A 144,179-nucleotide genomic window follows, 5' to 3' on the forward strand; every position below is an offset into this window, starting at 1 on the left:
AACACGGAGCACAAGCTCCTCCAGTGATTTCCAGCCCTCCCTCACAGCAACCAGGCCAGCAGATTTCTTGCAGAAAATCTCATGGGTAAAGATGAGTTCACTGTCAAAAAATATCATTTGAGAAGCACCACCATGAAAGAGAGACTTCCACCTGAGGGAACATAATAACCATGCCTAGTATTTACTGAGCATTTACGTGTAAGGCACTATTGCACACATACATTTGTAATAGTGCCTGACACATGAATATCGTATAAGGTATTTTTATAACCATTTTACAAATGAAGAAACTGAAGTGTCAAGTGATTAAGTAACTTCTCCCAAAGTCACTTAGCTTAACATGAGAAGCCACAATTCAACCTCAGCTGTCTGGCTCCAGATCTGAAGATTAAACAGAACAACTAGACAACCAGTAAATATGCTTTGAAGTATAACTAATATTCTCAAATAAGAAAGGATGGAAAAGAATCAATTAGAGATGTTAGAAATGAACACTGTGTTCATTTTGTATTACTGATCATGGGAATAAAAAACAAAAAAATATATTCATAGTTTAAAAAAATCAAACCATCTGAGTGCATGAGCTATGCAGTGGAATGTATGCAGCTGAAGAGATAATCAGTGAACTGAAAGACTGGAATCCTCCCCGAAAACAGCAGACTGGGATAAATAAATAGAAAGTAGAAAAGTTCATAGACATGGAAGATAGTTCCAGAAGTGCCAATATCCACCCATCAATGTTGAAAAGAGTTACGTGTGTGAAAAGAGAGACTACTACAGAAAGGAATATCCAATGAAACATGGTTGATTTGCAACACAAGTTCATTTCCTCTTCCTCCCCAAATTCTAATAAAATGGCAGTAGAGGAATAGCACAGGTAAAATCCTGCAAGGACAAAGGGAACAAGAGAGGAGAAAACAGCAATCAAGAATTTCGACACGTATTTTGGAGAGAGTATACAATGGAGACATGACTTGGCAGAATGGTAGATGCTTTAGATGCCCCAGAGGGAGAAAATACGAAGCCAACAGATTCTCTCCCTCCACCCCCAGAGTCTCAGAAAGCCTCCACACTTAGAAAGATGAGGTACAGTGTTAGGCTCTAAACAGCAACACAGGGGCATAAGTGGAAACCCTAGACACTTTCCCTACCCTCTTCAGCCAGGAGTCCCCTCCAGCCAGGGGAGAAATGAGAGTATATTTGTCATATAAATTAAACTGAAGAAACTGTACAATGGGAGGTGTGAGCCACACAGAATTGGAGGAGGAGATAAGGTCAAGTGTAAACACAAGGATTAAGCCACAATCTACATATTGAATGGTGGAACCCCAGTTCCCAGAGAGTGAGCAATCGAATTTACAATCTACAGGCAGGGATTTGGAGGATTCATTTGTGGAGAAAAGGAGCATCCCAGACAAAGGACCTCCAATGGCTGATGTGTGCTGGTTCCCTCTATGAGGAGCTTGATGCTCAGATGCCCTGTGGTAAGCTCCGTCAGTCAACGAACCCCGCTCCCACACAGAGACTGCAGTCAGTGTTTTGTGCCTCACCTCTACATGTGAATAGAGAGCCAGGGGTCACCACCTGGGAGCAAGGCCTCCAGTGAAGGTGACCAATCTTCCTGTCTTGCCAGGGACCGAGGGGTTTCACAGGACGTGGGACAGTCAGTACTACTATGGATTGAGTTTGTCCCCACCAAAACTCGTGTCGATTTTGATCCCCAATGTGGCAGTGTTGGGAGGTGTGCCTGGTGGGAGGTGTTTGGGTCTTGGGGGCAGATCCCTCATGAATGACTTGGTGTGCTCCAGCTCTCTCGTCAGACTGGATTTAGTTCTTGTGGGAATGTTCCTGAAGGAGTGGGTTGTTGTAAAGCCAGGATGCCCCTCAGGTTTTGTCTTCCCACATGTCCACTCACCATTGAGCTTTTCCACCATGTTATGACATAGCACAAAAAGCCCCCACCAGAACCTGAGCAGATGCTGGCACCACACTTTCTGAACTTCCCAGCCTGCAGAACTGTGAGCCAAATAAACCTCTTTTCTTCATAAATTCTTCTATAACACTTAATGGACTAAGACAAATACTAAAACAGGAAAAGTCTCTGGCAAAGCAGAACGACCTAGTCGTCCATTCTAGTGTGTGCAAGCAACACCCATTTGCATGGCTTTGCTTAATAATTTGCAAGCCTGGCCTATATTCACAGCTCACAGGCTGGGAACACAGCCATCTGCTATAATTTATATGCTCTTGTGACAACACCTGCCAAAAATCATATTAAATGGTTTGTGATTTTTGTTGATCCTCTTCCAGCCTTTGACATGATATATAAGGAAAAATATGAACTATCCTGCCTGTAATTTCTGGTTGGGTAAAACAAAGATGTGTCCTGGATCCTTTTATTTTAACTTGAAGCCACATTGAGATAGCCCATAAGTTTGCTTTTCTACTGACCTGCTCAACTGTTAGGCAGAATGCAGACCACAGGCCAGCGTCAGCTCCAAAGGGTCAGTGTCTGTGGCCTGCAGGTTGTTGCATATGGTAGGGCCCTGCCACCCCGCTCTGCACTGGAGCACAGAAGTCCAAGCATTGTCTCGGATGCAAATTACCCGATGTGCGTATCATGGACTAGCAGTAGTTTAAATACATAATGAATACTGCTATCTAACAACCTCCAGAAACAAGGGCCACCAAATCTGGATCTGAAATAATCTTTTAATAGAAATCCTCCAACTTTAGGGAGATTTATAGGAAATAATAATAAACAATGAATCATCTTATTTAGTTACTTTGTGTGTACCTTTCACAACCAGTTTAACAGGGTTTATTGCTCAAAATTAGATGTGCAGCAGGTGTGCGTGTGTGTGTGTGCACATGCATGTGTGTATGTGTAGCCAAACAGGTTATGTGGTTGCATCCCTGCTTTACAATTTTTCTGGGCTAATTTTTGTTGCCATTGAACATTATGATGTGGAATTGTGGGGACCAGTTACTCATTCATTGCACTGTTAGGGAACTTCAAATTTCCTCCCGAAGAGAATCTTGGCTCTGCCTGCAGGGACTCCTTCGACGCACTTTGGAGGGAACGTGGGTTGACTTTCTCTTTAGGAACATTTTCTTTCTTCTCCTTCCTTCCTTCCTTCCTTTCTTCCTTCCTTCCCCTCCCTCCCTCCTTCTCTCCCTCTCTCCCTCTCTCTTTCTCTCTTTCTTTCCTTCTTTCTTTCTTTTTTCACCAGATATTTATTTCTTCACTTCTTGCATTTGAAGGACTCTTCAATGACGTCCTTGGCCTGAGACTCCTCGCCATAGTCCTTAACCACTACACAACTGCAGCCAACCACTTTACCAGGTTTCCCTCTCTGTCAGTTTTACAGAGGCCTTCCCATTCCCCTAGTTTCTTGTCGTCACCCTTAATTAGGCTGATTTGGTGCTCAGCACAAAGGGCCTCCACCAACTTGACATGCATAGGCTCATCACAGTTGGACGTGAACACACAAAAGTGGGCTTGGCACTTGTCTAAGGCTTTAGCAGCTTCTCAGATTCCACATGCTAAGCCATGGTGGATGAGGGTGGTCTTCAGCACCTCTTGTAAAGCAGTATTAGCGTCCATTACACCTCCAGCAGCAATGCCTTCGTCGGCCATGATGGTGGGTTATAGGTGAGGCCAATCTTGAGTTCACCCAAGCCTCCGCCTCCTCACGACTTAGCAGTGGCAGGGAAAGAGAGGAATATGTTCTTTCTGGTGCTTGAGTTTTCATAAGAGAATCTATTCCAAGTCCCAGCTCAGTTTGTTATTAAGATATATAGCTCATCTCTTAACTGGCAATGGAAAGTTCCAGCATTCCAAGTCAAATCTCAACCTCAGAGCCACACTGTACTTTTCAAAAGCTTGGCTAAGAGAAATGCTACTCGTGGATAAGTGCCTGCAGAGTACATGTTGTATTTGATCTCTAGATACATATTCTTAAATCTATCACCAATTTAGTCAGAGCCACGGACTTGCGAGCTTGACTGCTTCCCACTGATTCCTTGAAGAATGAGTTTTAATGCTTTGTGCTTTGGTTGAGGGACATGATACACATTATACAAAGCATGGTTTTGAATATTGATCCTTATCTGTTGCAGGGGTATTGTTGAGGATGTGGCTTCTCTATGAAGACCTATAGAAGAATATGTTCTTTTGTCCTCAGTATCTGGAATAGTTGTGCTTTTTCTTAGCAACTTGCAAATATTCTGGATCTCATAATGTGTTATATTTCCTTTTCCCCATCAGTGTCTGGGGTCCTAGAGCCAAATCAGTGAACAACCATGAGCCACACAAAGAGGACTGATCACTCAGGTTGGCACGATGGATGAGGTGGAATCAGAGCCTGGGGTCTAGGCAAGATTCCGTAGTGGTTCAATCTGCCATGGGCAGAGCCAGATGTTGCATGTCAGGGAACCCCCTCCCTAGGAGAGGGTTGGTGATGAACATGGATCCTCTGAACCAACCTAATCTAGGTGCCTGCAGACCATCCCTGCCCCTGAAGGTTAGGGTGGGGGTTAGGGTTAGGTATGTTAGGGTGCGACACGGCCTACCTGGTCCCATACCTATACCTTCTCCTTGCCAGCTCTCTATCCTTTATTAACACACATGGATGGCATTGTTGGGAGCAGCAGGAACTGTATGTGAGTCAAATGCTATGTGCTTTCCATTGTCTCACCCATCAGGGTCCCCAGGTGTAGATACATTCTCACCCTGAAGTTCACTTCTATTACGTGAGCCACGGGCTCTGGAGTCAGGGGGCCAGTTTCAAATCCTGCCTGCGCCTCTCACTGACTGAGAGGCCTTGGGTGAGATGTTTAGTCTCTTCATCTATAAAACAGAAATAAAAGCAATGCTTACCAAACACACTCATCACAGGAAACATATTACGTAACCACTGTGAACCATTTAGCACAGACCTTGACACAGCAATAAATGCTAGAAAGAATTATATTGTGGTGGTGAAGGCTTTGGTCTCTGGAATTGGATGTACCTGGGTTCAAAGTCCAGTTCTTCCAGGGTCAGCTGTGAAAACTTTGGCAAGTTTCCAACTTCATTAATCCTCAGCTTTTCCATCCGCAAAATGGGGCAAATAGTGCATATGAAACTCATGGCCCACTGCTTGAGATGAAGTGTGTGCTCCATGAGTGATCGCTTTAGCTACTTGTTATTTTACTGCTATTCCAGAGAGAATGCAGCTCAAGCTAAACAGGCGGGAGGGAACATCTAAGGCGATTCTGCAGAGCTGCCAGCTCTATGCAGCAACTGACCTCCGTCTCCAGCACATGGTAGTAACAGCTACTTGAATGGATCGTGTTCTATGTGCTGGGCAATGAGCTGAGAGTTTTTATATTTTTGTTTTATCTGGGACTAGGTATGGTGGATCTTAATACTTTGGGGGCCACAAGTACTATATCAGCCTAGGTCCAATCAAGAGACAGAAACCACAAGTGGTTTATACAATGGAAGTTTAATATAAAGAATATTCAGCTGTGATAAAAGAGCAACTATGTGACGTATAGAGAATCCTGTAGTGCTATTCTCCCTACAGCTGGGGAAGAGTACCCAAGAAGGGCAATCTTTGAATGGGGCATCTCTCCAAGCTGGAGATCAGACATTGCTGGAGAAAGTATCATTGCAGCACCCTACATGGCAGAGAGATCTGCTGGGTTTCATGGGCCAGAGATGGTTGCACTTATTGGACAAGCAGGAAACAAACCTCCACAGCCCATGCAAGCCACATTGCTGGATTGAGAGTATGGGCATGGAGAAGGACTGGGTTTCCAGTATGGACAGGAGGCATGGATCGCATGGTGCCTGTGTTGGGAAGGTACTAAGAAGGTGATCACCATGCCAGGCTGACTGCCTGGGACCTTCCGGGCACATGACTGGGGCAGAGCACCACTGGATGTCCTCACACCAGCCAGACTCAGGAAGAGAAGTTCCTTCTACCTGCACTGTTCTGTCAGCACCCTCCACTGAGAAAGCTTCACATCATGCTTACTGTAGAGGAGAAATGCTCATGGGAATCCTGTCCATCATCACAGAGCAGGTATTGGTGGGTAAATACAGAGCTGAGAAGTAATAATTTGGTAACTGGCATAGATATCAGGGGGGCATTTGAAGAAAGCTGTGAACACATATGCATGGGTCCGTATATTCTCACATGGGCACATGTGTAATTATTCACCCAATTCATGGTGGATACTACTTCTAGGGTGTTCATAGACCCCGGATAAAGAGCACCTGGGGTGAAGGCAGGCCCATTCATTGCTCCAGGGTAGCCACAAGGAAGCCTCCGTAAAGCACCAGAAGTCTCTGGGGGAGGTGGGGCCAGGCAGCATGGAAGAATTGGCCGCAAGAGTTCGGAAGCCTGTTCCAATTTTGGAGGGTGTCTTTTCTTTCTCCTCCTCCTTCATTCTTCTCCACATTGCTCATGTACCCAAAGGGAGACCTGAAGACTCTCTAGCAGGGCAAGGCCATTTTCTTTTGGCATTTCTATCTATCCAAAGTCTAGTTGTCGATCAGCTTGGGCACACAGTAGGCCATGTGCTATAAAGACAGGCATCCTGGGTTATTTTAAAAACTCATGGATAGTCATTCTGAAACTGCCTTTGCAAAATTATGACTGAGACAGTGAAAGAGAGCTAATTTAACTGACTCCATCTTGCTTCTAACCTCCAAGCTGTCTTTGTTCATTCCCGGGCATGGGCTGAACTAACTTTGGGAGAAACTTTGTAGTTTAAACTAAGACGGTAACAGCCCTTTCCCAAAGCAGACCTTCTTCTTGCCTGGGGACTAGACCAACATCAGTCACAGGATTAGGAATTATGGTTTAGGAGTTATGCAGCTGGAGGCTACAAGATTCTGACCCTCCCTGAACTGCTCCTAGATCAGTGCTTGAGACATTTTCCGGAACCTGCACTTGATGGATCAGCTGGAACCACCCAGATGGAGAAACTGGCTCATCGGAGCTTGTGCCCCCACCCAGGAACTGACTCAGCACAAGAAGACAGCTTCGACTCCCTATGATTTCATCCCTGACCAATCAGCGCTCCTGGCTCACTGGTTTCCTCCCACCCACCAAGTTATCCTTAGAAATTCTGCTCCCTTAATTCTCGAGGAGAGTGATTTGAATGATGATAAACCTCCTGTCTCCTGCATAGCTGGCTGTGCATGAACTACTCTTTCTCTGTTGCAATTCCCCTGTCTTGATCAATCAGGTCTGTCTAGGTAGCGGGCATGGTGAACCCCTTGGACAGTTACAATTCTGCTCCTTCAACGAAACTCCAAGTTCCTCATTGATAGTGGTGGACACAGTTGCCATATTTTCTATTGTTCCTGGCACAAAAAGTCCCTGTTCACGGCCCTGCTGGAACTAAGGGCCCAGGTGCTAAAAACTTACCTCCCACCTCACCCCAACCTCATCAGTGTGGCTGGATGCAGATGGTGGTGAGAAGAATGAAATTTATATTTATTTGTTTATTTATTTTTGAGATGGAGTTTTGCTCTTGTCACCCAGGCTGAAGTGCAGTGGCACAATCTTGGCTCACTGCAACCTCTGCCCCCTGGGTTCAAGCAATTCTCCTGCCTCAGCCTCCCGAGTACCTGGGATTACAGGCACACACATTATTAGCCAGCACGCACAGCTAATTTTTGTATTTTTAGTAGAGACGGGTTTCACCACGTTGGCCAGGCTGGTCTCAAACTCCTGACCTCAGGTGACCCAATTGCCTCGGCCTCCCAAAGTGCTGGGATTACAGGCATGGGTCACTGTACCTGGCAAAATTTATCTCATTAGATGCTCAAAAAATGTATGATGCATGAGAGGGACTTTCTGCCTCCATCCCACATCTGCCAGGGTAAGGAGGGAGCCCAGGAGCTAGGGGTATTCTGGGTAAGATTGCCCCTCCCTCGGCCAGACTGTCACTGTCAGAGTGAAGAAGTCCCCTGGAACTCCATGTGATCCTGCAATCCCTTCTTCCTCCCCCACCATAGACACCTCACCATCATTATTTGCTCTAAGAGCATCAGGATCCATCTCCTTAGGCCTTTATCTCTATATGCATCAGTCACTCCAAGAAGCTCAGGCTCCTGAGTCACCCCTTCCCTTATCACCTAGGCCTGAACCCCATATAGCTGAGAGCCATGTGGCTCTCTCCACCACTCCCAGTCTTTATTGTTCCCCTTAGCACATACGTCACCTGACATGTAATACATTTGACTGACTTATTTGTTAGTCTCCCCTGATTGAGGGTGGGGTGTTTTGTCTCTCTTGTTTGACCACTATACCCCCAGCATCTACAAGGTGGCTGGCATGTAGCAGGGGCTTAATCAACATGTGTTGAGGAATGAATGAGCAAACAAAAGCATCTTTAGTGTCCTCTGTTCTCCGGACGTCAGGCTCCACGGCAGCCTAGTTGGTCTTGACCTTCAGGCCTAAACAAGGCCCAAACCACAGACTTTCTTCCATACTGGCTTAGCTCACCTATCTAGCAGTTTCTGAGCCTGGGCTTTGGAGACAGATGGGCTCTGCCATTATGAGGCTTTTAACACCTCTGTGCCCACTTCTCCCTATATGTAAAACTGGAAGGATGCCTAACTCCTGAGAATGTGGTAAGTGGATTAAATGGAACGTGTGTGTAAAGAGCTCAGCACAACTCCTGGCACACAGTAAGTGCACAATAAATTGTGGCCACCAGGGAGGCAATAGGGCAGGGTGAGGGGGAGCGACAAGCTTCCTCTGGTGCCATCTCCTACTAGTTGGTAGAGGAAGCCTGGTGCACTGTGCACAATGGATTCTGGGCAAGCCCTGAGCTCAAAGGGAAAGAATCCCATGATTGATTACTGTTGTCTGTCATGAGCATGGGGGCCAGGGGACAGGGGACGTGAAAGAGATTAGCAGCCCCAAGCCATACGTTTGCCATCCTGATCTAGAATTTCCACCATTGCTCCCTTTCTTGTGCATGTCTTGACTGTTTTTAAGGGTGAGATCTCCCCTGTTTTCAACAACTCTTTTCCGACTCCATAATTTCTCACCCTCCCCAACCTGAAAATAGTGCAGTCTGCTCCTCTGAGCCCCAACGCTCTTTTCTCTGCTGTTCCTTGATTATTTACAATATAGCATTTTCGGGTTTTAAAAAACTTCCGGGTCTCCTTTCTGCACATACAGGCTGAACATGACTTGAGGGTAGATTTCACCTTTGAGAACTAACATGGGGTTGCAAGTCAGAAAATCTGAACTTGCTGTGAATTTGAGCCTGTCTCTTGGAGTCTGTTTCTTCAGCTGAAAAGCAGAACCCTAAGATGCCTTTGCTGCCCATGCTATTTCAGGGCTGTGGTGAGAAGCAGCATTTCATTGAGCTCTGTGGAGGGGGAAAAGTTTTCATGTCCAACCAGGCACAGTGGATCATGCCTGTAATCCTAGCATTCTGGGAGACTGAGATGGGCGGATCACCTGAGGTCAGGAGTTTGAGACCAGCCTGGCCAACATGCTGAAACCTCACCTGTACTAAAAATACAAAAAACTAGCCAGGTGTGGTGGCACACACGTGTAATCCCAGCTACTTGGGAGGCTGAGGCAGGAGAATTGCTTAAACTCAGGAGGTGGAGGTTGCAGTGAGCCGAGATTGCACCACTGCACTCCAGCCTGGGCTACAGAGTGAGACCCTGACTCAAAAAAAATAATAATAAATAAAAGCCTTCATGACCTCATTGTGTGTCCTTGTGCCTCCTCTTGCCACCAAGTCTCAAATCAGAGCTTCTGCAGATGCTCAAGATGCTTTTTCAGCAAAGGAGTAGTAGTATGAGGCTTCCAGTGGGAGCAGAGGGCATTTGGCAGACACTGACAACAGCAGAGTTTGGAGAATGGAAAGGAAAAACCAACGTTTTCTCGCCTTAAACTGGCAATTGCAAAGTTGAGAGCTGGGGAAGCTAAATTCTGTCATCTGCTGGTCGTTTCTATGTTAGCAGCATCAAAGTAGCTGTAGTTTTACAAAGCTCTTTTTCGAACTCAGTAAAGACCAGGAGGGAGGAGATGGCATTTACTGAGCACCTCCTGTTTATAAGGAACTGTCTTCCAAAGTGTTACGGGTACAGACATAAATGAGCCCTGGATGTTGCTGCCAAAGAGAACACAGATTCCAGAGAGCCAAGGCTGTGTCTTAATGACTGAATGCCTTAAGCTCATCCTTCAGCCTCTTTGTCCATCAGCAGGTAGATGGACCAGGGTGGTCTCTGAGGATCCAGAGGAAGGGCATTAAAAGATGAAGAGGATGTTGGCAGATGGGTATGAGAAGGAAAAGAGGAGGGCATCCTATGCAGACAAAGAGGAGGGTTTCAAGGGAAGCCCTGACATGTGTCTCCTTCCCTCATCCCCTTGTTGGTGAAGCCGAGGACTGAGTTCCTGATCTTCAAGCACCTGTCTACCTCTGACTTCTGGTCCGGGGAAGGGACAGAATAGTTGGAAAGACTTCTTGAAGGAAGAGTGAAACAAACACCTGTGTCATAGTTTCCACCAACTTTAAGAAATAGAACCATGTAATTACCTTTAAAGTATTCTATAATTTATTTACACATTATTATGTAACTTATTTACAACATCCTATGGCTTATGGACATTTAAATTATTTGCCATTGTCTCCAGGTTTGTTTTTCTGGCTAGAACATCCATGTGCATGGATTTCTTCTTCTTCTTCTCTTTTTTTTTTTTTTTTTTTTTTGAGATGGGGTCTCACTTTGTTACCCAGGCAGGAATGCAGTAGCATGATTACAGCTCCTTGCAGCCTTGACCTCCTGGGGTTTAATTGCTCCTCCCACCTCAGCCTTCTTGAGTGGCTGAGACTACAGGCATGCAACACCATGCCTGACTCATTTTTGTAGAGGTGAGATTTTGCCATGTTCCCCAGGCTGGTTTCGAACTCCTGGGATAAAGCAATCCTCACGCCTTGGAATCCCAAAGTTCTGAGATTACAGGTGTGAGCCACTGTAACCAGCCATGCACGCATTTCTGTCAATTACATACCCAGGAATGAAACTCTTGGGTTGTAGAGGGTGTATATTTCCAACTTTATAGATCATCCCAATTTGGTACCCAAAGAAGTTGCACCAATTTAAACTCACGTCACAAGTATGTGAGTTCCAATTGTTACAGGTAACTAGTCAGACATGAGCAGGACAGGAGAGGGATCCACCCCCACCCCACCCCCACCAGGAGGGTCAGGCAACCATCAGGTGATGGTCAGGAGATTGTTAAACTGTCTTTAATAACTGGTTGCAGCTTGCACCAGGGAAAGGCAGTCTCTCAATAGATAGAAAAAACTTGAAACTGGTGATCAGCAGCTTCCCAATAAGATCTCAGGAGTTGGGAGAGTGAGCTCAAGCATGCACACTAAAAGGCAAAATGGTGGAGCTTAACTCCCAGGGACACTCAACTGGTGGGGGAAGAATGCCTCAAGTGAGCACGCACACGATTCCAGGAAACACACTGCGTGCTCACCTCCCAGCTGCCAGCGGGCCACTGCACCTGTGTACAGCCCAGCCCCAGGGGAGAATCGGGGGAGAAGGGATGTAAAGCCCTGGAACTATGTCAACAGATAAAAACCCAAGTCAAAGGTCAAACAGTGCACTTGATCTGTGAAATCACCCACCTGGCCCTCTTCCAAGTATACTTTACTTCCTTTCGTTCCCGCTCTAAAGTTTTTAAGTAAATGTTTACTCCCGCTCTAAAACTTGCTTCAGTCTCTCACTCTGCCTTATTATGCCCCTTGGTCAAATTCTTTCTTCTGAGGAGGTAAGAACTGAGGTTGCCGCAGCCCCATACAAAGTCGCCATTGGTAACACTGTGATTCCCTGGAAAGGCTTGATATTGTCAGATTTTTAAAAGTTTGCTATTATAGTGGGGTAAAATGTTGTCTTACTGAGTTTTCATTTATTTTTAATAGAAAAAAAGGCATACAAATTTATTAATGGATAGGCAGGGGAGAATCAGTGATTTCCAACCTCCTGATGGGGTACAGAAGCTGATATACACTTTTTCACAGGTAAGGAGGAGATAGGGAATGTAGCCAATTCCTCTGAGGGGCAGCAAGTGGTGATTAGGGAGAATGATCAACCAGGGAGACAGAAATTAACTTGTAAATGATTCTCTTTGGAATTTGAGCCTGAGAGGCAGGCACTATGTTATGAAAAAGACCGTCCATCCATGTGTGGTTGCATTCTTCACTCTTCATTTCCCAGTTTCTAGGATGTCCCCATGTCTTCCCTGTGGATCTCCCGGCACCCACAGGTCACAGAGCAACAAAGGCTGTGGCAGAGTCACCTGGGTCTCCCAGAGCAGACAAGACCAAGCACTGGACATCGAATGTTTTCACAATTAAAAAAACACGTGTTCATACGTTAGTTGATACTTTTAGTTTCTTCTGGGAAGATATGTTTATTTCATTTGTCTCTTTTTCTATTGTTTTGCCTTTTTTCTTATTAATATGTAAGATTTAAAATATATATTCTTGGCCAGATGCAATGGCTCATACCTGTAATCCCAGCACTTTGGGAGGCTGAAGTAAGAGGATCGTTTGAACCCCAAAGTTTGAGACCAGCTTGGGCATCACAGTGGGACCCCTGTTTCTACAATAATATACAAATTAGCTGAGCATGGTGTCATGTGCCTGTAATCCCAGCTACTTGGGAGGCTGAGGTTGGAGGATCATGGCCTAGGAGGTCAAAACCACAGTGAGCCACGATTGCACTACTGCAGTCCAGCATGAGTGACAGAGTGAGACATCATCTCTAAATAAATAAAATAAGTATTCTAGAAACAACTCCTTTATCACTTGTGTGTATTGTAAGTATTATATCCCATTCTGTAGCTTGCCCTTTCACTTCCTTCACTTTTCTTTTCTTTTCTTTCCTTCCTTCCTTCCTTCCTTCCTTCCTTTCCTTCCTTCCTTCCTTCTTTCTTTCTTTCTTTCTTTCTTTCTTTCTTTCTTTCTTTCTTTTTGAGACGGGGTCTCGCTCTGTTGCCCAGGCTGGAGTGCAGTGGCGTAATCTCAGCTTACTGCAACCTCCGCATCCCTGGTTCAAGTGATTCTCATGCCTCAGGCTCCCGAGTAGCTGGGACTACTGGTGTGCGCCACCCCACTCACCTAGATTTCACCATGTTGGCCAGGCTGGTCTCGAACTCCTGACCTTAAGTGGTCCACCTGCCTTGGCCTCCCAAAGTACTGAGGCATGAGCCACTGCACCTGGCCCCCTTTCACTTTCTTATAGTGTCATTTGAAGAACAGAAGCTATTAATTATAGTGTAACTGTGGTAGGCAGAATTCTCACGACCCTCCCCTTTTATGATGCCCCCTGAAGAGTGGACAGAACCTGTGACTATAGCAGGATATCGCTTCTGTGATCATGCTGCATGTATGGCAAAAGGAATCTTGCAGGAGTAACTAGGGTTACTAATTGGTTGCATATGAGTTAATCAAGAGGGAGATTATCGAGGTGGGCTCAGCCTCATCACATGGTCCCTTCAATCTGGGGTCTAGAGACCAGAGACAGAAAACTTCAGAGTTTCAAAGTGCAGGAAAAACTAGGAAGCAAATCTGGCTGGCTTTTATTTATTTATTTTGAGACAGGGTCTCGCTCTGTCACCAGGGCTGGCATGCACTGGTGCAATCTCCACTCACTGCAGCCTCTGCCTCTTGGGTTCAAGCAATCCTCTTGCATCTGCCTCCCGAGTAGCTGGGACTACAGGCACATGCCATCATGCCCGGGTAATTTTTGTATTTTCTTTAATAGAGACAGGGTTTTGCCATGCTGGCTAGGCTGGTCTTGAACTCCTGACCTCAAGTGATCCGCCCACTCTTGGCCTTCTAAAGTGCTGGGATTATAGGCGGTGAGTGAGTCCCTGTGCCTGGCCAAGGCTGGCTTTGAAGATGGAGGCTACCTGGCAGTGGCAGTACAGATGGCCTCCAGGAACTGAGACCCAGGGGCCTCCATCCTACAACTAGAGGGAGCTAAACCTGCCACAAGCATGTGAAAGTGAAAGAGGACTCAGGGCTCCAGGTGAGAACACAGCCCTGCCCGCACCTTGATTGAAGCTGGCAAGACCAGAGCGGAAAGCCCAGCCACACCACGCCTGGGTCTCTGTCTCACAGATCCATGAGCTGACAGATGCTTTTAAGCTGCTAAATTTGAGGATTGGTTATGCAGCAATAGCAAACAAATACAGTAGTTGTGTCCATCAGCACTTTTCTGTATTTATTTCACTTTATGAGCTTAAAAAATCATTCTCATATCGCTTGTACCCAGGAGGAGGAGGTTGCGGTGAGCCGAGACAGCACCAGCGCACTCCAGTCTGGGCAACAAGTAAGCATTTAAAGTCAATTTTTTTCTATGGTATGAAGTAGAGCCCTGACTCCCTTTTACCCCATAAGGATAACAATTTTCCTGGTATTTCTGGGAGCCCATCATTTCTTCACAGATCTGCCATTACATTTCAGTCATGAGTCAAATGTCTATGTAAAGGAGAGCTGGCTTCTGGCCTCTTTATTTTGTGTCTTATTTAATTTGGCTATCGTTGTGTAATTGTGTGAACCAGGCTGTCTTAATTACTACAGCTCTCTAGTTATCTGCTAGATGTCTGGTACAGTAACTTATCTATCTTGCTCTTCAAGAGTATCTTGGCTTTGGGCTCTTTCAAATAAGATTTAAAATAGATGATCAAATTTCATAAGAAAACCTGTTACGGCCAGGCGTGGTGGCTCACACTTGTAATCCCAGCACTTTGGGAGGCTGAGGTGGGTGGATCACCTAACGTCAGGAGTTTGAGACCAGCCTGGCTAACATGGTGAAACCCTGTCTCTACTAAAAATACAAAAATTAGCCAGGCATGGTGACATCTGCTGTAATCCCAGACCCTCAGGAGGCTGAGACAAGAGAATCACTTGAACCTAGGAGGCAGAGGTGGCCGTGAGCCGAGATCGTACCACTGCACTCCAGCCTGGGCGACAGAGGAAGACTCTGTCTAAAAAAAAAGTTAAACATGGAGTTCCTATTTGACTCAGCAATTTCATTTATCAGTGTAGACCCAAAGGAAATGAAAACATATGTCTACACAAAACCTTGTACACAAATGTTCATAGCCGCATTATTCACGATAGCTAACAAGTGCAAACAACTCAAATGTCCATCAACTGGCAAATTAAATGTAGTACATTGGAATATTGTTCAGCAATAAAAAGGAATGAAGTAGTGATACATGCTATGACATGGATAAATCTTTAAAGTCTTATGCTAAGTGGAAGAAGACATTCACCAAAGAGCATATAGTGTTTCAATTGGTATGAAATGCCCAGAACAGGTGAACCCATAAGACAGAAAGTAAATGAGTAATTGCTTAGGGCTGAGGGCATTGAGCGGAAATGGGGAGGAACTGCTAATAGGTGTGGGGTTTCCATGAAGGAGGGGGCTCCTCCCAGCCAAGCCTCCTGTCCCAGGACCTTTCTGTGAGTACTCCTGAAAACACCCTAGAGGCAGCCCCCTCAACCCTGGAACAGGAGGGAGCCCCACTTCGCTTTGGTGGCCCGGAATGGATGCTTTCCCAAGATCCGCCCACCCCATCCCCCATTCAGCACATGCTGACCTTGCCCTCCTGGGGTCCTGTCCTCTAGGCCTGGGAGCAAAGTGCTTGTCTCTATCTTGATGCCCAGGTCAAACTAGGCAAACATGACATTTACATTTCAAGAAGAAAGAACCACATTTTCATCTAGAAAGTTTGTACCAATTTATACCCATCAACTGTGTTTGGGAATGTCTATTTCCTATATCTTTGCCAGCCCTGAATTTTAAAAATCTTTCTGATTCTTTTTTCTTTTTGTGTTTTAGCCATCTGTTTGCCAAAATACAACCTGCATTTTTTAAAGTGTTTACTTTTTGAAACAAGCACAGTTGAGCAACATTTGTTTCTCTTGACTTTCTCCATTTCTTTGACTATATTTATTTATTCCTATCCTTATAGATTTTTCCATTTCCTACTGGGGCTTGTATCGCTTTCTTATTCAGCTGCTGTTCATTCCATTCCGATTGCATGTATTTTCTACCCTGTCACTTACCTTTTACCTTTACCTGTGGCTGTTTCCTAATGAACAAGAATTTCATTTTGAAGAAATCAGATTTGGCGAGTGTTATGGCATGAATGTTTGTGTCCCCCAAATTCAGATGTTGAAATCCTAACCTCAAATGTGATATTAGGAGGTGGGGCCTTTCAGAGGCAGAACCTTCATCAATGGGATTGGTGCCCTTGTCAACTGGACCCCAGCTCTCACCTTCTTTCTGCCATGTGAGGATGCAATGAGAACTCGGGGCCATTTGCACCAGGAAGTGGGACCTCTCTAGAACCAGCACGCTGGTGCCCAGCTCTCAAACTTCCAGCTACCAGAATTGTGAGAAACAAATTTCTTTAAGGCCACCCCATTTATGTTATTTTGTGACAGCAGCCTAAAAAGACTAAGACAGCAAATTATTTGGCTCCTGTCCTTTAAGAGTCACATGAAAGGGTGTGACAAACCTCCCATATTATAGGGGCCATCCAAGTCCACTGCTGAGGTTGTAAACTCTCCTGTTCCCTTGGATTGATTTCTGCTTCCCATTGAGTTATTCATCTACCCACATTTTTCTGCATCTGAGCCGACAGGAACCAAACTCAGAACACAGTCCCTGTTCCTTCTTTCTCCAAATGTTCCTCATGGTAGGAAGGCATCACGGTAGGAAGGAAGGAGACGTCATAGCCCAGGGACCAGATGTCTGTCACACTGCCTCTTACTCTGTGCCTGAATCATACCTACTCTAGGGAATTTGCCACAGGCATAAAGTTATTCTAAAGTTCCCACCCCAGGCCTTTCATCCCAACCAACTCCTGCTGAGCTAATTCTTTTCCCCAGACTCTCCTCTCATCCCCTGCTCTTCCACTGCCAACTCCAAAGTACCTCCTATACTTTTCAGACCAAGCTCCCACCTCCACAGCCTCACTCGTTGTGTCCCTGGTCACATCAGAGTCACCACCTGAGACGTCGCTCACCTCCTGTGGAAGTCTGGCCTGCAGACCCTGACTCAACGATGGCTGAATGAATGCACTCACAGCATTACAGTGTTTCAGGTGGGCTAGGGATGGCTGTTGGCTGCTTTCAGAGGGCGAAGCGCAACTGGATAATTAACATGGTTAAAAAAGTGGTTATATGAATGATAAAAGCTTTAGGTTCCAGGCCCAGAGTAAACACTATTAACAGGTAATTCCCCTTTGATCTCCCCGAGAGGCCCATCCAGCACAAAGTTACATGAGTAAACAAAGTAGAGACAAAGGGATGTGGGGTAAACAGACTTAAACTGGTAAAAGCCTCTTCCCTATCTTCTCCCCAACTTAACGGACCAGCCAGTCACTTTCCGCCTGCCCTAATAAAACTTTTCGGCCTTCCCAAAAGTTTGAGATTATATAACTTTCCCTAAATATTTTCTGTAATATTTTGCCAACCACCTCAAGTGAATTCCAACTCATACCTCGTATGTGTCCGCCCCTTATCGGATGTTACCTTTCTCTGGGACCTCTGACATGAGGTGTGTCTCCCTCATTGTCATGCCATGGTTACTTCTAGGGTTGAAATAACTAAAATGCAATGTGATCAATCGTATAAATCCTTATAGTCACAGTGCTATGCTTTTAAACGGGTGCTTTTAAAAAACAGCTCTATGGAATGATTGACATTTACATCTCTGAGCACCTGAGTCTAGCAAGACCTACCAAAGGCCAGTTAGGATCCTTGTATCTTGCAGAATATCTTTGCTAAGGGGAGCTCAGGAAGCAGGAGAGATGGACACACCTCAAATTCATTCTCTGAGGCTACCCGTGCTACACCAAGCACCTACTCTGTGCCAAGTCCTGTACTGAAGGCAGGTAAAAGATGGCAGACAAGGCCAGACAACCTTGGAAGCCCCAAGTTCTATGGGGACAACAGGTATAAATAAGCAAGCACTGACTTCCATGAAGAATACAAGCCTTTGAGGGTAACTGTGTGTGATGATGGATATGTTCATAAATTTGCTTGTAGTATTACATAGTATACACATATAGCAAAATAGTCACATTGTATACCTTGAACACATACAATTTTTACTTGTCAATTATACCTTAATGAAGCTGGAGAAAAAAATCTTTTCTTCTTTGGGTTGATACATCATCTTCAGAGTGTGAGCCATAGAATTATTGCCATAACATCATTATTAATAATGAAAATATGTAGTCACTTAAAGAACTCCAACTGTTGATAGCCCAGGACCAGATGGAGATAGCGTTGGGTGTGATTTATGGAGGGTGCTGGGAGCATCTTCCTGGGAGACTGGGAGCATTACGAAGGGTGGCTGTCAGCTGAGACTGAGGGGATTCGGAGGAGCCCCATGTGGAGAAGGAAGAGAGAGTGAATGGGTGTGGAAGAATTCCAGTGAAGGGGTGGGCTCCACGGAACACCATGTTAAACACTGAACAAGAAACTAGAAATGGAATGGAGTAGAAATAGAGGCTATCCACGAAGGGGCTTTTTGGAAACACAGAAATTACATCTGAAACCTGCAGCGCACCCCACACCCATGACAGAATGACACCCATACCCGTGACAGAACGACAGGTGCAAAGCCTCTGAGCAGGAACGAGCTTGGCCTGTCGGGGCAAACCAAGAGGCAGGAGGTCCAGAGTATAGAGGGTCAGGGGAGCAGAGTGCTGGATGAGGGCAGGGGCTGGGCACTGCATGCAGGGCAGTGCAAAGCAGCACATGCTCTGAATGTCATGAGATGTCCCAGGGAAGGACAATTGGGGTGAGGGACGGGGTCATATTTACTTTTAAATGTGACTCTGCCATTTCCCACATCATCAACCTCCATGTGGCTGAATTCACTGGACAGTCCTGGGCCTCCCATCATGTAACCCATCAAAACCATTTCACATAGTTGGTGGCTCCCCGGCTCTAGAAACAGTCTTCACCTGACTTCCAGGGACCCTGCCCTCCTGAGTTTCCTCCGACTCCACTGGCCGCCCCTTGCCAATCTCCTTTGCTCCTTCCATGTTTCTCCAACACCGTGACACTTGGCTCTGCGGCTCAGAAGTTGTTTTTTCCCTTGCTTTCACTAATTATTTTGCGTGTTATACCTACAGAGTCCTCCCTTTACCCCAGGCAAGTATTCCAGTGTGTTTCATGAGTGTGTCTGTTTGTATGCATTCTTGAGAAACCTGCTTTTCTCTGTAATGTGTCACGTTTCATTGATTGCCCATCTAGTGTCTTCTCAGGGTACAGGTTCTGTCTCAAACAGGACTGTGAGGCCCTTTGGCCTCATCCTCCTCGCCCCTCCCTGCCACATTCTGGGTCTTCCTGGCACCCCAGATCAGCCTTGTCAGTCCTCGAAATGGAGGGACCGCACAGGCTCTGCCTCAGGCTGCACCAGGACATTCCCCAAAGCAGAATCCTGTCCATGCAGTCTGCTTGCCGGAAACCATGCAGGACCCATCTTCCTCCTGCTCTGATCAAACCCCAAGAACCACATCACCGGGGGCCATGGCAGGGACGACCGTCTAATGAAAAAGAGCCATCTGCTCATTCTCCTCACAAGCGAACATGAGTGAAGGGAAATATGCACCCACTGAAAGGTTTGGCTCCCCTCTCCATAGACCAAGCCCCTCCACTCTCTCACTTTGTTCAATTTCAGTCACTTATCCACACTCCAGACATGGCCCGAGCGTGCCCTGGCACCAGCCTCATGCAGACACCATACAGGAAGGGCACAGGATGAGGCACAGGCAGCCCAAGGACAGCAATGTGTCTGGAGAGCACACAGAATTCAGGGAGGATCTAGAGGTGGCCACTGCCCTTGGTCCTCACCCTTTTGGGGCCTCAGGGCCCGCATGTAAAATGATCTTCTTAAGAATATCCACCTCGGTGAGGTGTGGTGAGGAATGAACATGCAGTGGTGTGACTTAACATAGTTGCTAGTAACAAGGAAAACCTAGTCCATGAGACATCTGCGCCACATGCATAGGATGGGGGGGATACCAACTTCCACGGGTGTTGGGCAGGGGAGCCAGGGCATGCTATACAGAGCAGGTGTCGTGTAGGAAAAAAAATAAGCATAGGGTAGTTGCTCCTTGAGTTTTTATTCACTGTTCTAGCAGGAACGATTAACAAATAAAGGCTTTAGTTTCATATTTCTCTAGAAGGATGGAAAAGTATAAAGTTCTGAATTTTCACATCGAGTATGACCCAAGTTGGAGGAATTCGGCCACCTGCAAACCTCTCCCTTGCTCCACTGGAAGGAATTTGAGGCTTCCTAGGTGACCAGGAGCTGGGCTTCGTTTGTTGCCTTAATTTCCTTTTGTCTGATAGAAAATGAAAGCCAGGGTCTTTGTGCTCCAGGCCAAAGCCCAGATGCAGGCTGCCTGCTCCCCAGATGAGACTTCCTGGGCTGCCTCTTCCAGCCCGAACAAGCACCACGCATCCTAGAAAGAAGCCAAGTCCCCAGTGTTCCCCTGGGGCCCATGGAGGCCCCTGCCTGAGCATGTGGTCCTGGGAGCTGGGGAGAAGGTAGAGATGCTGCTATCAGAGGTCCAGGCTAAGGACAAGTGGGGCAGGTAGGGCAGGTACTACTGGCCACAGATGGAAAGGCAGGTGAGTTCCAAGACCCTGGCAGGCCAAGGACTGCTCAGGCCCCTTGGGAGCAGACCTGCCCCCAGAGAGTCACCTGGCAAAGGCAGAATCTCCTCATGACATCTCAGTAGCTTGTCCACCACCAGAAGGCAAGCCCCACCTATTTAACATGAGGCCTTAGGACCAGCCTCCCTGGATGGGGCATCTGAAGGACCCACTCACTCCCTCCAATGGACTCAGCCTGCAGAGGATACAAAGGGCCAGAGAAAGAGAAAGACTTGAAGGCCTCTGTCTAAGGGGTGGCCATCTGTGCTAGGACAAGTTGCTCCTTCTGCTCCAGGAAGCACCGATAGGACTGGACTGGACTTACACCAGTTGTCCCAGAAGTCCAAAAACCCAATCTCTCCATGTCTCTGAGTGGTCAGGAGGCTGGGATTCTAAAGCTGCTGGTTAATCCCAAACTCCAGCCCACTCTGATGGGCCAGGTGTCCAGCTCACCTTGTACCATCTTCTGGGACACATGAAGCAAACAAAATCGTCCTATGGTTCCGTCTTCACTTTGCAGACAATTGCCCAGAGCTCAACAAGAGCTGGTGGGGGTTAATCCCCTAATTTCCAGTAACCTCACGCCTCTAGGACAGAGTCCATGGCCTCATTTCAGAATCTGCTTTGTCATTGTTTAAGCCTGTTACTGGCATGAGACAACAGTGGGGTGGGGGTGTGTTATAGGCTCCTGAGTCAAAGCTCCTAGTTACACATCTAGGCCTCAACTCGTGGCTGTGGGACCCTGTGGAAGTTATCCAGACTCTCTGTGCCTTGGTTTCCCCCATCTATAAATGGGATAATAAAAAGTACTTCCTCATCATGTTGCAGTGGAGAAAAAATGAGATCAGTCATTGGCTGGGTCCCTTGCACATTACAGATGCTTAGTAGACATCAGCCCTGCTCTAACCCCTGCCATGTGCCCGGCCTGGGAGGGGCTTTCTGGAGACCCTGGCTCAGGGCACTGGCTACCTGTGAAAGGGAGGCCAAGGAGCCCAGGCCCACAGGAGCCCTGAGGCCTGTGAGATGTGCTGACCTCATCTGGCACAGACAAGGGGAGGGAGGGGGAGCTGGTCAGAGTCCAGCTGTGGGGGGAGGCGAGTGAGGAAATTCACTCTTGACGGGGGTGCCTTTTCCACTAAATTAACATTGTCCCAGTCGGAGGCAGCGGCAGGAGAACACCATGCCCATCCTCACATAAATATCCAACCTCCAGCACCAGGAAGCCCCTGCCTCCGGCCAGCCATGATAACAGGACAGGTGAAATGAGAGGGACCTGGCTTTGCCCCAAGGGGTGGTGGGTGGGGAAGGCCGTCAGTGGCCAGGGCTCTGGGGAAGAGAAGCGTGGCCACCGGGCACCTCCAGGGCGAGACCAGGCCCAGCTCCCCCAGCTCTAAAACACAAGCTTCCTGGGGACCTCCCATGGGAACTCGCTTCTTCCGAAATGGCCGTAGCATGCCGTCTTCTGGTAGATGGGCCTCTTCAAGTCCAAATCCCTGCATGTCCAGCAGAAAGGAAGGGCATTGGAAAATGGAATAAGGGCAGGGTTTCCTCCTCTGGATTTCAAGGGCAGGAGTGAGCAACAAACTGTAACACAGCCCTCTTCATGTGGCACTTCACCTCCCCAGGCAGTTTGGCACACACATCCTATCTGTGCCAACCATGGTCTCGTTTTATACCCACAGGCTAGGAGGTTCAGGGACCAAGACCTAACTCTAACCTTTGGGTACCTTTCTCCTCCCGCTCCACTGACCAGGCCCAGGCCAATCTCAACACCACCAAGCTCCGGAAAACAGGGAATAGACTTGCTGACTCGATTCCCAGCCATTTGAGCCATTTGGCCTTATATTAATAATTATTTTCCTAAGATCCCCACCCCCATCCCAGCTGCTCAGAGACGGCCCACTGGTGTTGGCTGGGCCAGCAGGGATCTGCAGCAGTCTCCTTCAACCTGACGACCAGGCTTTCTGCACTGGGGATGCACTGTGCTGGACCAAGAGCTCACAGACCCTCCCACTTCTGAGAAGTGGAAACATCCTCCTTTCTGCCTGCCTTTCAGGTGAGGTGAATGAATATCTGGGCGAGGGAGGAGCAAGTTCCCCCGTAACAGCAGTGCGTGCCGCTTCACCTGACAATGACACCTGGCCGGAGGTCGAAGTTCTTATGCACCACATCCAGCAGCTCTCGCTCTGTCTTCTGAGAGGTTCCGTAGGTGAAGATGGAAATGGACAGCGGCTCGGCCACACCAATGGCATAGGAAACCTTCCAGCAAGGCGCAGCGTCAGGGACTGAAGCCTGTGTGCGGGCCCTGCCCCTCGGAAGCTCTGCTGTCTTCCGGAGGGAGCAGCGGGGCCCACACGTCTCTTGCCCAACATGCTCCCCCGCAGTTTTCCTGCTGTCTTCACCCAGGGCAGCTCCTCTACGTGCCCCTTTTCCAGAAGATTTTGGTTTTCCCTCCCCTAGGTTTTCAGAGCCCTGGCCACAGTGCCCAACACGATCACATAGTCACAACCTTTGGCAAAGCATGTGGCTTTCCCACTGGGCCAACATCCCCTTACTCAGGGCAGAGCTGGGCAGGGGTCCCCCGCTGCAACAGGATGGTGGGGGGAGTTGGGGGGCCTACCTGGACAAGCACTCTCCGGCAGAGCCCTGCTTTCACCAGAGACTTGGCCACCCAGCGGGCAGCGTATGCAGCCGAGCGGTCCACCTTGGTGTAGTCCTTCCCAGAGAAGGCCCCACCACCATGAGCCCCCCAGCCGCCATAGGTGTCCACAATGATCTTACGGCCAGTGACGCCCGCATCCCCCTGCAGAGGGAAAGTAATCAAGATGAGAAGCAGAGCCAGCCCCTAGATGCTGGAGGGGCTGAGGCACTGTGCAGCCGCTGAACTGCAACTCGGGAAGTATGTCCTGGGGCTGCCCACAGACATCTTCCTAAGACCCCTTGGCCAAAAACTCTGGACTCCTCTCCCAGTTCAGTCACTGACCACATACTGATATCAGGTAACATGCCAAAGCTTCATTAGAAAGTGTGGAAGGCGGGTCAGCGGTTCTCTGGGGTCCCAGCCACTCCCTAATGCCTTTGGTACTCAGTCCATCACAATGGAGAGATCCAATTACAGGCGGGAATTGCATTGTCATGAACACAACCCTGGGTTGTGGCCTGGCTGGTGCCGCCTAGCAAATGCCATGTTGCCCACTTCCTGGGTGTGCTCTGGGCAATACCCATCAACAGTGATGTCTTTAAAAGGCTGGGAGTTCTATGTGAAATGATTTGGGGAAGTCTGCATACTCTACCCCCGCTTTTAGAGATCCACAGTTCACACTAGTATGTCTAGGCTTTGAGAAGTCCTGCAAGAAAAAACAGTAAGTGTTACCTCCTTCTACCCTGTGTTTCTACACTACACTTGCTCCTGGAACCTGGGATGGGGTTCAGCTCTGTGGCAAAGCATGCACAGCTAAGGGCCTGAGTGGTGGGCAGCAACCTCGCAGTGGTACTCTGCAGCCTCCACCTCCTCATGCCTGCAGTACAGGAGTGGGGGCAGTGGTACCCCATCTAAAACACCATGCCCCAGCCTGGTGGCCGTAAGAGCCAGAGGCAGCCTGTGGCAAAGACCTGGCAATAGCCGCCTGGGAACAGCTGACCATGTGCAAAGGCTGCAGCAGGGAATGAGCGCCAGAGCAGGGTGAGGCACAGCGGCCGTGGGAAGGTCAGTGACCACTTGAGATGGCAGGAGTGGGAAGGCCTGGTGGCACTAAGCGGAGGAATCCTAGGTATACGCCCCCAGTTTCTCACACATTGCCAGACACACAGCAGCCCCCCTCCCCACAGAGAGTACACTAAATGTACAGAGGCCAAAATTCGCCGACTTTACATTCAGTCCATGGCCAGAGCTAGCTGAGCCACTCCAAGCTAGCTCTTGCAATTTTCCTGCACCAAGATATAAGCAATGTCAGTAACAAAGACAAACCAGGCATCGTTCAGAGACAAGGATGCACCTGGGGACCTCCGATGACGAACCGCCCACTGGGCTGCAGGTGGTAGATGGTGTCCTCGTCCAGGTACTTGGCCGGCACCACGGCCTTGATGACCTGCTCCTTCAGGGCCCTGCGCATCTCCTCCAGCGTGATGTCTTCATCGTGCTGCACGGAGATGACGATGGTGTGGATGCGTACGGGGATGACTGCACCATTGTCCTGCACGTACTGAACTGTCACCTGTCCGTCAGAAGGGTGGGGAAGACCCTGTGAGGCTGAGGCTGAGCAGACGTCCATCGTGGCCAGGCACAGATACCCAGGAGGTGGGCAAGGATCCCAGGAGCCAAGAGGAGCCTCGTGTCTTCAAAGGGCATTGGGGGAGTTAATCTGATACATTCTTCCATTCAGAAAATTGGTGCTGTGGGAGGACTGGGTGGAAGGCCTAGCTATTCCCACAGGGGACCACAATTACCACTGCTTGGAGACTTGAGTTTCCTCTCAACTTATGACCTGCTACATGTCTCTACTGTCTCGGAGACTTCCACGTGCCAGCAAATGTCCCCATGGCCAAAGCCCTTTCTTGACCCCCCCCATGTCTCAGGAGGTATCTCTCCTCCTGCCAGTGATATAGATAAGAAAGCCAACGTTCCAGAATGTAAATGCCTTGGTCAAGATCACACAGCTGGAAGAGCTGGGACCTGACCTGGAGCTGCATGGGCTGGTAGACAGGGCTCTTCCGAGAACAAGTTTGGATGCCACTCAAGACCCTGTGCTGGCCCCAGGTCCTATACTGCCAAAAGCAGTGTGGACCCACAAGAGCAGGGCTCAGAAGATTTGGGGGGCATGTGGTGCCTGCAGGGGTGCAGCTCTGCCAAATGGCCCTGGGAGCGACGCTGTTTGGTGGGTACGGGACTGCTCCCATCCCAGGGCCTGGACAGAACCCCGAGGCAGCAAACAGTGGCTCCCTAGGCCTGTGCCTGCAGCAAGCTCTCTATCTGCCCAAGGCTACTCAGGTATCCATCAAATCCTGGGTCTATATCAAACTCCTACTCTGTGTTCTGCCTGGTCTAAGGAACAACAAGGAAGGCCCAGAAGAAACAGGAGAAAGAGCCCTGCCACGTGAGACCTGCATGAGATGGGCAGATGCACACAGACATCGTAGGCTGATAGCAGCCCTCACATGCCGGGCTGTGCACACACAGGGCCCCGGGAGAGGGGCTGGAATCGGGGGTAGGGGACTCCTGGGAAGAGAGGCACTGTCTGTGGCAGACTCTAAGGCTGGGTCTGCTGCATGGAGCCTCAGGAGAAGGCGCACTGCCAGGGAGGGTGTTCACTGCTCCCCTGCGTGACTGGGGCCTCCTGGGAAGACTGCTCACATCTATTTAGTGTTTCTACACTCCCCTGGGTTACTGGGGACTCCCTGGGGACTCCCGGGAAGAGAGGTACTGTCTGCGGCAGACTCTAGGACTGGGTCTGCTGCATGGAGCCTTAGGAGAAGGCGCACAGCTGGGGAGGGTGCTCAGCTGGGGAGGGTGCTCGCTGCTTCCCTGGGTGACTCCACCCCCACCTGGCAGACTCCACGCAGTGGCCTTGCAGAACTGCAGAACAGAGTGGCAGAGCAAAGGGCCCCGAGCACAGTACTTATCTCACCATGTCAGCAAGATGTGGGGAAAAACACACCATGGAAAACACAGTCCTGACCAGGTACAAAAATAGCCATCTGCACCGCCCCCCAGGCAGCACTATCAGCAGCAGGGGTTTGTTCAGGTGGAAAGACCCATCCTGCTCGCACCAGCACTCCGGGTGGATGAAGACACTCCTTCACAAACAGGGTGTGGAGAAGGGGACCTAGGCAAGCCGGTCCTGGCCCAGGAAGTGTGGAGAGCAAGCCAGGCTGCTCGGAAGCTGGCTGGCAAGGGGCCTCCTGGAGCCCCACAGCAAGCCCGCAACGCCAGCGACTGGAGCTGGTTTGCCGTCATGCCTGTGGCAGGGGAGTGAGGCTGACTCTGGTATCCGTATTGGCATTTTTGAGACAATTCTTCAAAGGAAGGGAAACCCTAGAAGGGCCCATCTCACCCTCCCTCCCTCCCTCGCTCCCCACTAGACCTAGAAACCTTCTTTTTCATATCTAAGCACAATGAACCCATTTCAGCAGGCCCAGGAGGAGGTCCCTCCGTTCATCTCTTGCACAAGGAAGAGAAAAACAGTCCACGCCACTGGCTGCCTCCCCTCCCTGTTCTAAGACCTCCTCTTCTGTGAATCTTCACCCTGCTTCTGTATCACAGCAGCATTCCAGTGCAGGACAGGCCAGGGCATGCCAACACCATGGGCCCCTTTCTTTGGGTGCCATTACAATCGACATATCTTAGCTCTCCTAACCCACAACCTCCAAGAACACCCAAGGAATGCTGATGGTTCCCATCTCCACCTTGGGGGTCATGTGGATAACACAGGAAGTCCCAAGGAAGGGTTCCTTTTGGGCATAAGCACACTTCCCTGCCCCAGTACAGCAAGTATGCAACCTCTGCCCTGTCCATGGCCTGACAGTTGCACGAGAAGGAATTCCATCTCTGTGCAGCTGGAGTTGTACACGGAGACAGACACACCACGCTGAGCTATAGTGCCATGGGTGCCAGATTCCAAGTGCCGGACAGGAGAAGGTGCTGTCTGCTGGCAGCCAGAGATGGCATCCTAGATGAGGCAGAACTTCACTGGCCGCTCAAGGACAGGTGAGGACCAGAGAGAGAGAGCTCAGGTAAAGCAAAGCACTAAGAAACAAGGGGACCGTGATGAAATGATGTTGATTATGCAAAGATGGGGTGGAGCGGGCAGAGGCAGGTAAAGTTGGAAGACCACAAAAGGTTCGGAATGCCAGAATAACAAGTGGATTTCCCCCTTACCCTTCTAGGAAGCCAAAAGTTGAGAAACACTGAACAGATACTAGGAAATGAAAAGTGAAGCCTAAAGGGAATTAACTGGAGTTTCCAGGCAGGCAGAACCTGTGGGAGGGTGGGGTGCTGATCCCGGCCTGGCTGAGATGATGGTAGCCCTGGGGAAGGCTGGACTGGAGCAAGAGGGATGCTTGATGGGGCAAACCGGGGGCATCGGTAGAGAGAGATGGCACTGAGCAAGACTGGGGAGGGCAGGCAGGAGGTGGCAGAGTGCTGCACATGGCACGCTCTCAATGCCCATCTGCTTGGAGGGTGAAGGAGAAATGGGGCTAGTGATCCAGAGAAACTCACAGGTGGGAGATGTGGGAGCTGAATATGTGAAGGTGCCGATGGGGTCCATGAGCATCGACACAGGGAGAGAGGTTGTGCAGGACAAAGTGCCGAGAACTTGAGAATCACAAGAGGGGTCACTGGGGTTAAGCAGGGAGGGGATACAGGAGTGAGGCGCCAGGAGGCCTGTGTCTCCACTAACGCTTGCATCACCCTGGCCTTCAAATACAGGCCTCTGGTTGATTTCAACACTCAGGGAGAAGAGAAGTCAGGGCCCATGGGTTGGAGCTGGAAACAACAGAGGTAAAGCCTTTTCATAAGAAACAAAGATATAAAAAAGGGCCATGGTGAGACAGACAGCACAGTAACAGCACAGATAGACAGCACAGACAGACAGCAGAGACACAGCACAGACACAGCACAGACAGACAGCAGAGACACAGCACAGACAGCACAGACAGACAGCAGAGACACAGCACAGACACAGCACAGACAGCACAGACACAGCACAGACAGAGAGCAGAGACACAGCACAGACACAGCACAGTCAGACAGCAGAGACACAGCACAGACACAGCACAGTCAGACAGCAGAGACACAGCACAGATAGACAGCAGAGACACAACACAGACACAGCACAGACACAGCATAGACAGACAGCAGAGACACAGCACAGACAGACAGCACAGACACAGCACAGACACAGCACAGTCAGACAGCAGAGACACAACACAGACACAGCACAGACAGAGCACAGTCAGACAGCAGAGACACAGCACAGACACAGTACAGATAGACAGCAGAGACACAGCACAGACAGATAGCACAGACAGAGCACAGTCAGACAGCAGAGACACAGCACAGACACAGCACAGACACAGCACAGACAGACAGCACAGACAGACAGCACAGACACAGCACAGACACAGCACAGACAGACAGCAGAGACACAACACAGACACAGCACAGACAGACAGCAGAGACACAACACAGACACAGCACAGACAGAGCACAGTCAGACAGCAGAGACACAGCACAGACACAGCACAGACACAGCACAGACAGACAGCACAGACACAGCACAGACACAGCACAGACAGACAGCAGAGACACAGCACAGACAGACAGCAGAGACACAACACAGACACAGCACAGACAGAGCACAGTCAGACAGCAGAGACACAGCACAGACACAGCACAGATAGACAGCAGAGACACAGCACAGACAGATAGCACAGACACAGCACAGACACAGCACAGACAGACAGCAGAGACACAGCACAGACACAACACAGACACAGCACAGACACAGCACAGACAGACAGCACAGACACAGCACAGACACAGCACAGACAGACAGCACAGACACAGCACAGACACAGCACAGACAGACAGCACAGACACAGCACAGACACAGCACAGACAGACAGCACAGACACAGCACAGACACAGCACAGACAGACAGCAGAGACACAACACAGACACAGCACAGACAGACAGCAGAGACACAACACAGACACAGCACAGACAGACAGCAGAGACACAGCACAGACACAGCACAGACAGACAGCAGAGACACAGCACAGACACAGCACAGACACAGCACAGACAGACAGCACAGACACAGCACAGACACAGCACAGACAGACAGCAGAGACACAGCACAGACACAGCACAGACAGACAGCAGAGACACAACACAGACACAGCACAGACAGAGCACAGTCAGACAGCAGAGACACAGCACAGACACAGCACAGATAGACAGCAGAGACACAGCACAGACAGATAGCACAGACACAGCACAGACACAGCACAGACAGACAGCAGAGACACAGCACAGACACAACACAGACACAGCACAGACACAGCACAGACAGACAGCACAGACACAGCACAGACACAGCACAGACAGACAGCACAGACACAGCACAGACACAGCACAGACAGACAGCAGAGACACAACACAGACACAGCACAGACAGACAGCAGAGACACAACACAGACACAGCACAGACAGACAGCAGAGACACAGCACAGACACAGCACAGACACAACACAGACACAGCACAGACAGACAGCAGAGACACAACACAGACACAGCACAGACAGACAGCACAGACACAGCACAGATAGACAGCACAGACACAGCACAGACACAGCACAGACACAGCACAGATAGACAGCACAGACACAGCACAGATAGACAGCAGAGACACAGCACATCAGACAGTACAGACACAACACAGACACAGCACAGACAGACAGCACAGACACAGCACAGATAGACAGCAGAGACACAGCACAGACACAGCACAGACAGACAGCAGAGACACAGCACAGACACAACACAGACACAGCAGAGACACAGCACAGACAGACAGCACAGACACAGCACAGACAGACAGTAGGACAGACAGCATAGACACAGCACAGACAGCACAGACACAGCACAGACAGACAGACAGCACAGACAGACAGCCCAGACACAGCACAGACAGACAGCACAGACAGCACAGACACAGCACAGACAGACAGCACTGACAGACAGACACGGCACAGACACGGCACAGACACGGCACAGACACAGCACAGACAGACAGCACAGACAGACAGCACAGACAGCACAGACAGACAGACAGACAGCACAGGACAGACAGACAGACAGACAGCACAGGACAGACAGACAGACAGCACAGGACAGACAGACAGACAGCACAGGACAGACACAGGAGACTCAGACAACAGACAGCCTGTTCAGGACAAAGAGGCCTGGAAATATGGAAGACAGTTAAGAAGTATGTTTGTGGCAGGATCTGGGGACTCATCAGTCAACGTCTGCTAACAAGCTAACAAACAAAAACAGAACTATTCTGTCCATTTTTCTGTATGTTTGAAATTTTTTTTAATAAAATGTGGTGGAAGGCATCTCTAGCTAAAGATTTTTCACATAAATAGTTCTTTTCAAAACTGACCATTCTTTTAGTGCCCAGATTGAATATTTTGATCCTAAAAATGGCAGAGGATTTGGGGGTGTTAAAGCTTCTGTCTAGGGCTCTCCCGGGGTGATTCAGTCGCTCACCTGAGTCTTAGAGTCGGGCCGCAGCCAGGGGAGGACACTGGAGCGCCTCAGGTCGGCCATCCGGGCGTTGAGCTTGTGGGCGAGCATGATGGTGAGAGGCATGCACTCCTCTGTCTCGTCGGTGGCGTAGCCGAACATCAAACCCTGTGGCGAGAGAGCAAGTTGAGCGGCGCTCATCCTAGACCGAGAGGACGGCGGCTCTCTCCAAGCCCAGAATCTCCCTGATGCAGCCACGTTGACTGGGTGCCTCCTCCATGCAGCTTTCCACTGGCACGTGCAGGGGAAGGACATCGTCCCTGACCCCCAACGCTCTAGGAGGGGGAGACAAGGCCAAACCCGGCGTCAGTGACCACAGCCATCCACAGCATGGCCGTGAAGCTGGGGTGCCCAACTCACTCCTGGCTCTCGCACTAGAATGAGAGTCCACCCCTCAGTGTGAGTAACCCACTGCTCATGAACTTCCCCAGCCAGCTCAACACACAGCTCCCACATGCAGTGCCGAGTTACCTGATCGCCTGCCCCGACATCCTCCTCATTTCTGTCCAGATGGACACACTGGGCGATATCCGGGGACTGCTGCTCCAAAGCCACCAGCACGTTGCAGGTCTTGAAGTCGAAGCCTAGGTGGAGGAAAGTGGGCCTAAGAGGGGCTCAGGTCACATGGAGGGGGCCATGGGCTTCCTGATAGATGGCAGGGTTCCTGACATGCCATTTGGTGTTGGGGTGGGGGGTCCCTAACTAGCCAGGGTCCGTCTAGGCCCACAGCTAAGGCCCAGGATCGGGGAGGCCCTGCACCTTCCCACCCTACCATGTGGAACTCTTTGGCCAACCAATATTCTCCATGGTACATTTTGCTGTGCTCAATTACACTTTGGTTAACACACACACACATACTACAGAGACCTGTAGATTAAAACAAGGTGATCCCAAGGCTCCTCTGGCTGAGGACAGTGGCTGACTCATACCCTGCCCCTTAGGCTCTCCCACAGGTGCCTCCCAGAACCCAGTTTGAGCATCACTGCACTAGGAGAAAGTCAAGAGCCCTTTTGAACTGTCACTCAGAAGCCCAGCTGTGCGCCTGACCCAACTACTGAACATACTGAACAAATACAGGGCACAGGAACTATTCAGACAGACTCCCAGAGCCAGGGTCCTCTGACCCGCATAGGTACACAGGGTCTGAGGCAAATGGAAAAGCCACCTGCCTTTTCCCGTCTGCAAAGCTGAGGCATGGGGTGCAGGGCTGCTACCCTAGCACGCTGGGCACCGGCTCAGGGAAGCCTGGACTAGCAGCAACCCAGCCCCAGGAGCCCCACAAGGAAACTGCTGTGCACTGAGACCGTGCGCACCTCCTCCAGCCACGGGGACTGTGAGAATAAGGGGCTGAATACATGGACGCCCCCACCACAAGGTCAAGCAGAGTGGCACACTCACTGTCCTCTTCCTGAACCCCTGCAGCCATCCTCTTTCCTATTCTCCTATCCACACACCCTGAAAGGGCTTACAGAGAAAACACACAGATCCAAGCTGTGGTTTCTGTACAAGCTTCAGGTAGGATCTACTGCCAAGGAATAAAACCGAAGCTCTTCAGTCCGGCACATGCCTTGCTCCCAGGACTCCTGAGCCAACATGAACTCAGGTTTCACCGTAAGCATGATATACTTTTCCATCTCCACTACATCCGTGCCTAGAATGTTCTTCCTCCCGCTCCCACCCCACGTGCCCACTACGTCCACTCTCAGTGCATGTCCCTGGACCTGCCTGCAGTTCATTACACACGATGCCAGGGACTCACCCCTGGGCACCTCATGTTGCATCATTTGAGGCCGGGTGCTCTCTCCACCCTGGGAATACATATCAGGTCACCTTTGCCCTTTACACCCTCCTGTTTCCTAATGAATGATTTTGAATGCACTAATCAATGAACAATCTTTAGAGTAAACTGCCAAAGGCTGTCCTGTTCTACACTGAACATTTCACAGTTTACCTAATTGCTGTCTGTCTAAATAATGAACTCCTCAGTACTCAAAAATCAAGCAAGAGCTCCAAGGAACTTGGAAAAACAGAACTTAGGGAACCAAGAGGAGAGGTGCAGGGCTTGGAAAGGACAATGACCCCAGCAACGTGGCAGCCAGGAGCAGTGAGGAGCCACTGGCCTGAGGCCCTGCTAAAGCTGTTCGTGCACCCAACCGCCCACTGAGCACAGGCTAATGGACAAGCTAGGGCACAGGGAACCTTAGCCAGCTGAGCCCAACTCAGCCATGGCTGGGCTCTTGCTCATTTCTCCCTTTCTAGGGAACATTGCCTCCTGGAAAATTTCCCTGCTGTCTAATGCTGAACAAGGTATGCACTTGAATAAGGTCTAAACGTACATAAACAAATTGGCTTTTCTTGGTAGAACAGGCTCCCAACACCTCAGGAAGCTGCTGCTCTGGGACAATGAGTTTCCTCTGTGAATACCTTCAGGTCCCCACCAGGAGAATTAACTGGCTCTCACTGCTTCACTTTCCAATAAGTCTCAAAATTAATGTCAGGCATTCAACCAGCATTAATTGCTCATGCTTGCGCTGGGCCGCGCCAGGCCGTGACTGGACTGAGCCTCTGTGAGTCTGCACCATCACACCATGAGTGGGCTCTCCCATTTACAAAGGTGGGGTGCCAGCATCTCTGCATACCCTGACCCACAGGATGGCAGAAATGAACACCTTTAAAGTCATGCTTCTCTCTGTGAATGTTGATTACAGGTGTATATAGAGACAGGTTGGCCTGGAGGTAGGTGGGTCTTTTTGCCATGGCGTGAGCTCACCAAATCTCTCATGGTGATTTCAGAGAATTAAGGAGAGAGCCAACAGAGACTCAAAACGAATTTTTCTTTAAAAATTGGAATTGCCCGAACATCTAATGCCAGAGACCAATGTGGAGACTCTAAGAACTGGGGCCAGAGCCCTGCCCAGGAAGCCAGTGTGGACGAAGGGCCCCTGAAGCTCCTGCAGAATGTGACTGCACACAGCCCCTCGGCACCTGGTGCTTGCTCCCTGGGTCCTTTGCTGCCCTCCAGGCTGAACCCGCTGCCTCGCCTGCTCAATCTCAGATGCTGGAATCTGCTTCAAGGCTCTGCTAAGGCCTGTGCCCCTTCCCTGGTTGGTGGCCTCACACACTATGTGGCACTGGGGCTAACCTGGACCAGCCTCGCCTGCTGTCAGCACCAGTTCTGGACCGAGGCATCTTGCTCCATGTCTGTGATTGGAAGTATGTTTAGTGGAAGCAAAGGAGTGAGATCACACAGACTGTTTACCCCTCTAGGCCTCCATTTCCTCATCTGCATAAGAAGTACATAAATGATTAAGACAAAACAAGATACTATCACCCGTGCCTGGCAGGGAGCATGTCCCCAGAGCTCCCTTTATTCAGTGCATCTCTTCCAAAGCCTTTGCCAGCACCAATAAGGCAGGGCCTAAAACAAGCCCAGTCAACAACAGATGGGCATGCACTGGGCTTGCTAGGCACAGTCACCTGTTGTCCATCCTTCTGCCGGAGGCTTTTACCCCTGGAACCTGACGGATGAGTGTAGGAGTGTGTTCCTCCTGGTAGTGTTGGCACTACCACCAGCCTGAAAGCCATGGGTTTGACTCAGCTTTGGGGTCTCTATTAGCAGAGAGCAACAGGGATTTCAGACCGGGAGGCCTGCCCTCACCCTTGGCCGAGTCATCGTAGCCGATGTGCTTGATGGTGTCCCTCACCACCCGCTGGTAGTCCACCATGGCCATTGAGGTGATCTCGCCACACAGCAGCACCATGCCAGTCTTGCACACCGTCTCTGAAAGGGAGCAGGGAGAGTTAGCAGCCAAGTGCCAGCAAAGGGACGCTCACATTCCAGACAGTGCAGACAAAAAAGACACACAAGGGGCCTTACAAGGAATGGATTCCAGAAGAAAAATAGAAATACCAGTAAAAAGAAAAAAAACCCCAGCACCAAGCACTGAGCATCTTCCAGTGCTGTCTTGGAAAGAGTCAGTCATAAGTTGTGATCCTGGACAACTTATTTAACCCCTCTAAGTCTCTATTCCCTCAACTATTTAATGAAGCTATTTATAAGACTGCTGTGTGTGAATTAAAGGGAGACAACGGTTGTATGCGGTTATCATAAGGAATGCAGTCCACACATGTGACCCCCCATCCCCCACATTGCTAAATCTACACTGTAGGCTTTAGGGAGTGGGATCCAGACCAAAAATCAAAGCAGGCCAACTTTCTCTCCAGATATTTACAAAGATATAAGGGTAGAGTCTACCCTCAGAGGGGCATGAGTCCCTGTAGTATTCAATACAGGGACAAGGATGCAACCAGAGAGGGCAGGATGGGTCCATGCAGTGGACAGGACATGACAATGACAATAAAGAGAGCAGGGCTCTGATCCTGGGGCACCCCTACCCCATAGCTTTGGCCAGGCCCTGATGCAGAGGGCACCATGATCCCATCCCTAAAATGAACAGGCTGGACCTGATCACCTTGGGGGCCTTCCAGGCTCCAGAGTCCCTGACTCTGCCACTGTGCCTAGGGCTTCAATCCAGGCAAAGGTTTTCCTGCCAAACAACTTTTCCCACAAATAAAGGTGAAGATCTGCAGCCTACATGAGTCTTCAGACACAGTAAACTGTGCAGATGGGAACCAGGGCTTCAGTACTTTAGTTTAACAATAATGTCTCTTAGGAAAGCCACTGGTTTATTGAAAAAAAAATTGATGAAGATGCTGCCTTCCAGTTGCTATTAAATGGGGACACTAATTATGTTAAAACCTGAATCATAGCACAAACTAGGGAAGAAAACAAGGGAAGGAGCCAGATGTCTGTGCAGCCAGCACAGGCTCCTACAACAAGGGTACAGCTTTTAACCATCTAGGCAGCTACCCGTATTTCAAGCTCTTTCATCTCGTCTGGAAGATTCACCTAAAAACTTTGAAAGACTTCCTTGTTCCCAATGAGATCAAGCATCAGAAAGGCCACATGCTGATCCAACCCTCTGCTATTTATGGAGATGCACTGGGCTTGCTAGGCAAGACATTTAATGTCAGATTCTTGCTGAAAATAATTATCTATTTGTTTGATGTTTGTTTCTAAATATTTTTCCTCCATGTTACTACGCAGGGGAGGTCTCATAATCGAGAAACCTACTGCAGACCAGAGGACATGGATTTTGTAACTAAGGAGTATGGCTCTTTTGTCTTATACCCATGATTAAGTTCTCAGTCTAGCCCACTTAGGTCTCCAGCAGGAAGCGACCAGCTGTTTCTTACCGCAGGCCACCTTGGCATTGGGGTCTTGCTTGAGATGAGCATCCAGTACTGCATCACTGATCTGGTCACAGATCTTATCTGGACAAGAGCAAACATGGGTCAGAATTATAAAAGTATTAGTGATAACAAATTGAAATGTTGAAATAATTAGATATTTTTTCAGTTTACATGTCAACTCTACCAGAGGGAAAACACTTTTTTTAAGTATAAGAAATTAGAAATATTTTGAAAGTTTAATTTCTTTTCATTCCTGCCTAATTTTGGATGACATGTATTATATAACGTCATAGAATACCCTAAAAGAGAAATACATTTTTTTTGTTTTGTTTTGAGGTGGAGTCTCAGTCTGTCACCCAGGCTGGAGTGCAGTGGTGCAATCTCATTTCACTGCAAGCTCCACTTTCCAGGTTCAAGTGATCCTCCCACCTCAGCTTCCCAAGTAGCTAGGATTACAGGCATGAGCTACCAGGCCCAGCTAATTTGTTTTGTATTTTCAATAGAGATGGTGTTTCACCATGTTGGCTAGGCTGGTCTTAAACTCCTGGCCTCAAGTGATCTACCCACCTCGGCCTCCGAAAGTGCTGGCATTACAGGTGTGAGCCACTACACCCGGCCAAAATCAGCTCTTCTAGGAATCTAAAGCAACTCACACACACACACACACACACACACACACACACACACACACACATATTCTTCTAAATAAAAAGTCTCTCATTCTCATTATGTTCCCTTTAATTCTAACATCTAGAAAAGTCCTGGAAATGAACTTAAAAATAGTTCAGAAAAGTCAGTAAAGTTTGGTGCCAAGAGGTAAAATCAGATGCATGGCAGGTTCCACAAGATGCAATGCACCGGATATAAAACCCCACACCCAAGTACATGACTCCACCCCTAAGAATTCCACAAGAGAACTCCTACACATCATTGTTATTTGGCAGAATACTTCCATAAGCAGCTCTCAGATCCTCCCACACGGTCACTCAGCTTCCTGAAGGCCAGGTGTCCTTAGAGCTGGTCTTGACCTCTTCAATTAAGGTAGGACTGACAAGAGTTCAACATCAGCTGGGATTTGATTTTATTCTTCCACTATTTGCCTTAAAGACTCACGTGGTTTAGAATATAAAGCACTAAATGGTGCTGGAGGAGAATCCACTTTTGCTTTGGGGTTATGCAAGCTGTCAATACCTACAAATTAAGAAATAAAACTGACCTCTATTTACATACATTATAGCTCATTCAGTGTTAAAAATACCCACAGTCTGCTTTTAATAGAGTATTATGTTTTCGTTAAGAATCCGGATGCAGAATCAAGAAATTTGGCTCTCAAAAGCAGTCATTAAATTCTATAATTAAAGATATTCATTAACTCCCTAATCTTCGTTTTAGAAACTACTGCTAAACATATGTTTGAGGTTCTTTTTGTTTGTTTCTTTTTTTTTTTTAATTTAGCCTCCTGCCAGTGGCAGATCCTGGTAGTACCTTTAGGTTTGTCTGGGCCCACAGCCTCTGCACACCTGTACCAGTGAAGGCCTGCCGCTGCTGAAACCCCCTAAAATAAATACATGCTGGCCACCTTATGCCTGCGCATCAGGGTTCCTAGAAGCTTACTGACTGATCACTAATTGTGGATATCTTTGCCTGTGCAAAGACACAGCTTACAGGCTCCCACTCTGCCTAGGAAAATCCAACAGTGAGGAGGAACAAAACTGCAGTCCAGCAGGGGCTTCCAGACAGCGCCACACACCAAGACCACACCCGAGGAGGTCACTTCTGAACCGCTTTTCTCTTTCGAAATTTTTATCAATATCACTTAGTAGGTTTAAGATAGCCAATAGTTGTTTGTTTGTTTGGAAAACTGGAAAAGAAAAACTTTATCTTTCTAGTAGAGAGGAATTCAGCAATGGAATGACCAGCAGAAAGTCATCAAGCCTTCATAGAAACTGACTTACCTCAACAATTATAATGGCAAGTACAAGGGACAGTCAGACAGATGGATTGGCTATCATTACGTACACGAAACAATCAACTGATTGGCTGGCATGTTCATTCTCAGTCCTGAGCACATGGCTGTTGAGCACAATGGGCCGTTCTTGGGACCAATGGCCACTGCATGACAAAAAACCCACTTCCTCCAGGTGGAGAGAATCTTTCTCCTAAGCTATACATGAGGTTCATAAGCCATGGAGCTGACTGGAATGTGTCACAAGTCAGCAATGTATCTGAGACTGAAAATACAGTAAACCTAGATACTTTGTCTATACAGTTATGCACAATGAAAGAGGCTATTTACATTCAACTGAGCTAAGTCACATAAAAAAACTCAATTCAATTCAAGGTTTTTCAACAGCTGCACTATTAACATTTTGGGTCAGATAATTAATTCTTTGCTGAGAGGCTGTCCTGAACTGTAGGATGCTTAGCAGTGTGCCTGATCTCTACCCAACAGATGCCAATAGCACCTTACCCCTCCCCACAAAGTTGTGATAACCGAAAATGTCTCCAGACAATATAAAATGCTCTTGTGGGGATGTGTGGGGCAAAATTGCCTCCAGCCAACGACCATGTCTTGGCTAAAGTATATACTACTGGCTAAAGTATATGGAAGGAGTAGTGCATTGCGGTGTCCAAAGCCAACTTACAAGGTAGGAAAGATAAATATCTTTGAGAAAAAATAAGAGCAAGGAAGAGGGAAAAAGGCAGACTTGGGAATAAGTTAGCAAACACGCGAATGAATTTTGAAGAGGCATTTAAATACAGAAGTCTGTACATCTATCCCCCAGAGGTCTCCCAGAGCCGTGGTTTTCAGTGCGGCTGAGCATCAGGATCTCCTGGGAACTTGTCAAAAATGCAAATTCTTGAGCCTTTCCCAAGACCTACTGAATTGGAAACTCTGGGGGATGGGACCCAGCCCTCAGTGTCTTGACAAGCCCTCTAGGGGATTCTGAAGCACCCTGAAGTTTGAGAACCACCTGAGGCTCTGAATGTCTGATCATAGTCCTCACCGTCACCAAGGAAGCTTCTCTCACTTCCCCACATTACAGTCCACCTACTTTTCAGGGACCAAAACCAATGCCTAAATTTTCTTCCTGTTAAGAAGGTCATCTATCCTGCTCTTCGAGAATGTCCCTGAGTCCCCAGCACCTAGTGGTCTACCCCAGCAGCGACCAGGGTGCAGGCTTTCATGCCTAAATTGCACATGCTTTACATGCAAAATTTAGTCACCCATGGTCTGGTTTCAGGAACATTCTCTGTTGACTTAAATTGGTCATTGATAAGAGATTAAAGCTTTACTTAAAAAAAAAATACATATAACAAGGTAAGAGCTGATCATACATTTTGCGTGTGCCATACTCTTAGCTGGCCGTTTTTCTTGGCCCCACTGTGCTGGCATGCTGGTGGTGGGCCACAGCATGGCTTCATCATGAAGGACTGTTTTACAAAACTACTCTATGCTATTTCTCTAGAGGTCCCTTCTAGTAACTCACACACATTGCTCTGAAGAGCTCTAGCAAAAGTGACTCCCTCAGGTACAAAGTTACACTCAGATAGGAGGAATGAGTTCTGGCATTCCATTGCACAGTAGGGTGACTGAAGAGCTCGAAGAGGGAATTTTGAATGTTTTCTTTCTTTTTCTGAGACGGAGTCTTGCTCTCGTTGCTCAGGCTGGAGTACAATCACACGTCTCTGTTCACCATAACCTCCGCCTCCCAAGTTCAAGTGATTGTCCTGCCTCAGCCTCCCAAGTAGCTGGGATTACAGGCATGCACCACCACGACTGGCTAAGTTTTTGTATTTTTAGTACAGACGGGGTTGTCAGGCTGGTCTCGAACTCCCGACCTGAGGTGATCCACCTGCCTCAGCCTTCCAAAGTCCTGGGATTACAGGCATAAATGTCTGCAGCAATGGGTATGTCTATTACCCTAATTTGATCATTACATGTTATATTCATATATCAAAACCACATACTGTGCCCCATAAATATGCACAATTATTATGTGATTATGTGTCAATTAAAACCATTTTTAAGTGACTCCCTCAGTATAGGCTTGGAATGACAATTTTCTAGTCGGTCCAGGACAGCCTACTTACCCGGGTGTCCCTCTCCCACAGACTCAGACGTGAACATGAAGACTCCTTCTTCACTTAGAGAACGGTCACACAAACCATCCACAGGTCCATTCATCTTCTCACCCTTTTCCACTCAAGCTTCTTCCAAGGAACAATTTTAAGGCTGTGACTTTGCCTGAGTTTTAGGTTTTTTTTCTTTTTTCAACCCAACAGGTTTGTCTTTGGCAGAGCCACGGGGATCACTTCTGCCTAAATGCCTGTGAGCACGTGAGAACAGGCGAGGACGGGTAGGAAGGGAGGGAGTGGATGGAACACAGATGTGTCCCTCCCTCCAGCTTGCCACAGCTTGCTCCTGGGCGACTCCTATATATGGAAAAACGAAAGTGCCTGAATAATCATGTGAGGAAAACAGGAGGAGTCCATTTCCTAAGAGGGGAGTCTTCTTACCTCGAGGAATTTCAGTTCTTACCCCCTGACTTTCCAAACTCTAAGCACCTGGTCAAGGTAAGGTGAAGAAGGCTGTATAGTTCCGCAGAACTGAAGCTCCTTTGGGACTGTCCTTCAGCTCTCAGCCAATCTCAGTAGTGCCCCAGAGTTCACAACCCACCTTGGAGAGCAGGGGTCCATGAACCCAGAGATAAACAGGCAACAAGAAACTCTTTCTCAGAAATAGGGTTTAGGCAAAGATTGCAACGGTGTCTTTGCTGTTGGGTGTCCCCTCCTCCCCTGCATCTCATCTGGATTGGTCTCTTCCCCTTCTACCTTCTCAGGGAGAGCAGGAGCACGCACCTGTATTCTGAGCCAGCTGTGATGTTACACAACAGATTCACTTTATAGGAAAAGCTTTGAGTCCACGTGTTTCTGCTAACAGAAATCACCTACACTGTCAACTTCTCTAAGAGGCTGGCAGGCACTTTAACAAGCAAGATCTTTAAAAAGTATCTATTTGGGGAAGTTACAGAGAACAATGTGGTTTTTTTTTTCCAGAAAAAAATGCTTTTGAGAAATGGATTCATTACAGGGAAATTATCAGTCCAGTTTCCCAAAGCTTCCAGATGATAAAATAAACATCTACATGTTCAGTTCTATAGACATAATAAACATCATATACACATAACTCTTGCATTGTCTTTGCTTTGACCACGAAAAGTAGTAACACAGGATTATATCTTTAACGAGTTCATGTACTAAACAACAGCGTCTCCCACTCTCAGATCCAGCTGCATCCTCAGAACCAAGGAACAATTGGGAATTGAGACCATAGAGAATGAGGATGGGTGGAGAAACCAGTTCCCACTAGGATGCAATAAAAAGTAATCAACCATAACCTTGTGCATCAAAGCTCGGACTGTGGGAAGCAAAAGTTAGGAGGCAATAGCCCCATCTAACAATTCTGGTGACCAACCCCCACTCTGAGTTTATTATACAAGCATTTGAAAATTTTTTTCTGGCACACACTCTGGTGCTCCAAAGCTTGAGTTTTGCTAACTGATGAGCAGTGGCGGCATCACCCCTTCAGGGAATTAAAACGGTAATCAAGTGACCTCTTCTAGAATAAAGTAAGGGATGTTACATATGCATAGCGAATCAATGGCATTTAACAAGGAGTGAACCAAAGTGCTTAGGCACAAGACTGTTGAAAGTTCACAGAGGAAAAGGCCACTGGGAAGGGATGGACAAATGAGGAATCAAATAGGGACTTTAGACAATATTGCCTTTTCATTGCCAGCACACAGAACCCCTCTGTTTGCACTTGAGCTATTTCAACATTGCTGGCCCTTTGTAAATTTCTTCTGGGTACATTAGTTTTAAACCTAGAGGCAATACGAGCTAATGTTTAATTTGAACTGTAGAACTACGTGACCCTAGCAGTTAGAACTGTATAATAACAATTATGCTCTATAATAACAATTATGCTCCAAATTTAAGAACAAGATGTTTAAGTAGCAGTTACTCATCAAGGTTCCTAGAGCTATCAAGAACACAGAAAACAAAGCGGTAACTGCCTTCTGAATTCCATAATAAGTAACAGCACCATGGGGTGGAAGGCATCAGGGTGGGGAGATGACCTGGCCATAGATACGTGTGCAGGAGGCTTCGGCAGCCTGGATGCCAATTCAGGGTGCGAGGGAAATGATCTGAGAGGCACCTCCTTAAAAACCCATCTCAGGGCCAGGTGCAGTGGCTCACACCTATAATCCCAGCACTTTGGGAGGCCGAGGCAGGTGGATCACAAGGTCAAGAGATCAAGACCATCCTGATCAACATGGTGAAACCTTGTCTCTACTAAAAATACAAAAATTAGCTGGGCATGGTGGCACACACCTGTAGTTCCAGCTACTCGGGAGGCTGAGGCAGGAGAAGCGCTTGAACCCAGGAGGTGGAGGTTGCGGTGAGCCGAGATTGCACCACTGCACTCCAGCCTGGGTAACAAGAGCGAAACTCCGCCTCAAAAAAAAAAAACAAAAAAAAACTCATCTCAAATATGAGTTTTCTTTAAGACTCCAACTAAATATTAGGATACCTTATATTCTTTTAGCAGGTAAATGTCAAGAAGCAGTACACAGAGCATGGTGGGTGGATGTGCAGGCTTCTGGACTAGAGTCCAGCTTTTGCCTGTAACCTCCCATGCAGCCTGGAGAAGGCCTAACTTCTCTTCTAAGCTGCTGTTTCTTCTGCTGTAAAGCAGGTTAAATAATTGCCTACCTCACAGTGTTGTTACGAGAACTAAATGAGGTCATTTAGGTATGATGAGTATTAGACATAGTGCTATCACACAATACAAATTTAACAAATATTAGCTAATATTATTAAGCAGTCTATTTACCTACACGTGATTTTCTTCTGAACAAAAAATAGAATATGGTATGTATGCATATGTATGTATATGTGTGTATATACATATACACATATAATTTTGCATCTCACTTTTTTTGCCTACAATATATCATAGCCCTCTTTTCACATCTCTAAATACAGATAGGTCTTATTTTTTAATACTTGAATAGTATCCCACAATAAGGATATACCATAAATTATTAAACCATTCATTCCCCAGTGGTTAAATATTTTCAGCTTCTCCAGTTATTTCACATCACTATAATGCTGCAGTGAAGGTCCTTATTCATGAGCATGTTTCTGTAAAAGATAATGATGGAAGGCCCTGGCAGTGCAGAACTAGCCAAAAGTTTTCGTTTTTGTAATGAATTTTACCTGTTAGATAAAAGAAGTAGCAATTCAACAAAGAGTTAAAATGGTAGTCAATATACTCCCTTCAGAAAGAATTGGCCTATCTTAGCACAGATGTAATTACTTTGAAAGTCAAACCCACAAGGACTTCATGGCCCTAATTTACTATCATAAACACAAACTGAGTCCTCCCTTATGCACGTCCTGTCCCCATCTCTCTTATGCTTGAATTGTCCCAATGCCAACCCCCACCCGCAAACTCCACTCTGGACTGATGACCTAAGTCCAATGTGTCAAAGGCACACAGTTGATCTCACTGACATGCTGCAGCCTTCAACTCTGAAGCTTCACTGACAAGCCTGTGGAGAAACTTGGCTTTCAAACTCAATCTCTCTTTCAGTCAGATTTACCCCTAACGAATCTCTGAATATAAAACATCCAGTGGAAGACTGTTTCCAATAAGCAGTGCCTGTAAGTCCCACTGAGCAGTTTAGTGACTGAACAGTATAGTGATGGAGCTTCGAGGGCACCTGACCCTAGGCAGCACCACGGGGCTGCAGGGCTGGAGGGGAGGCCCTGCCAGATGGTGCCCTTTGCTAGCTCTGCACTGCCATGCCTGATGGGGAGGCCACAGGGAGGACCCTGGGTGCAGAGGAGGAGTGTGCAGGTGCTGTCTAAGTGTAAACATTTCTAATCCATAGCTAGAAGCTCCTCTGACTTAAATGGGTAAATAACAGCATGAAGTATTTTCAAGTGGAAATACTTCTTTTGCCTCACTAATTGAAGCACAAACTTTTCCTATAGATGCCATCCTGGAGCTTGAATACGTTATTTATGAAAGAAAGATGAAATTGATTAGATTGTATATTTTTAAAATTTTAGGTAATTTCAACAATATATGAGATTCAATGGGCAAAATTCCAAATAAGCACTTGTTGGGGCTCAGGAAACAATGTTGCAAAGTCTGTCACCTTGGCATGCTGAGTACTTTAGGGAACTGAAGGGGCCTCAGAAGCAAGGTCACTCTGACCTTCTCCCCTCCTCTCATCTCCCACCCCTCTTTCTTCCCTGAAGCAAGTCATAGAAACTAAAATTCCTCTCCCCAAGGTAGGTCACAGAAACTAAAACTTCTCTAGCCAAGAGCAAGCCATAAAATATAGAAAGACCACTCTTCCCTTCTTCCTTGAAGTCCTTCAGTCCAGAGGGTCCTGCTTCATACCTGGGAAGAAGGAATGCTGCACAGAGAGGCCAAGAAGAATCTGAACAGGCAGGCCTTGCTGGGTCAGAACCCCTCACCTAAGTCTACTACCATTAGGTCAAACCCATTATCCAATCACATTCCTACAAGGATTCCATTCTTTAAACCTAAGCATAAAAGTAGACAGTTTTCCCTGGGTCTTTGGATCTTCATTTCTGAAGGCTCCTGTGTCACGTGAAACTTTGATTAAACCTGGGTGATGGCATCATTCATACCCCAAACCTCAGCATCACTGCAATATAGCTTAGTAATACATCTCCACATGTACCCAATGAATTTAAAATAAAAGTTTAAAAAAAAAAAGGAAAACAGTTTACAAATTTTACAGAAAGATCTTAATTTTGCTTATGTGCAAAATATATCTGCATAGACAAGTGAAGCAAATACAGAAGCGTCTAGAGTAGACATCAAAATAACAAAAAGAACTTTGATAAAATAAATTTATTATGCTTTTCTCTTGTTAACCTATGTTTTGTTATAAGAGCATCAGCTATGACCCTTATGATGGGTAAGGAAAGGTATAACACCTTTCTACCCCTACACACCCCATATATAACTCCTATTCTGAAAAGGAAGAAAGAAATGTTGAAAGACTTGATGGAAAAAGCAGGACCCAAACTAGAGCCCAAAGGAATTACAGAACTTAGAAAAGCAACAGGGAGACAGAGAGGCTCTGAAAGGGAAAACGTCAACAGCCACTACTTACTCCAAGCAGTAAGTAGTCCTGCAGAAAAGCAGTGAAATGGGTTTCATTCTGACAGTGTAGAATACAAGCTAGATTTGAGGAGGAAGACTCCAAAATCAGAGAGAAGAGTTAAGACTCTTGCCTTCGTTGAGGAATAACCTAATGAAGAACAGGCCCTGAGATGCTCATGCAATATAATGCAAAACCAGCTATGGATTGTCGTTTTTCAAAACTATATTGTTTTTCTTAGTAGAATCACTTCTTCCCCTGACTTTTGAGGCTTAAAATCCTGGGAGGCTGTTTCAATTCCTGATTGTCTATCACCATATTCAAGTTTCCATAGTCTGTTAATTCTTTTTCAAAAGTGCCTTAGAATTCTCCCCTCCATTTCTGTGTCCACAGATAGTCACCTCTGTACCCATTGTTATCATGCCACATTTGAGTCAGGCACCAGCTGGGTCCAACTGTCTACACCGACATACTCTTTAGGGGCTGGTACCATGTTGCACATACCAGGTGTTTTAAAACTACCTGATGATTCATACCTAGAAAGATGAGCATCCCTTAGGCTAACTCACCCTGAATTAAGGCATGCAAACAATATTTACATAGGGAAGGCCAAATCAATCTCTCACAAATACTTCCAACTCCAGAATATCCTTCATCAGGCAAAACATTGTTAGATATAGTGAACTCCAAGTTTCTCTTCAAAGAATCACTATATCAGTATGTTCAGCTCTCTTATTCTTTAATTCTGCATTTTAAAGTTTAACTTCCTGGTTGTCTGTACCCCCTTGCTTCTAGTTTTGGTAAATAACTTTCCCACCAGTTCTAATTGTTAGTTCACATCTGTTCCCCTGGTCACCTGCTTTGACCTGAGTGACCCCTGGTTACCTGCTCTGACCTGTTCCATAACTGTCCCTCCCACCAAACTACCCACCCTGTAGTCACTCCGGCTCGTACCCCTGCTTTCTTTAAAATAGCCAGTCGGAATTAGCTTAGACTGCGCAGTCCAACCCTAGCCAATAGGAGAACGTCACAGCAGTAGGGGCTACCTGCATCAGGAATAAAAACTTCTTCCCCTCCCTTGTCCAGGTGTGCACTCATCATTGCTTCATCTATGACACACACCCTTCTATAGAAGTAAATTGCCGTGCTGAGAAAATTTATATTCAAGTGCTACTTATTTTGTGGCACCAAAAATTTACATATAACAACATGAGGCACAGTATCACATGCAAAGACAGGGATAACCTATGGCTATATAATAGCTTTTAAAAAAGGACAAATAATAATATGCAATATAATATACTTTTTATAAAGATAAAAACCATTTTTAAAATTTTTTTAGGAATAAAGATGCAATGAAGGATACAAAAAAGGTAAAGAAAGGAGTGATGTTACTGAAAATGGTGGAGAATTCCAGGACTCCATTTCTCCACAAAATCCATAAATAAGGCAAAGTTATCTAAATCAACTTTTGTAGAACTCTGGAATCCAGTCAAGAATTTACAAAAAGCCCAATAAAGAAAGAAGCTGCTAAACTGCCATAATAGAGTACTATGGCATTTAAATTGCCTGCCTGCCATATCCCACTTTCCAGATCAACATGACTGTGAAGATGGCAACCCATACCCTGAGTTCAGGTTGCTAATGCCACAGGGAAAAACATGAACCTTATTCTCAAAGAACTGTGGTTGTAGGTTTCAAGCAGGCTGTCTGGTAGCTCCCTGAAGGATTGGTGCAAGGGCTTGCCTTTGTTTTGCCCAATTCAGAGTATTCCTGGGACTGGAGCAACTTCCCAAGTAGTGGCTTGCTGAAAGTATTTGAAGGCAAAAGTGTTGGTTGCAGCAGACTAGGGTAATGAATGACACGCAGGACAAGCAAGAAACAGACCAAATCTAGGGAAGAAGAGCTTGGGAAAAGAGATGCCTGGGGGAATAAGGGATTTTAAAAGCTACCATGTATACTGGAGGATAAAGGAGATGAGGCACACACCCAGGGTTGGACACATGCTCTGAAAAGGCCCGAGAAGACCTTAAGCTCTCACTTCTGGTGGATTTTCAGGTTTTATGCAAGTAGGAAGTGAAAGCTGTGAACCCCAAAAATCTGAGAGAGGTCTCAGTTAATTTAGAAAGTTTATTTGCCAAGGTTGAGGACATGCACCCATGATACAGCCTCAGGAAGTCTTGACAATATATGTCCAAGGTGGTAGGGACACAGCTTGGTTTTCTACATTTTAGGGAGACACGAGACATCAATCAATACGTGTAGGATATACACTGGTTCAGTCTGGAAAGGTGGGACAACTCAAAGTTAGGAGGGAGTTTCCAGGTCGTAGGTAGATAAGAGACAAATTGTTGCATTCTTTTGAGTTTCTGATTAGCTTTCCAAATGAGGTAATCAGAATATGCATTTATCTTGGTGAACAGAGGGATGACTTTGAATGCAGTGGGAGGCAGGTTTGCCCTAAGCAGTTCCCAGCTTGACTTTTCCCTTAGCTTAGTGATTTGGGGGTCCCAAGATTTATTTTCCTTTCACAAGGTTAAGGCAGAATTGTAAATGGCCCAGTCAAGCATCAAAGAGTAACCTAACCTGGAGGCAATTTGCAAAGAATAGGAGGGTAATGTGGCTTCTTTCTTTTTCTTTTTTTTCTCTTCTTGGTCTAAAGCATTTAACGAAACTTCAACACTAGCTGACCACTAAGCTAATGGAACGTGGACTTTACTGACCGCATATAACAAAGAATACAGAGTTTATAAAAATAGTTCAGAAAAATAATAACAAAACAAATAACAATAACCCACAATAAGCAACAGCAATACTGGGGTGGGGGGAATCTGATTTCCAGTGTCACTACATTAGAATGTTCAAAATGTCCAGTTAACAACAAAAGTTATGAGACATGCAAAAAACAAACAAACAAACAAGAAAGTTTGGCCATTCACGGGGAAAAAATAAACTAGTAGAAACCTCCCTGAGAAAGCCTACGCATTGGGTATATTAGAAAAAGACCTTAATTAGCCAGGCATGATGGTTCGCCCCCGTAGCCCCAACTACTTGGAAGGCTGAGGAAGGAGAATCGCTTCAGCCTAGGAGGCAGAGGTTGCAAAAGTCAAGATCACATCACTGCATTCCAGCCTGGGTGACAGAGGAAGGGCCTATCTCAAATTAAAAAAAAAAAAAAGAAAGAAAGAAAGAAGGAAAGAAAGAAAAGGACTTCAAAATGAACTATCTTAAATATGTTAAAAGGCTAAAAGAACCCATAGAAAAAGAACTAATGGAAATCAGGAGAACAGTGTCTCATCAAATAATACATATCGATAAAATAATTTAAAATTATTTTTAAAAAAGAACAAAATAGAAATTTTGGAGATAAAAAGTATAGCAGAAAGGCAATTTCACTAGAGGAGTTCGCCAACAGATTTGGGCAGACAGAAGGAAGCATCAGTATATCTGAATGAGGGACTGTGTGTTAAAGGAAAAATCCTGTCTTCTTGGGTACACAAGGGGCGTGGTTTCAAAGGCAAGAACTTCCAGCACCGTGCCTACATCCACTTCGCCTCTTTGTCTAACTTTCCTGTGGGCGGGCTAGGTAAAATTTCAGGTGTGATCCTTTTGTTTAAAAAAGCCTGAGAAGAGCTCTGGGTGTCAGGGCCTCTGTTCTGGACCGGACAGCCAATCCAGCAACAGAGTCGTAGATCAATCACTCCAGACGCAGTTTGAAAGAACTCCTCTCATTGGACAATAACATGAATGGGGCAGGAATAACTTCATAAAACTCCACTGCACCTTGCCTGCCCGAATTTCCCTCTCTGGGACCCTCTCCCACAACAATGTGGGAGCTGTTTTTCCCTCTCTACCTGTGTGGATATCCCCTTTGGATTCTCCTCCCATGGCAGCATGGGAGCGCTCTCTCGCTTGCTAGCTCTCTCTCTCTCTCTAATAAATCGCTTTCTGCTAAACTCTTTGGGTCCAACATTTAATTGAACTGTAAGCTCACCAGGTGACCAGGCCCCCTCCCTATTGTTGGGGGAAAGAGAGGTCAAGAACCTTGGGCACATCAAATTGGGGGGAAGCTGAGCCCCATCCCGTCCCGTGACCTGGTTACATGAAGACGGGCCAATTGAGATTATTTCATCTGAGGAGTAAAAACAAAAAAATTGAGAAAGATAAACAGAGCCTAAGAGACCAGTAGGACAATACCAGTTACACCAACATATGCATAATGAAATTCCAAGAGGGATAGGAGAGGGAGAAAAGAACAAAGAATTTTCAAAGAAATAATAGCCAAAAACTTCCCAAATTTGATGAAAGACATGAATCTCTACATACATGAATAACAATAAACTCTAAGAAGGTTGAATTTTAAAACACACCAAGCCACACTATAGTAAAATTGCTGAAAGCAAAAGAAAAGAGAAAATCTTGAAAGCAGAAAGAGAAAGCATCCAATCACATATAACAGTAGTAATAGTCAAAGAACAGGACAATTACAGTCAAAAGTATTAACAGCCAATTTTTCTTCAGAACTCATGCAGGCTAGAAAGCAGTAAGATAAAATATTTAAAGTCCTGGGGGAAAAAACAGTCAAGTATGAATTCTGTATCTGGCAAAACTATTTGCCAAAAATAATGAAAAAATTAAGACATTCCTAGATAAATGAAAACTGAGGAAGTCTATCACTAGTAGAAATGTCCTAGAAGGAATGTTAATAGAGAGGCCATCAGGATGGAAGGACACTATACCTTATATTGCTTAAGTTATTAAGCCATAGTTTTTAAAAGATCACACAGTACCCCTCTTGCTCCAGCCAGAGCTTGGGGTTAGGTCTTCACTGCCCTGTGTCCTCTGTTCCAGGAGGCCTAGGTGATTCTTCCACAGCCTCCATTGCTCTGTGACCTACTGGTATTGGAAGATTTATAGCTAAGACTCCAGGACATCCCTGACTCTGAGACATGGGACTCAACATTCAGGTTGTGGCCACAGAATTCTCTCCAGAGGAGTGGGAATGCCTGGCCCTTGCCCAGTGAAATTTGTATAGGGATGTGATGTTAGAGAACTACAGAAATCTGGCCTTCCTGACTAGGTATTCTTATTAAAACCAAAGCCTTTCACTCGAGCAAGGCATAGAAGATTCAAAAAGTGACACTGGAAAGATATAGGAGCTGCGGCCTTAAAAATTTACACTTATAGAAAAACTGTGAAAGTGTGGGTGAAGGTGGAAGACAAAAAGAATGTTACAATGTATGTAGCCAATATCAGACAACTACTCATAACAAAAATTTAACTGTGAAAGGAGATCAAAAACTGAATATTTCAGAAGCCTCAGTTTCTGTTGGCTACTTCTATGGCATCAGGTGTTTCTGTAAGTAAGTATCAACACCAATTTTTGAAGTTCATCTTTTGTAATGAAAATCAGAAAAATTTTAACCATGACTCAAAAATTAGTAAACACTAAAGTATTCATTTTCTAGAAAATGATTATAAATATAATGAATATGAGAAAGTATTTTACTGATCCTCAAAATTTATTTTTCATCAGGGAATTCATATTCTAGAAAAGCCTGATAACTGTAATGAATATGGTGAAACTTCTAGCCAGTCCTTAAAACCTTCTCAACAGCAAATAATTAACATTGGAGAGAACTCACAAAGATGTAATAAATGTATAATAGTCTTTAGTCAATCATCACATCTAAATAGACAGAGGTACTCAACACTGGAGAGAAATCATTGAAATGTAAAGAATGTGGCAAAGCTTTTACCTTGGACTCAAATCTTAGATAACATCAGAAAAATCCATACTGGAGAGAAACCCTTCAAATGTAAAGAATGCACAAAGCCGTAACCAATATGCACACTTTGTACAACATCAGAGAAACCATACTGGAGAGAGACTTTTTAAATGTAAAGACTGTGGCAAAGCTTTAAACTGGGCTTATAATTTACTCAACATTAGAGACTCCATACTGGAGTGAAACCTTGCAAATGTAAAGAATGTGGCAAGGCCTTTAATAGGTGCTCAAATCTTACTTGATATCAGATAATTCACATAAGATAAAAACCTGCAAGTATAAAGAACGTGCCAACACCCAAAACCGGTGCTCACACCTTACTCAACATTAGAAAATCAATACTAGACAGAAATCTAATACATGTTATAATTTTGAAAAAAATCTTTGCTCAAAACCACATTATTTATGTTCAATCACCACATTATTATGCTAAAAAACATTTTTACAAATATAAAGCAGTTATCAAAGCCTTTAGCTGTTGTGTAAATCTTACTTGACAGAGAGTTTCCATAGCTGAGAACCCATACAAATGTAATAAATATGAAAGGACCTTTATCCAAAATATATACCTCAGAAAACATCAGAGTTTATGCTAGGAAGAAACTACAGGCTCAATAAACATGGGAAAGTATTTAATAAAAATTAAAGTTTAAATTAAAATCAGAGGAATTGCCCTAGAAAGAACTAAAGTAACAACACTTTGAGATATTACTCTAGGTTAGAGTGGTTATTACAGAGAATAATCCAAACTCAAAATAATGAGGTAATTGTATGTTTGAAAAAAAGTAAAGACATTGAATATGATTATACTTAACTATCCATCAGTGTATACTTTTTTGCAATGATAGTATTTGAGATTATATGAGAAAATACTATTAATGTAATTAAATTAATGTAATTGTATGTTTGAAAAAAAGTAAAGACATTGAATATGATTATACCTAACTATCCATTGATGTATACTTTTTTGCAATGACAGTATTTGAGATTATGTGAGAAAATGTTAATGTAATTAAATTCAAATTACTCGTTTCTTTATTCCCACTGTTTTTGTAAAAGCACATGGTCAACTGTTGCTACCTCCAACCTATGAGAGGCCCTTCTATATTAAGTAGGTATTATACACATCAACTCTCCTATGAAAGATTAAGAGCACTGACATATGGGATATATGACAAAGATCTAAATAAAGGTGCTCTTTTTGACTTACAGCAATGTTGTAAATCATGCTTGAGTTTGGTGTTCAGAATATCACTGGACATAACTGGTGAAACTATGTATTTCTAAAACTGTCTCATACTGTGTTTCTGTCTCATATGAGTTTTAGAAATACATAGTTTCACCAACTACCCATTAAGGAGAAAACCCTGGCCAGTTCATTAATATTCTGATGTTTGAGGCCAATATTCTGATATTTGGTTTGAGATCAGTGAGAGCAACAGAGCAAGGCCTCATATCTACTAAAAATTAAAAAGAAAAAAAAATTAGCCAGGTGTGGTAGTGTGTGACTGTAGTCCCAGCTACTCAGGAGGTAGATGTGGGAGGATTGCTTGAGCCCAAGAGTTCAAGGTTACAGTGAGCTATGATGGCACCACTGCACTCCAGCCTGAGTGACAGAGCAAGACCCCATCTTAAATAAAATAAAACAAAATAAAAATAAAGGAGTATCATCTTTGTACCCTATTGAAACTACATTAGTATTAATTCAAACTGGATTTTATGAATTTAGATGTTAAGTATAATCTCAAGCACAACCACTAAGAAAAAAAAACTTTAAAATATACTGAAAAAGAAATAAGCAAAGCAAAATGGTACAGTAGGAAAACTCAATCACAAAAAGGTAGTAATGGAGAAACAGAGAAATAAAAACATACAACATACAGAAAGCAAATAGTGAAATGGCAGAAGGACTTTAAATTTAGATAGATTAAACTGTCTAATTAAATGGCAGAATGGGTTGAAAAAATCCAATTATACACTGTCTACAAGAGACATTAGATTCAAAGACATAAATAGGTTGAAAGTGAAATGATAGAAAAAGGTATCCCATACAAATAGTAACTAAAGACAGTTGGGGTGGGAAAACTAATATCAGATGATAGAATTTATGTCAAAAGTTGTTTTTACAATTCTAGCCTGGGTAATAGAGTGAGAGCCAGTAGAAAGAGAAGAGGACGACGAGAGAGAGAGAGAGAGAGAGAGAGAATACTATGAACAATTACATGCCAGTAAGATAACCAACATGAAATGGTCAAATTCCTAGAATTATACAAACTACCAAAATTGACTCAAGGAGAACTAGAACTAGTAATTGAAAATCAAACAAATTATTAGATTTTCAATGTAAGGAGATTGAAACAGTTATTAAAATATCATAACAAAGAAAAGTCTGGGATCAGATGGCTTCATTGGTGAAGTTTACCAAACATTCAAAGAAGAATTAACACCAAACTTTCCCAAACTCTTCTAAAAAAATAAAAAATGAGACAAAAACACTGCCTAACTCATTCTATGAGGCCAACATTACATTAATACCAAAGCCAGACAAAGACATCACAAGAAAAGATTATAATCAATATACCTATGAAAAAATACAGAAATCGTCAGTGAAATGCCAGCAAATCACATCCAGAAGCATATTAAGAAAATTATAGGCTGGGCATGATGGCTTATACATGTAACCCTAGCACGCTGGGAGATCAAGGCAGGAGGATTGCCCAAGCCCAGTAGTTTGAGACTGGCCTGGGCAACATGGTGAGATCTTTTCTCTACAAAAATTTTTAAAAATAGCCAGGCATGGTGGCACACACCTGTGGTCCCAGCTACTTGGGAAGCTGATGCAAGAAGATTGCTTGTGCCCAGGAAATTGAGGCTGCAGTGAGGCATGGCTGCACCACTGCACTCCAGCCTGGGTGAGACCCTGTCTCAAAAAAAAAAAAAAGGAAATTATATATTATAGCCAAGTGGGACTTACTGCAAGGATAACTAAACATACAAAAAAGACCTCAATGCAATATGTCACACATTAATAGAATGAAAGGAAAAAACACATGATCATCTCATTTGACACAGAAAAGGCATCTGACAATTTTCAACATTCATCATAAAAAAATGCAACAAACTAAGCACAGAAGTGAAATTCCTCAACATGATAAAAGGCATTTGCGAAAAACCTACCACTTACATTCTATTCAATGGTGAAAGACTGAAAGCTTTCCCCTCAAGATCAAGATAAAGATGTCTACTTTCATATTCCATTTAATATTTTGCTAGAAGTTCTAGCCAGAGCATTTAGAGAAGAAAAAGAAGTAAAAGGCACCTAGAAATAAAAGAAAATGGAGAATAAAGAAAAGAAAGGGAGAAGTTAACCTATCTTTATTTGCAGTTAACATGATCTTGTATATAGAAAATTACAAAGAATATACATACACACACATTTAGTAGAGCTAATAAACTAATTCAGCCAAATTGCAGTACACAAGATCAGCACTCAAAAATAAATTGTGTTTCTGAGAAGAAAATTCCACTTATAATAGTATCAAAAAGGATAAAATAGGAATACAGTTAACCAAAGAGTTCAAGACTTAACACACTGAAAACTACAAAAATATTACTAAATGAAATTAAAGAAAAAAATAGTAAATTAAAGAACATCGGTGCTTACAGATTGGAAGACTTAATACTATTAACATGTCAATACTCCAAAAGTAATGTACAGAGTCAAGGCAATCTCTAGCAAAATCTCAGTGACCTATTTTGCAGAAATGATAAAGTTGATCCCTAAAAATCACATGAATTGAAGGGACCCAGAAATCACCAAAGAAAACCTTATAAAAGAAAAATTTGGAGGACTCACACTTTCCAATTTTAAAACTCACTACAATGCTATGGTAATCAAAGTACTGTGGCATTGCCATAAGGATACATATACATACACATATACCCCCACACACAAGGGAATAATATTGAGACTCCAGAAATAAATTCATACATATGTGATTTTTTGACAAGGGTGCCAAGAACATTCAATAGGGAAAGGATAACTCTTCCACAAGCAATGCTGAGACAACTGGATATCCAAATGAAGTTGGAACCCTACCTCACAGCATATACAAAAATTGACTAAAAATAAATCAAAGATCTCTATGTAATAGCTAAAACTATTAAACTCTTAGAAGAAAACATAGGGGTAAATCCTTATGACCTTGCATTTGTCAATAAATTCTTAGATATAATATCAAAAATCACAAGAAACCAAAGGAAAAAAAATGGATAAATTAGACTTCATCAAAATTTAAAAAGTTTAAATTTTAATGAAGTTTTAAAAATTTAAAATGTTTTAAGTTCTGTGCATCACAGAACATGATCAAGAAAGTGAAAACACAACCTACAGAATGGGAGAAAAATATTCTCAAATCATTTATCTGATTAAGGGTGTAGTACCCAGAATATATTTTTTAAAACTCTCTTACACTTCAACAACAAACAAACACACAGACACGGGTCCCCTCTCCTCCCTACACACAAAATGGGCAAAAGGCTTGAATAGGACTTTCTCCAAGGAAGGTGCAAGCATCTCAAAAGATGCTCCATATCATTAGTCATTAGGGAAATGCAGATCAAAACCACAAGGAGAATCACCACAAGGATGGCTATAATTAAAAAAAAAAAAAAAAACACAAAAAAATTGGCAAGGATGTGGAGAAATTGGAACCTTCATGCATTGCCACAAATATAAAATGGTGCAAGCATTGTGGAAAATAACTTAGTAGTCCGTCAATAAGATAAACATAGAATTACCATATGACCCAGCAATTCTACTCCTATGCACACACCTAAGAGAAATGAAAACACATAGTCAAACAAAACCTTGCACATGAATGTTAATAGCAGCACTATTCACATGGGCCAAAAGGTAGAAACAACACACATATCCATGGAGTAATGAGTGAATTTTTACATGTGGTATATCCATACAATGGAGTATTACTCGACCACAAAAAGGAATGAGTATTGATAAATGCTACAACATGGTTGAACCTCAAAAACATTATGCACAGGCACAAAAGGTCATACATTATATGATTCCATTTATTTAAAATATTTAGAATGGGAAAATCCATAGAGACAAAAATCAGATTAATGGTTGTGATGTGCTGGGGGAGGGAGACGTGGGAGTGACTGCTTAATGGATACGGGGTTCTCTGCCGGGAAGGGTGATGAAAATATGATGGAATTATATAGACGTAATGGGCCCGGTGCTATCACTCATGCTTGTAATTCCAGTGCTTTGGAAAGCTGAGGCAGGCGGATCACTTGAAACCAGGAGTTCGAGACATGCCTGGCCAACATGGCGAAACCCCATTCCTACTAAAAATACAAAAGTTATCCAAGCGTAGTGGTGTGTACTGGTGATCCCAGCTCTTGGGAGGCTGAGGTATGAGAATCGCCTAAGCCCAGGAGGCAGAGGTTGCAGTGAGCCGAGATCGCTTCACTGCACTCCAGCCTGGGTGACAGAAGGAGACTGTCTCAAAAAATAAATAAATAAATAAATAATAAATAGAGGTAATGGTTGCACAACATGGTGAATGTACCAAATGACTCTGAAACATGCACTTTAAAATGGTTAATTTTTTTGTGTGAATTTTACCTCAAAAAAAAAAAAAAGAAAGGAAAAGACTGTGCTAAACACAGGACTGATGATGATGATCACATGCGGGAAGCACGTGGGTGGGTGAGTTAGGAAGGAGCCTATGGTCATATAAAGGTTACTGTCTAGAATCAATTTATGTTGGCGGTAGTGGACGTGAGATTCTATCGCCATTATTCCTTAATTAGTGCTTATTACATTATTATAGATTTTTCCAGACGGAAAAATAAGCAAAGTGAGTCTTGAAAAGACTAAGGAACAGCACATATCACGAGACAAGAATTATGGTTGTGTTAGGCCGTCCTTGGATTGCTATAAAAAAATACCTGAGGCTAGGTAATTTATAAAGAAAAGAGTTTTAATTGGCTCACAGTTCTGCAGGCTGCACAAAAAGCTTGGTACTGGCATCTACTCGGCTTCTGGGGAGGCCTCAGGGGGCATTTATTTACTTGGCTGAGGGTGCAGCGGGAGCAGGCACAGCACGTGCTGAGAGCTGGAGCAAGAGGTGGGGGGAGGTGCCACACGCTTTTGAACCACCAGATATCGCGAGACTTCACTCACTATGGCGCTAACAGCACCAAGCCTGGAGGGTTCTGCCCTCATGACCAAAACACCTCCTACCAGTCCCCACCTCCAACACTAGGTATTGCATCTCAACATGAGATTTTTGAGGGGGCATCCAAACTATATCCATAATTTATCAATTTTAATGTAGTTAAGGTCCAAATCAAAACTGCTTAAAATCACCTGGCTCTGTAAAGTTCAAAGATGTCAAGGAGGCTGGGAACCAAGTAAGAAATGGCACTGTGCTGCGTGTGACTTTGTAACCACAGTGCTGCCTCGAGGCCTCATCCACGGGAAAAGAAGCAGAAAGAAGAAAGGGAGATAGGGTACAAGAAAGGGTTCATGCTTCAGGATCGTTATCCAGTCGAGGTGAATTGGTTTGTGGAGTCAAAAGTAATCTTCCAAACCTAGAAAGCAACATCCCGAGCATCTCTGGGCTTTTCAAGTCTGGTTTCCTATATGGAAATAGAAACTAAATGTTTCATACTTTCTATACCAAATGGTGCCGTGGACTTCCAATTACTGAAACTGTTTCATTGCATTTGAGTTCTTTTTTAAAAAATAACATGCATTGGGTTTTATTTTGGTATAATATACAGTATCTGTGAGAAAATTTACAAAAGTACAAAAAAGAAAAATACCATGATTGTTCCACTAATAAATAAGTATATATTTAATATATTAGTATATTTTCTCTTGAAGGAAACATATCTGCATATCTATGCAGGTATAATCCCCCACAGAGGCCAGGCGTGGTGGCTCACGCCTGTAATCTGAGCATTTTGGGAGGCTGAGGTGGGCAGATCACCTGAGGTCAGGGAGTTCGAGTCCAGCCTGGCCAACATGGTGAAATCCCGTCTCTACTAAAAATACAAAAAAATAGCTGGGTGTGATGTCACACGCCAGTAATCCCAGCTACTCGGCAGGCTGAGGCAGGATAATCACTCATACCTGGGAGGCAGAGGTTGCAGTGAGGCAAGATCGTGCCACTACACTCCAGACTGGGCAACAGTGAGACTCTATCTCAATAAATAAACAAACAAACAAACAAACATGTAGAGTTACAGTTCCAGATAAGATGGAGCAGGCAGACTCCACCCTGTCTCTCCTACTGAATACAGCTGTAAAAAACCTGGACAGAATGCATAGAGCAGCTATTTGAGTACTCTGTTAAGTAAACAGTATTAGGCAGATAGGGAAAGAAAACAAGAATTCAAAGTACCACTGAAATGGTAGTAAAGTTCCCATTTTTCCCCCTTTTTGTATCTCCAGTTTGGACCCAGGGAGGCACAAAACTCAGGGGTGGGCACAAGGGCACACATACAGAAAACTCCAGAAGTCCTCTAATTCTAACTCAGACGCAGGAAAGGGAATTACTCTCTTTGAGACAGTAAGGGGAAACTGCCTGTATTTACTTTTCTTTGTTCTGTTTTCCCAAGCCCCAGTCCCAAGATAATTCCACAAAAACAAAATGATTAGTGGAGGCGTGCAGGAACCTGAAACTCTCAGGGAAAAGTTTATGACTGGAGCAACTGTGGCCCCAAGTAAGTAGAGCAAACCCCTGCTGCTTTTCTTGTCTGTGTGTCCTCTACCATTTGGCTTCAGATGCAGGCACGGTCATGGAAGGTGCACGGTAGAGTGGGGTAACTAAAACCCACCAAAAAAGGGGAAATCCAAACAGTGGGGGGAAATCTGAGAAATGAGAGATGAAGTTGCTAAGGAAAACACCACCATAAAGTTTTACATGCATGGAACTAATCCTGAACAGTATGCTAAAGCGCTTGATAAATCACTGCTCAGGTCCCACATTTATTTGTGTTAATTTAATTCAACTGTAGTTGTAGAACGTATTTCGTTTGATTTCAAATTTTTAAAATTGATTAAGACTTGTTTTATGACCTACCATAAATGGTTTTTCCTGAAAATATTCAATATGTACTACTATCGTAGGGTGTAGTAGTCTATAAATGTCAGTTAGATCAAGTGAGTTGACAGAGTTGTTCAAGTTCTATAGCCCTGCTGAGTTTATGTCTAGTTGTTCCGTAAATTACTAAGAGTCAGGTATTAGAGTCTCCCAGCTATTATTGTTGAATTTCATATTCCTCTTTTCAATTCGATCATTTTTTGCTTTATGCACTTTGGGACTCTGTTGTTAAGCACATACATGTTTATAATTGTTATATCTTCCTGATGACTTTGACCCTTTTATTATGTGAATCTTTGATTTTAATGTTTTTGTCTTTAAGTTTATTTAGATGGTATAACTTTTCCATGTCTCTTGTAGACAATGCATAGTTACATTTTGGTTTCTTATCCAGTCTGCTGAAGTCTGCTGAAGTGTTTTATCCCATTCAAATTTAATGCAATTATTGATATGGCTGGATTTATGTCTGTTTTCAATAAAACTTTTAAAATTAAATGTTCAGGAAGACATCAGTATGAATTCATGCTTAGCTTAAATAGATACAGATTCATAAGAAATATTTATAGATGTATATACACATGGGTTAGTATAGACACACATATCAGCTGAGAAGGCCTAAAAGCAGCAGACCTCAGTAGCAACTAGCAACCAGATCTTGGCTTCTGCAATCATTCTCCAATTAAAGAAAGAAGAAATTCTTGGAAAAATAGCTGATCCTAGCACTGGGGTAGAAAATATACGAAATGAACCTGTGGAATCTTTGTAGTTTCAGAAAGCAAGGAAAAACTATAAAAAAAAAAAAGATGTGGGTATATCAAAGGGATATAGGAACCAGCTGAAAGAGCTGCCAGTGACCAAAGCTGAAATAATGAGTAATAAAGTAGAATTTATAATCTGAAATATAAAATGAAAATCCATACATACATCCTGATATAAAAAAGTTATTTAATACATAAATAAATCTGGACGAATAGACCAATCTCCCATGCACAACAATTTCAGGTAATTTGTTTTGATATTTTACCCCTAATAAAGTAGAATATAGGTGGGTGCGGTGGCTTACGCCTGTAATCCCAGCTCTTTGGGAGGCCGAGGTGGGTGGGTCATCAGAGGTCAGGAGTTCGAGACCAGCCTGGCTAATATGGTGAAACCCCATCTCTACTAAAATTACAATGATTAACTGGGTGTAGTGGCAGGTGCCTGTAATCCCAGTTACTTGGGAGGCTGAGGCAAGAGAATCGCTTGAACCCAAGAGGCAGAAGTTGCAGTGAGCCCTGATTGCACCACTGCACTCCAGCCTGGGCGACAAGAGCAAAATTCAGCCTCAAAAAAAAAAAAAAAAAAGTGGAGTATAACTCCCACTCCTTAAGTCTATGCTGCACATAGTGCACATAGTAACTTTCTTCCAAAAAGCACAGCATGGGAAAGGAGGGAAAAAAGTAACTTAACAGTGCAGAAAACTGACAAACACTACTTCAGCCAAGTGACCAAGGTGACTGACATCAACAGTAAGTCATCCTGATGATAGTTTGTACTGTTGAGATGATGTAATAAAAACAGCACTTTACTTTTGTGTCCTTCCTCCCAAGAACACATCACCTCACTTTAATCATGATGAAATAATCAGGCAATTCCAACTGAAAAACATTCTGCAACATACCTGACTAATACTCCCCAAAACTATCAAACTCATCAAAACAAGAAAAGTCTGAAACATTGTTATAACCAAGAGGAGCCTGAGGGGGCATAACTTCTCAATGTAGGATCCTGGAAAAGAAAAAAAGATATTAGGGAAAAACTGATGAAATCCAAATAAAGTGTTAACTTTAGACAATAACAATATATGAATATTATGCTTCATTAATTGTGACAAATGTATCATATTAATAGAAAATGTTAATAGGATAAATTGGGGGGTATATAAGTTATATAGACACCCTCTATACTATCTTTGCAATAATTCTGTAAATCTAAAACTGTCCTGAATTTTTACAATTAAATATTTATCTTGGCTCATTCACCCTTGCATTAATTTACTCATTGATTTTAATTATTTACTGAGCAGCTGTTATGGCCCACATACTGCCCTAGTCTCTAGAGATAAAAATAGCAAACAAAACCCAACATGGTTTTGGTATCAAGGCGCTTACAGTCCGTTGGCAAAGGAACAAAGAACACTAAGTGATTGTTAAGTCATGGAAGGAACAAGTCACTATTTTCAAAATTAAAAATTATTTTTTGAGTCATTATAAAAGACTCAAGACATTAAAGGTCTGGGTTAAATATCATGCAATCTGACAACTGAAAATCAAGGAGCAGGATTTTCAAAGAGGAGCAAAAGACAGTTCTTGAACCAAATAATGAAATCTCTAGGAGGTAGCCCAGCCTCCCGACCGTAACAGGGACAATCACTGAGTCTAGGGTTATATCAGAGAGCCAGGTTGGCTGTTGACTCTCTGCATGCCAGGTCCGTGCTGTGGGACAAAATGTGGAGAGGAAGCATCATGCCCTACGGGAGTGCTACCTGAACAGTGGCTGTGCAGGCAGGACAGGTAGCTGGGCAACAGTACCAGGACAGGCTCCACTCCAGCTGCACAGGGGTCCACGCACCTACCCATCCTCCCATTCCTACATTCCACTCATTCATTCTCAGAATACAAATTAAACGCATACTATGTGCCACACTAGGGTAGGCCAACCACAAGAAAAATACCTGACGGGTGGATACATGTGTGCCAGGTAGCATTAGGAAACAGTATCGCAGGCAACAGGAATAACACGACCTAAGGTCCAAGAGGTAGAGCGTGCATAAAATCTTCATGACATTTCAACTGTTTCAGTGAGGCTAGGGCACAAAGACTCAATATATGATTCTATATTAAAAGCCATATTCTGGGCCAGGTACAGTGGCTCACGCCTGTAATCCCAGCACTCTGGAAGGCCGAGGAGGGCAGATCACAAGGTCAGGAGTTCGAGACCAGTCTGGCCAACATAATGAAACCCTGTCTCTACTAAAAATACAAAAAAATTAGCTGGCTGTGGTGGTGTGCGCCTGTAATCCCAGCTTCTTGGGAGGCTAAGGCAGGAGAATCGCATGAACCTGGGAGGTGGAGGTTACAATGAGCCAAGATGGCGCCATTTCACTCCAGCCTGGGCAATAGTGAGAGACTACATCTCTCTCTCTCTCTCTCACACACACACACACACACACACACACACACACACACAAGCAATATTCTGAAGGTTGTTGGTATCATTAAGTAAACAGTCCTCATTTTACATAAGCAAACACACTCACCAAGATAAACATCCCGCTGAAGTAAAAATGGAACCAGCGTGGGTGTGTTTAGAATTAGCCAGTAATTTCAGAGGAAAAAGCAGGAATGGGTGGAATAGAAGAGCAGAGTGTGATTGGCCAGTTCATCCCCCAATCAAGGGTAACCTTGGGGAGGGGAGGAAAGAGGATTATACAAGCACAACTGTTGTTAGACAGAGTGTCATGAATTATGAGTGCCTCTCTGGAATTCTCTGCCCAGCTAATCATAGCTCTGCTGGAGAACAACTTTTAATATTTTTAAAGTAGAAAACAGGCTGGGCACTGTAGCTCATGCCTGTAATTCCAGCACTTTTGGGAAGGCCAAGGTGCATGGATCACCTGAGGTCAGGAGTTCGAGACCAGCCTGACCAATATGGTAAAGCGGCGTATCTATTAAAAATACAAAACTTAGCCAAGCGTGGTGGCGTGCGCCAGTAATCCCAGCTACTCAGGGGGCTGAGACAAAAGAATTGTTTGAACCCAGGAGGCAGAGGTTGCAGTGAGCCAAGATCACACCACTGCATTCCAGCCTGGGCAACAGAGTGAGACACCGTCTCCAAAAAAAAAGAAAAAATATATATTGAGCCAAAGCCATGAATTAATTCATAACAATCAATGTATTAATGTATTAAATATAATATGCATGGTTTCGAGATTATTTCAGAGAATTAGCTATCATCTTGTGTCAATTCTAAAAGCTCTTTACGTAGAACACTGCTACAATGTAGGCAGATTTCTATTCGACATCTGTCAGCATCCTGAAACACCTACATGTACACACAAAGCTTCCATTTTGAAATAAAAACAAAATGGCCAGAGCCAGTCAGTGTAACTCCTTTTTATTTTAAAAACTGAAGATTGCCTCATCTGAAATTTTTAGACGTATAGAAATTTAAAATATCACGTCCTTCCCTCTAGATCAACTCACCCTAAACTCAACACCAGGGGTGGTAAATCTGGGATAGTTACAGGCAGAGGAGAACCGTAGGCTCCCAGTCTACACTTTCCTCCATGGGGTTAAATCATTGACTGAAAGTCACACAATATAGCCAAAGGCTATGGCAGAGAGACAGAATCAAGTCACCTTTTTCCCCCAATATAATGTCTTCACTAAACAAATCCCTATCCCAAACAATAAAACAGCGAGTTAGGACATTTGAAGTGGAAATTGTACAGAAAGAAAATTCAGCCATGAAGTACTCTGGCTTTAGTTTTCTCTTGATATTTTGTCTTTCTCTCATTTACTCTAAAAAATATTTTGATATAAATGATTAGTACAGTTTGAATCTAAGTATTTTAAGTGAAAGGAGGAACTAAAATAATTATTTAGATAACTAGATAACTTAGGCCATGGAAGCTTTCATTCCGAAAATACACACAATTTGGCCACAGGTGTTTCACGTTTGCAAATGTCTACATAATGATTTCATTTGGGGATTTGAGAGCAATTTTAAAAACCTCTATGTGGAAGGAAGGCTCTCCACCCCTACTCTTTCACTGAGACCAATTTTCTCTGTTCATTAATGGGGAGAGTCTTGCAATTTACGAAGCATTCTTACAAGTGTCAGCTCATTCAGCTGGCACAATAACTGATGTGGGGGGAGCTGGCCCCATTTAACAGAGGAGGAAGCTGAGGTCCAATGAGAATAGGTGACTTATTTTGGCTTGTACAACTGGTAAGTGGCACAACACCCAAACTCAGCTCTTCTGACTCCAAGTAGTCCCTATTTCCTACGCTGAACTGCCTACTAAAGCCATTTTAATTTTTTCTCAATTCAAGATAATAAGTAATTACTACAAATTGTGCCTGCTTGGGCTGGGTGTGGTGGCTCATGCCTGTAATCCCAACAGTTTGGGAGGCTGAGGCGGGCGGATCAGGATCACGAGGTCAAGAGATCGAGACCATCCTGGCCAACATGGTGAAACCCCCATCTCTACTAAAAAAAAAAATACAAAAATTAGCTGGGTGTGGTGGCACGCACCTGTAGTCCCAGCTACTTGGGAAGCTGAGGCAGGAGAATCGCTTGAACCCAGGAGGTGAAGGTTGCAGTGAGCCAAGATCGTGCCATTGCACTGTAGCCTGGCAACAGAGTGAGACTTCATCTCAAAAAAAAAAAAATGTGGCTGCTTATTTATCTGCTGCCAGCTACTCTAACGCCTTCGGCTGCCACAGCTTAGAAAAAAGCCTTTCACAGCCTCATTTACAGAAAGCTTAACATCGATTTTTCCAAAGCTATATCCAAAGAAACCTGGGACAATGAAGCAAACACATCTTTAATTCCACTGCTCTGTGTATTATCTGCTCTCACAAGGATCACTTGTACGAAGTACTGAGTCCAGTGAATCATCAGTCATCATAAAGTCTCAGAACTTGCAGCATGGGCCAGAGGCACTGTGCCACCACCGACATTCCCACCCAAAGCAGCCCTCTACTATCTTTCTTAGAACTGCTGCTCTGCCCTAACCTCCTCCAGCAACCCCAAGGCAGATCAAACACGTTTCCTCTCCTCTCCTCTTCTGAATATACCCCAGGCTCGTTATTCAGCGTGATTCCTCGACTAGCAGCCTCACCTTCGAGCTTGTTAGGAATGCAGGCTCTGGGGCCCCACCTTAGACTCGGAAATTATAATCTACACTTTAAGAAAATGCCCCAGGAATTTATAAGAAATTACAACATGAGAAGCAATACCTTATAAAAAAGGACAGAGCAAGTGAAATTCCTCCTCTCTGTTTGCCACACCATTCATCCTTGGGTACTGGTTCTGTAGGCTCTCAGAAGGTATTATGGCCACATTCAAACCCTTTAGCACCAGCCCACCTGCTCATCCATTTCCCTAGTATATCTAGTCCAGCCTGCTTTTATGGTTAGCATGAATAGCTGAGTGCCTACAAACACAGTGGGTTCTGATGGAATGTTATGAGAAAGAGTGAGAAAGTTTGAGAAATGGCGAGAAAGTTTTAAAGTCAGAAAAATCTGGGTTTGTATCTCCATTTGCTCAATGATCAGCTGTGAGAATCTCAAAAGCTTAAATAACTCTCTGAACTTATACTTTTGTCTCTAAGAAATTGAGCTGTTATCTACCCTACATAAGAAATTGAAATAATTTAAAGTATCTTGTATACCAGACCTGGCACATACTAGGTGTTCTCTTTGATTTATATGAATAAACCATAACAGCAGAGATAAATGAATTTTAAAATAGTACTGAAACAAATAAATATCTGCTTGGTGCCCCTCCAGCCAGTGTGGCCACATGGAGCATGGAAGCATTTCTTTTGAGCATAAAATCACATCTGCCAATCACCATCAGCCTTAGCTACATGGGAGGTCACTCATTGCACATCTCCCACCTGGCAAATTCTCCTCTATTAACCTACACTTTACAGTCCTCTAATTCAAAAGCTGCTTCCCTTTCTCCTGAGAGAGCTTAATCAGCAAATTGAAGAAACAAAAATAATGGCAAGGGTATAAGTAGGTTGAGTTGTTTAAACTGTGACAGGCTCGTTTTTCGCACTTAAAATTTCATTTCAGCAGTATCACCAATTACATGCAATGAGCTAGATTGCTTATTATTCAATAAAACTGGTAAGAGAGTGCTTTCTCCGATTTTTAAATTGTCAACTTGACTATTGACTATACTTGAAGACAATTAAATTGAAAAATCTAAATGAAAATACGTGAAATAATTTTTAAAGATAATCGTTAAACTACATGAATGTTTCAGAACTAACAATGGTTCATTAATTTATTAAACAAAAGACCAAAAAGCACAAAACATTAAAAAATGTTCCTAGGAAACAGTTTATAGAAAAAAATTTTTTTTAAAAAAATTAAAAAATGAAAAGTTTAAATAAAACTTATTTTGCCAAACAATAAAGACCATAAACCAAGTTAAAAGGCAACCAACCCCACCTGAGAGATTTCCCAACACATGTAACCAGCAAAGAAATTCAGTAAGAGACAAATCAATAGCAAATGTTAGCAAATAATATGAATATGCAGTTTCCCAGAAGAGCAAATCCATTGTCCAGTAAACATAAAAGGATATGTAACCTCACTAATAATCAGGGAAAATGCTAATTAAGTAACAAAGAAGCTACCACATTGTTCTCCTGCCGTGGGCAAAAAAAATTGAAATGTAAGATTACCAAATATCTGAAAGGATACATCATAAAGGGAACTCTATCTTGTGGGTAGGAGCGTAAACTTACGTGACCACTTTGGAACACAATCTAGCAATATCTAGTAGCTTGAGAAAGGCCACAACCTGAGCCCCAGGAACTGCACAAGGGTGCCTTGTATACCCACCAGAGAGTAGCATTTTCTCAGGTGAGATTGCTGACCAGCAATCTGGGTGCTTGTTAGAAATGCAGATTCTCCAGCCTAGCCCAGACTTAGTGACTTACCTGGGAGAGTAAGTCACTAATCTACCTGCAGGAGATTTAGATATTAAAGTTTCAGAACCAAGAGGGAAACTTCACACATTTGTTCTCCTGACTTCCAACAGGTGATTGTGTCAGAAATGCACTAGGAATGTGGTCCTTGATATATTTTTTAAGCAGAAGAGTCTGACAGACCTTCTTTACTAGTGCAGTGTCACTTGAGAGTCAAGGGGCAATGTGCAAACAATGGGATTCCCTCAAATACACAGAGATACATACATAGGTATATGTATAAAAGCAAAGCATTTAAAACAGTCCAAACACCCACCAATAGAAGAACTGGTGCAATGGTATAATACACAGCAGTTAAAATAAATGAAGTAGATATACATGTATCAGCAGGAGTAAATCTTTTTTTTTTTTTTTTTTTTTTTGAGACGGAGTCTTGCTCTGTCACCAGGCTCCAGCACAGTGGCGCAGTCTCGGCTCACTGCAACCTCCGCCTCCTGGGTTCAAGCTATTCTTCCGCCTCAGCCTCCCGAGTAGCTGGGACTACAGGTGCGTGCCAAATGCTTGGCTAATTTTTGTATTTTTAGTAGAGACGGGGTTTCACCATGTTGGCCAGGACGGTCTCGACCTCTTGACCTCGTGATCTACTTGCCTTGGCCTCCCAAAGTGTTGGGATTACAGGCATGAGCCACCGTGCCCAGCCCAGGAGTAAATCTTGAAAATATAATGCTGAATGAAAAAAGCATTAAGTTAAAATCTCACCCAAAAAACTGTCTTATTTATGAATAAATATACATTTGTATTAAGACATCAAACATGTATAACTGGGTATTATATACACTGATTTTAAGATAATGGTTATATGTGGGCAAGAAATAAGAGGAATGGCATGAAGGAGGGGTACCAAAACATCAGCTAAGATTTTGTTTGTTAAAAAGGCTGCCAAAACATGGTAAAATGGTAATATTTGTTAAATCTGGGTTGGAATAAAAGACATTGCTTATATTATTCTGTGTACTCTTCTGCATATTTGGACTACTTCACAATTTTTAAATTTAAGTTATTCCTTGTATTTGCAAATATTAGAAAGCCTTATTTCTGTTTGAGAAAAATATCTTTCAAAATGACTACCTGAAAAGACTTTTAAAATTGAATCTTTGTGACATCTAGTGGTAGTATAAATAGTTACAATTTAATATACAATTATAAATAAGCTTGATTCAATGAAGTATTGATCTCAAAACAGTTGGTTTAGTTTTGTAGCAGGAGTGGCCACGGGAAACTGATCTCTGGAACACCAAATGGAGAAGGAAGAAGTTTATTCGGCCCGGGAGCCTGAGCGATAATTTGTCCAAAGCTCAGCTCATCTAACAAAGGAAGGTTCTGCATTTATATAGGCTTATACTTTAGATATTACATGTGGAAGAATCTTGGGTTTACAGTCTTAGAAATCACATATGAAAAGGGTTTCAGTTTACAGCTTCAGGAATCACATATGAAACGGTTTCAGTTTACAGTTTTAGGGCTCACATATGAAAAGGTTTCGGTTTACAGTTTCAGGAATCACAAATTTTCAAAAGGGTTCTGGTTTACAGTTTTAGGATGCACATGTGAAAAGGTGTCAGGCTTGATCTTGTTTTACGTAAAAACAGTGTCTTCCAGAGAGGTTCCCCAAGACCAAGCCTGCCACCTACAGGAAGGAGATTCAGGAGGCGCCAGCTGGCCTGTGCTCTCATCTATTGAGATCCACTGTGGATGACAGAAGCGGGAGGGAATCCCAGATACCTGGGTCTCCTTCCTCAATTTGACTTTCACAAAAATTTAATGCAGTTTTCAAAAGCTTGTGCATTTGTTATTTGCTGTTTTCAGTGTTCTATACCACAATATTTTTAATGGGGATGAAACTTTGGAGTAAGGTTGTTATTATCTTGTATACATTATGTGGCTCAGCTAATGGTTTCCTGAAAATATGTATCAATTATGTTAATTCTAGTGTCCCCGAAACAGGTGGTATCCCTGCCATCCCCCTCTCTGGCTCAGTGAGAGCCATGGAAGAAGCTTTTAGCATCTCCTCTACACCATGTTAGACACCAGCCAGCCAAGTGTCCCTCGCAGCCAGACCAGCACCTCTGCCTGACCTGAGCTGTAAAGGACCCACCATTGTTCAGGATTCTGGTTTTTCCTTGTCCTCCACCCCAATTCGATCAACTTCCAAGCCCACCTATGAAAAGTGTCACACCCATCACTTGTTTCCTATACAGTTCCTACATATTGTGAATGACGTGCAAGCAGAGACCATGTTTTGTGTATATGTTCCCCATGAGAACCCAGTACAATGCTTGATCCATAGTAGATACACAATAAGTGTTCACTAAATTAATTTCCACTGCTACAACCTAGGTTCAACCTTCATGACTTTAAGCCTAGACTACCTTAACAGCATCCTAATCCTAAAAAATCCTAAGTACCACTAATGAAGCATCTTAAAACATCTCTGCAACACGACACCACTTTCTCATCTCCCACTCCCCATAGGGATCTTCAATGTATAATTCCCATCTCTATCCCCATTGTCAGCAGATACCATCTAAATATCTTAGCTTGGAATTTAATAGGCTTCCAAAACTAGTCCAGATTAACTTTATAAACTTCTCCCTCACTACATCCCTATACAGATCAGCTATTCTTCAAGCATCCTACAGGCTTTCTCAGCATTATTTATTTCTCTGCTCACGTTTTTTTCTCCTGACCACCCACGATCAATTATATGCCTTTGTGTTCTGTTGGGTTTAGCCTCTTACTTCCATGAAGCTCAATGTGACTTCTCTCCATGTAGAGTTAATCATACTAGCTGCCAAAGGGATCTGTTGAACCTTGCATCATTATTCATCTTCTTTCCTGTGCCCTTGCTTCACCATCGGGATACATGCGTCTCAGTGACACTGACCGCCTCTCACACCAGTTTGTGCACTCAGAATCTAGCTAAGTCCTCAGAAGGGAAACAACTAAAAGAGATGTGTTGCAATGAGAAAAACTAAGTAAAGAGTAGATGACCATTGATTGCAATCGGTATAACCCCTTTTAAAGCCTTTCATCTGGAAGGTAGCTGTGAAGGCCCCATGTGATTCTAAATAATGTGTTAAGCTGATCTTTTATATTTTGACAAGGGGCTGAAGACATTGACAGCAGGAAAATGACTAGTTAAGAAACCGATTACCTGCAGCTTCATAACATGAGAGAAAGAGAAGCAAGTTTTAGGCTCACTGTATTGGTCTAGAAGCATGGCAACCACAGAAAAGTTAAGGATGACTCCCACACTATAAATGGGGCATTTGGACAATAATGAAGCCAGTTACTATAATAAAGAAGTGAAGAGGAAGCCAGGCATTGTGGACCACATTTGTAATCCCAACACTTCAGGAGGATGACTAGAGCCCAGGAGTTCAAGACCAGCCTGGGCAACATGGTAGGACTCCATCTCTTAAAAAAAAAAAAAAAAAGTCAAGAGAATAAAAAACTTCTAGAAAAAGTAAAATAAACTCTGTTTTAGAGAGAGGTACTTTTTAATGCTCTTGGAATGTGCAAATATATTCTGTAGTTATATGTCAAACATAACTGCGTGATGACCAGTTTCATCACTCAGTGGTACAATGCTGAATGCTACTTTTTGAGACTTCATTTCCCCATACTTTCAAACACAAGCTCATATCAACTCTATAAACTACCAGGGGAGCTGTTGGGATTAGTAAGTGCTCCATGCTAGCCCTCTTCTTCACCAACTTCATGCCTGACCCCTTCCCACCCAGACACAGCCCCCACCTGTCTTGTCCCAGTCCTCATAGTATGTGTCTAAGCTAGACAATGAGCATCAACCCTGGTTCTAATTTATAGGCAAGCCTTTTGGTAGAACCACAGTCCCTCCTCAACACTGACCACTTGGCTGGACCAAATCCTTACAAAATCCTTTCCCATGAGCTGTGCCCCTCACTGTCTCCTCTGCTACCTTGACCTCCCCTTTCTCTCACCATCGCTCCGTTCCTGGCCAGGAACCTGCTTTGAGCAAGGTCACCACCTCCTTGCCTTCAGCCACAGTACTAACACCTACCTGAGAGCAAGCAAGGGAGCCATGCACTCCAGGGCCACTGCCACCTGACTCTAAACTCCTATGGTCCTGTGACAGTCTCCCAATCCTCAGTTCCAGTGCACCTCCATTACTCGCTGACTCTGTTCTACCTCTGTTTGCTATGAGCTACTAGATAATATAATAACTGATGAGCTCTCTATTTACCTCATGCAGCACCTAGCATGTAATAGCAGTAGTAACTACTTGTTGAGTGCTTACTAAGTGCCAGGCACTGTTGTAAAAGCTTTCCATGAATTAACTCATTTAATCCTTCTCACAATCCTAAAGAGGTCAGCACTATCACTTTACTTAGTATACAAATGAGGAAGTTGAGGCAGAGCAGGCATTCATAAAATTTTTTTAATGGATGAACTTCAAGTGGGTCCACAGCCTTGTTCATCAATCAGTTTATTCCTCCATTGCCCCAGAAGACATTGTAAAATTCATCCTCACCCACGTACCTGACCAACCTCTCCCTTTCTTTCTTTCTTTACCAAGAGGTTCAGAGGTATATAATGCAAATTCTGCAGTGTACCCCATCTCCTTCCAAACATGCATCCTCTGTACCTCAAAATGTCTCCCTCTCTATTTTCCCCTCCTGGAGTGGAGGAAAAGGTGACTTCCAAAGTACTTTTCTTCCTCTGATCTGTCCCATCCCCAGTTCTTCTGGAACCCTGCTCTAATTCTCTAAGCTACACCTTCAGTCAGCTTGCCACTTTCCTATGCCTAAACACAAACAAAACTTCATTTCTCCCCACAGGAGAATCCCTCCCCAGCCCTGCTACATGTTCAAGTCACTCTCTCTTCATCACCAAACTTCTCCAAAGAGTGGCTTCACCAACTTCTTTCCTGACTACCAATATTCACACCCTTAACCAAAGGAGCTGAATTTCACCCCCATATCCTTAATAAAAACAGGGAAAAATCCTTAAAGGCCATTACAGGTCCTCCCGCACAGCACTCTCATCTCCTTCCCTCCACAACATTTGCCATTCTCCTGGAAACTCACCCTGGATGGTGAGGATGAGCTTCTGCTTCTGTCTATCCACTCGAGCCTTCTCTGGTCCCACTAACTACTCTTTATCCTGTTGCTGCCTCACCCCACCTCTAATTCAAATGGGCATAATCTCCCTCAGAGATCCATGCCAGCAACTCCCAAACCTTTGCATCCATTCTCAACTTTTCTCCTGGGTTTCATTCTGCCTTTCCAATAGTCTATGAAATGATTTTACACATACATCAGCCTGCTTCAGCAAACAGTAAGTCTACAACTGAAACTTTAGCCCCAAACATGACGTCACTTCCCCTTTTTTACTGACATCCTTAATCTAAAATGAGTCCTTCTGACTACTCTCTGTCTCAGCACCCTGCTTAATTTCTCTCATTGCTCCATTGCAATGTACTTTGTTCACTTGCTTCCTTTGGACTATATGTGCCATATGTTTACGAACTATGTCTGTCTTGTTTGCCATGACAAGCACAGTGCCTGGTATGGGGCAACTACTCCATACATTTTTTGTTTACTCAATATGTCTTTGCTCTTCTCGACGTCACCATGTTTCTAAGCCTAAACATCAGCAATGATTGCTTTCCTGGGCCTCCTCATTGAGTCACCAAATCCTGACTATCTATCCTTTATAAGACCATGTCATCTGACTGTTCCTTTCCATTTGCACTGCCACTTCAAAAGTCCTTTGTTGGACGAAAAAATAAAGAAGATTCTTTAACCTATTTCTAAGTCTCTGACCCATCTGTCCATCTATTCACTTCCTGAGATTGGGTCTTCCTACAAAATCAATTTGATCTCATGGTCAAAAGCCTTCAGTGCCACCCAACTTGCCTTAACTGAAGTCCAGACCTGTGAAGCTGTGCTGGATCTGTCCCACAGACCCTGGCTGAGCAAGGAATGAAAGAAGTACTCATACACAGGTATGCAGTGAAAGAGCAGCTAGGGGACTGCGGAAGAGTCAGCAGCAATCTTGATCAGCTGGAGCTGCTTGCTTTTATTCACTACAGACATAATGCTGAAAGCCTGGAGCCAACACAGTCTGTGGGTAATTAACATTGTTGCCCTCCCTGCCTCCCCCCTTTGCAGGGAGCAGTCTTGTGTGCTTGGATGATCAAAGGTCAGTTTCCGGACAATGTAAGTAAACAAGCCTATTTAGATACATTGTCCTACTTTTACCTAGACGTACTTCTCACCGTCTGTCTCAGGGTAAGAGCACAGCCGCTTTCAGCTTATTCTCCCCCAATGCTTTGCAAAGCCTTCTGACCTTTCAAAAGTCCTGCTTCTTTCCGTGTAGCTTCTTTTACCACTCTGATCCCCCACAAAGATGGTGTCCAAATCCTTCATGATCTGACTCCTGACAGTCTCTCTACTCATCTGTTTTGTCAGAATCCCTCACATCTCCAGAGATTTCACATGCATATGAAACCATATCTAAAGAAGTAAAGGAAAATATATGAATGATGTTTTTCTAAAGAAAGTTAATAGATAGAAATCATAAAGAAACAAATAGAATATCTAGAACTGAAAAGTACAACAACCAGAATAAATATTTTACTAGAGAGACTCAACAGCAGATCTGAGCTGCTAAAAGAATGTATCAGTGACTTTAAAGTTAGGTCAAATGAGAATATCTCTTTTGAGAGACAAAAATATAAATAAAGATAAAAGAACAGAGCCCCAGAGACCTGTGGGACATCAAGTGTACCAACATATGCATAACAAAGTTGTAGAAGAAAAAAAGGCGCAAAAAGAATATTGAGAAAATAGCCTAAATTTGATTAAAAAATATTAATCTACACATCAAAGAAGTTTAATTAACTCCAAGCAGGATAAACCCAAAGAGATGTACAATGAGAAAAATCATAATGAGTCTGTCAAAAGATAAAAACAAAAAGAGTGAATTTTCAGAGCAGCAAGATAAAAGTGGCTCATCACATACAAGGGATCCTCTTTAAAATTAATAGCTAATTCCTCATCAAAAACCTTAGAGGACAGAAGGCAGTGGGATGACATATTCAAGATGGTGAAAACAAATGACAATCAATAATGCTATACCCAGTAAAACTATTCTTCAAAAATGAATGAGAAATTATAACATTCCTAGGTAAACAAAATCATAGAATTCATTGTTAAGAGCTTTGCCCTATAGGTAATGCTAAAGGGAATCCTTTGGGCTGAAATAAAAAGACAATAAGCAGTAACTTAGATTTTCATAAAAAGATAAAGAGTATTGGTCCAAGATCATGAAGATTTACACCTGTTTCAAGAGAGTTTTATAGTTTTAGCTCTTTTATTTAGGTCTTTGATCCATTTTTAATTTTTATTTATTGTGGAAAGTATTTTTTATATTTGGTGTGAAGTAAGCATATGACTATTCAATTACCCCAGCACAATTTGTTGGAGAGACTATTCTTTTTCCATTGAATGGTCTTGGTATCCTAGTTGAAAGTCAATTGACCATATATATATGGGTTTATTTATGGACCCTCAATTCTGTTCCATTGATCTGTATATTTGACCCTGTGCCAGTACCACACTGTTTTGACTATTGTAGCTTTGTAATAAGTTTTGAAATTACAAAGTGTGAGTTCTCCAACTTTGTACTTCTTTGTCAATAAGTTCTTTAAAATAACGTCAAAAGGACAAGCAACAAAAGAAAAAATAGACAAATTTTACTTCATCAAAATGAAAAACATTTGGACATCAAAGGACACTATCAAGAGAGTGAAACAACAGATCACAGAATGGAAGAAAATATTTGAAAACCATATAACTGATAAGAGTTTAGTATCTAGAATATATACATAACTATTACAACTCAACAACAAAAAGGCAGACAACCAAATTTAAAAATAGGCAAAGAACTTAAATGGAAATATTTCCCAAGAAGATGTTCAAATGGCCAGCAAGCTCAAGAGAAGATCTTAAAGTCATTAAAGAAATACAAATCAAAATCACAATGAGATGCTACTTCATGCCCATTAAAAAAGTTGCATATGGAGGAAGGAGAGGAGGAGAAGGAGAAAACTATAAGTAGAGGTGAGGATGTGGGGAAATTAGAAAACTCATACATCATTGGTAGACATGGAAAATAGAGCAGCTGCTGTGGAAAACAGTTTGGTAGTTCACCAATAAGTGCAATACAAAATCAACATATAACCCAGCAATTCTATACCTAGGTATATTCCCAAAAGAGCTGAAAGCATATGTCCACATAAAAGCTTGTGCATGAATGTCCATAGCAGCATTATTCATAATAGCCAAAAGCCATAATAGCCAACTCAGGTGTTCATGAACAGATAGATGAATTTGAAAATGTAGTATACCAATACAATGAAATACTATTCAGCAACAAAAAAGGAACAAAGTACTTATACATGCTACCACATGGATGAATTTTGAAAACATTATGGTAAGTGAAAGAAGACAAACATGAAAGGCCACATGTCATATAATTCCACTTATATGAAATTTCCAGAAGAGCTAAATCCATAGAGATAGAAATCTGACTAGTGGTTGCCGGGAGTTAGGCGGAGAGAAGAATGGGGAGTGGCTGCTTAATGGGTGTGGATTTTCTATTTGAGGTAATTACAAGTTCTGAAACTAGATAGCGATGATGGCTGCACAACACTGTGACTGCATATAATGCCACTGAATTGTATACTCTAAAATGCCTAAAGTGGTAAATTTTATATTATATGTATTCTACCACAACTATATATTATGTATTTTATGTTGTATATTTATGAAGTAAAAAATTACATAAATTTAAAACCCTTTAAAGTCTATTGTTTTGAGCATGGATTTATAAAAATATAATTGCTTTGAATGTGTTTTTAATTTTGTTTTTAATTATTAATTTTCTTGTCCTTATCCAAAATCAACAGAGGTGAAAGAAAGTACAGAATTTGAGTCCAGCAAAAGTTAAGTCCAAGTCAGTTCCATCACAAACCATTTGAAATGAGGCAAATTTCTTTTTTTGTGCTTCAGATTCTTCTTCTGTAGAACAGTGGATATCATTCCCCTCCCCAACAACTCTCACCTCTCCTATTACCTCAAGTCCTATGTAGCCACTAATCTACTTTAAAAAAATTAGAGGGCACAATATCTTACTCACTATTAGTAGAGCTAAGATTAACCATTGAGTTAGAATGATAAAAGTCTATGCCTTCCAAGCTTCTGTCGCCCTTCTTGCAACTCCAGAGTAATTTGTGTGGTGTTATGAGGGTCTATTTCCAATGGTTTTAATAACAGTCGCTGATTCTTACCTGAATCAAAATTTGCACTAGGGCTTGTGAAATATAATTTGTTGATTCTGTATTCCTTCTACTTGTATGTTTAGCAATCTTCTGAATAACCGTCATCAATGGGAACTATTAAAATACCCTAAAATATAATTCCTCCTGGAAGAACCAGATAAATGTTTCTTTCCTTTAATTACCAATGTTAAAAGTAAGGCATTTTTTAAAAGTAGCTATTAATAGGGACAATTCTTTTCTGGATTTCTTTTAATTGATTGTTATTATGGACTCATGGTATTTTATTAATTTGATGTTTTTTTCAATCTATAGCAGTACTCCCTGTGGGCCTGTGGTGGGAGTGCCCATGGGTGAGGCTCCTCTGACTGTGGAAAAGGGAGAGGAGAATGGGAAGGACTGTGTCTTGTGGTTTGAGTGCCAGCTCAGACACAGTAGAATAGAATACCAGGTATACTTCTAAGAATTTTTACTCCAGTACCTAGTCCCTAGACAGCATTTCTGGACCTACCCATGGCCTGGGGTAACTTGCTGCCCTGAAGGGAAGGACACAAGCCTGGCCAGCTTCATCACCTGATTGTAGAGCCCTAGGGTCTTGAGCAAACATAGGAAGTAGCCAGGTAATGGTTACAGTGGGTCCTGGGCGAGACCCAGTGCTGTGTTGTCTTCATGTCTGACCCAGTGCAGTCCCAGTGGTGGCCACAGGGGTGCTTGTGTTACCCCACCACCAGCTCCAGGTGGCTCACCACAGAGAGAGAGAGATACTCCATTTGTTTGGGAGACAGTAAGGGAAGAGAACTAGTGTTTCTGCCTGGTAATCCAGAGAATTCTTGCAGATCTTGTTCAAGACTACCAAGGTTGTATGTTTATCAATCTGCAAGAACCACAACATTATGGGCCTGTGGTGCCCCCTAATGCAGATATGGCATAGATCACAACACACAAGTACTTTCAAATACCTATAAAGTCTTCCCAAGGACAGGTACAAACAAGCACAGGTTGCAAAGATTACAATACCCAATTCTTCAGTACCCAGACACAAACAAACATCTACAAGCATCAAGACCATCCAGGAAAACGCAACCTCATCAAACAAACTAAATAAAGCACCTAGGACCCATCATGGAGAAACAGAGATATTGATCTTTTAGACTGGTAATCAAAATACCTGCTTTAAGGACACTCAAAAAATTCAACATAACACAGAGAAGAAATTCAGAATTCTATCAGATACATTTAACAAAGAGATTGAAATAATTTAAAAGAATGAAGCAGAAATCCTGGAGTTGAAAATGCAATTGATATACTGGAGAATGCATCAGAGTCTCTTAACAGCAGAATTGATCAAGCAGAAGAATTAGTGAGCTTAAAGACAGGCTCTACGCAAATACACAGTCTAAGAAGACAAAAGAAAAAAAGAAGGAAAAAGAATGAAGCATGCCAACAAGATCTATGAATTAGCCTCAAAAGGGCAAATCTAAGAATTATTGGCTTTAAACAGGGGGTAAAAAAGAAATGGGGTAAAAAGTTTATTCAAAGGAATAATAACAGAGAACTTCCCAAATCTAGAGAAATATCAATATCCAACTTCAAGAATATAGAACACCAAGCAGATTTAACCCAGAGAAGACTGACTACCTCAAGGCATTTAGTAATCAAGCTCCCAAAAGTTGATGATTAAAAAAAAAGATCCTAAAAGCAGCAATATAGAATAAATAAATCACATACAATAGAGCTCCAATACTTCTGCCAGCAGACTTTTCAGCGGACACCTTACAGGCAAGGGGAGAATGGCTTGACAAATTTAAAGAGCTGAAGAAAAAAATGTTTTTTACCCTAGAATATTATATCTGGTGAAAATATCTTTCAAACATGAAAGTGATATAAAGACTTTTCCAGATAAATAAAAGCTGAAGTATTTCATCAACACCAGACCTATCCTACAAGAAATGCTAAACAGAGTACTTCAATCAGAAAGAAAAGAATGTTAATGTGCAATAAGACATCATTTGAAAATAAAAAACTCACTGGCAATAGGAACTACACAGAAAAACACATAGTATTATAACACTGTAACTGTGGTGTATAAAGTACTCTTATCTTGACTAGACTAAACCAATCCGAAATAAGAACTACAACTTTTCAAAACATAGTATAATCAGATGTAAATAGAAACAACAAAAAGTTTAAAAATGAAAGGACAAAGCTAAACTATAGAGTTTTTATTTTCTTTTTGCTTGTCAATTAGTTTGTTTATGCAAGCAGTGTTAAGCTGTTATCAACATAAAATAGTGTAAAATAAGATAGTATTTGCAGGCCTCATGGTAACCTCAAATCAAAAAACAATGAATACACAAAAAACGTATAATGAATACACACAAAAATAAAAAGCAAGAAATTATATCACACCACCAGAGAAAATCACCTTAATTAAAAGGAAGATAGGAAAGAAGGATGAGAAGACCACAAAACAATCAGAAAACAAATAATAAAATGGAAGGAGTATGTTATTACTTATTAATAGCATAATAACGTTGAATATAAATTGAGTAAACTCTCCAACAAAAAGAGATGAAAATGGATATTTTGCATAGAGCAGTGAAATGGACATTTAAAAAAGTAAACAAGACACAATGACCTGTTGCCTACAAGAAACAACCTTCATGTATAAAGACACACATAGTCTGAAAATAAAGGGATGGAAAAGTTATTCCATGCCAATGGAAACTAAAAAAGAGCAGGAGTAGCTATACTTATATCAAATAAAATAGATTTCAAGACAAAAACTATAAGAAGAGACAAAGAAAGTCATTATATAATAATAAAGGGGTCAGTTCTGCAAACAGATATAACAAATGTGTGTGTGTGTGTGTGTGTGTGTGTGTGTGTGTGTGTGTGTATGTACTCAACACTGGTATACCCAGATATATAAAGTAAATATTATTAGAGCTTAAAAAAGAGATATACCCCAATATCATAATAGTTGGTGATGTCAACACCCCACTTTCAGCATTGGACAGATCTTCCAGACTGAAAATAAACAAAAGAAACATCAGACTTAATCTACACTATAGATCAAATGGACATAATAGATATTTACAGAACATTTCATCTAATCACTGCAGAATACACATGCTTTCTCTCAGCACATGGATCATTCTCAAAGATAGACCATATGTTAGTTCACAAAACAAGTCTTAAAACATTCAAAACATTGGAATAATATCAAGCACGTCTGACCACAATAAAAAAAAACAAAACTAGGAGTCCGTAACAAGAGGAACTTTGGAAACTGTACAAATACATGGAAATTAAACAATATGTTCCTGAATGACCAATGGCTCAATGAAGGACTATCTTGAAACAAATGATGATAGAAATATGACATACCAAAACCTCTGGTACACAGCAAAAGCAGTACTACGAGGCAAGTTTATCCTACATCAAAAAAAGAATAAAAACTTCAAATGACCTAATTATGCATCTTAAAGGACTAGAAAAGCAAGAGCAAAGCAAACCCAAAATTAGTGAAATAGAAAAAAAGGAAATAATAAACATCAGGGCAAAGATAAACAAATTGACATGAGGAAAAAAATACAAAAGATCAATGAACTAAAAAGTTGGTTTTTTTGACAAGATAAAAATTGACAAACCTTTAGCCAGACTAAGAAAAAGGAGGGAAGACCCAAATAAATAAAATCAGATATTACAAAGGGTACATTACAACCCATACTGCAGAAATTCAAAGGATCATTAGTGGCTACTATGAGCAACTACATGCCAATAAATTGGAAAATGTGGAAGAAATGGATAAATTCCTAGAAACATGCAACCTACCAAGATTGAACCATGCAGAAATCTAAAACCTGAACAGATCAATAACAAGTAACGAGGTTGAACCCATAATAAAAAGTCTCCCAGCAAAGAAAAGCCTAGGACCCGAAGGCTTCACTGCTGAATTCTACCAAACATTTAAGGAAGAGCTAATACCAGTCCTACTCAAACTATTCAAAAAAATAGAGGAGGAAGGAATACTTCCAAATTCATTCTACTAAGCCAGTATTACCTGAATACCAAAACCAGAAAAAGACACATCAAAAAAAGAAAACAACAGGCCAATATCACTGATGAATATTGATGCAAAAATCTTCAAGAAAAGACTTGCAAACTGAATTCAACAACACATTAAAAAAAAAGTCATTCATCATGACCAGGTAAGATTTATGCCAAGGATGCAAGGATAATTCAATATATGCAAATGAATCAATGTGATACATCATATCAACAGAATGAAAGACAAAACCATATAATCATTTCAATTGATGTTGAAAAAGCACTCAATAAAATTCAACATCCTTTCATGATAAAAACCCTCAAAAAACTAGGTATAAGAAGACCATACCTCAGCATAATAAAAGCCATATATGATAGACCCATAGCTGGTATCATATTGAATGAGGAAACACTGAAAGCCTGTGGGGATCGCAGGTCTCTTGCAGGTCAAGAGACCCCCCAGCAGACGTGCCATCATGCCGGTCCCCAACATCTGGCACCCAAACGTGGGGCCTGGAGACGAGAGACCATAGTGACGCTCAACTGTATTTGGAGTAAGGCTGCAGCAGTAAGTTTTGGTCAATTTATAGTCTTGTATATAAGTTTTGATTTTAATTCAAGTGTTCAATCTGGAGTAAAACATGGGGAATTTAGAGTCTAAAGAACATAACATGTTTATTCAGCTTTTACAGTCTATAATTAAGTCTCATGGTCATAATGTAAAATTTAAAACTGTGGAGGAATTTGTGCACACTGTTCATGAAATCTGTCCCTGGGTCCTTGAATGTGGAATTTTGGCCTCAGTTTCTTCCTGTCCCTCTGGAACAGGAGGAGATTGTGGAGAGAAATACATATAAAAATAGAAACAATTGTAGTTCTCATGTAAGTTACTCTGCAAATAAAGAGCCACTGGAAGAGGTGGTAGTTCAAGCAGGAGCTCCTTCTGAAGTGCCTCCTGCCTGGCAGCCCAGCCCTGTAATGCTTACACTGCCCTTAGATTTCTTAAAACAGTTTCAGGATTTACTTTTGCTTTGCTCCCATGCAGCTTCTAGTCAACAGTGCTTTCCTGTAGTACAGAGAAATAAAATAGGCATGGAATATTATCCTACTGGAAGTGTGCCCATAACTTAATGAGCCACAAATGCTGCTTCAATGACTCCCCGAACTCATGCTTTATTATCTAATAAGAAAGGATTTGCTGATGTAAATAGTATGTTCCTTCCCCTTTTAATCTGTAGATTTTGTTCCCCAAACCTGGTCACACAACATCCTGCACCTTAGTGTCCCACGTAAGGGACTCTGCAAGCTTGTTCAGCACTGCAGTGTTACCTCTTGGCAAACTGTGAACCTGTAGCCTCATCAGGAGCATTCGAGGGTGCTTAAAAGCATGAACTCTGGAGGTGTGCTTTTTTAATTTTTTTTTTACTTTATTCTTTTAGTTATTTTAATTATATGATGATGCTGTTAAGCTTATGGATGTACAGATAATTTTTTAAAAATAGGTTTAACTAGGAGTCCATGTAAATTAAAAGGCACATAAATCTAAAAAAAAAAAACTCTTGAGGAATTTATTGTAAAGAATTTTGTTGAAAGACAGGAAAGAATTGAGAAAGTGAAAGAAGGTGAAGAGGCAAGAAGACAGGGAAGAATTGAAAAAGTGAAGGAAGGTAAAGAGGTAGGAAGACAGGAAAGAACTGAGAAAGTGAAAGAAGGTGAAGAGGTAGGAAGACAGGAAAGAATTGAGGAAGTGAAAGAAGGTAAAGAGGCAGAAAGACAGGGAAGAATTGAAAAAGTGAAAGAAGGTGAAGAGGCAGGTTGACAGAAAGAAAAGCATAAGTTTGAAGAAGGTGTGTGGAAAGGATTTTGTTGGGGGTTAACAGAAAGAAAAGCGTAAGTTTGTAGAAGGTATGTGGCATGTACGAGCACTGTGAACTCTGAAAGGTTACTTGACTTAGTTTTTCCCCCCACAGGTGGTTTTCAAAGTTAAGATGAAATTTTTGGTAGGGAAGGTTGTTTTTCCCTTGATTGTTAAAATATTTATCAAGTAAACTTTTGTAACAATCACTCCCTTTTCCCAGTTCCTTTTCATTATGGAGTTAACCCTCAAGGACTACAGAGTGGCCATGTATATCAAATGGATGTCACTCATTTTACACCTTTTGGTAAATTTCAATATATACAACTATTGATACTTTTTCTCATTTTTTAATGGCTTCTGCTCATACAGGTAAAGCTGTTAAAAATGTTATAGCCCATTGCTTATTGGTCTTTTCTATTCTAGGCCCCCCTAAAATTCTTAAAACAGATAATACTCCTGCTTACACCAGCAAAGGATTTAATCATTTTTGCTCTCAGTTCCATATTCAACATCGTACAGGTATACCCTACAATTCACAAGGACAAAAAAATGTAAAACTCACTTATACAATTTTAAAATTAACTTTACAAAAGATAAAAAAGGGGCAGTCAGCAGCTAATCTGCATAGGACTCCTCATACTTGGCTTAGATATACTCTTTATGTTTTAAATTTTTTTTTGACCTTTAATGCAGAAGGACATTCCACTACTGAACGTTTTTGGCACCCTAATCCCAGAGCACAAACTAAGGTGCTGCGGAAAGATGAACTGACTAACAAATGGCATAGTCCTAATCCCGTCCTCATATGGGGACGAGGACATGTTTGTGTTTTTCCTAGATCTGCTGAAAGCCCGTTGTGGGTCCCAAAGCACCTGGTGAAACATGAATCCCTACCGAAGGAGAGTCCCCGAGTTCTTAATTCCTCGCCTGAGGTGACTGTACCTGTCTCCTCCTGTTCCCCGATGCCGCAAGAAGCGCCGTGTGACACAAAACACCCAAACGTCTTTCCTTGCCTACTTGGGGCCAGAATTGAAACATCTCAGCTTGTGGACTATGCCACAACTCCTTCTGGTCAGACTCATAACCTGGTAAAAGAAACAATTATTCCCCCCAACTACAAAAAAATTTTTTTTGTACAAGCTTGTGTTGCTTCCCCCTATACTATTTTATATGGAAATATAGACATTCTAAAAAAACTGGTCATTATTCTATTACTTGTCCCAATTGTGTTCTTACTAATTGTATTAATTATAATTGTACATCAACCTCACACCAAAACCTTCCACGGGATTATACTGTCCTAAACCCGCGGTTTTCACCTGCCATCCTTTTCCAGCATTCTAGCCGTGGGCGGATGTGGTCTTCTGCTTCTCATTTTTCTGCCGTTCCTCTTTTGCCTTGTGTTCTCCTCCCTCCAGCGTTTGCAGCTCAAAATATTTGAGCTACATTTAAAAAACTAAATACGGGGGAAATGTGGGGATCACTCCAGCGTAGAGACCCCTAAGTGTCTCCACCATAATGGAGTTTGAGCCCAGACATGTTTCTCCCCCCTGGAGGCAGTTGAGCTAAGGGAAAGAAGGAGCTGAAAGAGGTTTGTTTTGCAGAAGTTTATCTCTGGTTCACTGACCTAATATTATGGCTGGGTGAAGGCTGTGTGGTTTTACTAGACATTGTGTTTTTAGAAGTTCCTGTTCTGGGCTAGCTTTATGACTTTGTGACTAAGCATTTACTGAATCTTGTGATTATTCACAGATCATTTTGAAATTGTTACCCTTAAGATTTATAACTTGGTTTGACTCAGTTTCTGTGTTTTTGATTATCAGATATGTAGGAAAAGGTCACTTGCTTGTCATATGACTTTTGGATTAATCTTTATGACAGCTGATTGTATGTTTCTCCTTTTACTAATTTTATCTTGAACCCCAGGCTTGCAATGTTGTAACTTTTTGTTCTCCTTTGTTATCTCCACAATGTGACTTGATGTCAGCCACTGCAGGCTGAAAGATATATAATGAGACCCTGTGCATGAAATAAATTGCTGACTGGGGCATTGCCTCGTCAGTCCTCCAGACCCCAGCTATCTGTCACTCTTTTCTTCTGTGCACTCTCTCTTCCAGGTACTGGGACCCTCTTGCAGGTCAAGAGACCCCCTGGCAGACATGCCATCATGCCGGCCCCCAACAAAAGCCTTTCCTCTAAGATCTGAAACAGGACAAGGATGCCCACTTTCACCACCATTATTCAAATAGTACTGGAAGTTTTAGCTAGAGCAATTTGACAAGAGAAAGAAATAAAGGGCATCTAAATTGAAAAGAAAGAAGTCAAATTATCTTTGTTTGCAAATGATACAATCTTATATTTGGAAAAACTTAGATGCCACAAAAAACTATTAGAACTCATAAATTCAGTAAACTTGCAGAATGCAAAATCAGCATACAAAAATCAATAGCATCTCTATATGCCAACAGTGAACAAACTGAAAAAGGAATCAACAAAGTAATTCCATTTACAATAGCTACAAATAAAATAAAATACCCAGGAATTAACCAAAGAAGTAGAAGATCTCTACAATGAAAATTATAAAACACTGATGCAAGAAATTGATGAGGACACCGAAAAACAGGAAACTATTCTATGTTCATGGATTAAAAGAATCAATATTGTTAAAATGTCCACACTACCCAAAGTAATCTACATATTCAATCCAATTCCTATGAAAATACCAAGGACATTCTTCACAGAAATAGAAAAACAATCCTAAAATGTTTATGGAATCACAAAAGACTCAGAAAAAAAAAAGTGAAGGAATTACATTACCTGATTTCAAGTTATACTACAGAGCTATAGTAACCAAAATGGCATGGTACTGGCATGAAAGCAGACATATAGACCAGTGGAACAAAATAGAGAACCTAGAAATAAAACCATATAACTACAGTGAGTTCACTTTTGACAAAGGTGCCAAGATCATACATATATTCTCTTCAATAAATGGTGCTGGAGAAACTGGATATCCATACACAGAAGAATGAAGCTAGACCCCTATCTCTCACCATATACAAAAACCAAATAAAAATTGATTAAAATATTAAATCTAAAACCTCAAACTATGAAACAGCCAAAAGAAAACATTGGGGAAACTCTCCAGGACATTGGAGTGGGCAAAGATTTATTGAGTAATACCCTACAAGCACAGGCACTAAAGCAAAAATGGACAAATGGGATCAAATTAAGTTAAAAAGCTTCTTTACAGCAAAGGAAACAATTAACAGAGTGAAGAGACAACACACAGAATGGGAGAAAATATTTGCAAACTGCTCATTTGACAAAGGATGAATAAGCACAATATATAAAGAGCCCAAACAATTCTACAGGAGAAACTAATTATTCAATTAAAAACTGGATAAAGATCTGAATAGTCATTTCTCAAAAGAAGCCATACAAATGGCAAACACGTATATAAAAAGGTGTTCAACATTATTGATCATCACAGAAATGTAAATCAAAACTCACCCTAGTTAAAGGAGATATCTCACCCTAGTTAAAATGGCTTTTATCCAAAAGACAGGCAATAACAAATGCTAGAGAAGATGTGGAGAAAAGGGAACCCCAATATACTGTTGGTGGGAATGTAAATTAGTACAACCACTATGGAGAACAATTTGGATGTTCCTCAAAAAACTAAAAAGAGAGCTACCATAGAATCCAGCAATCCCACTCCTTACATATATACCTGAAAGGAAAGAAATCAGTATGTTGAGGAAATATTTGCACTCCCATGTTTACTGGAGTACTATTCACAGTAGCCAAGATTTGGAAGCAACCTAAATGTCCATCAACAGATGAATGGATGAAGGAAATGTGGTACATATACACAATGGAGTACTATTCAGCCATAAAAAAAATAAGATTCTGTCATTTGCAACGACATGGATGGAACTGGAGGTCAATATGTTAAATGAAATAATCCAAACACAGAAAGACAAAACTTGACACGTTCTCACTTATTTATGGGAGTTAAAATTGAAAACAAACTTATGGAACTACAGACTAGGAGGACGAATGTTTACTGGAGGCTGGGATGGATAGTGGGGGGTGGAAAAGTGGGGGTGGCTGATGGGTACAAAAAATAGAAAGAATGAATAAGACCTAGTATTTGATAGCACAACAGGGTGACTATAGTAAAAATTAATTTAATTATACATTTTAAAAGAACTAAAAGAGTATAACTGGATTGTTTGTAAAACAAAGGATAAATGCTGGAGGTGACGAATATCCCATTTACCTTGATGTGATTATTATGCATTGCATGCTTGTATCAAAACATCTCATGTAACCCACAAATACATACACCTACTTTGTACCCTCAAAAATTAAAACTTAATTTAAAAAAAGATTGAAGGAAAATGTGTGTTTGATGCACACATATTTTAATGGTCTCATCTTTTACGAGGAGAAAACTTAATTACCTATGTTGACAAGCTTGATATCTCCCCATGCTTTCATCCATTCCCTCTTCTGGAATCTTTGCCTTCCTCAAGACCAGTTCAGCAGTAAAATCTAGAATGTCAATGAGCCTAGGATGTCATCCAGCAACAGAAAGTTTGTCAAAATAGGAACCATTTCCATCCCTACCACTGGGTGGGTCTAAAATGAGTACTGCTGCTATCAGCAAGACCCTCTAAGACTGAGATATAGCTCAGGGTAGCAGCTTTATTTGAGAGTCACTCCCTGCAAGGACAGAAGCCTCTCTTACCTCTTCCCTCTTGTGCCTAGCTCTGGATAGGGGTACTTAACAAGACTATACCCTTCCTAGAACCACAGCATTTTGCGCTGTGACTAGCTGACACACAGAGACTTTTGCTGCCAAATTCACCTCCAAGCCACACACCCTGGAAACTGTCATAGGCTGTGCTGAGCCCAAAACTCTTTGAGCCTGTCTTTTACTCACAGGCCTCCATGATGGTGCCCTTTGGGATGAACCAGGGCCTGGAAGGACACTCTGCTCCTTGTTTCCCTTGGACACTCTTGCCTGGGTAGATGTGAATGCAGGCATCCATGCTGGGGGCACGGTGCCTGGCAACTGAATTCACACAGAAGTCATCTATCTCTCCAGGGGACCTGGAAGATTTTTCTCAAAAATGTACAGAACTGGTATGATAGAATAACATATTTAATGAAACTAATATTTTTCCCATAATTTATCTTTTTATCTCTACCTATTTGTCTTAGTCCATTTTGTATTTCTATAACAGAATGGTAATAAAGGCAATACACTGATTTCTTACAGTTTTGGAGGTTGGGAAGTCCAAGTCAAGGGGCCTGCAGCCGGTGAGGATTTTCTTGCTGTGTCATCCCATGGCTGAAGGTGGAAGGGCAAGAGAATGCAAGAGAGCAAGAGGAGGCCAAACTTACTTTTATAACAAGCCCACTCTTACCGTAACTAACCCACTTACGTGGCAATGGCATTCATCCATTTATGGTGGGAGAGCCTTCATGACCTATTCACCTCTTAAAAGTCTCACGCCTCAACACAGTTGTATTTTGGAAGGGAGGGGGACACATTCAAACCACAGCATCATTTAAGCAAATAGAGCATTCTGTACTCATTACCTCAGGAAAAGTACATTATAAGCCAAAATAGAATTTATTTTAAAAAAAAGGAGTCTCTCTTGGCATTTGTGTTTTCACACCTATGTCCTTAAGAACCGAAAGGACTCACATCATAGATTTGGAAGAATTTTGTAAAGGAAATAAGGTTGTCTCCAGAGTTTAAGAATAGACCTGAAACATCAAAGGGGCCAGGAGTCTGTGGCCTGTATCGAGTCAGATCTTCTCACCAACAGTTGCCCCAATATTTTAGCTCACTGATTGAGCCAGCAGACATGATACTTCTTTGCACCCCATAACTTTGTTTCATCCCATTCAATTCACTGTATATGAACACATCCTGCAATATCCCTGGACTTTATAAATCCCAAAGAGAAAGACAGGAATCTGGACACCCAGCTGGGCAGAGAGGTGAGAAAGAGGAAGTCCCTCATATCTATTCCTGGGTGTGGAGGAACAGGCTAAGCTGGAGGAAGCTCCCCACCAGGATAGTAATGAAACACTCCTTCCCCCATCCCAACCCCATCATATAAGTGTGGCTTATAAGTGGTTCTATGAAACATCAGCTCCCAGCAAACTGGGGAGAGCTCTGCGGTTCACTCCGAGGAGGATACGTCATATCTAGAGCATGTTTCACACTCTCCTGAGCCCTGCACAGTGGCAGCCTCACTCACTTCTCCCAGACCAGCAACTTTCTTTTTTTTTCTTGAGATGGGAGTCTCACTCTGCTGCCCAGGCTGTAGTGCAGTGGTATGATCTCGGCTCACTGCAACCTCTGCCTCCTGGGTTCAAGCAATTCTCCTGCATCAGCCTCCTGAGTAGCTGGGATTACAGATGCCTACCACCACACCTGACTAATTTTCTTTTGTATTTTTGGTAGAGATGGGGTTTCACCATGTTGGCCAGGCTGGTCTCAAACTCCTGACCTCAAGTGATCCACCTGCCTCGGCCTCCCAAAGTGCTGAGGGGGATTACAGGCATGAGCCACCATGCCCCGACAGCAACTTTCCTTTCAGGCAGTCTTGCTTTTGCATAGATGCACATGTTATTTCAGCTCGCCTCACATTTGCCTCTTTTGGTGCTTCAGCAAACTCTCCTATTTTCCCGATGGAATCATATACATAACCAGTTGAATTGACAGATCCAAAATAGCACTTTGAGGCTACTCTTGAAGCTCATTCATAAACTGTCCTTAGAGGAAAAAAAATAGAGTTCGAGTTTGAAGGAAAAAGAAATACAAATCGGGAACCTCATGATTTGAAATTTGAAACCAATAAAACATTTATTGCTCTTAGGTTGGTTGATCCTACAAATCTTGATCCATGTTTAATGCAACCTGAAAGCAAAACAAAAAAGTAAGTATGCTTCAATACAATTAGAACTGTGAAAAGGCACAAGCCAAAGAAATAAAGTTTAGGTAACTTATATGTGACTATGCAGTCACATGAATGAAGCTTTTGGGGAGTTTCAGATGATTTCAAATGATATTCAAATAGAATATAACCATAGATTATGTTCTCAGGGTAGTTACTGTCCCATCATTTCTTCTACTTCTTTACTATGCGTTCTCATCCTTCTTGTAGGGTCCACTTCCCGTGGCCATCCCTTAAGTGTTGGAATTGCTAATGGTTCCTCCCTGAGCCCCCAGGCCTTCACACACTACACGCTCTCCTAGTACCTTCCTCACTCCCCTTGCTTCGTTCAGCACATATGCCCATGACTGCTGAATTTACATCCCTGGCCTGGGTCCCTTTCCTAACATCAACTGTTCTTTGGCTATTTTCACCTGCATATCTCAGAGCCACCTGAAAGTCAACATCTCTGCAACCAAAGCCATCATTTTTTAAAAACCTGATTTCTCTTATGTTCATCAACTCATCAAGTGATAACACTCTTAACTCGGTTGCCCAAGGAAGACATTTAGGCTTCATCCTGACCCTGCCCCCCACTGATCCTGTGAGCCAATCTCAAATTCACTCAGTTCCCTCCATCTCTGCTGTCTAACCTTAGTCATCTTACATCTGGATCAGTGCAACAACTTCCTAAGTGGTCTCCCTTTTTCCACTCCCGCTCCACTCCAATTCTCTCTCCACCTTATAAAAACACAGATTGAAGCTTTAAGTCCTTTCAATAACTCCCACTACACATAAGTCCAAAATCCCTAAGATAACATACAGGACCCTGTGTGCTCTGTCCTTTATTCACCTCTCCAGCTTAAAATTACACCATTTTCCCAGCTCCATGCACCTTAGCTGGACGACTTCAGTCCCTTGAAAGCATCTTGCTGTCTCTTTCTTCTGGGCTCATCTCAGGCTAATTTCTTGAACGTCACCTCCTCAGGAAGACTTGTCCAGCCCAGGTCAGGTCTCTTCCTACTCTGTCCCTCAAAGAACCTTCCCCATTGGCCCATGGTCCCCAAAGGGCAGAAACCCAATCCATTTTGTTCACTGGCATTTTCCAGCTCCCTACGTAGTGCCAAATCATAGCTGACATTTAATAAAACTTTAAACAATTAGCACTGAGTCTGTGCAGCTCCACTTTCTGAACAGCTCTTGAAAATAACATTTATTTCAGGCCATCGATATCTTGTCCCCTAGATTACTACCTCCTAAGCCGTCTCCTGACACCTACTTCTCCATTTTCTTCCCCATATTGTTGCCAGATGGTCTTTACAAAATGCAGTTCTCATTATATGAGCCTTCACTGCCTTCAGGATAAAATCTAAGCCTCTGAGCAGAAATGACAAGTGCTTTCATGGTCTGGCACCTGCTTTCTCCCTGGCCTCATCTCTCACCCTTTCCTGCTCACTCTCTCTACACTGTCTCCTAGCTGGGTCTTATTCACACTTTCTGTGTTCTCTGCCCGGAGCAGTATCCTCAGCTTCCCACACCACCACCAAGGAAGCAAATCATTAGCTTCCTTCCCTGAGTTCCTCAACTGAGAATGTGCTGGCTGTCCCCCCATTCTCAGTGTACACCAATTAAAGTGACCAAATGTACCCTTCTGCCAGGACAGTCCTGGCTTACATGTGCTGATACGACTGTCATTCTCAAAAGCATACTGGTTTGGACAATAAATTACGTGGTCCCAGTAACAATGACTATTAAATGCTCATCTAATTGTCTGTTTCTTCCCTGTCAGTAAACTCCACAAGGTCAAAGCCATCTGCCTTATTCACCACAGCATCGGGCCCAGTGCCTGACATATGGAAGACGTGGTGTGTTTGTTAAATAAACAAATGTACTTACATACTGGAGAAACATGCACTCTCATTAGGACATTCATTTGGTTCCAGGGTTTGCTACTGAGAACCAAAATGATGCCCCACACACCAAGTTTAAAGATTATGTATTTCATAAAATGATTTAAAAAAATATTTTGAAGAGGTTTTGAGGTCACAGCTACAAATATAAGATATAGATAAGCCAGTGGCACACTTCACAAAAAGGCAGAATGCCAATTAGGAATATAATTGGCAACCAGGGAACTGGTTTTCTTTCTCTGAAGCAAAAGGACCATTTGCCAACCAATCCTGGCATAGCCTCATTTTCCCTAGGCTTTACCTAAGTAAAAAAAAAAAAACAAAAAAGAGTTTTTTAAAAAACACGCTGATACTGACATCAGAAAACACTGGTTCATCAAGTTCTTCCACTCTGCTCAAGTTTGGTGCTCCGTAACGATCGCTGATTTCAGCTAGTGTTTTGCCTGAGTCTAGCATTGCTTCCTACAATCATAAAATTCATTTTTACATTTAAATGATTTCAAAATTAATACATTACTTTTCTTTTGATTATGATTTTAAAATTTCTGATTATAACATCAAAATTCAACATTATTAATTAATGGAATTAACCAATTTCTGTTAATGACGAGAATTCTGGTAATAAATGCTAAAACTTATTTTTAAAATGCCAGCAGAAATTTAAAAGAATTGTAAGTAATTATGTGGTCAGTAGCTTCAATATCTCAGGATAGTCTAGTTTTTAAACTGCAAACACAAACTGAATGTCCAATTTTTACCCACAGTGAGATTTTGCTTCAAAGCACATTATTTGTGACTTGCTATTACTGGAAAATATATATGGTCTATCAGTTTTATACACTTGCTAAAAATTTAGCTACTTGTGCATCAAAATTAAGCTTTACATTCTAGGATACTCAATTCATTTCACATAACATAGAATGACTTTTTCTTCTCACCTCTGAATGTAGAGTATCTTCACTCCTAACTACATTTTCTATATTCATTCTCATCTCCTATAATATATAAAAATTAAGATAATACTTTGAATATACTTCATTTTGATTTCATGTTTAATTTTTGGCATTTTTATTTTTACACAATGCTTTTAATCAATTTAAAGCAAAAATGCTGTCACTCTGAAAGAGACTGATCTGATTACACATTACAAAACTGCAGATCACAATCTTATTTAATACTCTATACTAACAGAAGGCCACTATGTTTTCTACATAATTAAATAAAACTTTTTAAAAAATGAAATGGACTGAAACATTCAAACTGAAGCCAAACTATCTGCCAATATGAAAAGTGACAAAATAAAAATACTAATAAAATCTTAGAACAAGAGATCTTAAAGAGAAACTACACTTAAGTAGAGCTTTGCACACAATGAGAAAGAAGTAAACATTCTAAAGGAATTATCTGGCCCAATGCACAAGTCCTCCTACAGCAGTTAAGTAATGCCCTCTTTAACATGCAGCACTGCAGCAGGAATGTACTGCCCAACATGGGAGGCCGCTTTCTGAATGTGAAAACATTCCTCTAGCCTGCCAAACCTTGCTATGGCACCTATCTTTTCATTCTAAAGCAGCAGGGTGGCCTAACTGCCCCTGAGCTGATTCATTTTGGCTGCTAGAAGATGAGTGATTTCTTTGTGGTTACCCTAATGATAGGGACATAAATGACACTATTTTCCCAAGACCACTCCATTTTCCTGGTAACTTCTTATCCAGCATCCACAAGGCTATACTAGGAACATTCATATTCTTATAGGACCATGTTCCCCTGCCACAGGGATGGATATGTGACACAAATTAAGCCAGTCAGAATCCTTCTCGAGGATTCTTTTCTTAACTGAAACTAAAAGAAGGAATCCATTCCTCTTAGACGGTAGAAGCCACAACATTCTAAGACTCAGAAGCCATTAAGGGCCATATTCCCCACCCATGTGCAGCAAAGCAGCCCATAGGGAAAGAATGAAACTAACCAGGGAACAGCAGAAGTGAGAGCCCTGGTAGCATCTGATTCTCTTGCTCCCAAAGTCTGAAAGGCCCAGTGACATCAGAGTCCTTCACAGTTTAGGTGCTAAACCCTTAAACTGAGAATCCTTCCAGCGAATTTCCCTTTGCACATGACAGTTTACATTGTGAGTCTGCAGCCATAAGAAGGCCAGGGGAAAGGACATGAATGGATTCATTTCTGAGCAATGAGCAAGGGAACAGTATTTTGCAGGGGAGTACCTATGCTATGGTGAGAGATGATAAGCCAGTAGGAATATGAATTATTAAAGTTATTGTGGCTCTGGTCACACAAGCTGATGATGCCTGGAGATAGTAAAATAACATGAGTGTGACCCTCTGGAGCCACAAAACAGAGACCAATCCTTACTATAGACTTCCAAGCACCTTAATGTAGCTATCAGGTTACTTTGATTAAAAAATAAATTCCTTTATTTTGATCACTGTCTTCTTGATATGTTCCTGCATTTTCTATTTCAGTTTAGATCTGTGAATCTTTTTCAAAAATTCTTTAAATTTTTACCAATATATAATAGTTGTACATGTTTATGATGTATATATATGATATTTTGATACAAGCAAACAATGCGTAATGATCAAATCGGGGTAATTGAGATATCCATCACCTTAAACATTATTTCTTTGTGAATCTTAAATACAGAGAAAGGGGATGTTTGTGTATGTGTGCATACAGGCATATTCCTGTGCTCATACTATGCTCAGACTAAGACAGCATCAGCATCTGTACTTTTTAAAACTATGTATAGCACTTTTATCGTTTTAAAAAATCTCACTTTTTTATTTAATTTACCATTCATACTTTTAAAGTATAGCTTTAATAAATGATTCTCTCATCTAAGCATTAATAAACAATGAACATATTCTGTAAAGCCTGCTTCTTTTTTCAATTTTAATTACGGAATACAAAGGGGGAGCAATATTTGATTAAGAGATAGTGCTATAAACTCAGTCATCTAGAATATGGGTCTATAGGACAAATATCTTTTGGATGCAGGAAATATGGGTCAAACTAGAGACCTAACATGATGCAAACACAACCAATGAATAATGGGCTTTTTTGAAATAAGTTACTGCAGGTTGGGTGCAGTGGCTTATGCCCGTAATCCTAGCACATTGGGAGGACAAGGCAGGCAGATTGCCTGAGCTCAGGAATTCAAGATCAACCCGGATGTGGCAAAACTCTGTCTCTACTAAAAATACAAAAACTTAGCCAGGCCAGGCGTGGTGGTGCATGCCTGTAATCCCAGCTACTTGGGAGGCTGAGGCACGAGAATCACTTGAACCTGGGAGGTGGAGGTTGCAGTGAGACTGTGCCACTGCACTCTAGCCTGGGCAACAGAGAGAGACTGTGTCAAAAAAAAGAAAGAAAAGAAATAAAGAAAGAAAGAGAGAGAGAGAAAGAAGTTACTGCAGTTTAATGAAAGGCATGAAAGTCCACGTATGAACATATTTTAAAATGCAAATTCTTGTTTTTAATACATTAACATAAAGACATACACTACTGCCTCCAAGATCAGAATACCCTCAATATTCAACATCAGCTACTATAACTAGGAATAGCTAGCTCTTGACTAAAATGTTGAGTTTATCACTACTAGAGAACTCCACTGCTCACAGAGAAGTTTCACAACAATTATATTTGATTGTATAGGAATCCAGTGACACATTGCTAATAGTATTATACTGCTAGGTCTAGTTTTGAAACAGGTAAAGAGACTGAAAAAGGTTATGAGACTTGTTTAGCTTACACAGCTAGTACGTGGCATGTCTCAGACTACAAATCCCATGGTCCTTCTGAAAGAAACAGTCTGAAGATTCTAAAGGGTTTTATTTAAAACTGACATTTGTAAAACTTCAAATTACCTTGTCTAATTGTTCTTGAGCTCTCTGTAGTTCTTCTATTCTCTGTCTCTCTTTTTCTTGCATTTCCAACTCCAGCTGCAATGCCAGATGTTGCTGAATATTCAGAAATATATGTCATATTACAGTTAGATTAATTGCAAGATAATTAAGTTTATACCCACCTTCATTTCAGAAACTTATAATAAATGGTAATATCCAACTAATACTTTAGCTTCTACAAATGTTTTCTGAAGCATAAAAATTTTTTTAAAGATTTTAATCTTCCTTATAGAAAGTACAATTTGTACAAAATCATTTTCTCATTTCTTCTTAAAGTAACAAATGAGATTATAATAATTTTCCAGATAAATTTCTTTAAGGATAGATGAGTCTTCAAATAGCCACATGCTGGTTGTGGAAGAGTGGGTGAGAAACTCTTAAGAATATCATCTGATGGTTCATGCCTGTAATCCCAGCACTTTGGAAGGCTGAGGTGGGCGGATCACTTGAGGTCAGGAGTTTGAGATCAGCCTGGCCAACATGGTGAAACTTCATCTCTACTAAAAATACAAAAAGTCGGTTGGGCGGGGTGGCTCACGCCTGTTATCCCAGCACTTTGGGAGGCTGAGGCGGGTGGATCACGAAGTCAAGAGATCGAGACCATCCTGGCCAACATGGTGAAACCCCATCTCTACTAAAACTACAAAAATTAGCCAAGTGTTTGGCATGCGCCTGTAATCCCAGCTACTTGGGAGGCTGAGGCGAAGAATCACTTGAACCCGGGAGGCGGAGGTTGCAGTGAGCCGAGACTGCTCCACTGTGCTCCAGCCTGGTGACAGAGCAAGACTCCGTCTCAAAAAAGAAAAAAAAAAAAATACAAAAAGCAGCCAGGCAGGGTGGTGCATGCCTGTAACCTCAGCTACTGCAGAGGCTGAGGCAGGAGAATCGCTTGAACCCAGGAGGCGGAGGTTGCAGTGAGCCAAGATTGTGCCATTGTAGTCCAGCCCAGATGTATCAGCAAAAAAGAGTATCATCTGAAATCATAAATAACCAACAATATATTTGGTCCCAACTCAGCATATCTTTGACACTAGAATAGGGTTCAGCAATAAAGCCTATGGGCCAAAGCCAGCCCAACTCCTGTTTTTTACAGCCTACAAACTATGAATAGCTTTTACACTTTTAAATGGAAAAACTTTAAAAGAAATAATATTTCATGACATAAGAAAATTGTATGAAATTTAAATTTCAGCATCCATAAATAAAGCTTTATTGAAACATAGTCATGCTCATTTCCTTACATATTGTCTATTAGCGCTTTTGTGCTGCCACAGCAGAGTGCAGTAATCGTAACAGAGACCACATATGGTGCACTCACCACTGTGCCTGGCTGCTCAGCACACTACAAACCACAGTAACATCATTGTAATAACAGTGTTTGGAGTGCCATTGTATCACTATACTGTGACATTTTTTAAAATTATATCCATTATGTCGAAACAAGAAAGCCAGACATGGGTGGCTCATTCCTGTAATCCCGCTACTCAGGAGTGAAGCAGGAGGATTTTAAAGCCAGGAGTTTAAGACCAGCCTGGGCAACATAGCAAGATCCCCATGTCTAAACAAAATTTTGAGAAAGAAGAAGAACACAAGTGAACTTTGAATGCCGCACTTTTAAGGCACACTAGAGTGTGTATTATTTTACATGGCAAAATATGTTTCTTGCTATACAGTGTCACTGTGCTAAAAGAATAATAAACATCAACATTACTAGACTAAGCACTCATCACAATAGCCCCAGCTCACTGAGCACAAAGATCAGAAAAATTAGAAAATTTAAAACAGAATTGGCTGAGCATGGTGGCTCATGCCTGTAATCCTAGCACTTTGGGAGGCCTAGGCAGGTGGATCACCTGAGGTCAGGAGTTCAAGACCAGCCTGGCTAACATGGTGAAACCCCATCTCTACAAAATACAAAAAAAAATTAGCTGGGCTTGGTGGCAGGTATCTGTAGTCTCAGCCACTTGGGAGGCTGAGGCAAGAGAATCGCTTGAACTTGGGAAGCAGAAGTTGCAGTGAGCCAAGATCATGGCACTGCACTCCAGCCTGGGTGACAGAGTGAGACTCTGTCACAAAATAAATAAATAAATAAATAAACAGAATTATCATAGCAGAATTTCTTTACAAAAATTAAAAATGAAAATAAGTCTGCAACAAAAGTAAGGTTCCAAGTAGTTCATTTTTTATGGAAACAAGGGAAGATATTCACCAATGGTGAGTGAATTAAAACATGTTTTTCAGTGGCCAAAAAAATGTGTCCAGGAAAAAATAAATTTCTCTAAGATTTTAGCCTTTTGGTGAGAACAGCTACTCAGAGTTGACACTAGGAGCAACATCAATAGTCAACTACAAACAAGGCACATGATTCTGAGTGGCTTTCCTTGGTACCTGATAAGTAGACAGATGTTCCAACACTGCTCAGTTGTTGTTTATGGAAAGGGTCAATGTTGAGTTTGAAGTCATTGAAAAACCAAACCTCTATGAATAGTCTTTGATAAGGTTTGGCTGTGTTCCCATTCAAATCTCAACTTGAATTGTATCCCCAGAATTCCCACATGTTGTGGGAGGGATCCAGGATGAGGTAATTGAATCATGGGGCCGGTCTTCCCCTTGCTATTCTTGTGATAGTGAATAAGTCTCACGAGATCCGATGGGTTCATCAGGGGTTTCTGCTTTTGCTTCTTCCTCATTTTCTCTTGCTGCCACCATGTAGGAAGTGCCTTCTGCCTCCCAACATGATTCTGAGACCTCCCAGCTATGTGGAACTGTAAGTCCAATTAAACCTCTTTTTCTTCCCAGTCTTGGGTATGTCTTTATCAGCAGCATGAAAACAGACTAATACAGTAAATTGGTACCAGTAGAGTGGAACGTTGCTGAAATGTGAAAGCAACTTTGGAACTGGGTAAGAGGCAGAAGTTGGAACAGTTTAGAGGGCTCAGAAGAAGACAAGAAAATGTGGGAAAGTTTGGAACCTCCTAGAGATTTGTTGATTGGCTTTGACAAAAATGCTGATAGTGATATAAACAATAAGGTTCAGGCTGAGGTGGTCTCAGATGGAGATGAGAAACTTCTTGGGAACTGGAGCAAAGGTGACTCTTGTTATGTTTTAGCAAAGAGACTGGTAGCATTTCCTGCCCTAGAGATTTGCAGAACTTTGAACTTGAGAGAAATTATTTAGCGTATCTGACAGAAGAAATTCCTAAGCAGAAAAGCATTCAAGAGGTGACTTGGGTACCCTTAAAAGCATTTCATTTTAAAAGGGAAATAAAGCATAAAATTTCAGAAAATTTGCAGCCTGATGATGAAGTAAAAAAAGAAAAATCCATTTTTTGAGAAGAAATTCAAGCCAGCTACAGAAATTTGCATAAGTAACAAGGAGCTTAATGTTAATCCCCAAGACCGTGGGGAAAATGTCTCCAGGCCATGTCAGAGGCCTTCACAGCAGACCCTCCCATCACAGGCCTGGAGGCCCAGGAGGAAAAAGTGGTTTCTTGGGCTGGGCCCAGGGTTCCATACTGTGTTCAGCCTAGGTACTTGGTGCCCTGTGTCCAAGCCACTCCAGCCATGGCTGAAAGGGGTCAATGTACAGCTTGGGCTGTGACTTCAGAGGGTGGAAGCCCCATCCACATGGTGTTGAGCCTGTGGGTGCATAGAACTCAAGAATTGAGGTTTGGGAACCTCTGCCTGGATTTCAAATGTATGGAAACACCTGGATGCCCAAGTAAAAGTTTGCTGCAGGGTCAGGGCCTTCATGAAGAACCTCTGCTAGGGCAGTGTGGAAGGGAAATGTGAGGACAGAGCACATGCTGTCTGTGTGGAAATCTTAAAAAAAAAAAATTTGAATACATAAAAACAGAGAATAGAATAGTGGTTACCAAGAGGTGGAGTTGGGGTAGGCCTGGAAGGAGAAGAATGAAGAGATGTAGGTCAAAAGGTACAAAACTGCAATTATGTAGGATGAATAAATATAGAGATCTAAAGTATAGCATGAGGACCATCGCCATTAAGATTGTATTGTGTATTGGAAATTTTTTAAGACAGTAGATTTTAGGTGCTCTTACCATAAAAAAGTAACTGTCTAAGATAACGGATATTGAAATTTCTTACCTGTGCTAAGCATTCACTATGTAATATCAAAACATTATGTGCACCTTCAATTTATACAATAAAAAGTTAAATCTTGGCCCTGAGCTAAAAAATTCATAACATAACTGTTAAGTCATGGAATTGCTGTATGGTAGGACATCAGGATATATTCAGCTTATGTGTCTGATGAAAATTCACAGAACTGATGGTCCAGTTAACAAGAGTGAATGAAGGTCACTGTTGACACCACTGGCTCAATAACACATGATAAATTCAAATACTTTCATGGAGTAGCTGCTGTTGAGTAATATGAAGAACACTTACTGGCTTTAAACACTCTATTTTCTCACTAGCTTTGCAAATTTGTTCAGCTCAGCCTTTTTCTATTCCACACATATTTTTATCACTGTCAGCTGTAATACATCTTAGTGGATTTCACTGCAGGTTGTATTGAATCAGTGTTTCTACATGCCTTTGAAAATACTCTTGCCTGTAATTGCTCCATGAAGCCTATATTAGTCCGTTTCATGCTGCTGATAAAGACATACCCAAGACTGGGAAGAAAAGAGGTTTAATTGGACTTACAGTTCCACATGGCCAGGGAGGCCTCAGAATCATGGTGGGAAGTGAAAGGCACTTCTTACATGGTGGCAGCAACAGAAAATGAGGAAGAAGCAAAAGCAGAAACCCCTGATAAACCCATCAGATCTCATGAGACTTATTCACTATCACAAGGAGAAGCCCAGCCCTCATGATTCAATTACCTCTCCTGGGGTCCCTCCTACAACATGTGGGAATTCTGGGAGATACAATTCAAGTTGAGATTTGAATGGGGACACAGACAAACCATATTATTTCACCCCTGGCCCTGCAAATCTCACGTCCTCACATTTCAGAACAAATTGTGCCTTCCCAGGAGCCCCTCTAAAGTCTTAACTCATTTCAGCATTAACCAAAAAGTCCACAGTCTGAAATCTCATCTGAGAAAAAGCAAGCCCCTTCTGTCTATGAGCCTGTAAAATCAAAAGCAAGTTAGTTACTTCCTAGATACAGTGTGGGTATGGGCATTGGGTAAATATAGCCATTTCAAATGGGAGAAATTGGCCAAAATAAAGGAGTTACAGGGCCTATGCAAGTCTGAAATCCAGTGGGGCAGTCAAATTTTAAAGCTCCAAAATAATCTCCTTTGACTCCAGGTTTCACATCCAGGTCATACTGATGCAAAAGGTGGGTTCCTGTGGTCTTGGGCAGCAGGGTACAGCCTCCCTCCTGGCTGCTTTCACAGGCTGACATTGAGTGTCTGTAGCTTTTCCAGGCACATGGTGCAAGCTGTCAGTGAATCTACCATTCTGGGGTCAAGAGGACGGTGGCCCTCTTCTCACAACCCCACTAGGCAGTGCCCCAGTAGGAACTCCCAACTACTTAGGAGGCTGAGGCAGGAGAATCGCTTGAACTTGGAGAGAGCGGAAGTTGCAGTGAACCAAGATCAAACCACTTTACTCCAGCCTGGGTGAAAGAGACTCTGTTTAAAAATATATATATACCCAGCCACCCTAATAGGGGTGAAGTGGTATCTGACAGTGATTTTGATTTGTACTTCCCTGATGACTAATTGTGTTTAGCATCACTAGTCATTTTTAGCATACCTGTTGGTCACTTTTATGTCTTATGTCTTCTTTGGAGACATGTCTATTCAGGTCCTTTGCCCGTTTTTTAACTGGGTTACTTTTTTTTTCCTATTAAGTTTGGATTCCTTATATTTTTTTGGAGATTAACTCCTTATCAGATATATGGTTCACAAATATTTTCTCCCAATCCATAGGCTGTCTTTTTGTTTTGCTGATTGTTTGCTGTGCAGGAACATTTTAGTTTGATCTAGTCCCATTTGTTTAGCTTTGCTTTTATTGCGTGTGCTTTTGGGGTCATATCCAAAAAATCATTGCCAAGACCAATGTCAAGGAGCTTTTTCGACACTATGTTTTCTTCTGGGAGTTTTATGGTTTCAGGTCTTACATTCAGGTCTTTAATCTATTTTGAACTGATTTTTGTGTATGGTGGAAGACAAGGATCCAGTTTCATTCTTTTGCATGTGGATATCTGGTTGTCCCAACACCATTTATTGAAGAGACTATCCTTTTCCCTTTGTGTTTTCTTGCAGGGTTTGTCAAAAATTAGTTGACTGTATATACTTAGGCTTAGTCCCACGTTCTCTATTCTGTTCCACTGGTCTATGTGTCTGTTTTTAATGCCAATACCATACTGTTGAAATTACTATGGCTTTGTAATATAATTTTGGGTCAAGTAATTTGATACTTCCAACTTCGTTTTTCTTTCTTAGGATTGCTTTAGATCTTCAGGGTCTTTTGTACTTCCATACACATTTGAGAATTGGGTTTTTCTATTTCTGTGAAGAATGTCATTGGAATTTTGAGGGACTGAGATGAATCTGTAGATTACTTTAGGTAATATAGACATTTTAACAATTCTAACTCTAACTCTCCTGGTATATGAATACAAGATATCTTTCCATTTATTTGTGTCTTCCTCAATTTTTTGCATTAGTGCTTTACAGTTTTCAGCATACAGATGTTTCACCTCCTTGGTTAAATTTATTCCTCAGTATATTATTCTTTTTGAAGCTATATAGATAAGATTGTTTTCTTGGTTTCTTTTTGAATAAGTTATTATTGGTATACAAGATTTAAATTCTTCTTAATGAGAAGAAATACTCTCAACCACCATTATCAAACATTAAATGGCTTTGGAAATTAGCTTTGGCTGCAGACCTGACAATGTTTCTTAATTGATTCTAAAACTATAAGGCAAAACATCACTCATATGTAAAACTTACACTGCAGTAAACTCACTTCAACAACAACTCGTGTTGTTTGAATCACAAGTAATATAAAGCTGCTTTATACACTTCCAGTGCTGTCAAAACTAGAACAAGATGTTAGATCTCTGTTTCCACACAAAGTGGCAGTGGATGTATTTTCCAGCCTCAAACTACAATTCCAGAGTGTTTGTTAGGCCTCAATGTAATGCAAAGGAAATTTCCATATTTCAAAATCGATTTAACTATGCAATTAAGAAGCTTCCATCAACCTTCAATTGGAAGTAACGAATCTACCAAGTAATGCATACTTAAAGGCAAACAGCAAGAAAAATATCTAATAGAATTCTAGAAACACCTTCTAAGGAATGAATATGCTCAATTTAAATTTCACACACATAGACTGATACCAATTTTTGACAGTGTCTATGTGAAAAGACATTTTCAAGGATGAAATACATAAAACCTCATTACAGATCAACATTAGCAGATAAACATTTTAAATAGATTTTGATGATAGAGAACACTAACTCTGAACTCCAACTAAGTGAAATGTTATCTTTCAAAAAATTTTTAAAATTCTCAATAGTAAAGCTGTCTAACAAAACAATTATATTCAATGATTATTATTTGAACTTCAGATAATAATCAATAAAACATTTGTGGAAATTCATTTTCTCTCTTGTTATTCCTACATAATATGCCATAATGCCTTCTCAATATCCTCAAATTTGCCTCTTGGCCTGCAAAGCATAAAATGTCTACTATCTGACAATGCATTCTAAAATAATAAATATTTACAAATAAAGGTATATATGTGATTAATATTTTATTTACAAAAGATTTTTAAAGGTAATTTCTTGGCATTCCTATATTACCCCCACTAAGAAGTGATGGTAGCTGAAATCTAGAAACAATTTCAATAAACTTTCAGACATTGGTAGAGAAAGTTAAATAACTCCAATCTCTCAATAATAATGCAAAGTGTACTTGCTAAATAACAATCAGATTGATCAAAATAACCAGCATCTTGACATTTTCAAGAAACTTCCAAAATCTAATCCCTTTCTTCACATATGAGCAAAACCACTCAAAGCCATTCAAAACAAATAAAAAACAAAAAAGCTCTTACTCCAAAAATAAGCTCTTACATAGAAAATGGCAATAAAAATACTTCTCGGTTCACAAAAAACCAGGCTTGCTACAGAGTGCCTAAAACGTCAAGGAATTTCAAGTCATCAGTACTGACTACAAGGACAACTGCTTTTGCAACCAGCAAGGAAATAACCAGAGTTCCCAACCTCCAGCTCACGTGACTCAGAAGGCACCGAGAGCCCTCTCTGTTTTTCTTCATCTCTGCCACACTCTCTCCTAAGCCTTTCTCTGTTGATTGATCTCTCCTATCTATTTCTGCACACCAATCCACTTCTTTCTCCTGCATAATATTATTTTATCTTCCACTCTAATACAATACTTAGGGTTCGATGTACGGTGGATTAGTTCATACTGGTCAACATAACACGGCTAGAGAAAGTTTTTATTGCTAGTGTTACCGAATTATACATAAGTCAGATAAAATAGGTGTATTTATTGCTAGTGTTACCGAATTATACATAAGTCAGATAAAATAGGTGAGTCAAAGAGAGTTAAGTATCTCCCACTTCTGATGTAATTGCCTTCGGGAAGGAGAACAGCTGGGAATTCTCTTATTTTGATAGACAGGGACAGATTCCAGTTATAGGAGCTGTATAAGAGGAAGGATAGCTCCTCATCCACAGCTGTGGCTGCTGCAGGAAGCACCTGGCCTGTTTGGATGACAGTTTGACACCCAACTCAACACTTTTTAACCTCCCCTCAAGAATAAGCCAAATGACTGAAAATGAAGACTCAGAAGCCGGAAAGTTTTCAACAGCGCTATCCTTCTAAGGTGCCTGCAGTTTTCTACCTCAATATCAGGGATAGGAGGCTAGGCAGAGAAGCTATTTGCCAAGTCTGTATTTTTCTTTATATCCACATATGCAAACAATAGGCTTCTTTCCCCTTTTTAAATATGTAAACTTGAGTCAAGACTCTGGAGTTAAGTATTATCTAGTAGAACTACAGAAGTGGCTTAAATTTCGCTTAGAAACTCTCTATAAATTAAATCAGTCCACAAGCCACTCTGGAACTTTCCTCTCTCCAGCCTGTACTACATGAACTGTTCCTTCGACAATTCCGTAACCAATATCTTCAGCTCCCTAATCACACTACCCCAATCCTGCTTCACTCAAAAGGTCTGCCTGCTTCTACTTCTTCACTCAGACATCTGGGCCTAAGTGAAAAGAATCACATAATCACATAACCAAACCAAATGGCATGATTATCAGTGCTTGGTCTCCAACTGCCACCAAGTAATGCTAAATTTCTTTTTGGTTTTTTGTTTGTTTGTTTTTTGAGATGAAGTCTTGTCTGGCTGCCAGGCTGGAGTGCAATGGTGCAATCTCAGCTCACTGCAACCTCTGTCTCCCGAGTTCAAGCAATTCTCCTGCCTTAGCCTCCCGAGTAGCTGGGACTACAGGAGAGGGCTGCCACACCCAGCTAATTTTTGTATTTTGTATTTTTAATAGAGATGGGTCTCTATGTTGGTCAGGCTGGTCTCGAACTCCTGACCTCATGATCCCTCTCGGCCTCCCAAAGTGCTGGGATTACAGGCATGAGCCACCGCACCTGCCCACTGCTAAATTTTATCCCTCAACTCTCTCTCTCATTCTCCAAAGCTGCCATTTCTAACCTTTACCACTCTGTCCACACCTCCTACCTTATAATCTCATTCTTAGCAGATGATCATGGTGCCTACTTCATAAAGAAGATAGAAACAGTTGTTCACAGAAGATGCTTCCACCAACACCATTCTCTCCTCTTTCCCTCAATTATAATCAAAGAAGTGCCTTCTGCCTGCCTAATCTATGTTCCAGACCCCATTTCCTCTCATCTCCATGGCAAGCTGACCCACGAATCATCCACTCTATTTCCTAATGTCACCCACTCACTCCACTACTGTGCTCTTAAATCAAAACAAACACCAGAACATCCCTCCTTGCTCTCAAAATCTCCTTGAAAGCATTGCCTACATGTTTTATCTCCCGTGCCTAACTCCACCCACCCCAACCACTCCATCCACACTGTTCCTGCCAAATTACAGAGGCCTGTAATGAACACTTTCCCATTCAGCAATAGATATGGGAAACTCAGATGTCACGAAAACACTCTTTCTCTTTGCCTTCTGTCACAGTGCATTCTCTGTATTCTTCTCTTACCTGGAGGTATGCCATCCTTTGTATCAGCAACAGCAGTGTGGAAAGGAATGTGTATATGTGTATACATGAATGTAGTCAGGAAAACTCAGGGCTGCTGCTTCTCCAGCAAAGAAGACACACACATCCATAAAGATGAAGATATTAGGAAGCCATATTTAAGTAACTGGAGCTGGGAAGTTTATCAGCATTTGGGTTGTGACATGCTGAGGTTGGCATCGTAATTCCAGTCCCCTCTGAACTCTCCTACTTGCCTCACCTGCTGAATTAAGAGCTCCTCTGCTTTGATCCTCTCCATCATTTCCTGCTCCATCAGAGCTAATTCTCTTTCACGCTCTAGCTCAGCCATTTCCTTTTGTCTCTAGCATTGTTTAAAAACAAAGGCGGGTGTTGAACAATGAGAACACATGGACACAGGGAGGGGAGCACTACACACTGGGGTCTGTTGGGGGGAAATAGGGGAGGGACAGTGGGGGGTGGGGAGGTGGGGAGAGATAGCATGGGGAGAAATGCCAGATATAGGTGATGGGGGCAGCAAATCACACTGCCATGTGTGTACCTATGCAACAATTTTGCATGTTCTTCACATGTACCCCAAAACCTAAAATACAATTAAAAAAAAAACAGCACGTGACTTCTTAGAGAGAAAAGCAATCTTGAAAGCACTTAATAGGGACAATTAGGGAAAAGGTTAAGCAAATTATAGCCCATCCCTTTCAAAACCAAATAATAATTTGGGAAAATATTTTATCTGAATAATGAGCACAATATTAAAGTTACACATGGTGTATTATCACAAGTACATAAACATAAATCTATAAATCTATAGAAAAAAGACTTCCCATGAAAGGAATTACCTAAAAATCTAAATAGAAGTCTTCTTTGGGTACTGTTTTCTCCTTCCTACTTTTCATGTTGTTCAAGTTTTCATATAATAAACATTATTTTTATAACAGAAAAATAAAAATATTAAACTTTTTAAAAAGTAGACAAGTTGGACCAGTTATTTTTTGCTTCTAATTTCCTAGAAGGAGATTCCTACTTACCAGTTGTTCCATGGTCACATTTTCCTTAAACTTGTAAATCCACAATGCCAAATATTCTATTGGATCCACTGGGTGAACTTTTGCCACTTCTGCAAGACCTTGAGTTAAACACGTCCCAAGGTGCTTTTGAAGATATATTGACTCCATTTCTAACTCCTAAATAAAAACTCCTAAAAAGTAAGTGTTTTTGCATTACCGCAGTATCTTCAATAAAGTCACTATATGACTAAAGTTCAGTAAGGTGAACAAAGCATGACACCCTGTCCTCAGTCATGGACACCTCACATTGGGGGTGCCAAAAGCAAGCTGGTCCCAGGAAACTTCTAATAGTTTCCAAAAGGGCTCCACAGAAGTCACTACAACTAAAATGGTTTCAAAATCCTGAAGGACTCTCAAGTCCGAGAGTCAGAAAAGAGATATTATTACGATTGATTTCAGGATTACTTGATGCCAAGTAACATGAGTCTCATTTAATCCTTGCAACATACCTGAAAAGTGGTATCATGATCTCAATGGGAAGACTAGTAAGCCCAGGCACAAAGAGCGTCAGAGCACAGTTCAGGATCACACAGCTGGCAGATGAAGGAGAGAGGGTTTGCACCCACCTCTTGATTCCAAAACCCTAACCCTAAAGACTATACTAAAATGTTCCTTCTAAGCCATGAGAGCCATTTTTACAAAGCATCACAATAGTCCACCTTTTGAAAAAAAATCCATAAATTTTCCAAGGCCAAAGAAGAAAAACTCAACCTCCAAATAATAATGTATGAAGCTCCTCACAATCTGGCCCCAATTTTCTTTTGAGGTTCAACTCCAAACATCATCTCTCCTGGCCCCAGCACACCCTGGCCTCTCTCTAACTCCGTGGACATCCTGCCATTCTGATGATCACGCCTTGCACATTTCCATCTCCATGACTCTTGTACATGATGATCCCTCCCTCTCTCTCCTCTCTTTCTCCTCCCTCTCTCTCTCTCCACTCTTTCTCTCTTTTCTCCTCTCTCTCTCTCTCTCTCTCTGTCACTCTTTCTCTCTCAGAAAAGATCTCCTCCCCTGCAAGGTAGAGAATCATTTCTCATTCCCTAAGCTTCCCAGGCAACCCAAAGAAGTTCCTCTTGCTCCAAGCAGCTTACACAGCATTTGCCACACTACCTGAGAATTACAGTATCTCCGTGTGTATGTTTCTGTCTTCCCACGAGAAGACAAACTCCTCTAGCTGCTTGAAGAGTGTTTTAATCACAGGGCTGACACAGCCATCTCTCCATGGTAACAAGGGAATGAATTGCTCTACTCTCCCAATTATGTCCTACTCTTTCCAGTTATGAAAATAAACAGGAATAATCATAGACTGGATTGTTTTTAAAACAGAAAAGGAAAAATGCAGCAACTAGTCTCTTTCAGTGCTTTGGAAAAAATGATCACCCTCAGATTACTCTTAGTATTTTAAGAAATCCAGACTTTTCTGAGGATCTGATGAAATGTAATCATTTGTTGAATGAATATGTAATGAATATTGGTTGGGCACAATGGCTCATACCTGTAATCCTAGCACTTTGGAAGGCCAAGATGGGTGGATCACCTGAGGTCAGGAGTTCAAGACCAGCCTGGCCATAATGGTGAAATGCTGTCTTTACTAAAAATACAAAATTAGCCGGGCATGGTGGCACATGCCTGTAATCCCAGCTACTTGGGAGGCTGAAGGAGGAGAATCACTTGAACCCAGGAGGTGGAGTTTGCAGTGAGCTGAGATTGTGCCATTGCACTCCAGCCTGGGCAACAAGAGTGAAACTTCATCTCAAAAAAAAAAAAGAATACCTACTATAGGTCAGGCACCATGATAGGTACTGAGAATACAAGACTATTGTGGATTGAATGTCTGGGTCCCCCAAAAATCCCTATGTTGAAATTCTAACTCCCAATATGATGGTATTAGGAGGCAGAGCCTTTGGGAAGTGATTAGATCATGATTGTGGAGCCCTCATGCATGGGATTACTGCCCTTATAAAGAGAGAGCTTGCTTTAACTCTCTGCTGTCTGCCATCTGAGAATAAAACTAGAAGACTGCCACCTGCAAACTAGGCAGAGGGTCCTCACCATATATCAGAAATGCCAATGCCTTGATTTTGAACTTTCCAGCCTCCAGAATGGTGAGAAATAAATATGTATCGTCTTTAAGCCACCCAGTCTTGGTAATTTGCTACAGCAGCCCAAACTAAAACAAAAACCGTCTCTACCTTCATGGAGCCTATAGATGAGTAGGGAAGAAAAATATTAACCACATATTTAAATCAATAAATATGAAATTGAAGTTAAAATAAGTAATATAAAGACCAGACAGGATGAAGAGTTTGACCAAGTCAGGGAAGTCAAAAAAAGCTTCTCTGAGGGGTGACATTTGAGCTAAGCTTACAATTACCAGAAAAAAAAAAATTAGTAAAATTAACATGGCAAAGAAGAGAAGGAAGTCTTCTAGGTATGAGGAAAGGCCCTGATATAGGAATGAACAAATTACAGGGGATAAAATGCCACTGTGTCTAAACTTTTCCCTAGACAAATGCACCTAGCATTTTGCATAAAATTTCAGAGGCATTGACATCCTGGGGCTCATCCATAACCCCCAATCTTTATTCATGGATAGACTCCAAGATGTCAGTGTCTCTGAAATTGTATACATAACCATGTGCATATGCCATATGACAGTGACGGGAGAGCAAAATGGCATAACTCCTATGGAGGAGAATTTGGCAACATCTAGAAAATCACATATGCATTCACCCTTTGACTCATCAGTCTTGTTTCTTGGCTCCTATCTCAAAGGAAAAATATGAAATGGCATATGCACATGATTATTTGCAGCATCGTTTACAACAGTCACACTGAAGCACCACCTAAATGTTCATCAAATTGGGGATTAATGAGAAAGAGCAACACAATGGGTTATTAGGCAGATGTACAAGAGAAAGAAGAAACTAGAGAGTGATCTCTAAGACACAGAATAAAGAAAATTAGGTACAGAAATTGTATCTCGTCTGTCATCTTTTGTATTAGCAACAGCAGTGGGGAAAGGAATGTGTACGTGTGTATACATAAATATAGTCATAAAAACTCAAAAAACTGAAAACTGGCACAAATGAACCTAATTCCAAATCAGGTTGATATTGTCCTAACCACACAGAGAAAAGAATTATTACAACTGACTTTGGAACACAGTCTCTGCACAGCATTTCTTCAGTAGGATGGACTTGAAAGACCAAAATGCTATATAGACATCTCAAAGTCATTTGAAGTGAAGTAATATAAAAATGGGAACAGACTCCTGTTGTTGCTCCAGAAAAATAAAATGTGGGAAAGTGGGAACGGTACCATTATCCCTAAAGAGAAAACTTCTGGCCTAACAGTCAGGCCAAGTCAGGGAAGGCTCTGTCTCGGATTTCTGGGCATATCAGTGGGACCCAGGCAAGGCCTGTCAACTTCTTTAGCATGGTTCCTGTCTGTGAAACGAGGAAAACAGCCATCTCTCCTGTTGTAAGCAGTGTTATTTTTCATACACACTAATAGGCATCTTCGCTCAACATAAGAAAGCTCTTTCCCAGAGAAACAGCTACCTCCAGCCTGAAGAAAGTGCCACAGAGATGTAAGGAGGTACCTTACCCACACCAGAGAGAGAGCCAGCCAGCCGACTGGGCAGGGGCACCTGGGCAGGCATGCTAGACTTCTCAATTCAAAACCCAGCTCGCCCAGGAAACTCTGAATTTCAGATAAGCAACGAATAACTTTGCATGATATTATATTTGGACTGAAAAGTAGTTCGTTTATCTGAAATTCAGTTACCTGGGCATGCAGCACAGTACTGTATCTGGGAACCTCCCGGGGCGCTCAGTGTGGTTTTCCCACCCGGGAGTGTGGAAGGGTCTCCCGTAGCCCTCAGGAGTCGCAGCCCTTCCTGCTCAGGAGCAAGAGAAGGAGAGCCGGCCGCTTTCGGGAGCTCCAGGCGCGAAGCTGCCTCTCTCCGCCTCAGGTGAGTCCTGCCCGAAGCCCAAGTCCCAACGGTCAGAACCACCTCTGCCCGCCGGACCCAGCGAAGCCAGAGAACAAATCTCAAAAATGGTCGGTGCCTTCCCGGTGCGCGCACCGGACGCACGCGCCTGCTCGCCACGCGGGAGCCGCGTCCCGTTGCCAGGCAACGAGAGCTCGCGCCGCAGGAACCCTTGTGGGCGCCGCAAAGCGAGAGGGGCGCGCAGACCGGTGAGCGGAGGGCGCGCGTGGGCGGAGAAGGGGGAACGCACTGCAGAGAGAAGGGGGCTTGCGGGGTCGCTCTGCAGAGAGGAGGGGGCGAGCAGGAGTCGGGGCGCGCGGCAGAGTGGACTAGGCGTGTGGGGGGCGCGCGGCAGAGTGAAGGGGGTATGCAGGAGTAGGGCGCGCGGCAGAGAGAAGGGGTCTTGAAGCAGGGGCGCGCGCGAGGGGATGGAGCCAGAGAGGAGGGGTGTTCAGGAGGGGGGCGCGCAGCAGAGAGGAGGGGCCGTGCAGGAGAGGGGCCTGCGGCAGAGAAGAGTGGGTGTGCAGGAGAGAGAGCGCCCACTAGTGGGCAGCAGGCAGAGAGGAAGGGGAATGCAAGAAGGGAGCGCGGCAGAGGGAAGCGGCGCGCTCGAGGGGGTGGGCCAGGGAGGAGGGGGCGCGTAGGAGAGAGGAGTGGGCACGCTGGAGGAGGGTGTGCGCGCGAGGGTCTAGGAAAGGGGGTTGTGGCGGCGCGCAGGTTGGTGAGCCGGGGAGACTTGCAACACAGAAACCTGGAGGAGTTGGGGTGCAGAAAATAGCCAGGGACCCTGGTTGGCAGGCACCGGGAGAGACGAAGGGGTGGGGAGGCTTTGAGGAGGTGCCAGGAAGGGCAGCCAATCGGAGAAGGGCGGGGGACCTTCCAGAGTTGCCGGAAAACTGTGACTGCAAGCTGCTAATAGCCTGGCAGTTTCACAACTGCGCACCTTTGCTCTTACTGGTGACCTCTGCTGGGTTCCTTTCAGAACCAACTCCGGCCCTCCACCTCCAGGATGCTGTCCAACCTTCACCAGGTCCAAGCCCTTGCAGTCTTCCCTGGCCTAGTGGTCTGTGCATGTACTAGCCTTTCCCGTGCTCTCTTTCAGCTTATGGGCGGGGCAGTGCCAGGCAAGAGAGGTCTTACACGTTAGTTGAGATAGTAAGTGCCAAAGTGGACGCTGAAAAATCAAAGGGAAGCATGAGCGCAGGCGTCAGAGCCCTAATGAATAAACCAAGAAGTATTTACTGAGCTCCTACTGTGCCAAGCACCAGCGGTATAGAGTGAACAAAGACAACCCCTATCCTTATTACCTTGCCTACTGAGTGCAAGGTCAGGAACAGTGTAAGCACACCCTCAGGGGAGCTCTAGGAAACACAGAAAAATAACCTCTCCCCCTATTGGTGAGTGTACCCTAAGTTGGTCTGAGTGGGCTTTAAAAGGCACCCCTTTGGCCAGGCACGGAGGCTCACCCCTGTAATCCCAGCACTTTGGTAGGCCGAGGCGAGTGGATCACCTGAGGTCAGGAATCCGAGACCAGCCTGGCCAACATGGCGAAACCCCTTCTCTACTAAAAATACAAAAATTAGCTGGGTGTGGTAGCACACACCTGTAATCCCAGCTCCTTGGAAGGCTAAGACAGTGGAATCACTTGAACCTAGGAGGCAGAGATTGCAGTGAGCCGAGATTGCGCCACTGCACACCAACCTGGGCGACAGAGCAAGGCTCTGTCTCAAAAATTAAAAAAAATAAATAAATAAAAGACATCCTCTTGACTTATTCCCCACCAGGCCTCACATTGTGGCTGTATGCTTGCTCTACTGTCTTTGCACCATATCTTAGTAACTGTTGGACCAACATTTCATTCAGATCATTGTTGAAAATGGGCAATTTAGAGTAGGTGGGGGTATGCCAATACGGCTTGCCACATGTGAGCAGTGTGGCAGCCACCCAATGACCAGAGAATGCAGAGCTGGTGATTCTGCCTTCTGGGAAGGACAGTTCTACAGTGATCCAGGCAAAGTAGATCGGTAACTACAAGTCACTTGGGGATTTTGTTAACATGCAGGCTCTGAATCTGTGGGCTGGGGTGGGACCTGAGATTCTGCATCTCCACAAGTCCCCAGGTGATGGAATGCTGCTGGTCATCTCATCAGACCAGGTTTGAGTAAGAGGAGGGGTGTAGAAGGTTGTTTATCCAAGTGCATTGGTTCAAGTAGGCTGCATAGATTGGCCGGAGACACCACCCACCTCTGTCCCCACCCTCATTCACTATCCCGCTCAGCTTTTTTGTTTTATTCCCTTACAGATCTTGGAGTCAGAATTCCAAAGTAAATCTTACTGGGCTAAAACCAAAGTGTCAGCAGAGCTGGTTCCTCAGGAGGCTCTGGGGAGAATCTATTTTCTTGCCTTTTCCAGCTTCTAGAGGATATATATCCTTGGCTCAAGGCCCTGAATCACATCGCCTTTTCTCCCTCCGCTCTGTCATCACCTTCCCTGTCTGACCGTACTGTGTCGCTCTTATAGTGATGCCTGTGATTACATTGTTCCTACTCAGATAATCCCCCTATCTCAAGATCCTTAATTTAATCACATTTACAAAGTCCCTTTTGCCATTTAAGGTGAAATATTCATAGGTTCCAGGTATTCAGACATGGACACATTTGGGAGCCATTATTCAGCCCTAGAACAAGGACATTCTCTTACTCATATTTCCATTATTCAAAATCAAGAAATTTAACTTGGATAAATTATATCACATAATCTACAATTCACATTCAATTCATGTAATTTTCCTAAGAATGACCTTTATAGAATTCTTCTTTCTTTTCTTTCCTTCTTTCTTTCTTTTTTTTTTCAGACAGTGCCTCACTCTGTCACCCAGGTTGGAGTGCAGTGGTGAGATCTCGACTCACTGCAGCCTCAGCCTCCTGGGCTCAAGTGATCCTCTCACCTCAGCCCTGCTAAGTACAGCCCCCCTAAGTACTGCAGGTGTGTGCCATCATGCCGGGCTAATTTTTGTATTTTTTGTGGAGACAGGGTTTTGCCATGTTGCCCAGGCTGGTCTCAAACCCTGAGCTCAAGTGATCCTCCTGCCTCAGCCTCCCAAAGTGCTGGAATTACATGCATGCACCACCATGCCCAGCCAAATTCTTTTTTCTTGTCAAGATACAATCCAGGATCATGTGTTACATGTAGTTATTATAGCTGTTCACTCTCCTTTGATCTATAACAGTTAACTCTTTTTTTCATAACCTCAACATTTTTAAGAGTACAAGGTAGTTGCAGACTGTCTCTTGCTTTGGATTTATTTGATGTTTCCTCAATTAGATTCCAATACTGCATTTTAGGCAGAAATCCACAGAAATGTTTTATGTACTGTAAGAAGTGCATCACATCAGGAGGCACTTGATGTCACTTCGTCCCTTTATTGGTGATGTTTACTTGGATTACTTGTTTAAGGTTGTGTTGGCCAGGTTTTGCCACTGTAAAATTTCTGTATTTCCTTTAGAATAAATCCTTAATTTGTGAGAAGAAACTTTGAGACTATACATATATCTTATTCCTTGTCAAATGTTCACCCAGGCTTAGCACTCATTGACTCACGCCTTGATTCAATTATACTGTGGTGATGAGGAAATGGCAGTTTTTTAAAACTCCATTATTTTCCCCACATTTGTTAGTTGGCATTCTACTTTAGCAAAGAACTTTGCCTTCTCCTTATTCTACTTATATATTCTCATATGGACTCATGGATTCTTATTTTTTCCATAAGTTATAATCCATTACAGTCACTATTTATTTTAATGGTCAAACTGCCCTAGATTTGATTATAGGAGCCCCTTTAAGCTGGTTCCTCTGTCCCCAACCATTATATTTTTTAGAATGTTCTAACTTTCTGGCACAACAAAACGTTCCAGGCTCATTAGACTTGTCCTGCCCCAGCCTTGGAATCAGCCATTCCTCCAAGGAGCCCTGATTCCTCTTAAGTGACAAAGACTATTTACAAGCAAGGTTTATATGCTCAGCGTGCTCATTGCTACTGTAGTGTTTTGGTTTCTAGGCCCTTGCAGTGGAGAGAGCTAGGAAATATTTTGTCTATAACCATAAGATAGATATGAACAGATAAGATCGATATGGATATCTATGTCTACATGTTTTTTCTTCCTTAAGCTAAGAAATGGGGATTAGAGGGGGCAAATTGAAAAATGCCTCCAGAAAATGTTAAGGCTAGATCTGAGCTTTTATTACTGGCTGGGATCTTTTGGAATTAAAATGTGTCAACTTCAGGAATATGGGATCCATCAGGAGGAGGCCAGGTGCTAGGTCATTTCATGGCACAATCCTCCATGGAATAATGTAATAAACACTTACTCTGTGCCTGGCTAAGTGCCTGATGTGTGTTTATTATCTCTTCTAATCTAATTATTGTGAGCTACATACTTTTGTTACTTCTGTTTTACAGTTGAGGAAACCAAGGCTGAGAGAGACTGAGTGACTTACTGAAGAACACACAGCTAATAACTGGAAGAATCAGGACTGGAACTTGGTCTATCTTAATGTGCATTCCTACTGCCACAATTCCCTGCCGCTCCCAAGTTGGGCTACCTTGCCTCCAGCTCTTGAAATAATGATGAATAGCAAATCCTTAAGTAATAGAGAATGGAATATCATGTCAGGTGCTGGCAGAGCTCCTGACAAGCAGTAGCTGCAGGGCCAACATTTTCCCTCCCTCTTCTCCCCAGGGCATTTCCATGGTCCCCTGTGAAATAAATGAGCCTGTCTTGTCTATGTCATAGATGACTATAGCCTCCAGCCTCATAATAGCACAGCCTGCTGGGTGCTCAGAGCCCCTCCCCCGGACCTCCTGCTTGCTCATTTATTTTCTCTCTATTCAAGGGCAGAAATGTGTGGGTCCGGGGAGGCCTTAGCCGCCCTTACCACCAAGGTACCAAACTTCTCCCAAGCCTGGTAAACCCTAGGACCCACACTGTCTGACCTAGTGCAGCTGGAGAGCTTTAGAAAAAAGTCCATTTGAATGTAAGAGCTATTGACGAGTAAGTGTTTGTTGGTTCTTTTGAGAATTATATGATCCAGAAACATCTCATATTTGTCCTGAAATAAATCTGAATTGGTTAGAATGTATCTATTTTTAATATCAGATTAAGTTTGTAAAATAGTGCGACTTTGTTTCGCTCTTTTCCAGGCTCCCAGGATGGAAACTAACTACCTAAAGAGGTGCTTTGGAAATTGCCTGGCCCAGGCACTGGCAGAGGTGGCAAAGGTTCGGCCCAGTGACCCAATAGAATACCTGGCTCACTGGCTTTATCATTATGGGAAAACAGTGAAAGCAAAAGAAGAGGTGTGTATGTGCACTGGGACTTAGGGAGGGCCCAGCTTTCCCAGAGTACTTTGAAAGCCAGACACAAGGCAGGATTCTGGAGCTGGCCTGGGAAGTTCCTTGGTTTATTTGACTTGCTCTGAGGGCAAGATATCCCTTAAATGTGGGGATCCTGGAGGCTAACTCAGAGAAGTGGGGCTTCAACTCAGAGGAGCTGTGGGGTTGAAGGGTTTGTAGCTACTAGCAGGCTAAAGCTAGTTACAGGAAGAAACTCAACTGACCCAAGCCAGTCCCCAGTGAGCAGGGGGCACCATTTATAAGGCTTCCCCAGGTGCTGACCTGATTCGACTCTGTCACCTCACCCCAGAACAGGCAAGAGAAGATCCAACTGCAGGAAGAATATGACAGTAGCCTCAAGGAAATGGAAATGACAGAAATACTGAAACAAGAAGAGTGTCAGATTCAACAGAAGCGTGAAAAGTGTCAATGTTGGGAGAAGGGACTCAGCTTTGGGTAGCCACAAACATCCCAAAGATGGAATCCAGGAAAGCCACAAGTTAGCCCAACCTCAATGTGAGGCACAGTAAGGGTCACTGCAGCCTACTTTTCACTCCATATTCACGTATTTGTATATAAACCTATGTTATTGACAACCTTTGTTAATGGAAAAAAGGAGATGTTAAAAGACAAATTTGTCTAGATTTGAGGAAATACTCTGCTGTTACTGGTTTTAAAAAACCTGACTTTTAAGAAAATCTGTTCACTTGGAACAAATATTTTTTATATAAGCTCCTTTGAGCACTTTTTATTGAGTACTCCTTTGAGTACTCAATATTTTTCAGAAACCAAATATGGTTGTTATCAGTGCATACTTCAGATATTTAACTTAGTATTTAGGATTTGGTTTATTATATTCTATTTGCTTTTATGTGAAACCTCAGATGCCTCCTCTGTGATGGTATAATATTAGATGAAAGTTGTTAACTTGGAATGGTTGAAGACAACTCTGCATTCATCAGTCTGACAAGCATATCTTTTACCTCCCACAGTTCTTTTCGCAATCTCCTGAAAAACGACTTATGCCATTCCATGCTTTCTACAAAGTGGTAGATACCTGGATAGAGAGTTATCTCAACTGCAGTGTTGGGTTTGACATCTGACATCTTTTTAACTGTCACTATACCGTGTGCATTAAAGTCTTTAATGCAGTCCATGACAATTCACTAGCATTTGCTAGCTTCCAAAGCCGACTTTGAAGACATGAAAATATTAAGCTTACTTACACTTATACTGATATACTCAACATCCTCATAAACAATATATTTGCTTCTTAAAGGCCGGATGTCTTGTAAATAAATTAAATCAAAAGATAGTTTCATTCTATTGCTTGGCAATAGTCTAAGGGAACTCTTCCCTCAGGAAGGATTCATTCTTTAAGCAATTGTTTGGAGATGGGAGAGGTGAGGATCATTCAGCAAAATGTGTCATCACCTTGCTGCCCACCTCTAATCTATTTGTAACTCCATGCTTTACTGTTAATAGAAATAGAACTATATAAGGCAATAAGAAATATATAAGGAAGACTCCCAAAACTCCACCCTAGTTTTATGGTATCTTTATTAAGGAAAACTTTGCTCACATCAATATTCTGAATTGTCTTTTTGTGTTTCACTGAGGAGGTTTTGCATCCAGCAGCAATATTCCTTAACAAGATTTACATAAGCAAATGGTATGTCATTCTTTTGCCAAGTATGTGATGTAGGCAATTGTAAGGGAAGATGGGAAATGACAGCCAGTACAATGCCTGGACTATGTGCAAGTTCTCAGTCTTAGGAAAGAGTTCATGTGTAGGTTGTGGTTATGGAAATGGATTCCCTATGTTAGAAGGAAATAAAGAGAACCGAAGAGTGATCTAAAATGAAGCCAAACTAGTAGTTTACCTGGCAAGGGAGAGCAACAATATTAAGGTGTGAGTTACTCTCCACGCAAACTTTGACAAGGCTAAATAAAGGGCAAAGAGGCAAACGTATATCAAAAAGACAAGATTCCAAGTTCTGGCTTCTGATTGACTCAGGTGGATTACAAACTGTTCCTTGCTATTGGTCACCTTCACATTTTGTGTGACTAGTGCTGGGAAAGCCAGTTTCAAACTGACCCAGGATAGGTTGCATAAAACTTCAGCAGGCCTGCTAGTTTACCTGATGAACTGATATGCATACACTCGAAGCTTTGCAGTTTTTTCCTTAATCGCTTAAAAAAAAAAAAACTGACTTGGATAGACCTTAGTAAGTCTTTGAGTACCCCCAGATTGAATACTGCTTATCTAGTAGATGTGCCAAAAGAGGAATAGAAACAGAATGCTATATATGGTAGGGATCATATGCAATTATCAGAATAAAAAAGTATCCACGGAGGAGATAGAATTTGAATCAGACAAAGGTTATCCTTATACAGATATCTCTTCATTAAGCAGACGCAGCTTTAAGTAAACCATAATTTTGTTTCTGAGTAAGAAGAAAACTCCTATTGTTTATAAAGATCTAAACTATACAAATGTTTTAGAAATACATGTTTATAGAATCAACAGATATTTGCTGCATAGACCCAATACTTTGAAGATTAGAAGAGTCTCAGAGACCATGTGGACAAGGGTTTCACAAACCTCCCTGCAGAGCCCCATAGGGCTCATCGTAAAATGGACCTGTACAACTTCCAGGAAAAGATTGGAATGGAGGGGGTCAGTAGAGCCTACGCTCCAAGGATTCCTACCTCAGCCAGAGACATGGATGTTAAACTGCTCGATATTGTCTCATGGGTCACTGAGGCTCTGATTGTTTTTTCCCTGTGTGCTTCAGTTTGGATAATTTCTACTGATCTACCTTCATGTTTACTGACTATTTCTTCTGCAACGCCCAAAATCTGGGAATTCTGTGAAATTTTTCACTTCAGATTTTGTACTTTTCAGTTCTAGAATTTCTGTTTAGTTTTTTAAATATAATTTCCACTTTCTCTGCTGATGCATCTTAACTTTCACGTTATGTCCATTTTCCACCTTCAATTTGTGAAAATATTTATAATGGCTGTTTTCAGTCCTTGTCTGTTAATTCCATCATCTGTGTCATTTTGGGGCCTTTTTGTATTGAATATTTTTCCTCTAGATTATAGTTCATATTTTTCTACTTTTTTACATGTCTAGTAATTATTACTTGTGTTCGGGACATTGTAGAGGACATTTTATAGGGAGTCTAGATTGTGTTGTTTCCCATTAAAAGCTGTTGGGTTTTGTTCAGGCAAGCAGTTAAATTATTGGTGAATCAACTTATCCTATAGGTTTGGTTTTATGCTTTGTTAAAGCAGTTCTATTTCAGTTTGGTTCTTAGTCTCTGGCATGAAAATAGCAATGCTGTGTTCTTGCCATACATCTTGTGTGCTTCAGTCTCTAATAATAACTTTTCTGCTTTTTTGTTTTCTGTTTAGGAACTGACTTCTGAAACTGTTTCCACGAAGAAGAACATATTCATGCAGGAGAACACAGATCCCCTTGAGAAGGCAGCCTTGAAGCAGGGATTCCATACAAGGCCTTCCAGTATGATTCCAGGAATGCCTCGACAGGTTCCTCCTTCAGAGTCTGCTGGCCAGATTGACTGGAACTTCAAAATGTCACAAGACATAAATTACCAGGAGGCTTTTCAGCCTGAAGTTGCTCATGAAATGCCTTCTGGCTCCAAATCTCCTTATTAGGTTATCAGAAAGTAGATGCTTCTGATTTACTTCTCTCAAAGCTGGAAGCCAAAAAAATGGCCAGCTAGAACCAAGATTTAAGGAGCTGTAAAAGAAGAGTTCTACAGGGAGTCTCCAGCCTACTACTGTTCTGAAAACCCTTAATCATGTGAGGATTTGAACTAGTTATAGGATAAAATAAACTCAGAATAATGATTTAAAATAAGTAACTAAATGGGTGTGACTTTTTCCTCTTGTATTATCAATGTCTTGGAGACTATACAGTGAAAACATATCTATCTCATGTGTTCATGTCTTAGCTTTTGCTTCACTTCACAGTCAGCCTCTCAGAGTATTTTTTACACATATCCTAGAGTCTACCTATGTCACTGATAGCAGGTATTTTTCTTCAACATATATTACGAATTTTTTTAATACTTTTTTCCAATTTTTGTTAATTGTGGTAAAACACATATAAGACTTACCATCTTAACCATTTTTAAGTGTACAGGTCAGTGGTATTAAGTAGATCCATATTCTTGTGCCACCATCACCACCATCCAGCTCTAAAACTCTTTCATCTTGCAGAACTGAAACTCTAAACCCATTAAACAATAACTTGCCATTTCTCCCTCTCCCCAGCCCCTGGCAACCACCATTCTACTTTCTGTGCCTGTGATTTAGAGTACTCTATAATTATGTCATATCAATAGACTCATATAATATTCGTCTTTTCTGTGACTGGCTTATTTCACTTAGCGTAATGTCCTCAAGATTCATTCATATTGTAGCATGTGTCAGAATTTCCTTCCTTTATAAGGTAAAATAATATTTTTCTGTATGTTTATACCACATTTAGCATATCCATTCATTCATTGTCCATGAATGAGCATTCGTTCATCAATGGACACTTTCACATTTTAGTGATTGTGAATAATGCTGCTGTGAACATGACTCTGCAAATATCTCTTGAAGACCCTGCTTTCAATTCTTTTGAGTATATACCCAGAAGTAGAATTGCTAAATCATATGGAAATTCTGTTTTTAATTTTTTGGGAAGCCGCCATTCCGTTTTCCACAGCAGCTGTACAATGTTACATTCCCACCAACAGTGCACAGCGTTCCAATTTCTTCACATCCTCACCAACACTTGTTACTTTGTTGTTGTTTTGATAGTAACCATCCTAATGGTTGTGAGGTGGTATCTCATTGTAGTTTTGATTTGCATTTCCCTTATAATTAGTGATGTTGGGATACTTAATTGGCCATTTGTATATATCTTTTTTGGAAAAATGTCTATTCAAGTCCTTTGCCCATTTTTTCATTGCACTTTTTGGAGTTTTTCTGCTGTTGAGTTTTAGAAGTTTTACATATATTCTGGATGTTAATCCCCTATCAAATATATGATTTGCAAATATTTTCTCCCATGCTGTGAACAAATGAAATGTTGCCTTTTCACTGTGTTGATAAGGATGACAGGCATTTTGAAACAGGTTAAATAGCAGAAAACCTTAAAGGTTTGAAAAAAAAAGTTTTTAATTACTTTCTATCTACATTTGTTCAAATATCATCTATATCTAAGGACTTCAAATTTATGTCTTTGATCAAAATTCCCTGAGCTTGACTGCTTGACGTCTCCACTTGGAGGACCAATGGACACTTCAAACTTAACCTGCCCCAGTGGACTTTCCCTGATAGTTTCTCTGAAGCAGTTTCTCTCCATCCTTCCACTTGCTCAGGCCAAAATTCTTGGTGTCCCCTTTGACTCCACCCTTTTTTGTCACCCTACATCTGGTTTGTTGGCTTTCTATTTAAATAAAGCCAGAATTCAACCACTTGAATGCCCAAACCACACTCATCTTTCTTTAGGTGATCGCAGTAGCCTGTTAACTAGTCTTCTCCTATCCTTGACTTTCTCTAGTCTGTCCTCAATACTAAGACCAGGGTGTCTTGGTAAGACATAAGCCAGATCAGGTGTGATAAGCAGCTCCCCACTCTGTTGCAGAAACAGCCAAGGCCCTTGCTATGACCTACCAGACTCTAGGATCTGATCCCCTCACCTTTACTCTCCATGTTGTTCTCCCCACTCCAGCCATGCTGATGTTCTTCAAACACACCAGACATGGTCCCGTATCAGAACTTTCACTTTCCCTTCTCTCTGCTTGGAATGTTCCCACCTCCCCACATCCCCCTATTTCTGCAGATTCTTTCTTCCTTCAGGTCTTGACTCAAAAGTCACCTTTCCAGTGAGGCCTCTTTTGGTCACAGTATCTAGACTTGACACTGCCATCCACAAAATTTCCTGCCCTCTTCCCAGTCAATCTCCATTAAAATGGGAACTCCGCAAGGGCAGGAATTTTGTCTGTTTAACACTTTTATAACCCCAGCACCTAAAACAGTGCCTGGTACATGGGAGATACCAAATAAATATTTGCCAAATGAATAAATAAATCAGTTGAACCTATACCAAAGCTGTCAAGTCATAACAGGTGTAAAAATGGCAAGCTAGCCAGTTTTGATTGGCACAGGATTGGTTTACAATTATAGCTTGCTCACCCCTTCCTCCAGTCCAAGACCAGCTACATAACACAGTGCAAAATGAAAATGCTGCCTGACTTATTCAAAAATGATTAGGTATTTCACGATGGTGACAGCAAAACATTAAACCAAATGTGCCACCTGCTGTAGTTGGATGTTTGTCTCTCCCAAGCCTCTTGTTGAAATTTGATACCAATGTTAAAGGTGGGGCCTGATGGAAGTATTTGGGTCATAGGAGCAGAATCCTCATTAACAAATTAATGATGTTCCCGGGGAAGGAAGAGGAGGGAGTGAGTTCTCACTCTATTAGCTCCCATGAGAGTTTGCCAAGAGCTGGTTGACAAAAAGAACCTAGCATCCCTCCCATCTCTCTTGCTCCCTCTCTCACCTTACCAGCTCCCCTTCATTCACCTTCTGCTGTAAGTGAGTCAGCCTGAGGTTTTCACCAAATGTCCAGTCTTCCAGTCAGCAGAATTGTGAGCCCAATACACTTTTTCTCTTTGTAAATTACCCTATCTCAGTTAGTCCCTTTTAGCAGCACAAATGGACTAAAATGTTGCCCTTCCTCATATGGGCCTTGTGGGACTCTCCAAGTCACAGACTCATGACGTCTATCCTGCTCCAGTCAGAACTGCTTGCCATCTGCAGGATCTGTGATAGGGCAAGTCCTCCTAACTATAAGGTCAGGCCTTAGGATGGGCAGCTTAAGTACATTAAAGTTCATACCACAATGCTTTCAAAGGTAGGCCAGATCTTCCACTGGTCTTCCCCAGTATACACTCATACAGCAATTCTTCCAAGGCTAGCACATGCAGGGCCCGACATGAGCCATGCTGAAGGAAAACACTCAAAACTTTGGAATTCACTGCTACTGTGGTGTCCCCTCTTTGTCTCATAGGTATAGATGGTTACCCCATCACAGACTACATGGTCAGGGACTGGAACGAGCTCACCTCAGAGCCTCAGAGAGCTAAAGGAGTCCCAACCACCATTCACAGACATTATAGACTGAACAGGCTGCAATGGACTGTCCTGCAAACCTAATACCAGGAATGGTAAGTTACAGAAGTTGCAGTTCAGAGCGTTTTTTTTTTTTGCAAGCTGGGAGGGGATTGTAGGTTTGCAAGTAGGGAGGGGCTCGCAGGGTCTGGAGTCATGAGGTTGACCAAGGTTGGTTACAAAGTCCAATGGCCTTGTCAATTCTCTTGGAATGAGAAACAAGAGAAGAATGTCTCAGGTTAGGCGCTGCAGGGGTTGATCGTTCTTCTGTTTTTCATGATCTTTCAGCTACTTCAGGTTTTCTAATTCTGGATGGCCCTCCAGAGGTGTACGCTCAGGTCACGGGGGTTGTCATAGCATCTATGGTGCCATCAGTCAGCCTAAAAGACCTTACAGTTCTAAAACCAGGAGGGTCCTGGGCAGACCATGACAGTTAGTCACCCTACTTTGATGACAAATTGACTCCAGTTAAGAAATGGTTTCTAATTAACCCGTTAGAAGGTTTGACTTTCCTCTAGCACAGTTGTTCTTAAAGGGAAAAAAAAGTTTTTTATCAGACCTAAGTCTGTGTTGATGTTAATGAGAGAAGTATCATGAGGCATGTCTGACACGCGCCCCCTTCTCCCCCAACTTCTTTTCATGGCCTGAACCAGTCTTTCAGGTTAAATTTTAACTCACTTCAGGTGTGATTATGATAACAGAAGAGCAATTTGTTTTATTTTCTGCCTGAGATGCAAGCACATTTAAAAAAAAAAATTAGACCTGCTGGGTTTCTAGTAAAAATGTATTAAATTTTAGGTCAGGAATGAGTTACAGGAATAAATCTCAGTGGGCCTCAGGCATTAACTTATTAGGGAGTGTGTTAGGGCCACACACAAAGAGGTTTATTATTTAATAGGCTTTTGTGGAAGAGCAGGACAGGCTTCCTGTCTATGCATCTGACAAAGGTTTAATATCCAGTATCTATAAGGAACTTAAACAAATTTACAAGAAAAAACTCAAACAACCCCATTAAAAAGTAAATTCTCCATTATAGAGATGGAGAATAGATTAGTGGGATATTAACAGACACTTCTCAAAAGAAGTGGGACAAAGGACATTAACAGACACTTCTCAAAAGAAGACATACATGTGGCCAACAGTCATATGAAAAAAGCTCGTCACTGATCATTAGACAAATGCAAATATAAACCACAGTGAGATACCATCTCACACCAGCCAAAATGGCTATTATTAAGAAGTCAAAAAATAACAGATGCTGGTGAGGTTGTGGAGGAACAGGAACACTTATATACTGTTGATGGGAGTGTAAATTAGTTCAACCATTGTGGAAGACACTATCGTGATTCCTAAAAGACTTAAAGACAGTAATATTATACCGTTAGACCCAGCAATTCCATTACTAGGTATATATCAAAAAGAATATACATTTTTCTACCATAAAGACACATGCAGACATATGTTCATTGCAGCACTATTCACAATACTGAAGTCATGGAATCAACCTAAATGCACATCAATGATAGACTGGATAAAGAAAATGTGGTACACATATACCATGGAATACTATGCAGCCAGAAAAAAGAATGAGATCATGTTCTTTACAGGGACATGGATGGAGCTGGAGGCCATTATCCTTAGCAAACTAACGCAGAAACAGAAAACTAAATACCACATGTTCTCACTTATAAGTGAGAGCTAAATGATGAGAACAGATGGACTCATGGTAGGGAACAACACACACAGGGGCCTGTTGGAGGGTGGTGGGTGGGAGGGGGGAGAGGATCGGGAGAAATAACTAATGGATACTAGGCTTAATACATGGGTGATGAAATAATCTCTACCCATGACACAGGTTTACCTACACAACAAACCTGCCATCCTGCACATGCATCCCTGAGCTTAAAAGTTAATATATATATATATATAAACTTAAAAGTTTATATATATATATAAACTTAAAAGTTTATATATATATATTAACTTAAAAGTTTATATATATATTAACTTAAAAGTTTATATATATATATAAACTTAAAAGTTTATATATATATATTAACTTAAAAGTTTATATATATATTAACTTAAAAGTTTATATATATATATATATATATATATATATAGTGTTGTCTCAGTAGCAGGAATTATGGGAGACAATGACTTTCAGTTATATATTTTTCTGATAATTCAATCTTTGCAATGAGCATGACTTACTTATGTAAGAAATTAAAAAAAAAAAAAGCATACCTTCAGTAAAGACTGGATTTTAGAATGTTTCCACTTAGAGACATCAAAAAGTTGAGTCTTGCAGCTGTCTCAATGTCTCTCCACTCAAGGCCGGAAGCCGAGTATTTATATTCCTTAGCTTCTTAGTACCTCCTTTGGTTCTTTTTTAGACAGAGTCTCGCTGTCACCCAGGCTGCAGTGCAGTGGCAGGATCTCAGCTCACTGCAACCTCAGCCTCCTGGTTTCAAGCGATTCTCCTGCCTCAGCCTCCCGAGTAGCTGGGATTATAGGTGTGCACCACCACATCCAACTAATTTTTGTATTTTTAGTAGAAGCAGGGCTTCACCATGTTGGCCAGGCTGGTCTCAAACTCCTGACCTCAGGTGATCCACCTGCCTCGGCCTCCCAAAGTGCTGGGATTACAGGCATGAGCCACCACACCCAGCCCTTCCTTCGCTTCTGTTGGACATACTCTATCATTTTTGTTAGCAACCATTTTTTAAGCATTGTGTCCTAAGAAGGACAGTTGAATAATTTGTAGGACCCAGTGTAGTATGAAAATACAGAGCCCCTTTGTTCAAAATCTATAAAGAATTTCACGATGGTAACAGCAGAACTCTACTAAAGGATAGTGTTGCACAGAGGACTGAAAATAGCAAAGAAAAATGGCCCAGTTCCCCTATCCCCTCCGGGAAGTGCTTAGAGGTCACTGGCAATGCTTGTACTGCCCCTTTCTAATGGACACATTCTTTCTAAAGGGAAATGAATGCCCATGAAAGCCTTTCTCGCCTCTCTTGGTAAGGTGTCATTATGAGCCTCTGCTCTGGCATGGCTTACACTGCTCTCCCAGGTAAACTGAAAAGACACTATCTCACTTTTCTCACCTCCTAATTCCTGTGGTGGGCAGCCCTCTTCATCAATGCTGTCTACCTTTCAGGGCAGCTGTGATGGGCAGGAGAAGTAAGAGACCCAACGCTGAGCATGTGGGAGACCCTCAGTGGCCATGAAAGAGCCCTGTGCAGGGAGAGATGACCTAAAAGAAGGCAGGTGACACACCACAAAGAATGTTTCAGAGTGGGGAGGAGAGTGCGCAGAGGCACGGAGGCAGGAACAAGTTCCACTGCAGGGTAAGCAGGGTGTGTGTGGAGAAACTGCCCCAGAGGCTCCAGGTGCAGGGGGAGGGCTGGATTTGAGAGGTGCTGGAGACACAGAATCCATAGTGAGGGGAGGGAGAAGTCTAGAATGCCTCCTAGCTTTCATTTGTTTAGGGGCAAATTGAAGCAACAAGTAAATTTAGCCCCCAAATAATGGCAGCTTTTGAAATGAGTTTAACATCAAGGCCATTCTCAAAGAGCTAGGGTCTTGGTTGGAATGCATCATCCCCCAAAGGGTGCATGTTCATCAGACGTTCCATACTTTTCTAAAGGGATTATGAAAATTCCCCTTCTTGCTACTCAAGCTGATTCCTCTGCATGTGTTTTAGAAAAGAGACAGACATTAGCCGGGCGCAGTGCCTGTAATCCCAGCACATTTCAAGGCCAAGGTGGGCAGATCATCTAAGGTCAAGAGTTTGAGATCAGCCTGTCCAACATGGTGAAACCCCATCACTAAAAATACAAAACTTAGCCGGGTGTGGTGGCGTATGCCTGTAGTCCCAGCCACTGGGGAGGCTGAGGCAGGAGAATCTCTTGAACCTGGGAGGCAGAGATTGCAGTGAGCTGAGATGGTGCCGCTGCACTCCAGACTGGGAGACAGGGAGAGACTCTGTCTCAAAAAAGAAAAGAAAAGACATTATTAAAAAGGATTATTTTAAGCCAGAAGGTGGCCCATGCCTCTAATCCCAACACTGTGAAAGGCCAATGCGAGAGGATCACTTGAGGCCAGGAGTTCAAGACCAGCCTTGGCAACATAGCGAAATCCTATCTCTATAAAAAATTTAAAAATTAGATGGGCATGGTGACATGCACCTGTGGTCCCAGCTACTTAGGAGGCTGAAGTGGGAGGATGGCTTGAGCCCAGGAGGTCAAGGCTGCAGTGAGCCATGATTGCATCACTGCTCCAGTCTGGGCAACAGAGGAAGACTCTGTCTCTCAAAAGAAAAAGATTATCTTAGTTTTCTATAATGGTAGCTGACATATTTGCTGTTTAATGTGTACCAAGCACTATGCTAAGTGCTTAATTGCATTATCTCATTTAATTCTCACAGCAGTCCATGAGTTGGACACTTTTATCATCCCCATATTATGGATAAGGAAACAGTTAAGGCTCAGAGAGATTAAAGGCTGGGCCAAGGGCAGACACCAGCAGGTGGTACTGACGTCTGCCTGTTAGGGGCCCACACACTTGGCTGCTGGGCTGTCCTGATTAACACACTCTAACAAAGGAAGTCTTTTTCCCTGTTCACGGGCATTTTGCTGCAAGTTGATTTCAGTCTTTTTCTTGCCTCTTAGATAAAATGAAATATTCACAGAGCTTTCAAAAAACCATTGTTATCCAGAAGCATTTAGGCTTTCTCATGCATATTTTATTTGTCTTGATTACCAGCCAGAATTAACCAACTCTCTAAGCATTTATGGCCCCAAACAAGAAACTTCAAAAATTTGTATTAGATACTTTAGACACACTGTTATAACAATATAAGTGATAAAGTTTATAAAGTTATTCCCAGTGATAGAATACTATCTCCCTGTGACAAGATCCTTTTGACTATTAGTACTGAATGGTATCATGTTATATTTTTATGCAGATTACAAATCTATTTTCAAATGGTTGAATAATATGCTATGAGAAAAATAAATACCCCTTTCTACCTTTAGAAAAGGAATAAAAAGAGGCCAGGTGGGGTGGCTCACTCCTGTAATCCCAGTACTTTAGGAGGCCGAGGCAGGCGGATCACGACGTCAAGAGATCGAGACCATCCTGGCCAACATGGTGAAACCTCTTCTCTACTAAAAAATACAAAAATTAGCTGGGTGTGGTGGCGTGCACCTGTAGTCCCAGCTACTAGGGAGGCTGAGGCAGGAGAATTGCTTGAACCTGGGAGGTGGAGATTGCAGTGAGCCGAGATTGCACCACTGCACTCCAGCCTGGCACCTTGCGACAGAGCAAGACTCTGTCCCCCAAAAAAAAAGGGAATAAAAAGAACAACTTTGGGGGAAGAAATACAAAAGTCGTGATATTACAAACTGATATTTTCAGAATATAAGAGAGAATGACATAGCTTAAATCAACTAAAAATGTGGTTATAAGAAGATGTTTGTCAGGAGAGAAAAACTGATGGTGAATTTTCCTGGAAGGATTAAAATTTGTGATTTGTATGAAGACAGCTGGATGCTCGGCTGACAGTTTTTCAGGGTGGCTTACTGCTGAGGCATACTGCATGTCACAGTGGCGAAGGGAAGGCTCTCTGGGTCTTTCTGCTTTCATGTTTGAGTTTAAATTGTCAAGAAGAAACTACCTTAGTGTCTTTCAACAAAAGGCAAGTCCAAATGTCAGAGAGGGAAGAGAGTTCCAGCAAGGTTCCCAGAAAGCAGAACTTGGGGAGCTGTGGTCAGAAGTCAGGCTGGCACTTCATAGATGTCTTAGGTCTGCTGTCCTTTAGACTCATAGTCAAAAGATATTGATTCCAAAGTATCATTAGAAAGGAAAAAATTTCTCAGTTACCACTGTCAAAAAAAAATCTCCAGGAATAAAATGACAGGATGCAGAGATAGCATTGTCTAAAAAAGGCTCACTTGTAGATAAGTTTATCTATCCAATGTGAAATAAAAATAAAAAGTATCATCAGAAATATAGTTCACAGACAAGGGTTGTTGAGGCAAAAAGAGAAAAAAAAAAATCACTCCACAAGAGGCACCAGAAAAGAAAGTGTTCCCCTCTAACGCCAAGAAGGGATAAATTGATGAGGAGTCATGGCCACTAATGAGGCAACCCATGGCTACTATCATCCAGACTGCAATTATTCCAACAACAACAGTAAGTCACTATGGGGACACATTACAGGACCTCAGTGGTTCAGGATGAAACACTTTCAGATCACATGTCTGAAGAAACTAACTACATGGATGCAACTAGCTGAAGAGAGACTTTGCAAACGTTATCCCGGGAGACATAAATTCTATAGGTGAGCCTGGCCAAGATAAAAACCTCATAATGAGGGCTATCCCAATCAATTCAGACCGCTATAACAGAATACCTTAGAGTGGGTAATTTTTAAACAGAAATTTATTTCTCACAGTTCTGGAGACTGAGAGGTCTAAGATCAAAGTGCTAGCAGATTCGGGGTCTGATGAGGGCCTTCCTCACAGATGGTGTCTTTAGTGTGTTCTCACATGGTGAAAGAGACAGGCTCCCTCAACCCTCTTTAACTGGGGCACTAATCCTATTCATGAGGCAGAACCCTCCTGCCTAAATCCCCTCCCAAAGGCCCCACTTCTTAATACTATTGCACTGGGGATTGAGTTTCAACATATGAATTTTTAGGGGACCATAGCAATGGCCAATAGAAATTAAGTTATTTGGCTGGGCATGGTGGCTTACACCTGTAATCCAGCACTTTGAAAGGCTGAGGTGGGTGGATCACTTGAGGTCAAAAGTTTGAGACCAGCCTGGCCAACACAGCAAAACCTTGTCTCTACAAAAAATGCAAAAATTAGCCAGGCATGATAGCGTGCCCTATAGTTCCAGCAACTTTGGAGGCTGAAGCAGAGAACTGCTTGAATCCAGGAGGCAGAGGTTTCAGTGAGCTGACATTGTGCCACTGCACTCCAGTCTAGGCGACAGAGCAAGACTCTGTCTTAAAAAACAAAATTAAGGTTTGTTTTTGTTTCTTTTTAATTTGCCAAGTTACTTCTTATTAGAGAATTGAAATCAATTTCATAAGAAATGTTAGCCAAGGAAAAATTCCTCTGTGTTGATAAGTGTCACAATCAGTGCATAAAATTAGTGTTCATGAAATCCCTCAAAAATAAATTGCTGGCTGGGAGTGGTGGTTCATGCCTGTAATCCTAGCACTTCGGGAAGCCAAGGTGGGCAGATTGCCTGAGCTAAGGAGACCAGCCTGGGCAACATGGTGAAACCCTATCTCTACTAAAATACAAAAATTAGCTGGGCAAGGTGGTGCACACCTGTAATCCCAGCTACTCTGAGGCTGAGGCACAAGAATCGCTTGAACCCAGGAGGCAGAGGTTTCAGTGAGCCGAGATCACACCCAACAGAGCCAGACTCTGTCTCCAAATATAAATAAATAAATTGCTGAAGAAAGAGATTCCATGAATAAAATTGGCCACAAAATAATTAGCCCAGGAGGGTCTCTTGGAAGTCTAAGATCCTTGGATAAAGCTACTGAAGACAAAGCTCTTTAAAAAGAAATGCTTTTTTTATATAGCTCAGTTTTATTTTATTTATTTATTTTGAGATGGAGTCTCTACCTGTCGCCCAGGCTGGAGTACAATGGCACGATCTCAGCTCACTGCAACCTCTGCCTCCCAGGTTGAAGCAATTCTCCTGCCTCAGCCTCCTGAGTAGCTTGGACTACAGACATTCGCCACTATGCCCATCTTATTTTTTTGTATTTTTAGTAGAGACAGGGTTTCACTATGTTAGTCAGGCTGGCCTTGACCTCCTGACCTCAAAGGATCCGCCCACCTAAGCCTCCCAAAGTGCTGGGATTACACACGTGAGCCACCATACCCGACCTTAAAACTCATTTTTAAAAAGATGATTGGGGCACATTTCCCTAGGTGACATCAGTGGATTTCCTATCAATAGCCAAATGTGACTGGGACCCAATTTCGCAAGCAGCCCCTTCAGGGGGTTACTATGTAGAAAGGAGGGGTTGAACAAGACATGGTTACCTACTAGTCTCTTCAAGAACATTTGAGTCAAATTGACAGAAACCAGAGAGAAAATTCGCAAAAACTCTGGTCTGGAAGAAACATCTCCACTGCCACATTTAGAACGTAGTTACTGAGAAAATGGCCTTAGAAAGAGAAACTTCCACCAATTGCATTGGCCAGAGCAGATGTTCATGCAGAAAAATAATGCCCAAAGATCAAGATGTTCAGAACAAAACCTCAAATGAAGCAAATTCTGAAGGATGTTGGCTCAATGAGAAGCAATAAAACTAAGCAAATCTTGAAATGAGGAGGAATTAAACCACTGTGTAAGGGTAAGCCCCAGGGCGTATTTTAGCATTACTCTTCAGGAATAGCCAAGCCTACCAGAGTGATTCCATAGGATAATATTCCGAAGAACATGTCTTCAGTCATGTTGGTATCCATTGCCAGATCCCTTCAAAATAAAATGTCCAAAGAATCTTCATTGCCATGGGTAAAGCTCCTAAATAAAGAACAAAATTCTCAGCATATGTCACCAGAAATAATAGTATCTATATCTAGTCAAATAATGCCATCTGGAGATACAAAGTTTCAAGTATAAGATTCATCAGTGTAAAAATCTTCCAAGCAATCATTTAGGAGAGGAATAAGTAATGAACACTTTGAGCCAGGGCAATTCTCCCCAGCAAATGCTGTTAGAAAATCTATGGAGAGGATGCAACTCAGTGAAGTTCCCTGGCAGACACTATCCAAACGAAGAAAATCTTTAGAGAAAGACAGCCAAGACAAAATGTCTTTGGAAGGAGCAGTTTGGAGCAAGGCTGAGCGGACACTGAGTTGATAATGCCACATGTCTGCAGCCCATCAGGAAGACCAGCGCTCCATTTTCTCTCTGGCAGAAATGACCTCTCCCGAGGCAAGCTATATTATTGCAATTAATCTCTTTTCAGGAAAAACAGATAACCAAGATAAAGTAAATCCAGGCCAAGTATCCCCAGAGATGTCATCTGGACGTATGAACTCTAGTCAGTGTTACCCAAGCTAAAGCTTTTGAAGGAAGTCTTTCTTCAATATCCCTCCACTTCGAGTTTAATTTGCTTACCTTTAGTGCTCCAAAAATTATCTTTTCAGAAGTTTTCCCAAAGATAACCCCAGAATAAGATTAGCAAAGATGATATATCTCAGCAAACAAAAATGAAAACTATAGCATCAAAGAATTAGGTGAGTCAGGATGAGCCAAGGCTGATCCCAAAGACTTTCCTTTAAAAAGGAATGAAGTTACCGAAGCATTTCTGCCTTAAGAGACAAGATGGCAGCTGAGAGAAAAAGTTTACCAGATTGTGTTTCTGAGAGGTAGATGTTGGAGTTGAAGCCAGTGAACAGGTACCACGGAAAAGGAATCAAATAATCTAGCCATACTTCACAAGTTTCATCACAAGAGACAAGTGCCCTGGAGGCTGTTAATAAAAATTCAGTTGCTCTGCCTGGAATTTAAACCAAATTCCTTCCTGAAAGTGGTTATTCTATAGGTAACTGTAATTTTTTCACTATAGGGAAGTGATATTCTTGATAGATTTAATTTTTTTTAGAGACAGGCTGGAGTGCAGTGGGTGATCAAGGCTTACTGCAGCCTCAACCCTTAGGCTCAAGTGATCTTCCCACCTCAGACCCCCAAGTAGCTGAGGACTGCAGGTGCACACCACCACACCTAACTAATAATATCCTTTAGACATGAGAATTATGGCAAAACTATCTAAGGAGCGGTTTTTCAACAGATTGTCGTTCAAAAATATAACAAACTGTCAGGTCTAAATATGCATCAAATGCTTTAGAAACTCCAGACAAAACAGCAGATGACAACAAGGCTATCTAAGGGATAAATGAGAGGGTGTAGCCCCTTCACTCAATGAAAAATGGAGACAAAACAAGAATCAAAAAACTGATGCGCTGGGTGCAGTGGCTCACACTTGTAATCCCAGCACTTTGAGAAGCCAAGGCAGGAGAATCACCTGAGGTCAGGAGTTTGAAACCAGCCTGGCCAACATGGTGAAACCCCATCTCTACAAAAAATACAACAATTAGCTGGGTGTGGTGGCACATACCTGTAGTCCCAGCTACTCGGGAGGCTGAGGCAGGAGAATCACTTGAACCTGGGAGGCAGAGTTTGCAGTGAGCCAAAATCGTGCCACTGCACTCCAGCCCGGTGACAGAGCGAGACTGTCTCAAAAAAATAAAAAAATACAAAGTAAAAAAACGAAACTATTTTATTAGACTCAGCAACTACATGACTAGAAAGCAAGCTTCCCTTTTTAAAGATATATTTGCCCCTGCCTAAATAGTAGCCTTTAAGTACTCAAGGGAGAAGGAAAACATTGACATACCAGGAGGTTGCTGGGACCAATCTCAACCGCCGTTGCTCACTGCCAGGGATGAGTATCAGAGAGATGAGGGGCAGATGTGCAGGGGAGGAGCTCCAGGTTCAGTGAACTTGACTAAGCCCTGCCTGCTGACATTGCCTCTAAGGGTTTCCTTTTATATCACTGGCAGAATGAACTTCAGAATCCTGTGATTTTCTACTCCAGGTTCCAATCTGCTTAGCATCTGACCTTTTCTTAAAACAAAGATCTGAGTATTTCCTAAAACAACCTCACAGAACAAAACCAGAAACACACAAACATGGACTGACAATTTTGAGGGCTGACTACAAAAAGAGTATTTTGATTTGGTGCAGTCACACCTCGGAGGCACTGCAATTTCACCACAATGAAGCAAATATGGCAATAAAACCAGTCACGCAGTTTTTGGTTTCCCAGTACATGTAAAAATTACGTGTATACTATATTGCAGTTTATTAAGTGTGCAATAGCATTATGTCTTTAAAAAAACAATGTGCATATGGAATTTTACAATACTTTTTTTGCTAAAAAATGCTAACGATCATGTGAGCCTTCACTGAATTGTAACTCTTTGCTGGTGGTGGGTCTTGCCTTAAAGTTGATGATTGCTAACTGATCACGGTGGTAGTTGCTAAAGGCTGGGGTGGCTGTGGCAATTTCTTAAATAAGACAACAGTGAAGTTTGCCACATTTCATCCACAGTAGAAATGCTTTCAGAATTGGAGTCCATCCTTTCACACTGCCACTGCTTTATCAACTAAGTTTGTGGAATAGTGTAAATCTTTATTGTCATTTCAACAATTCCACATGCCATCCAGAATCGTGAATGTTCTGGATGGCATGTGGAATAGTGAAACCTTTAGAGGTTTTTCATTTACTTTGTCTGGCTCTATCAGAGGAATCCCTATCTACGGAAGCTATAGCCTTTCAATATGTATTTCTTAAATAATAAGACTTGAAACTCAAAATTACTCCTTGATCCATGGGCTACATAATGGACATTGTGTTAATAAGCATAATAACAACATTTACCTCCTTGTACATTTTCACCAGAGTGCTCAGGTGACGAGAGGCATTGTTGAGGAGTAGTAATATTTTGAAAGAAATCTTTTTGGCTGGGCGCGGTGGCTCACGCCTGTAATCCCAGCACTTTGGGAGGCCGAGGTGGGTGGATCACCTGAGGTTGGGAGTTCGAGACCAGCCTGACCAACATGGTGAAACCCCGTCTCTAATAAAAATACAAAAAAATTAGCCTGGAGTGGTGGCACATGCCTATAATCCCAGCTACTCGGGAGGCTGAGGCAGAAGAATCACTTGAACCAGGGAGGCGGAGGTTGCAGTGAGCCAACACTGCGCCATTGCACTCCAGCCTGGGCAACAAGAGCAAAACTCTGCTTCAAAAGAAAAAAAAAAAGAAAGAAATCTTTTTGTCTGAGCAGTATGTTTTAACAGTGGACTTCTTTGGGAGGCCGAGGCAGGTGGATCACGAGGTCAAGAGATGGAGACCATCCTGGTCAACATGGTGAAACCCCGTCTCTACTAAAAATACAAAAATTAGCTGGGCATGGTGGCGCACACCTGTAGTCCCAGCTACTCGGGAGGCTGACGCAGGAGAATTGCTTGAACCCAGGAGGCAGAGGTTGCGGTGAGCCGAGATTGTGCCATTGCACTCCAGCCTGGGTAACAAGAGCAAAACTCTGTTTCAAAAAGAAAACAAACAAAAAAAACAGTGGGCTTAAAATCTTCAGCAAACCATGCTATAAACAGATGTGCTGTCATCCAGGCTTTGTTGCTCCATTGATAGTGCACAGGCAGAGTAGATCTAGCATAATTCTTAAGACCCCTAGGATTTTCAGAATAATAAATGAGTGTTGGCTTCAACTTAAAGTCACCAGATGCATTAGAGAGATGCACAAGAGAGTCAGCCTGTACTTTGAAGCTTTGAAGTCAGGCATCAACTTCTCCTCTCGAGCTATGAAAGTCTTGGATGGCATCTTCTTCCAATAGAAAGTTATTTCATCTACATTGAAAACCTGTTGTTTAATGTAGCCACCATCATCACTTATCCTAGGATAATTATATTCAATTATTTTCTGGATGACTTGCTGCAGCTTCTACATCAGCACTTGCTGCTTCACTCTGCACTTTTATGTTATAGAGATGGCCTCTTTCCATAAACCAGACTCTGCTGGCTTCAAACTTTTCTTCTGCAGCTTCTTCATCTCTCTCAGCCTTTATAGAATTGAAGAGAGGTAGAGCCTTGCTTTGGATTAGGCTTTGGCTATGCAGATCACTAAAACTTTCTCCATATCAGCAATAAGATTATTTTGCTTTCTTATCATTTGCGTGTTCACTGGAGCAGCACTTTTAATTTACTTCAAGAACCTTTCGTTTACATTCACAACTTGTCTGTTTAGCACAAGATGCTTAGCTTTCAGCCTCTCTTGGCTTTTGACATGCCTTCCTCACTAAGCCTAAACATTACTAACTTTTTTTTTTTTTTTTTGAGACAGAGTTACTCTCTGTGGCCTAGGCTAGAGTGCAGTGGTGCAAAAAACTCAGCTCACTACAACCTCCACCTCCCAGGTTTGAGCAATTCTTGTGCCTCAGCCTCCGGAGTAGCTGGGACTACAGGAAAACACCACCATGTCCAGCTAATTTTTGTATGTTTAGTAGTGACAGGGTTCCACCATGTTGGTCAGGCTAGTCTCAAACTTCTGGCCTCAAGTGCTCTCCCCCCTCAGCCTCTCAAAGTGCTAGGATTGCAAGCATGAACCACTGTGCCCAGGCCCTTACTAGTTCTCGATTTAAAGTGAGAGACATGTGACTCTTCTTTTCACTTGAACATTTAGAGACCATTGTACAGTTATTAATTGGCCTAATTTCAATACTGTGTGTCTTGGGGAATAGGAAGGCACAAGGAAAGGGAGAGATGAGGGAATGGCGTGTTGGTGGAGCAGTGAGAACACACCCAGTATTTATTGATTGAGTTCACCATCACACACACAGTATTGAGTTCACCGTCTTAAGTGGATGTAATTGTAGATAATTACAAAGTAACATCAGAGATCACTGATTGCAGATCACTATAACAGATATAATAATAGTGAACGAGTCTGAAATGTTGTGAGGATTACCAAAATATGACACAGAGACACAAAGTAAGCACATGCTGTTGGAAAAAAATTGCATCAATAGACTTGCACAACACAGCGTTGCCACAGATCTTTAACATACATTTATTTATTTATTTATTTTTGAGGTGGAGTCTCACTCTGTCACCCAGGCTTGAATGCAGTGGCACCATCTCGGCTCACTGCAACCTCTGCCTCACAGGTTCAAGTGATTCTTGTGCCTCAGCCTCCCAAGTAGCTGGGATTACAGGCATGTGCATCACCACACCCGGCTACTTTTTTTTTTTTTTTTTTTTTTTGAGACAGAGTCTCTCTGTGTCACCTAGACTGGAGTGCAGTGGCATGATCTCGGCTCACTGCAGTCTCTGCCTCCCGGGTTCAAGAGATTCTTCTGCCTCAGCCTGGGTAGTAGCTGGGATTACAGGCGTGCACCACTACACCCAGCTAATTTTTTGTATTTTTAGTGAGACGGGGTTTTGCCATGTCGCCCAAGCTGGTCTCGAACTTCTGAGCTCAGGCAATCCGCCCGCCTAAGTCTCCCAAAGTGCTAGGATTACAGCCATGAGCCACCGTGCCTGGCCAGGTCTTTAATATTTAAACAAAATACAATATCTGTAAAACACAATAGAATGAGATATGTCTGTGTTTAATTTCTTATACAAATTAGATAGGTAGGTAGATGGAACAAAAGACATTACTGGGATTCATCACGGATATGTTCCACTGTGGCCATTATGTATCCATTAAAAGCAATAATGTAGAAAGATACAAATGTATAACATCAGGGTAAGTATGTTTATGTGTGTATGGGTGTGTCTGTCCACCTAGAACTATCTGGAAAGATGGTCATTTGAGTGATAGGATTACTATTGAATTTGTATTTTGTCATGCTTTTCTGTATCACAAAGTTTTTAAATAAAGATCATGAATCCCATATAAAATAAAAAGAAATAAAGATGTTTTTCATTTGGGAAAAATTAATTTTTTAAGCAAAACTTACCAATATGAATCTGGGCAGCTCAACTTCTTCCTTTTTAAAAGTAGGAATTGTACATTTGTCACTCTGTCTTTCATCGTGACTGTTACTTGGTGTGCTAGATTCCCATCTGATAGTTTTTGTGTTTCAACGGGATTCTTTCTTGCCAGCCTCCAGGATGGAAGAGCAGTGGAGGGAACTCTGGTTGTTTTCTCCACCTGTTCTCCCTCTAGGAGGAAAACTGACCACTCTGTTGAGATCTTTAGGAGACTGCTCGTCTTGGGGTTGCATTCATATGCTGGGCAGACTAAATGCATTATGTGTAACACTTTTGGGTTTTTTTTTTCCCCTCCCTTTAGTCTCTTAAACCTGCTTGTATTTTGTGAGGCTCACATTTGCCACTTCTCTATCTACAATTTGGTGGAGAAGTCAGTCTCCTGGAGGAAAATGAGAGACACCATCATATTCTTCAGTTTATATGATTATCTATCTGAATATAATCCTAATAAACTATTACTCTGCTCAAATGCAAGAAGGAGAACCCACTGAAACTGTTCTCTTGTCACAAAATTGCCCTCCGGATCATTATTGTAATTGCCATTGCCATTGCTCATGGCTATATTATGATCACTGATACAACAGTCATTAGCTAAATTCTTCTGACTTTCCATCCAGGCGTAGACCTTCACGCATCTCAAACTCATGAAGTTAGTCTCTGGTTATCCCACACATCAACATCCACCCCCAACTTCCATTACTCCCTGTGACACTTAAATGAGAAAATTCACATAAAGCACATAGAATTAATGTGCCTGGGACACAGGGACCCCCAATGGCATCAGCGTTGGTGGCTGCTGCTGCTGTATAATTGTTGCTGTGCTAGACCTGTGTAATTTTAAAGTTGTAGTTGTTGCTGCTAAGGGACAATTTCCTGCCACCTCTACTGTTTTTTTCTCTGCATTAACAAAAGCCCCAGCTGGTTTTCCTCCCACAGCCATGTGGTGGCACCAGCACTTCACAAACTTTCACCTGAAATAGCTAGGTATTTCCTTTTGTTTTTGTTTTGTTTTGTTTTAAGACAGTTTTGGAGTTTTGCTCTTTTCGCCCAGGCTGGACTACAATGGCGCTATCTAGGTTCAAGTCATTCTCCTGCTTCAACCTCCTGAGTAGCAGGGATTACAGGCACCTGCCACCATGCCTGGCTAATTTTTGTATTTTTAGTAGAGATTGGGGTTTCACTGCATTGGCCAGGTTGGTCTCGAACTCCTGACCTCAGATGATCCACCCGCCTCAGCTTCCCAAAGTGCTGGAATTACAGGCATGAGACATCACCCCTGGCCAAAAGCTATATGTGTGTGTGTGTGTGTGTGTGTGTGTGTGTGTGTGTGTGTGTGTGTATGTGTCATTTGAGTGATAGGATTACTATTGAATTTGTATTTTGTCATGCTTTTCTGTATCACCAAGTTTTTTATAAAGATTTTGAATCCCATATAAAATAAAAAGAATATATATATTATTTTACATAAAAATAAAAAGACATATATACATATAAAATATATATACACATATATACATATAAAATAAAAAGAATATTTATGTACTATATATATATATGACAACATGTTTAATCAATATATGCATTACCTAACATACTTATTTTTTGTGGCATGCACATGAAAAGTGTTAACCATTTTCAAGTATACAATACATTGTTTTTAACTATAGTCACCATGGTATACAACAGATCGCTGAACTTATTCCTCCAATCTAACTGAAATTTTCTATCTGTTGACCAACATTTTCCCAACTTCCACTCCCATCCCAGCCCCTGGTAACTACCATTTGAAATGGATAGTTATTAATTGCAGCAGAACTTACAGCAGGGATTCTGAGGTCAGGTCCATGTTTCTGCTTATAGAGTCAGCCTAGACAATCAGATCTTCCATAACCTGCAGAAATTTTTCCTTTTTGTGTTTTTTTTTATGGGGGTTTACTTAGCACTTAATCTTGTATAAATCACCCCTCCTTTGACCTCCATATTTCTTTTTTTTTTTTTTTGAGACGGAATTTCGCTCTTGTTACCCAGGCTGGAGTGCAATGGCGCGATCTCGGCTCACCGCGACCTCCGCCTCCTGGGTTCAGGCAATTCTCCTGTCTCAGCCTCCTGAGTAGCTGGGATTACAGGCACGCACCACCGTGCCCAGCTAATTTTTTGTATTTTTAGTAGAGACAGGGTTTCACCACGTTGACCAGGATAGTCTCGATCTCTTGACCTCGTGATCCACCCGCCTCGGCCTCCCAAAGTGCTGGGATTACAGATGTGAGCCACCGCGCCTGGCGACCTCCATATTTCTTAATAATTATGCAAAGAAAGTCTAAGTAAGCCAAGGGGCAACTTGAAAATAATAATGGTTATTTATTGAGCACTTACCAGACACAGCCAACCCTCTGAAGCTTACAGAGCCGCTGGAAAGAGAAATAATAAGCAATGGAGCAAATAAATTTGAAGTACTGTATGAAAATAAGTCCAGAGTGTGGTAAGGACTATGAAGAAAATAAAGATCCACAGGGAGAAGCCAGATTGTTTCACAATTAGGTCTATGATTCATTTTGAGTTAATTTTTGTGAAAGGTGCAAGGTGTATATCTAGTTTCATTTTTTACATCTGTGCATCAAATTGTTTACCACTATTTGTTGAAAAGATCATCCTTTCTCCAATGAATGGCCTTTGTGCATTTGTCAAAGATTAGTTGACCATATTTGTGTGACCTATATGTCTATTTAACCAATATCACACTGTCTTGATTACTGTAGCTTCATAGTAAGTCTTGAAATTGGTAGTAGTACTACTTCAACTTTATTCTTCTTCAGTGTTATGTTGGTTATTCGAAGTCTTTTGCCTTTCATATAAACTTTAGAATCTATTTGTTGATATCTACAAAATAGCCTGCTGGGATTCTGATTGGGATTGCTTTGAACCTATAGTTCAAGTTGGGAAGAATTAATATTTTAGTAATCTTGAGTCTTTCTTTCCATCTTTTTTTTTCTTTAGATACAAGGTCCTGGCTGGAGTGCAGTGGCGCAATCACAGTTCACTGAAACCTTGAACTCTTGACTTCAAGTGATCCTCCCACCTCAGCCTTCTGAGTAGGTGGAACTATAGTTGGCTAATTGTTCAAATTTTAGAGATGGAGTCTCACATTGTTTCACAGCTTGGTTTCCAACTCCTGGTTTCAAGCGATCCTCCCACTTTGGCTTCCCAAAGTGTTGGGATTACAGGCTTGAGACATTGCACCAGACTTTCTTTCTTGGTTTAGAGACAGGGTCTTGTTCTGTTGCCCTAGCTGAAGTGCTGTGGTATGAACATAGCTCACTGCAGCCTCAAACTCCTGGGCTCAACGGATAGTTGGGATTCCAGGCATAAGCCACCACATACAGCTAATTTTTCAATTTCTTAGATATGAGGTCTCACTATGTTTCCCAGGCTGGTGTCAAACTCCTGGCCTCAAGTAATCCTCCCACTTCCGACTCCTGAGTAGCTGGGATTACAGGCATAAGCCACAGTGCCTGGCTTGTTATTGTTTTAATCCGTGAGTGGGGAATAGGTCTCTATTTATTTAAACCATCTTTGACTTAGTTCAGTATTTTGTACTTTTCCACATGTAGACCCTATACATATTTTGTTAGATTTTTATACGTAAGTATTTTTGGTGCAATTATAAATAGTATTTTTAATTTCAAATTCCATTTGTACGTGGCTGGTATATATAAAAGCAATCTTTTGTATATTTGCCTTACTGTACTCCCTTATTCGTTCTAGGAATTTTTTTGTCTTTGCTTTTGGCAGATTCTTTGAGTTTTTTTTGTAAACAATCATGTCATCTGCACCTAAAAACAGTTTTGTCTCTTCAGTTTAAATATGTATTCATTTTATTTTCTTTTTCTTTTTTATTTCAGTAGCTAGGACTTTCAGTATAATGTTGAATAGGAGTGATGAGAAGGACATCCTTGCCTTGATCCAGATACTAGAGGGAAAGTATTCATTCTATTTGTTACTTTTTTTGTTGAGGGTTTTTGTGTCTATGTTCATAAGAGATATTGGGCTGTAGTTTTACTTACTCATAAAGTCTTTATGTAGTTTGGGTATTAAGATAATGCTGGTCTTATTGAATGGGTTAGGAAGTCTTCCTTCTAATTCTATTTTCTGGAAGAAACTCTGGATACTTAGTATTATATTTTCCTCAAATGTTTTTCTTTTAAAGTTCACCAATGAAACCATCTAGCATTGGTGCTTTGTTTTTTGAAAGATTATTAATTATTGATGCCATTTCTTTAATAGATGTGGGATTATTCAGGTTATCTAGTGCTCCCTATATGAATTTTGGTAGTTTGTGCCTTTCAAGGAATTGGTCCATTTCATCTAAGTTATCAAATTTATGGGCATAAAGTTGATCATAGTATTCCTTTATTATCCTTTGAATATCCATGGGATAGATCAGTGGTGGTTACTGATATTGGTAATTTGTGTCTTCTCTCTTTTTTTCTTGATTAGCCGGGCTCTAGGTTTATCAATTATGTTGTTCTTTTCAAACAATCAGCCTGATAGATAGGTAGATAGATAATAGATAGATAGATGATAGGCATTCACAATAATATTTCTGTTTCCAATTTTCTCGATCACCTCTCTAATTTTAATTATTTCTTTTTTCTGCTTGCATTTAGGCTTAAATTGCTCTTCTTTCTGTAGCTTCTTAATGTAGAAACTTGGATTTTTTAATCTCGATCTTTCTTTTGTATTATCTATGAATTTTAGAGCTATAAATTTTCCTCTATGCACTATTTTGGCTGCATCCCACAAAATTTGGTATATTTTCATTTATATTTAATTCAAAATATTTTAAAATTTATTTTAAAATGTTCTTTGTCTCATAGGTTATTTAGAAGTATGTTATTGAGTTTCCAGCTATTTGGAGATTTTCCAGGTCACTTTCTGTTGTTGATTTCTTGTTTAATTCTGTCACACGAGAACACACTTGGAATGATTTCCATTCTTTTAAACTTGATAAGATGTGTTTTATAGCCCAGAATGTGACCTACCTTGGTGAATGTTCCATGTGAGCTTCAAAAGAAATGTGTATTCTGCAGTTGTTGGGTAGAGTATTCCATACAAGTGAGTGAAATCCAGTTCATTGATAGTGCTGCTTAGGTCATTCTATCCTTACTGATTTTCTGCCTACTTGATGTATACACACTGGACAGAGAGACAATGAAGTTTCCACTATAGATTTGGCTAGTTCTCTTTTCACTTCTATCAGTTGGTATTCATCCTAATGGTATTCCCTGAGCTTCCTGAATCTGTGGTTTTCTGTCTGTCATTAATTTTAAAAAGTTCTCAATTATTGAAGATATTCTTCATTTCTGTTTTAGGCTTTTGTGTTTGTAGCATTTTCATGTGACTCTTTCTAGAATTTCCACCTGTCTCTGCTTATATTACCCATCAGTTCTTGCATGCCATCTGCTTTTTCCATTAGAGTCCTTAATATATGAACCATAAATTAAATTTCCTGTTTAATAATTCTAATATCTGTGTCAAATCTAAATCTGGTCCTGATGCTTGCTTTGTCATTTGAGGCCTTGTTTTTTCTTGTTTTTTTTTTTTTTTTTTTTGGCATGCCTTGTAATTTTTTTTTTTGTGGAAAGCTGGACATGTATCAGATAACAGGAATTTAGGTAAACAGTTCTTTAATATGATGATTTACATTAATTTCAGTAAGAGTTATGTGTGTGTAATGTTTGCTGTAGCTATAGGTGTCAGAGACTTCAAATTCATCTAGTGTTTCTGTCTTTCCTCTTGATTTTGGGCTTCCCTACATACTTCTTCTTGGAGAGAGTCTGTGACTTTCATCTGTAATCCACTGTTATTACACTGGAGATCTGTTGGTGAAAGGATAAAGCGGGGGAAGGGAGTATTCTATAATCTTTTAATTAAAGTTCAGGTTTTACTGGGCTCGTGTCTTGGGACATGACCTTCTCGAGTGTTTCTCCATACTCGCTTCCCTGGCTGCAACATTCCTAGCTTATTTTCCTGAAGCCTTGATTCCTGGTGACTATGTTTTTCCCCCTTTAGTGAGACGGAAAGGCTAGAGGAAACTAGAGTGAAATGAATGTTCTTTTCCCAACTGAGATTAGCTTCTGCCATAGTCTTTTCCTCTGAAGATTAGATCTCTGTTATGCAAAATATTCTGGGCATAATTCACGGGGGTTACTGTTCTTGTTCACTTCAAAAACAACTAAACCATAAGGGGAAATCCCTCAAGTCTTCACCAGGGGTACCCTGTGTGTTTCTTGAAGGTAAAGTCCATGAAAGTGTGGGCGCACCACTAAGACTTCAGCCATAGACGTTTCTCCTTCTCACACTAATGCATACACCACCTGTAGTAATTTATCAGAATTACTACAGATGCTCCTGGACTTAT

The 144,179-nt window shown here is 42.3% G+C and overlaps 3 protein-coding genes and 1 pseudogene across 5 annotated transcripts; 1 reads left to right on the plus strand and 3 right to left on the minus strand.

Annotated features, from left to right (window-relative positions):
- Window positions 1–3,245: 3,245 nt before the first annotated feature.
- LOC105708791 (small ribosomal subunit protein eS12-like) lies at window positions 3,246–3,640 on the minus strand (annotated as a pseudogene).
- Window positions 3,641–20,185: 16,545 nt separating this feature from the next.
- On the minus strand, window positions 20,186–40,604 carry MAT1A (methionine adenosyltransferase 1A). Its single transcript, XM_012440410.2, has 9 exons — window positions 40,400–40,604; window positions 36,308–36,385; window positions 34,710–34,832; window positions 31,523–31,635; window positions 31,016–31,159; window positions 24,735–24,953; window positions 23,360–23,542; window positions 22,865–22,998; window positions 20,186–22,232 (listed from the first exon to the last, which is right to left on the minus strand). Exons 1-9 carry the CDS (start codon window positions 40,491–40,493, stop codon window positions 22,130–22,132), a joined length of 1,191 nt encoding a protein of 396 aa, XP_012295833.2. The 5' UTR covers window positions 40,494–40,604; the 3' UTR covers window positions 20,186–22,129.
- An 8-nt stretch (window positions 40,605–40,612) lies between these two features.
- Window positions 40,613–106,653, minus strand: DYDC1 (DPY30 domain containing 1). 3 transcript variants are annotated; one of them, XM_064374387.1, is made up of 6 exons: window positions 106,507–106,653; window positions 105,720–105,821; window positions 95,210–95,302; window positions 92,264–92,320; window positions 91,683–91,787; window positions 89,323–89,399 (listed from the first exon to the last, which is right to left on the minus strand). In XM_064374387.1, the coding sequence occupies exons 1-6, from the start codon at window positions 106,651–106,653 to the stop codon at window positions 89,370–89,372; spliced, it is 534 nt and encodes a 177-aa protein (XP_064230457.1). In that variant the 3' UTR covers window positions 89,323–89,369. The 3 variants fall into 3 exon arrangements, 2 of the variants coding, with proteins under 2 accessions (XP_064230458.1, XP_064230457.1); XM_064374388.1 differs by lacking the exons at window positions 89,323–89,399; window positions 91,683–91,787; window positions 92,264–92,320 and adding an exon at window positions 40,613–40,741; XR_010341824.1 differs by lacking the exons at window positions 89,323–89,399; window positions 91,683–91,787; window positions 92,264–92,320; ... (1 more) ...; window positions 105,720–105,821; window positions 106,507–106,653 and adding exons at window positions 40,652–40,741; window positions 40,826–41,166.
- A 4,041-nt stretch (window positions 106,654–110,694) lies between these two features.
- Window positions 110,695–119,882, plus strand: DYDC2 (DPY30 domain containing 2). Its single transcript, XM_021667032.2, is given in 4 exon segments — window positions 110,695–110,751; window positions 115,002–115,898; window positions 116,245–116,363; window positions 119,351–119,882. Coding segments are annotated over 3 exon segments (534 nt in total). The 5' UTR covers window positions 110,695–110,751; window positions 115,002–115,751; the 3' UTR covers window positions 119,619–119,882.
- The last annotated feature ends 24,297 nt before the right edge of the window (window positions 119,883–144,179 follow it).

Source organism: Aotus nancymaae, unplaced genomic scaffold (assembly GCF_030222135.1).
Source record: "Aotus nancymaae isolate 86718 unplaced genomic scaffold, 86718_ANA_hifiasm-v0.15.2.pri h1tg000010l, whole genome shotgun sequence".
NCBI classification, from domain to species: Eukaryota; Metazoa; Chordata; class Mammalia; order Primates; family Aotidae; genus Aotus; species Aotus nancymaae.

What these genes read in the sequence shown, in the direction of transcription:
- MAT1A (XM_012440410.2), bottom strand. Translation starts at nt 40,493, where the DNA reads ATGAATGGACCTGTGGATGGTTTGTGTGACCGTTCTCTAAGTGAAGAA. An exon ending in TGTGGGAGAGGGACACCCGG is followed by an intron (nt 36,386 to 40,399) that starts GTAAGTAGGCTG and finishes GCTCTTGTCCAG; the next exon opens with ATAAGATCTGTGACCAGATC. An exon ending in GCCGGAGAGTGCTTGTCCAG is followed by an intron (nt 22,999 to 23,359) that starts GTAGGCCCCCCA and finishes CCTTGCTGGAAG; the next exon opens with GTTTCCTATGCCATTGGTGT.
- DYDC1 (XM_064374387.1), bottom strand. Translation starts at nt 106,653, where the DNA reads ATGGAGTCAATATATCTTCAAAAGCACCTTGGGACGTGTTTAACTCAA. An exon ending in ATGTGACCATGGAACAACTG is followed by an intron (nt 105,822 to 106,506) that starts GTAAGTAGGAAT and finishes AAACAATGCTAG; the next exon opens with AGACAAAAGGAAATGGCTGA. An exon ending in CTCAAGAACAATTAGACAAG is followed by an intron (nt 92,321 to 95,209) that starts GTAATTTGAAGT and finishes TATATATTATAG; the next exon opens with GAGATGAGAATGAATATAGA.